The sequence below is a fragment of the Diabrotica virgifera genome, chromosome 2 (genome assembly GCF_917563875.1).
Source record: "Diabrotica virgifera virgifera chromosome 2, PGI_DIABVI_V3a".
NCBI lineage: Eukaryota > Metazoa > Arthropoda > Insecta > Coleoptera > Chrysomelidae > Diabrotica > Diabrotica virgifera.
The window spans coordinates 159,769,452-159,900,784 of NC_065444.1; the positions used below are offsets into that span (position 1 = coordinate 159,769,452).

General features: G+C 33.6%; 1 protein-coding gene and 1 long non-coding RNA gene across 2 annotated transcripts; one reads left to right on the plus strand and one right to left on the minus strand.

Moving 5' to 3' along the window:
• Positions 1-10,643: 10,643 nt before the first annotated feature.
• On the plus strand, positions 10,644-71,838 carry LOC114334641 (uncharacterized). Its single transcript, XM_028284730.2, has 6 exons — positions 10,644-10,793; positions 16,755-16,787; positions 35,488-35,612; positions 51,496-51,712; positions 58,667-58,799; positions 71,590-71,838. The coding sequence occupies exons 1-6, from the start codon at positions 10,754-10,756 to the stop codon at positions 71,720-71,722; spliced, it is 681 nt and encodes a 226-aa protein (XP_028140531.1). The 5' UTR covers positions 10,644-10,753; the 3' UTR covers positions 71,723-71,838.
• A 35,676-nt stretch (positions 71,839-107,514) lies between these two features.
• LOC126880687 (uncharacterized) lies at positions 107,515-108,124 on the minus strand. Its single transcript, XR_007696679.1, has 2 exons — positions 107,841-108,124; positions 107,515-107,637 (listed from the first exon to the last, which is right to left on the minus strand). It is a non-coding gene; the product is annotated as an uncharacterized LOC126880687 (long non-coding RNA).
• Between the last annotated feature and the right edge of the window lie 23,209 nt (positions 108,125-131,333).

The window sequence follows — 131,333 nt, forward strand, 5'->3', positions numbered from 1 at the left end:
AATTGTTCTATATGGTCCACAAAATGTCCAGAAAAAAGTCACACCATTTTGAGCGTCGGGTTTGGGGGGGAGAGGGGGGAGAAATCGGTAAATTCGTAGATTTTTAAGTTTTTCGCCAATATTTCTAAAACTATGCGGTTTAGCATGAACAACCTTCTATACAAAATTGTTCTACATTAAATTTTAAATAAAAAAGGCCCTATGCATAATCTTTCTAAAATGAATGGTTCCAAAGTTACGGAGGTAGTATATTATAACTGGTCCAAAAAAAGGCCTAACCCAAACATCAAAAGTAAAAGTTTTCCTCCAATACCAAAATGTTCTATATGGTCCACATATTGTTCAGTAAAAAGTTACACCATTTTCAGCGTCCGGTTTGGAAGGAGATGGGAGAGAAGCCGGTAAATTAGTAGTTTTTTTAAGTTTTTCGTCAATATTTCTAAAACTATGCTTTAGCGTAAACAATGTTATACAGAAAAATGTTCTAGATGAAATTTAAAACAAAAAATGTTCTATACATAATTGTTATAAAATCAACGGTTCCAGAGTTACGGAGGGTGAAATATCGAGGTTTTCGATACTTTTTATATTTTTTGGGCAATATTTATGATATAACTATACCAAAAACTCAGACATCCAAAGTGAAAGTGATCCTCCAACACCAAATTGTTCTATATGGTCCACATAATGTTCAAAAAAAAGTCACACCATTTAGAGCGTCGGGTTTGGGGGGGAGAGGGGGGAGAAATCGGTAAATATAAAAAGTAACTAAAACCTCCACTTTTCACCTTCCGTAACTCTGGAACCATTGATTTTATAACAATTATGTATAGAACCTTTTTTGTTTTAAATTTTATGTAGAACATTTTTCTATAGAACATTCCTTACGCTAAAGCATAATTTTAGAAATGTTGACGAAAAACTTAAAAAAACTACTAATTTACCGATTTCTCCCCCATCTCCCCCCAAACCGGACGCTCAAAATCGTGTAACTTTTTACTGAGCAATATGTGGACCATATAGAACAATTTGCAAAATATCGCAGTATATTTTGGTTGATAGTTGTGGTGAGTCTAGTTTTTATGTTAAGTTCGGCTAATATTGAATTATTTGTGCGATGTGCGGTCCATGGTATGCGCAACATTCTCCGGTAGACCCACATTTCAAATGCCATTATACGTTTTGAATCTGTTCTTTTGATGGTCCAAGTCTCTGAAGCGTAGGTGGCGATAGGAAATATCAGTGAATTAACTATCGATATATAAATATAATTAAACACATATACCAAAACGCAACAGCCAGTATTAGAGTGGGTGATCGTCACATTTAGAAATTCCCGATGCAACGTGGAGTACGTTAGGGAACACCATATCGCCAAAGCTGTTCACTACGCTTTTGGAAAATATGTATAAAAGGGCAATACTGACCGACAAGGGCATAAATATAAACGTAGAAAAGCTTAGCCATCTGAAATAGCTGATAGGACAGATAAGGCTAAAGAACTTTTAAATCAGCTCTACCTTTCCTCGCTAGAAGGGGAATTGAAAATAAATATATTTAAAACCCAGATGATGGCAAATCTTGTATTCAGCGAAGATATATGCGTAGAAACAAGAAATATGAAGAGATAACCAAACCGTTGAGCTTCTTCGTCGTATAAGTCACGTGGTTCAAATGACAGATAACATATGGAAAAAGCGGATACTGGAACGGAGACCAAGACATGATGCCCACCGAAGTAGAGGTCGTCCACAAACACGTTGGACTGATGATCTAAAATGTCGTCATAGGAATTGTATGCAAGTGGCACAAGATCGAAATAAATGAAAAATTATGAGAGGGATCTATGTTCAGCAGTGGACAAGCGAAGATTGAATGATGATGTTATGAGAACGCACTGTCACGGAATCAATAATCTTTTTTCATTGTGAAATTATGAAATTTGGTTTGTTTCCTGTGTTTAGTATATCTAATTCGTATTTCATGAAAAACAGTAGTAACGAAATTGCTTTTATTGGTAATGCCCCAGGTCAGATGGTATGCATTTGCATCACAGTCACTGATCAATTGCCGAGCTACCAACTCTCTCTAGCTCTTCCAACTCCTTTACTTTTCACCTACAAAAAGTATCCTTATCCAAAAATTATCTCTTTTTACTTTCTTTGTTTTCTATGGTTTTATATTCACCGTTGCCATATCCCTGAAACAAAAAGACGTCAAATTGATCAATGGAGTTGTTTTGATACGTTGCCTCACTATTATACAGGTGTCTAGGACTTCGGAAGATTGTCTATATATAATATCTCTATCAACGCTCCATGAACTACAATATTGTAACTGACTTGGCAACTTAATGTTGAAAAGTAACAATAGCTGTGAATTTAACAGTGAAAATTTGACTAGATTTAGTGGGTTTAATGCACGTTTGATTTTATAGACGCAGTTCACATAATCACACAGTCAATTGCGAAATGTTACGAACATGATATACATCCTACATTACATATATTTTTCATAGATTTCAAGTAAGCCTTTGACAGCTTAACAAGACCCAACCTAACATAAGACATGAAAAACCTAGATATACTACTAAAACTTTAAAGCTTACGAAAATGGCAATGGAAGGATCGACTGCAGCAATAATAACAGATAACGGAATCACCAAAAATATCGAAATATCAAGTGGAGTACGATAAGGTGACTCTCTATCAACGTCACTATTTTTTAACGTCGCCATAGAAGGAGAAATATGAGCTACAGAAATAAAAAATTATAACATCGACGTCGCAACTTGTGGCGTATGCTGACTGCATAGCATTTATCAGCAGAAACCTAAACAGTTTAAAGGAAGAATTTACGAAGTTATGCAAGGAAGCATCCAAATGGGTTTAATCTCAAGAAAACCTCTCAAGAAAAAATTCAGTTAATGTGACAAGGTTTAATTATTGATAAATATGAATTTGACAAGCTAGAACACTTTAAATATCTTGGGGTCTCAGTTAATGAAACTAATTGTAGAAGCATTGTAATTAATGAAAGAATCCAGGCAGGAAACAGAACCTACTGGAAATAAAATATTCAAAGATAAGAAGCTTACTCAGAATACTAAACTGACAATTATTTACAAAACAGCAATTAGACCAGTACTCACATATCGTGCTGAAGTTATATGTCTGACACAGAAAGAGGAAAAAAGATTGAGGATCCTAGAGAGGAAAATAAGTCGGAGAATGGCAGGCCCACTAAACTTAGGTAATAATGAATTTAGAAAACTCATTAACCACGCAGTAAGAGAACCTCTGAAAGGAGAAGACATCGGCAGATTTATCAAAGCACAGAGACTCAGATAGATGGGACATATAGAAAGGGGAAATCCAGAATCCGTTATCAAGAAAATTATCAAATGGAGACCTGTATCAGGCAGACCACGAGGAAGACCCAAAACTAGATGGGAGAACCAGAGAGTCGAGGACCTTAAAAAGATGGGAGTCAGAGAATGGGTAACTATAAGTAAAAATACGAAATGGAGAAAAATTGTAGAAGATATCAAGTCACACAACCAATTGTAAAACCAAAATGTTAATGCGGATTGATTCACCGCGACAAACGAATCGGAAGAGTCCAAAAAGGACGGCAAGGGTGTCCAACTCAATGGACCTTTCATGGTCCAATATCACAACATACTTTGTCAGACCATTCATACCCTGCAACGCCCTCCATATTTTACAATCACTTCATTTTCAGGCAATTTGATGTCAGGTCTCTGGGGAACTTAGTTTCATCTAGCTACTTTTAGTCTCATTTTCAATCATATACAACACCAGTATTTCTTTAATTATTATCATGTTATTATATATTCCATCTTTATTCAATTTATGTTGGGTCCACTTACATTTTACACATCAAAGCAAATTATCAGTCATCAAAACCATTATCCTTCAATTAATACTCTTAGAATTGTACAAAAATGTACAAAGTACATACATATATTTTTCCTATTTGATTACTTAATAAATGGATAATTTAAAATTTTTTACTTATGTTCGAATAACTTTAACTCCAATATGCAAATTTGATACTGTTTTTATCTCAAATAATAAAATAAACTTTAAACGATGTGGCTGAAATAACAACATAACATCTAGGTTACATTGACAGTTCTACTTTGACATCTTTCTGAGTTGCTCTTGAATTCAGTTATCAGTTGGTCATTGAAATCCAATATGTGAGGTTTTAATCCTCAAAAAAATTCCAACCACGAGGGAAGAGTCCTGTGTTGCCCTGGGTAATCTCCAGACATATCTGCAACATCGTTAAAATTTTGTATCAACATGTAACATAATATAATTGTTAACATTAAAGGGTTTTTACCCAAAATATTTTGGTGGCTCAGGCATGCTAGGTTTTGTAAGTATGACCTCCTGTTTTTTAAACCTTTCTCAAGTTTTTAACTTTTTTCTTAATTAATTAGGTTATACCTAATTTTAGGGCTTTTAGAAACACTGATGGTGGATTTCTTAATCAGAAAACGTTTTGTTTTAATGTGACCTTTAGCCTTTTTAAAAAACCTTATTTAGTGTAATTTTAATATACCTTTTACAACAAATCTAGTATTTTTTTACTCCGCTAGGAGTGTAGATGCCATGATGATGATGATCAATGCTCCATACACCTCCTATTTTGACTTTTTAAATCTAGGGCTTTTGTATCAAAGCTACATCTAACCTTTTCATAGCAATAGTAAGTTCTTCCGCAGGTTGCTATTCTATATTGGAGATTCATCTGCAGGACTCCGATTGCTTTATACCAGATCTCGTCAATCTCGAAAACTAAGATTCACTCACAAGGCTAGTCCTTCATTATATGGTCTTCATTTTAATCCCTTCATGTTCATCCAGCCTTCTGCGTCCAAAGTTGAACATAAACCCCCCCTTCTTCCAGTTCTGTCGGTCCTGAGCTTCCCGAAGAATCCCAATTCCTGGCGATTTTTTTGATGTCGTCTGTCCATCTTGTAGGTGATCTATCTATACTTGTTCTATCTTCTCGTTGTCTCCATACTGTAGTTTCTTGGATCTACTTACCGTCAATTATTCTGTCCACCTAGTTTGTCCAGGACTTTCATGGACTTTTTACCGACTTTCACTTCAGCCATGCTATGAGCTCTAAGACATTTTTCATCCCTTAAACGGGTCCTGATAAACACTTCATTCTCTTTTCCTCGGGGTCACAGGTGAGGAACATGTGGCGCTTGGACACATTATTGGGATCGACTAAATTTATGTGTGACCTACCTATAGAGTTTCTGCTCTATGCTAAACGACGTTTTATGGACTAAGTTAATTTTTACTTTCGATATGAGCAATTGTTTTTCCAGTTTGTTGATGATCAGCTTTGCTTAAATCTGATCTAGGGTATGCGGCAAAATAAACAGAAGTGAAATGCGTATGCCTAAAATGTGTATAAGTTATGCAACGAAATGTACTGAGTGGTTTCCGAACGTCATTATAACTTATGTGAATGTTGTGTTATTGTTAGGTGCTTAAGAATGTTTCTCAGTTTTGCAGAAAAAATTTGTATCGTGGAGTACTATTTTCGGTCATACGAAAAAAGTCACGGAAAATCGTCCAAGCTTACAATCAACAATGGTAGAGATGGCGGTTTTTGACAAAACACCGGTTTTCGGTTATACCGGTTTTTGTGCTTACGGTTTAACCTGGCGGTTATAACCGGCCAAAAAACCGGTTTTTCCAAAAACCGGTTTTCGGTTTTTTTAATCCAATAGGTTACAATGTTACATTTACAATGCACTTTAGTTTGCGATACTCCACTCGACTCGATACTCGATATCAATATAATCAAAATTAGTACTATCGAAAGAACATCAATATCAATATAAATAAAACACAATTTTTAATAAAAACATTTTATTCTATTAATTATTATATTTATTTATTATTTTATTATTAATATATATTTATTGATTAATACTAAATATAATATAGCGTAATTAATACGCAATAATACATATTGCAATAATATACAATTTAACCCAACCATTTCAACTTATAAAAAATTTCCCAGACTTTTTGAAATGGGATTTAAAAAAAATAATATCAACATAAATATTTTACTTAAAAATAAATTGGATAATGCAATTTATCTTTTATTTTTACTACCATAAAAAAAATGTATCATGTATTTCTTTTAACACGTTTGTATATTTGTATAATAGGTACATTTTAACTCATTTAATACTTCCTGTGTGGGTGTATCGTTTTGAAAACAGGTAAATCCTTGGAGATTCGTATTCGTAATCGGTAATTCGATATTCATAGTCAGAACATTATTTTGGTAATCATAAAAAGTCATTCACCCACTTTCAATGTCAAGAGTCAAGTGTGAAAAATAGATGATGTTTGCGTCTACTTCAACCAGATCACTTCTTATGTAAATATTATGATTACAAATACCTTTTCAACGAAATATTATAATAAAACTTAATTGTTTCTGGCTGATGTCAGTTTGCACTTGCAATTTGCTTCTGTATTTATAAAATCTCTACGCTACTTTACGGAGTAGAAGGGTGGACGTTAACAGCAGTAACTATAAAGAAGTTAGCGGCTCTAGAAATGTGGCTGTATCGACGCATACTGAGAATTCCTTGGACAGACAGAGTGACCAACACAGAGGTATTGAGACGAATGGGTAAAGAGTTGGAATTGTTAACAACTGTTAAAAGGAGGAAAGCGTCATACCTGGGCCATGTGTTCCGTAATGATAAGTACAGTCTGCTACAGCTTATCGTCGAAGGCAAGATTGAAGGTAGAAGAGGTTTGGGCAGGAAGAAGAAATCCTGGCTGAGAAACTTGAGAGAATGGTTTCAAATACCAGAAGCTGCGAACATAATACATGCGGCACAAAACAGAGAAACCTATCGTTTGATGGTCGCCAACCTTCGGTAGAAGACGGCACATAAAGAAAAAGATTTATAAAATAAAATTTGAATTATGGTTTTGTTTGGAATAATTACTTGAGAATAATAATTATGATTGGGATCCAAAATAATACCTAATCTAATCCTAATCAACGTAAAAACCTAATAACCGGTTTATACTTTAAAGAGAAAAAACGGGTTATAACCGGGACAAAAAAACAACCGGTAAAACCGGTTATTGCGAAGTAAAAAAACCGGTTTTAGGTTAAAACCGGTAGGTTTTTCCCATCTCTAAACAATGGTTTCATCAGGCAGGGGCAACCTGTCACACGGCCAAGGAGTCTCTTCGAATATTGCGTGATCATTTTAAGTATTACCTCATTTCGCGTGGCAGTGATTTTATATACCAATCGCACTCACCGGACCTAACGCCTCCTGATACGTTAATATGTAGAATGGTGAAGAAGGCAGACCTATCCACCGTCTGACATTCCGGAATTGCGAACTAGAATTAAAGATTTTTTCGTGCCAGAGGGTATCTTTACGTTTTGTCGGGAACGTCGTCGTGAATAATGTTTGCAAGACCATATCGTGTATACTAAATGTATGTATTGTATAAATATACAAAAACATTTCAATATTCATTCCAGTTTTTTTTTATTTTGTAGCATATTGTATTTAAGTATCAGGACGGTGTCTGAGTGCCACCCTCATCCTGAATACGTTTGTGACATAGTTATATAATATAAGTTGACCTAGTCTGCTCGTTAGAGTACCTTCCCGGGGTATAGAGTAGTGTCCTTCAGGGCCTCTTTTTACCGCTATTGTTTTATGTGGATTGGCTGAGGCGCATGATATCTAGCTTAGATTATATTCCTCTAGGAATACCTTCTGGCTGAGTATTTGAGATGGAGGCAGAAATCCGTGACGGATATCCCCTCTTAAAGGCAAGCGTCCACAAACCCGCATCGTACGCATCGCACGCATCGTACGCAACGGATTTTAGTTTGCCTTGTACTTATGTAACTTCGTCCACTGATCCGCATCGCACGGATCGCATCATCGGTAATGCCGAAGGGTTGCTTTAAGGCAAGCGTCCACAGACCCGCATCGTACGCATCGGACGCATCGTACGCAACGGATTTTAGTTTGCCTTGTACAGAAACTTATGTAACCGCGTCCACTGATCCGCATCGTACGGATCGCATTATCGATTGTCAAACTAAAATCCGTTGCGTACGATGCGTACGATGCGGGTCTGTGGACGCTTGACTTTAAGAGGCAACTTTTGCGATGCGTGCCGATGAATCATTCGAAATGCCGACCAGTAGACGCACCCCACGTACTCTTTTCGGAATTTCGCTTGACCCAGTGGGAGAGCTAATCTACGACTAATTTGCATTTGATGATGATCTTCTTCGTAATGAAACAAGTAAACTCAGTTTTAACTTTTATTTTATATATAGGTATATTCAGGTAAAAATATTACAGCACATGATAAGTTGATTATGGAGATTAAAATATCATAAATATTACTCATTTTAAAAGTATTACTCATTCAAAGTGTACAAGTACAATTTGGCCAAACTGTTTAATGACATATGAAAGTTTTATCAGTATAGTGTGATTTTTAAATAATTTAATATCTTTGACATACGTATATCAATATAAAATACAATGTGATCAGTATTTGCAAATACACTTTTTTCCATTGTTTTAACCCGCGAGTAGTCGCGCTGTGAGATAGAATCTCAATGTTTATCCTTTTTCGCGATAACTTGATGAAAAATTTTGCAATTTTGAAAAAATTTCGTAAGTACCTCGAGGAAGGGTGTAGTAATGCGTAGGAATTTTTTTTTCTTCTTCTTCTTTTTGTGGAATTTATGGCTTTGGGGAGAACCAATTCGCTCTAACGCGCGAGTAGTCGCGCCGTTAGATAGAATCTCACATTCCATCCTTTTTCGTAATACAGTAAAATTTGTCAGTAACGGCCACTAAAAATGAAAGAACTATTGGCCGATATAGAAAGGTGGCCGCTATTTCCAGTTTTTGTAGTCTACATATAATTGGTTTGGGAAATTTTTAAACGGCCGATGTTGGCAGGTGGCCGTTAACACAGGTTTTACTGTACAGTAAAATTTGTCAGTAACGGCCACTAAAAATGAAAGAACTATTGTCCGATATAGAAAGGTGGACGGTATTGCCAGTTTTTGTAGTCTACATATAATTGGTTTGGGAAATTTTTAAACTGGCCGTTAGGACAGGTGACTGATGTTGGCAGGTGGCCGTTAACACAGGTTTTTTTAATAAAATTGTTAGAAATATATATTTTCAATATAAAAAGTAGATAAAAATAGTACAAAATAAAAATTTGTTTTAAATTCGTATTTTGAGATAGAATCTCACACGCGACTATCGACGTTACAGAAGTGGGCGCGACTACTCCCGGGTTAAATGGTATATTGTATATTAGTATTGCATTTTGTAGTAAATGTTATAGGCTTTCTTTTAATATCAGGTTGTATGTACCTAGCATGTTTCGTTTTGTAGATATTTCGTTCAACATTTTACGTTTTAGTGGATTTTTTATTACTAAACAGATACATTAAAATATCACACTAATAAATGTAGTTAATATGCATAAATTAATTATTAAATTAAATAAACAACCAATAAATAAATAAACAACAAATTTTAAAGTCTACCTTAGTAATTTTTCTACCCTAGCAGGTAGTGGCATCGGCAATCCGATCGCTGCCGATATAGTGGACGCAGTATGAAAAATTAATCCGATGCGTACGATGCGTCCGATGCGTACGATGCGGACCTGTGGACGCTTGCCTTTACTCGTTCTTTTTCTATTTGCATTTATAAGCTCAGAAGAGTTTACTTTTTTTGAGTGATCTTTTTTGTATCATCTCGTTTTCATCTACAGTAATGGCATAGCTCGTCCGGTTCCATTTTATTAGTTGATCCACAGGTATTTATTTGGTTACACCTTGCTATGGTGGGGATACACGAAACTATGCCAGCGTCTATAGCGGCGAAATATGACAACTTTTACAACTTTAAGGCAAGCGTCCACAGACCCGCATCGTACGCATCGGACGCATCGTACGCAACGGATTTTAGTTTGCCTTGTACAGAAACTTATGTAACCGCGTCCACTGATCCGCATCGTACGGATCGCATTATCGATTGTCAAACTAAAATCCGTTGCGTACGATGCGTACGATGCGGGTCTGTGGACGCTTGACTTTAGAGACCTTTTGTCGTGCCCGTAATCTAAAAAACCGTAAGCAATGGTTTCGACAGAATTGCGCAACAAGCCATACAGCCGAACGCTCCATAAATTTGCTCCGCGAACATGTTGGTAACAGAATAATTTCTCGTCGTACAGATTTCGAATATCCACCTCATTCACCGTATGCCTACATTTGGTATATGATGAAGAATTTCCTATTTCACTCGGAAAATCCGCCAGATAGTGTGGAAAGCTACAGCAGAGAATAATTACTTATTTTAAAACATTTACAGCAACCGCTTTTCTTAAATATGTTTAATGATCTTCAGAAACATTATGGAGCTTGTTTTCAACGCCATGGTGCACATTTTAAACATATGCATTATAAAAATTAATTCATAAATAATTTTTTTTATATTCGGTACTGTTTATTTTGGCGGATACTGTATGTAAACTAGAAGTCCTCTGGCAACATTGTAATCGTCAGGCGCATCATGGTAACCAAATAATATAAGTACTCAAAACAGACAGATTTTTCTCACTATTTATACTCTGACAACCGTTTAGCATTTATAATGAAGTTTTTAATATGTATGTGTTTTCTTGTAATTATAGGTAAGTAAAAAACTATTAGTATATTATTTTATTTTAAGCAATTATAATTACAAGCACATTTTTTAAATAATAATAATTAGAGGTGCTCACCGGAGGGACCGCAGACGTTCGGATACAATTAGCGTCTCTTTGCAAAAACAATGACGTCGACTTTGCAAAGTAACAAGACACTTACTCAACACACATACCACACATGACACTGGGTACCTGACTGCAAAAATTCACCGTACCTACCATGCCAATGTCCATTAGTTGTCGATGCATTTTAGCTAAATAAAAATAGAATACGGGCATAAAATGTTTCTAAGCCATTCTAATATTCAATTTTATTTTAAATTAATTTATTAATACACTTTTTGAAATTTTTTCTAAAACACTGATATTTTTTTTATTTTTATTATTGCAGTTAGGTAAATTATTTTAAGATAAAGTAGGTATGTCTGCGTAACTTGGAACCACATGGGAAACTTTTTTATTATCATTTTACGAAAATAAGTTATTCTTCAGAAAGTGTTCTGCGTGGTGTCTAAAACCTAAGATTCAATCATCAGATATCAAATTTTATCAACAGCATACGAGGTACATTCTTCTAATTGAAAAAAAAATATTTAGAATTTTTTTTCAAATTACTGATACCCAACATCATTTTTATTACGATAACTCAGTTATTTTTAATTTTACGAAAAAAAGTTATTCTTTATAAAAAGGTCTGCACAGTCTATCGACTAAGGTGCAATTATAAGATATAAAATTTGATAAACTTTATACGAGGTACGTCAAAAAATATGAATTTCGCTCAAGAGTAAAGAATCTTTATTTTTCAATTAGAAGGATGTAATTGCATATTTAAAGATGGTTTTAAATTCCGAATAACTTTTTGTAATAACAATTTTCATTATTGTGAAAAATAAAGCTATTTTACTCTTCAGCTAAATTCATATACCTCGTATAAGATTGATAAAATTTGATATCTTATAATTGCATCTTAGTTGTCAGACTCAGTAGACCATTTTATAAAGAATAACTTTCTTCCGTAGAATTACTAATAACTAAGTTATCGTAATAAAAAAAGTTGGGTATCCGTAATTTGAAAAAAAAAATAAAAAAATTCTTTTTTAACTAGAAGAATGTGATTGCATATTAAAATATAATTTTTAATTTCAAATAACTTTTCTTAATAACAATTTCTCATATTGTGAAATATAAAGGTAGGTACCTACTTTGTCTTGAGCGAAATTCATATTTTTTAACATACCTCGTATACTCTTGGTAAAATTTGATATCTGATGATGAATCTTAGGTTTTAGACCATGCAGATCACTTTATGAAGAATAACTTTTTTTCGTAAACTTCATAATAAAAAAGTTTCTCATATGGTTCCAAGTTACGCAGATACACTGTATAGATAATTGGAAAAAAATTAATAATTAATTGGAAAAAAATGCGGGGATATTTAAATTGGGCATGAGCGAAAATTTTAGTTTGAAATTAAGTTTATTGACGTTTCGATTTCCTCTTCTGAATTCGTTATAAAAATATTGATCGTTCTAGTTCTTCTATCTCTTGAAAGTTTTTTATATGGTTCAAGGTAATTCTTGTTTTCTCCCGTTCTGCCCATAGAGTGTAACATTTAGTCTGTCATTATCTTCTCCTTCCATTAACCAATCCCTTTTTTCGCACATTTACTTATAGCGTGCCTTAAGTTGATCAAGTCTCTTTAGATACCATTTGTAGTGGCTGTTGTAACAACGTTATTATTAATTATTTTCGTAAGTATGACTTTTATCTCCATTTTCTTCTTTTTAGGCAGACATGACTCTGTCTGTTTTTTCAATGTGCCTCCAGTAAGTTGTCGTTCCATCATTTTCTTGGTCTTCCCACTGGTCATCTTTCTGTTGGGGAACCGTCACTCGCCGTCCTTACCGTCCTATTTGTTATTATTCAGCTTATGTTGTCGTTCCATTCTACTCTTCTGTTTCTTACCCAGTTATTCATGTTCATCACCTTTCATCTCCTTCGTATATCTGCATTTCTAGCTCTGTCCCATAGTGTCTTGTCTTACCATCGATTTTTCGATTCTGATGTTTTTAGATTGATTTTTTCTGTCTGCATCATGTCGTGTTTCTGCCGAATATATCATTATTGGTCTGATAAACGTTTTGTAAGTTTTGCCTTTCATTTCTTTTCCGATATTTTTGTTTCTCCATATTATTTCATTAAGGAAACCCCGGCTCTGTTTGCTCTATTCACTTATGTTTCGAGTTCTTTGTAGAAAGATAGTGTGATGGCTAAATATTTAAACTCCATCACTTGTTCTATTATCCGATCCTCCAGCTCTAATTTACATATTAGTAGATTTACTATTATAATCAAGCATTTTGTCGAGCAAGCAAGCATAGTGATTTAACCCAGCCTGAGAGACTTGCTCACCCCTAGAGAATGACATTCGGGTGACACAATTCATTGGGGCGAGGAGGATTAACTCCCGTAAGCAGGAATCACTCCACCCCGCTTCAATGCTCCAGACCATCCACTTACACCCCGATAGCACTCTTAACGTATGGTCCTAAAGTTTTGGGAAAAATTTCACCTGGTCTGATTGAGAAGCAAAATGCATTTAACAAAAAATCAGTTATTGACATTTAATAAACATAGCAGAATATTTTGGTTTGTGCTCTTCAAAATGTCTTATAAAATTGATATTCGTCGAGGTGTTTATAATATGGTTGGGCGAATGTCGAAACGAGATATTGTTAATATTTATCGAGATCAAAACATAAGCAAATCGACAATTTATCGCACAATCAGAGAATGTGAAGAAGGGATACCATGTGTTAACTTGCGTAAAAGTGGCCGACCGCGGATTTTGAACCATATAAGAGAGGCAAGACTGATTGAAGCAGCTAAGAACAAAATTGGGGTCTCACAGCGAAAACTGGCCAGAAGATTTCATGTTGGAAATACTACAGTATACAGGACCCTATCGAGTAACAATATTATCTACCGGAAAAGAAGGAAAGCTCCAAAATACACAGATGATCAATTAGAGAGAATTCCGAGATGTTGCCGTGCGTTAAGGCGAGTGCATTTCGTCAACAAGTTGATCGTGATGGACGATGAAAAATATTTTACTTTGTCCAACTCTGAGATGAAGGTTAACGATGGGTTTTACACGAACGATTACGAAAATGTACCTGATGAAATAAAATTCAAAAGTAAGAGAAAATTTGAGGAAAAAATTTTGGTATGGTGTGCAATTTCTGAGGCTGGCTTTATCTCACAGCCCTACATTGGTGTTGTTCGAGGCGAACCCTTAAACGCAAATATTTATATTCAAAGATGTCTCTCTAAATTGCTTCAATTTGTGAACACACATCATGCAAATGATCAAATAGTCTTTTGGCCAGATCTTGCTTCATGTCATTACGCGAGGATCACAAGGGACTAGTACGAAACTAACAACATTACCTTTGTACCGAAAGCAGACAATCCCCCCAACCTACCTCAGGCTCGTCCAATTGAAGAGTTCTGGGCAATATTAAGTCGGAAAGTCTATAATAACGGATGGGAAGCACAAAATCAGGAACAGTTACGACGCCGCATATATACAAAAATTAGAGAAATTGACGCCGAGGTCGTCCAAAGGATGATGCAACTTGTCAGGGGAATTATTAGGCAAATCGAAAATAATGGTCCCTTGTCTGCCATTTGAATTTTGATTTATAATAAGGATAGTTAAGTTAAATTGTTGAATAATTTAATAAAAATATAATTTTGAAATTTTTCCCAAAACTTTAGGACCATACGTTATGCGCTATAGGGGCTCTCAATCAGCAAAGTGCTTATCATATGGAAGACTCCCATATGAAATTCTACCCCGATGAATGCATGCCAGCGTGAGGCTCTCTATTCCCGCTATCTCTAGTGACTTATCTTCGATCTGTTTTGCTTGCTCGGGCGCCGAGTCCCCGCTCTAGGCTACGTTCAGTTCGGTGACTCAGCGCTCGAGGATGTGGGCCCCTCATGCCCGTTTCTTGGGTTTTGTTACTAATATTTTTTTGTGGCTTTCGCCTATTGTTAATATTTTATTGATTTGTTTAGTGGCTGAACCCGTTTTTAATTTTTTTGTATATTTTTTTGAGGGATGTCGGAAACGTATAAAAATCAACATTAATAAATATAATGAGATGCCAAAGGTTAGCAAGTTGTCTTCTTTTGATAGAGCTACGATTATCTAGCCTTTATTATATATTTACTAATATTTGCTGTTTGGGTCTCCTGTGTTTCTATCTAAGGTACACATCATACCTTAATGTTTCTTGCAGGATCCGGTTTGGGTAGTCTTCAAGTTCAGCAAATTTTGTTCTGGCTTTTTCTTCCATAATATCCAGTACTCTTATTTGTTTTAGGTCTCTAAATAAGAACCGTTCGGCGACGTATCTGGGCACGTTTGCAGCTTCTCTGAGGTAGTTGTTATGTGCCGCTTGTATCTTCTTTTTGTTACTTTGACTTATGTGACACCATGCAAGAAATGCGTATGTAATTATTGGCAGTATAATACTATTTATCTGTCTTAATTTTGTTTTCATATAGCTAATTTGCTTCTTCTTCCTGTGAGTCTTCTTATTGCCGCTCTGGCCGCTGCTGTTTTCTGGACTGTTGCGTTGACATGCGATGTGAATGTTAGACCTTGGTTCATTGTGACTCCTAAATATTTAGCTTCGTTTTGCCCATTCAATGGGTCTGTCTTGCAATGTTAGCTGTTCTTCTGGGTTATCTCTTCTCTTTGTAAAGATAACCGCTTGGGTCTTATCTGGATTTATTACTATTTTCCATTGGATACTCCATCCTTCTATTGTATCCAATGCCGTCTGTAGATTTATATCTACAGACGGCTGTTTGTAGACAGCTATATCTAGGTTCATGTGTTTTGCAACAATTGCAATGTCGTCTGCATAAAGGCTGATCAATATTCCAAGTGTTCTTGGAACATCTGCTGTATATATGCTATACAGAAGGGGTGATAAAACTGCCCCCTGTGGTACTCCAGCTTCCGGTATTCCGTGTTCTGATAGAACTTGTCCTATCCGGACCCTGAATTTCCGGTCGCTTAGGTACGAGGAGATGAGTTTCGTCATGGCCCCGCTGTATCCATAACCTCTCATTTTGTATATCAGTCCTTCATGCCACACTTTATCAAAGGCTTTGCTTACATCCAGAAAGGCTGCTCAAGCATTTTGTCTTATGTGGGAAAATGTGAAGATAGTTTACGATGTATGCTGCACCAATTTAATATAACCGCCAGAAAATTTGACATGTTAAATTTTCCCACATAACAAGCATTTTATCTTATGTGGGAAAATTTAACATGTCAAATTTTCTGGCGGTTATATTAAATTGGTGCAGCATACATCGTAAATTATCTTCACTTTGAGAGATTAGTATTGAATCGTCTGAATAGCACATTATTAAGTTGTTTTTCTCCCACTTGGTATCCTTTGTTAGTTCTTACTTTTTTATTACTTCGTCCATAATCAGGTTAACAAAAACTAGACTCAGGATCAGGAATTGCCTGTGTCTGATTCCTTTACCAGATTCAATTGGGTCTGTTATTTCTTCTACTTTTACTTTTATTGTGTTGTTATGTAGACATTTTCGATCGTTTTAATTATTCCTGGAGGTGCTTCTCCTGCGTACAGTAAATGGATAACCTCCTTTTTACCTCTGTCAAATACCTTCTTAAGATCTACGAAACACAAATATGCCAGTGTAAGAAAAGAAGAAGACTTTTATATCGGGATTTCTAAGTTGATCCATATTCAATCGTTTATTATTTTGCTTCTGGGCTACTTTCTGGATTAATAATATGACTATAATTTATTACACATTTTTATTAATATAAGTAGCTTTTTATTTTTACTGAAAAATGTCTACAGGATATACAATCTTTCTTTGTTTTAGGCTTAAGTTCAGCAGAAAACGAGAAACGACCGGGTAAGATATTTTGTAGTTATTATTATAGTAAAACCGATTTATCTGCAACCGCAAAGAGAAGGCCACTGACGTTCGTTGATGCGGTACAAGTGACCTTGAGGGTTTCAGTTAAAACTGTTATACTATAGATAGTTAAGTATGTAACTCTTAATATACCCATTTTTAAGAATAACAGAAAAGGGCATTACATAAAATTCGTCTAAACTTCCAGAAATAAATTTCAGATTTTAAGTATAAAACAGCAGCCAACGAATTACGATCAAGAAAATATAAATCCCTAATGTATATTTAAAGTGTGTTGTTAGACACTTTGGAGAAAATAATACTACATAGACGTAATATGGTTGCTAAAATTTGAAATACCTTTAATATTTTAACAACAAAGGGTACATCCCCCCTTCGGTTAATATACGCAAAATACCCTCAATCCCAGAATTCACTCTTTTACGTTCTATGTGATTAAAAAATAAGACTCAGCGCAATTTGAACCCTCCACCTGTACCTCATCTCCCATCACCAACAACGTAACTTTTTCGTTTTTATTTTTTTTGTAGGTGGAATACAATTAGGTAATTTAAAAATTTCAACAAATTCACACGCCGCTTATTCCCCACCATTCATTTATATGGTTGTTTTTGTCTGTGATTTTCATACATTTTATTTTCCTATTTAACTCCGCTATTTCTTGAGTATTAATTGTTTCCTGTTTTTTTTTTGTTTTGTTGTAGCAGAAGTTTCTTCCTTACATTGATTCTAAGGTTTTCTCGTGAGATTCTTCGTAGATCCAGATTTTTATTGCATTCCATGTTTTATTTGTAGTATGGTATAACTAGACCCAAACCCAGACATCTAAAGTGAAAGTTATCCTCCAACACCAAATTAGTCCTGTCGCCAGTGGGGGTACAACGGCCTCCTTAATTCAGATGGACTTACCGAAGTTTTTTTATGTATTTTGACCCGTAGAACACGAATTTTTTGGGTAACAGTCGATCCGGATGTCGATAAGATTGTTATAAACAAAGAACTTGAGGAATCACATAACAGCGAATTTTCGCAAAACAAAACATATATTTGTATTTTTTGGGCCATTCTAAGCAAAAAATGTTTTTAGAAGTTTTTTCGTAGGATACATAGTTTTCGACATAAACGCGGTTGAACTTTAAAAAAATCGAAAAATTGCAATTTTTGAACCCGAATAACTTTTGATTGAAAAATAAAATAGCAATTCTGCTTGTCGCATTTGAAAGTTCAAGTCAAATTCTATCGGTTTTGATTACTTTCATTGCAAAAATTAATTTTTTTTATTGTTAAACAAAGCTATAAGCACATAATGATTGAATGATGTTTTGAATGCATTTCTCATTTGAAATCGAACGAGTAGGCGCGCATACAGACAATTTCTACGTAGATTACGTACATTAAAACGCATGCATTGGGCACGGGAAACACCATGTGTTTATGGCTTTGTTTAACAAATAAAAACTTAATTTTTAGCCATGCAAATAATCAAGACTGATAGAATTTGACTTGAATTTTCAAATGCAGTAAGCAGAATTGCTATTTTATTTTTTAATCAAAAGTTATTCGGGTTCAAAAATTGCACTTTTTCGATTTTTTGAAAGTTCAACCGCGTTTATCTCAAAAACTATGCAGCCTACGAAAAAACTTGTAAGACCATTTTTTGTTTAGAATCACCCAAAGAATACAAAAAAATGTTATGTTTTGCTAAAAATTGCTGTTACGTAATTCCTCAAGTTCTTTGTTTATAACAATCTTATCGACATCCGGATCAACTGTTACCCAAAAATTCGTGTTCTACGGGTCAAAATGCATAAAGAAAACTTGGGTAAGTCCATCTGAATTAAAGAGGCCGTTGTACCCACCCTGGCGACAGGACTAAATTGTTCTATATGGTCCACATAATGTTCAGAAAAAAGTCACACCATTTTGAGCGTCGGATTTGGGGGGGGGGGGGGGAGGGGAAGGGATACATATAGAAATATTGGCGAAAAACGTAAAAAAACTACTAAATTTACCTACTTCTCCACCCTCCTCCCCCCCCCCCAAACCGGACGCTCAAAATGGTATAACTTTTTACTGAACCATATATGGACTATATAGTACAATTTGGTGTAGGAGGAAAACTTTTATTTTGGATGTCTGGGTTAGGCCTTTTTTTGGACCAATTATACTATACTACCTCCGTAACTTTGGAACCGTTCATTTTAGAAGGATTATGCATAGGACCTTTTTTATTTCAAATTTAATGTAGAACATTTTTGTATAGAAGTTTGTTCATGCTAAAGCGCGCAGTTTTAGAAATATTGACGAAAAACTTAAAAAGCTACGAATTTACGGATTTCTCTCCCCCTCTCCCCCCCTCACCCCAAAGAAACAAAAACCTCTACACAAACTAGACATCCAGTTATTGAAAAACGACACCATACAACAAACAATAAATAAAGAAGTTAATAAAAATTTAGGAAATATTGACCACCACAGAACTATCGATTCCGATGACATAAACGTTCTTTGGAAAACTATTAAAGAACAAATGAACACTGTAATATAGGTCTGGATCTCGCGTATGAAAAAAAAGTTGATTACAAGCTGAAAATTTGTTAATAGCTTAAGGGTGTCTAGTCGGATAAACTTTGATATATGGGAATACTGGAACAGGGGCAGTTTTAATTGTGGAACAGGTTAAAAATTTGGAACGGTCAGACCACGAAAACGGCACATTTATTTTGTCTGACAGAACAGACTTAAACTCTCCGAACAGAGATTAAACTCTCATGCAAAAATCAGACTGCTATTTATCACCTGTCATAATTCCTGTCGTTTGACATATTCTACATGTTCCACTCATTAAAAGGCCCATTTGGTGATAAATAGCAGTCTGATTTTTGCATGAGAGATTAATCTCTGTTCAGAGAGTATAAGTCTGTTCTGTCGGACAAAATACATGTGCCGTTTTCGTGGTCTGACCGTTCCAAATTTTTAACCTGTTCCACAATTAAAACTTCCCCTGTTCCAGTGTTCCCATATATCAAAGTTTGTCTGGCTAGACACCCTTAAGCTGCTAGCAAATCAAATTTTCAGCTTGCTATTAATCAAATTTTTATTCATACGCGGGATCCAGACCTAATAGAAAAACATCTAAAAGTATCACCCAAAAATAACAAACAGTAATGGATAAAAGATGAGATTCTACAATTTATTAATGGACAAACGAAGAGAATCTAAAGAAAAAGATGACCATGATGGAGAATGCAAAATACTAAATAGAATAATTCGAAAAAAAAAAATAACCGAAGCAAAAGAGAAATGGCTGGAAATAAAATGCGCCGAAATAGAAGAACTGCAACAAAGGCTTGATTTTTTTAATTTAGATAAAAAAGTAAAAGAGTTTACATCAACTACCAAGCGAACAACTTTTCACGCCATGCTGAATACGGATGGAAAATTGCTAGAATCAACGGAAGACAAACTGAAAGAATGGTAATATTAAAATTCTTTTTCACGACATACGAGAAGAACCAAGATTGGAAAATAACAACGAAGGCAATTCTCAAATCTGAAATTATAAATTCAATTAATCAACTCAAAACAAATAAAAGTTCAGGTCCAGATGATAAATACCCAGAAAGGTTCAAATTAATCAGCGAAGAAAATATCTGAATATTTGTCCTTTTATTAGGTTTGTTCCAACTAGCGGTCGAACCAGTCAGAAACTGTCAGTGAATAGTCGACCAAAGCGAGTAGAGGGCATAGCACTGATGACTGTATTATGTTCTCGCACTGGCCAACTGTTTGTTGACGATTTCTGACTAGTTTGACTGTTAATTGGAACAGACCTATTCAATCGCATTTATAATACAGGTAAAATACCCCATGACTAGCTAGAGTCAATAGTCATCCCACTACCGGAAAAGCCAAACCCACAACAATGCAATGAGCTCCGTCTGATAAGCCTTATCAGTCATGCAGTAAAAGTCCTATTAAAAGTCGTACATAATCGTATCTATAGAAAGTGCGAAACAATCATTGGAGACGATCAGTTTGGATTCAGAGCCGGTATGGGAATGAGAGAAGCCCTCTTCAAGTTACTAGTTCTCGCCCAAAAATGATACGACCGACAGAAAGATATATTTATGGGCTTAACACGTTGACGGGCAGAACGTTTATAGACGTCTAATTTCAATTGATGTAAAGTGACACAACGTCTATAGACGTTGCATTTTCCCATATTATATTTGGCAAAATACATATAGTATCACATATATAGTGTCACAACACTTTCTTATACATTTGTCGCAGTGTCCGTCAACGTGTTAGTAGACTTCGAAAAAGCATTTGATAGAGTAAGACATGACCTACTATTAGAACGTTTGCAAGAACTTGGTTTAGATGGAAAAGACATCATATTATTAAAAAGGACTTCTACCAGAACCAAAACGCCAGAGTTAGGATCGAAGGTTCCACATCCGCAGAAGCAGAAATTAGGAGGGGAGTTAGACAGGGATGAGTTCTTTTTCCTCTGCTGTTTAATCTTTACTCCGAGTTTCTATTTAAAGAGGCACTGGAGGATTCCAAAGATGGAGTAAAGGTGAATGGCGTAAATATCAACAGCATCCGATACACCGATAATACGGTGTTGATTGCGGATTCCGGCATTGGGTCTACAACGATCCATCGACAACACCAACTCGACCTGTGAGCAATTTGGTATGAAAATAAACTTAAAAAAAACCAAAGTTATGTTGATCCGAAAAAACCAAACGTACCTCAACCTTGCACAATAAATATTCTCACATTTTAGAACAGGTCAATAGATCCCAAGTACTTGGGATGTTGTATCGATTGCAATTTCAATCCTGATCTAGAAATAAGATAAAGAATAGATATGGCCAGAAAATCTTTCGGAAAAATCAAAAAACGGCTTTGTGATTCTCGAATAAAACTCGAAATTCGACTATGTTTATCAAAATGCTATATCTGGTCGACTCTTCTCTATTACGTTGAGACATTGACCCTTAAAACATCAACCGTAAATAAATTGGAGGCCTTTGATATGTGGATCTACCGGATAATCAAAATTTCATGGACATCGCATACCTCAAACGAAGAAGTGCTGCATAGAATAAGCAAGGAAAGAGAACTTTTAAACACAGTGAAAGTTAGAAAAATATCATACCTAGGCCACATACTGAGAAAAAGTAAGTACCAATATACTATACTTATAGTGAAAGGAAAGATCGAGGGAAAGAGAAGACTACGAAGGAAAAGACTATAGTGCCTCAGAAACATCCGACAATGGACAGGGCTAAATTTTGAACAGCTAATAAGAACAGCCGAAGACAGAGAAGAGTTTGCAATTGTAGTAGCCAACCTCCATTGAGGAGACGGCACTTTAAGAAGAAAAAGATGAATTTTTTTATTTTTTTTTCTAGAGTTATATATTATAGTTTGATCCTACAGTTCATCTGTAGCACCTTATGAGTACTTATTAGTACATAATTTGTTGTTCCTTTATAAATTTTTGTTAAAGTAGATTAAACTTGGTATTATAAACGAAAAAACCATCCAACAAATTTTTTGGTTGCTATCTAAAGCAACACTCATATAAATATAAAAAGGTAACATCGTTGACATAGTAGAAGGCATGCAATTATCACTGATAAAACGAAACATACCAGCCAGCAATTTTACGCGCAAATCAATCATTTTCTTGAATTTTCTCTATTTTGACTTGAATCGCTACCCGTATTATGTTAATTTTTTATGGGACTCATTGTATGTTTAATTTTGTTATTTTAGTTGGCATTTTAATTACATTCCTATCTCGAAAAAAAGACTATCTACTAAATAAATTATTTTTCAAACTCTTTTAAACTAGTTTGACAAACAGTTTGAATTTTCAAACTTGTAACCATTGACCAGTTTGATTTGACTTGAATTATTTGTCAGAAGGATTGACTTGAGTTTGTCTTGAAATTAAGTCAAACTCAAGTAAATTTCAAACATTCAATTCAAACTTGTGCAAATCTAGATATATTGTCTAAATATATTTCTTCGTTTTCCTCTGATTGCAATAATATTAATATTTCTCAATTGACACACCTTTTTTTCTAAACTGATGTTATTGACTTTATAACAAACCAGTGGCGCATCCAGAATTTTCCTCTAGGGGGAGTTGGCTTGGGCGGGGTTCGAGCAAATATGGAAAATAATCCCTGACAAAAAATCCCCACAAATTATCCCTGGACCAAAATCCACAGACAAAAAATCCCCGGACAAATAATCCCCAAAAAAATCCCGGACAAATAATTCCCACAAATTGTTTTCGACAAAATATCACCACAAAAAATCCCCATGAAATATTTGCCACTGAATAGTTCTCTAAAAATTTTCCCGTGGACGCAATCGACTCTGTTTTTCTGCATCACTGCATAAGAGGTATAGAAATGGCCATGAAACCGCTTTTCGGTACGTCAATAATGATTAGTAATTAAGATTAAGCATGAATTATTGTAATTTCGAATTCCAATTACATGCAGAAAACAAATTTTACATGACAAACGAGTGTGAGTTTTTTCAAAAATCGTAGATGATATGGGGAATGAGCTAAGGCTGTGGGAATCATCTTGTAATTATTCGCTTAAATCTTTTGCTCACTCTGCCTTGAATAACTAAGTTCAAAACATTGCCTATTACCTGTGTGAATCCATGAAAAATTTTTACGCTATTAAGAATGTTTAGCTTTGTTATGAAAACGCAGAACACAGGTTTTTGACATAGCTTTTGAAAGCTTTTGAAGCAGGTTTCTGAAATGTTGTTTGCAGTGAATTCAAACTGATGATTTTTCGTTATGTATTATTAAAAAAATTACTACCATACGCCGAAGAAAAAGTTGGTGACTACCAGTGTGATTTTAGGCCCGGAAGATCGAATGTTGATCAAATATTTACTATTAGACAAATGCTTGAAAGGATTGGGGGTATAATCAACACGTGCATCAGATCTTTATAGATTTCAAACAGGCTTATGATTAACTTAATCATTCTACATTATGGAATGGAGCTTTTCACTCACAGTCATTTGTTTCGAGCTTCTGTCTTGTGTCGTATAATCCGTGTATATTAATATTATACACAGACTATACAACATATGACAAAAGCTCGAAACAAATGACAATCGATGTAAAGCCTTATACAATGGTCGAGCTGGGCGTACCCAAAAAACTAACTGCGGTAACGCAAATGTGTGTAAGTAACTTCTTTGCACACGTATTAAAAGAGGTGGGGAAATATCAAATGATTTCTGCGGAAATTCTGGACTGAGACAGGGAGATCCGCTGTCCCCATTGTTGTTTAACCTGGCCTTAGAATATGCCATGCTAAAAATTTATCCAAAAATCAAACCAGATATAGCTGCTCGGGGAGATGCTAGATGGGAGAAAGTCTGTAGGACGGCCTAAAAAAAGGTGCAGTCAGAGATCTGGAGAAAATGGGAGTGAGACAATGGGAAATAGTGGCACAGGACCGACACATGGAAGCCAATAGTAAACCACTCGCAAGGACACTCGAAGAGTTATAACGCCATTGATGATGATAATAACTAAATAACTTTGACGTTAAATTTAAAAAAAGTAACAGGTCTTTTGCATTACAATCAAGATTATAGTTTTCAGGACCAGCAGTTCTCATCACGAATAGGCAATGTTTTGAACATAGTTATTCAAAGCAGAGTAAGTAAAAGATTTAAGCGAATAATTACAACATGGTTCCCACAGCCTTAACGCATTCCCATATCCTCCACGATTTTTGAAAAAACTCACACTCGTTTGTTATGTAAAATTTGAAGTTTTCGGCATGGAATTCAAATTCGAAATTTTATTAATCGAAATTACAATGCTTAATCTTAATTGCTAATCATTATTTTCGTGTCAAAAAGCGGTTTCATGGCGATTGCTATAGCTCTCACGCACTGAGGCTGAAAAACATTTGAGTCGATTGCATTCACGGGAAAATTTTTAGAGAACTATTTGGCAGCAAATATTCCTTGGGAATTTTTTGTCCGAGATTTTTTTGTGGCGATATTTTGTCCAAAAAAATTTGTGGGGATTATTTGTCCGGGATCTTTTGTCCGGGGATTGTTTGTCCGGGGATTCTTTGTCCAGGATTATTTGTCCTAGCTTCGCTTGGGCACCGAAATCTTTTCTATTGTTTCTGAAAAACAAGTTATATTTTCCTACTAGTCTTTATAATTTTTAATGCCCTGGGGAGGTTTTAACCCCCAAAACCCCTCCTGGGTGCGCCACTGTAACAAACTGCATATCTAGCTACTTAATATAATATAATTATCTGCATCAAACTCCATATTAAACACATCTAGCTATTTGCATTCATTATGTCGCTGTAAATAATGGTCTTATTTATACTATTTTGGCTTACTAATTATTACTAGGAAAAATTATATGTACATCTAACGAGTAATCACCAATAGAATAAAAATATTGAATACCATAAAAATTTAATCTATTAATGTTTACTATTTAAAGCAGTACAATGCAGTTAAGGAAACTCTCAGTTTTATTTGCCCAATCACCCATTAATAATGGTATGCAAATACAGGTTGCATACAATATTGATTTATACACAACACAATTATTATTATTATTATTATTATTATTGTTTAACTCAACAAAAGTGTTCTATTATAATACCATATTATTAAGCAATTTATAATATGTACATTTCACTGATAATGTATTTTTTCTACGACCGTTTAGTAATGTGCTCATTATTCGCTATTTTTGAATAGATAATAACACCTATTACTTTACCCGTGAGTAATAGTTCATTACTCACGGGCTGAAGTTACTCACGGGCTGAAGTTAGGTTCAAGTGGCGAATATCACTTTTAATGTTAGTCTTATATAAACTGCAAATAAATTTACTTACAATAAAATTACTTGTTTATGTAACAAAATAATTTTTAAACTGTAAAGGATTTTTAACTGTAACAATGCGTCCGTATATTTTTTACTTTTATACTTTGTTTACTATTATGAATTTTGACGTTTACCATTTTCAATGACAGTGACGTTAGCGTATTTGCTGTGTTTATTGGAACTTAAAACTTATATTGTGTTTATTTTATAAAGTTATCTTGTGATATATATTTTAAGTATAACATATTATAATATAGTAATATTCTTATATTATATATAATAGTTAAATATAAATGTGCATTATAACTTTTTAAATACGTCCATCGACACTAGCCATTTCCTGTTTATTACAGTGACAGGAGGTACAAATTTATACTTATAATTTTTCGGAAATGAATATAACTTGAATTGACTATTTATTTCTTGTTGTGTCTTTTACAATAGATACATATAAAGACAGCATTGCTAATTAGTAGTAAGCAACCAATTAGGTATTCAGCCGTGTACTATTGGTAAACAAAATTTATTTTTGTAAATTATAATTTTAATCTCGAGTAGTTGATAATTATATTTTTTTACTAATTAAAATAAATAAGGTCGTAGAAAAAGTATAGTATTCTACTTGCATGTAATGGCTATTACTCATTCTGATGAATTACGACACTCGCCTACGGCTCGTGTCGCAAACTTCATCATCGTGAGTAATAGCCATCATTACATGCTCGTTGAATAATATACTATAGTTTAATTAGAAATAATAAAGACCACAGACGATCCAAAGTAAGGCCATTCTCAAATATGCTAAATACTGAATTTAAAAAATATTGAGTTTTTGAAAAACAATTGTCCATTGACGAAATGATTGTGAACTACACTTGAGTCCAAGACTCTTTACCCGTGCGTCATCATTTAAAAGCATAGGAAATAAGTCTTAAATATATTCCACACAACAGCAAATGACAGAAAGTGACTACTGTTCCGATCACGGATGATACAGGGTCTAACAAAAATGCAGGTCATAAAATAAATCACACTTACCATATAATAATCACATGACTTACCTTAGTATAAATGTGCACATAAAAAAAGTTACAGCCCTTTGAAGTTACAAAATGAAAATCGATTGTTTCCAATATATCGAAAACTATTAGAGACTTTTTATTAAAAATGGGCATGTGGTATTCTTATAGTAGGGACATCTCAAAAACATAATAAGAGTGAAATTTGTACACCCCATAAAAATTTATCGGGGTTTGGTTCCCTTAAACCCCCCAAACTTTTGTGTACGTTCCAATTAAATTATTTCTGCGATACCATTAGTTAAAAACAATGTTTATAAAACTTTTTTGCCTCTTATTAGTTTTTCGATAAGGTAGTTTTTATCGAGATGCAGCGTCTTTTTTAATATGTGTACACAAAAATTTTCTGGGGGTTTTGTTCCTTAATCGCCCCTAATGTTTGTGTACGTTCCAATTAAATTATTATTGTGGTACTATTAGTTAAACACAATGTTTTTAAAAAGTTTTTTGCCTCTTAGTATTTTTTTGATAAATGATTTTTTATCGATATATTAATATGGTTCAAAATATACCTAAAACATGTAAATTCACAATAAATTTTCATATTATTACCAGGTCGCTATAATCTTACTTATCATGTAAAAATTTGTGATGGATTTTACAAATGTTCAAAATATCTCGATAAAAACTGAGTTATCGAAAAATTATAAAGAGACAAAAAAGTTTTAAAAACATTTTTTTTTACGTAATGGTACCATAATAATAATTTAATTGGAACGTACACAAATATTTGGGGGGTGGGGTAAGGGAACAAAACCCCCATAAAATTTTAATGGGGTGCGCAAATTTCAGTTTTATTTTCTTTTAAAGATGTTCCTGCCATAAGAATGCCACATGTCCATTTTTAATAAAAAATCTCTAATAGTATAGATATATTGGAAAACATCGATTTTAAATTTGTAATTTCAAGGGGCTATAACTTTTTTATGTGCACATATTTGTACTAAGGTAAGTTAGGTTCATCGAACTATTTTTGATTCCAGAATATGTAATTTAATTTATGACCTGTATTTTTGTTACACCCTGTATATTTGAGGTTATAAAATAAATAGAATTTAAAATTTTGGTGCAGAACTACAGCTACATTTGAATTAGCTTAATAAATTGTTTCAATATCATTAGTGATATTAAATATTTGATTCAATAAAATTGTGTTTTGACTAGGAAAGTTTTGGGAAAGTTCTCATTGCTTTCATTGTATATGGATTTTGGGCTGATGAATCCGAATATAAGGTTTTGCGGACAAAATTTCTTGCCGGAACATTGAAAAAATCGCGAAAAAACGAAAAATTTCAGCTTTTTCCGCTTTTTTGCTCAACTCTCGAAAACTACTAACTTTTAGTAAATGGTCTGTTAACAGAACTTAAAGTACTTAAAATTATCTACAAATATCACTATTTACTTTTTTTTTCAGATGAACCGTTCGTTCTAAAGTACAAGTTAAAAATTGACAATTTTTAACGGTCTCGGAAAAAACCTACTTTTTACATTCCAAAACTTTATTTTTTATTAGAATGCTGTCCTTTGATAAATTTTTCCTACTTTTCTGTACAAATAATAAATGTTAGTTCATAGGTATAGTATGTCTCTTGTGACAGCTTCCATGAGTCCATTCCGTCCTAAGATGCGGAATGTCCCTGATTTTCCCTTAGAGCCACAGACGATCAGGCACAGATGGAGTCAGTTTCAGTTGGTGTGAACATTTCGTTCAGATCTGTTATCTTGATTTCTGATAAACCTTGAGGTTTTGTCCTTTTAAAATGAATTAGTTAAACAGCTCCCTAACTTCCATAAACCTCAGGCGAGGGTTTCTTTTTTATCCAATGAATGGATGGCTTAGGATCTACTGCATGTTTTAGTGCAATACAAGAAATGCCACATATGACGTAAAAAGTGTGGTATTCGTCGATTGTATGTACGTCAAAATCAGCGTTATCGTACACCTGCTGTGTAAAGCACGGCAGGTCAATTTTCTGCGGATCGCCTGCGCCTGCGAATGCTGACACTTCCAGGCGAACAGCTTCTGTATAGGATGAACAAAACCCCAAAGAGGAAACTACATCAACCTATTTTCTTGAGCCGTACTTTTTGTAGAGAAAACGGCCAACCCTGCAAGGAATGGTGAGACCAACTATCTGGGCCTTACTGCCGCTACAAGACTTTGAGCAATCGCGTTGCTTACCTGGAAGTGTCAGCAATCGCAGGCGATCCGCAGAAATTTGACCAGCCGTGCTTTACACAACAGGTGTACGAGAACGCTGGTTTTAACCCTTTCTATGCCATGCCTTAATTTGCATGTTGGTCCCTCAATCTCAAAGGTTTCTTCATGCTTAGAGTCCCATTGCCTTATATATACGTCGCATTTAAATAAACAAATAAATGACCAAAACATGTTTTTTAATGAGTTTTTTTAACCAGTTTAAACGTTTTCTTCACAAAAGTAGGTACTCATCAGAGTACCTACATACAGAGAAATATATCTAACTTAAAAAAATAATGTAATGTAAATTAACATTAAAAGTTTTCTTTTGTGTGGTACTCCTCAAAACATGACACTGCGCAAAGGCCGACTCCTCATCTTGCACACATGTATCTCGATCCGCTTCTTTTTTTTCTGGTCTTTTCTGTGGCTACAAACGCTTCACCTTCTAGCAGCTACCTATAAGCGTTGCCACCAGTGCTATAATATAGCATATATCTAAAATATGTGAACAAATATATACGGCAATGGGTCCGCATGACCTGTCTTAGGTGCCAACATTTTGAGGCTTTGGGAACAATAATCTAACATTTTCGGACATATTTCTGTGGTATTGGGACACCAATTAGTCTAAAATTTTATAAGCAACGGATATTTTCGGTTTTGGTAAATTAAGACCATAACACCTTGAACGTATATATACGGCGGCTGGTAATATAGACCCACTTTTTCAAAAACATATATATGCAGCGTTGGGACAGAAAGGGTTAACGTACATAAAATCGACGGATACCACACTTTTTACGTCATGGTTGGTATTTCTTGTATTGCACCAAAACATGCAATAGCTTCTAACCAATCCATTCCTCGGCTAAAAACTAAACCCGCACCTGAGGTTTATGGAAGTCAGAGAGCTGTTCAACTAATACATTTTGAGAGGACAAAACCTCAAGGTTTATCAGAAATCAAGATCCGAAGGGAATGTTCACACCAACTGAAACTGTGACTCTATCTGTGCCTGATCTTTTGTGGCTCTAAGGGAAAAGCAGAAACATTCTCGGTATTTTAGGATGGAATGGATTTATGGAAGCTGTGAGAAGAGACATACCATATTAATATTATGAACTAACATTTATTATTTGTACGGAAAACTAGGAGAAATTTGTCAAATGAGAGCATTCTAATAAAAACTAAAGTTTTGGAATGTAAAAAGTGGGTTTTGCCGAGACCGTTAAAAATTGGCAATTTTCAACTTGCACTTTAGACCGAACGGTTAGTCTGACAAAAAAGTAAATAGTGATATTTACAAAATCCATATATAATGAAAGAAATCAGAACTACCCCAAAACTTTCCCACTAGGGAGCTCGTAGAGTACAAATTGACTGAATCAATTTGTTATAATATTTGAAAATAAAATATTTTCTTTTTTGTTATTAATTTCAATTTTACTGAAAATTCCACACCTGTAATTTTGAACCAAACAAAATACGTTATTTTGACAGATCACCGTGGCAACGGAGGTATTTTATCGGAAATTTTTTGCTCGTGGGGTACCCAACAGCGAATTACAGTGGAAATTTTTTGACGTTTACAATAACAGAACATTTTTGACAGACTGGTTTTTATTTGTTTACATAATTTAGTTTTGATTCATTTTCTATCACTTGTAGTTACTCAAAACTTATGTAAAATTGAAGAATATACTATTTTCTATCTTGAAATGGTATTCCCATGCAACTACAGTGAGTAGAAATTACGAATTTGAAAGCCTAAATAATTGCTGACAAAGCTATGGCGCGCTATTAATCTGTTCATGCAGCTTTGGATTTTCAAATGCAAATTTGGTGTGGAATTTTCTTACCGAATACCACGCGAAGTCAAATTAATATCCGGAAATTTTTTTTGATCATGAATATTTTTAGAAAATTCATGATCTCAAAAAAATTTCCGGAAATAAGTTGACCTCTAGTGGTATTACTAGTGAAAATTTTTTGCTCAATTAGAAATCCAATGAAATCAATTAACTTGTGGTCATCTGATTGAATACAACCAATAAAACCAACATTATACTGAAAACAGATCCCGTGGGCTGTTTTCACTCAATCATGTAGCTATGGATACCTACATTTCGTTTCATTTCGATTTTGACATTTCAAATATTCAATATTTCAAAATGTCACGATTTGGTTGTAATACTGATGAGAATATTAATGAAATTATCGAATCAAATATACCAAAGAATACAAATACAAAGAATACAAAGAATACAAATGTTTACAGTAAACAATTTGTATGGAAAGCGTTTATGGACTTTTGCAATGATAGAAAATATGAATTAGATGGAAATCGGACGGTGGAAGAATTGGCGTCGATTTTAAAGGATTGGGCTGTGAACATGAGAAGAAAAGATGGTACAGAGTTTAAAGAAGCTACTGTCAAAACCATGTGGAACCTAACAAGTAAGCTTTTACAAGAAAAGTATTATAAGGAAATGAAAGTTATTATTGACCCATTCAAAAGCGTTGTATTTCAACAAGCGCGAGCTGCCCGCGATTCTATACGACGAAAACTACAATCGGATCCCTGTAAAAGGAAACAAAGTTCAGAGGCATTGAGTGCAGTAGAAATAACAACAGTGATAAATTTGTGGAACGAAGACACCCCTGAAGGGCTACAACGGAAATTCTATCACATAACCGCCGTAGAATTAGCTTGGCGAGGTGGGGAAGCTGCTGCTTGTTTGATTGACTTTTTTCGTATTGAAACAAATAACGATGGTTCTGTAACAAATCGAGTACTACAATATAACCCTGTATTCAGCAAGACTTGCCAAGGTGGTTCAAGAAGGTGTACTGACAGCAAATTTTTAATAGAAAACAACGACAGTAACGTATGTCCTGTCAGATTATTTAAAAAATTGTTATCAAAAAGGGGCCCAAATATTAAAACGGATAGATTATTCCTAAGAACAAATCGTTACTGGAAAACCGAAAGTGATCATTGGTATGATAATATGCCCATTGGAAAAAATATGATTCAAAATTGGACAAAAACGTCTGCCGAAGCGATTGGCTTGAAAACCAAGGAAAAAAAATTACTAATCACTCCAATAGATCGACCGCGGTCAGTTGGTTGGCCAAAAGTGGTGTTCAAGAGCAAGAGCTTATAAAAATTACGGGGCATAACAATCCCAACTCAATAAAACCGTACTTGAACATTGACGAAGAACATCATAATAAAATTATTAACAGCATGCGTAGTGGAAATACATCTTCATCAGTTATAGAAACTAACATGTCTGGATCTTCATTACATTTTTCTAATTGTTCCTTTGTTAATTGCACATTTAAATAAATTGTTTCTGCTCTGTATTTTTTTTTCATAACCAGCAAAAAATTTTCTATCCGAATAACCCTCGAACATTGATAAATGCTCAAAAATTTTTTAACAACTTTCTCAAGCTTGTTGCTTACAGGCAACAGACCTCCGCCTACGGCGTCGGTCTGTTTCCAAGCAACAAGCTTTCGAAATCTGTTATAAAATTTTTTCGAACAATTATCAATGTCCTTGGGTTATTACTACTGAAAATTACTTAAAACCATTCCTTAACTACTGGTAATGAAGTTAACTTTGTATGTTGGGAAAATAAAATACACTTACCATAAAATTTCAAACTCCAGTCTAAAATTAGTTGTGAAAATAACTGTTAATTTAAAGGGAACGGAACAAAATGCAAAATTTTGACGCATGTCAAAATTTTCAATGTGTTTTAAATGTATTCATTTTTTCCGAATCCTGAGAAAACTAATAAATATTTTTAAAAGATTTAAACGCAGAATGAAAGACTACATTATTACCGAGGGCCGAAAGTCTGTGAAAACTTCTATAATGTTTAATGAATTTTCCGATTTCTCCCCCCTCTCCCCTCCTCTCCCCCCCCCCCCAAACTTGACGCTCAAAATGGTGTGACTTTTTTCTGGACATTGTGTGGACCATATAGAACAATTTGGTGTTGAAGGATAACTTTCACTTTGGATGTCTGGGTTATGCCATCTTTTGAATCAACTGTACTATACTATAATGCCATGCTCTGTATTAGAGTACACAGAGTCGATTCATACAGGTTCTCTGAACCGTAAATTGGAATATTTTCCTAACGGTGCCTTTTGGTATTGTCATACCTGGGTTAAACAGAGAACTTGAATCGAGTCGACATTCATTTCACTTTTTCCCCGTTAGAGGGCGTTCTAACCATACTGCGGTATAAATACTTTATTTTATACCGAGAAACTACGGACGTGTTGGTGTAAATTTGTCTTCTGCAGAGCCTCCTTGACAACGGGTAGACCTAGAAATAGTACTATCGGGGGATGGCAGGAGACAAATTTAAATCACAACAAAACCGTAGATTTTCTATTTCAGAGATTATTTGTTAATCTATTTAAAAAAAATTGTACACCGAGCAACAGAAAACCTTACAGGAAAAATGATTATCGAAGTGTCCTACACAAGATACAAAAACCCTTACTAAAGAAGGTCGTGGTTCATGCAGATGATCATAAACTCTTTTTTCAGTGCGTCATAGTTTGTCGAATTCGCTCTAACGCATTAATCTCGAAGTGCCAGGAAAAAACGTACGTCCGTGATTATTATACATAGAAATTCGAAAATTATGTACTCGTTGAAGGGTGTTTCCATATTAAAGCTACTTATACTTATTGGGACCGTGCAAGTTCGGAAAAGCGACACCTGGTTTCATAGCTCAGCAACATTTTTCGCACTTTTAATTATATTGGCCAATTATATTAGTCCTGATTACTGGATAATTGTCAAGACCATAGTCCAACAAAATAATAAGAAGAAAAATTAAGATTCAGGTTATGTGATTAAAACGTAAACAATTGTATGTAGTAAATAAAATTAGTTATTAAAATGCAGTACTGCAAGCAAAATAAAATTAATTAAATTAACCTTCATATAATAATTGCATATCATATCAATATTGTGGAGCAATATATAATTTTTTCTTCTTCAATGACAGTAGGTATGAAATTTACGTCAATTTGACAATTTTAATTGACAATATAAATTATTTTTAAGAAAATTACAATATTTCTCCGCTATTTGCGCTTGACCGTTTCTCGTATCCCCTCCAAGTACTTGTACACCGCGAATAGATGTACTCGGAAAAATGAAAGAATACCTATGAACGATCACATAAATCACATAATATTCAGATTATTAATCTATCTCACTCGTTTGTTATTTATGAAAAAAAAAACAGCAAATACAAAATATGTGATTGATGTGATCGGTCATGGGAATTCTTTCATTTTTTCGACTGTATAACTGATTGACAATTACAATACTCTAAATAGATATCCCATCCATGATGCGAATAAAGATAATTTGAAACAAAAGTAATCTATGGTGACTGTGGGTTTCACAATTTTAACGGATAAAATGACAACTGTAATTTTAGCTTAGAAATTTGTCAACGACGTAAATATAAATATTTTTTGTCATTAATATATTCGGGCATTCTATAGTGACATATTATTGTATTCTATATTTATTCATTTTTTTCTTAAAATATTTTAAATATTAATATTCTGGCAATTATTTATATAAATATAAATATTTATATAAACATAAATATAAATAAAAAAACCATAAAATCCTTTATAAAAGGTACATTTGTTAAAATCCCTATACAGGGCTACATCACAGAACAGAACTAGTTTTCAATCGGTTGATCGATCATCATCAGTGTTTGCTTGAATCTAACATGCTAACCACCAAAGTAAAAAATATTTGGGTAAAAATCCTTTAAAATGAATCCGTCATAGGAACATAGAAAAAATGATGTGAATTTTAACATGGATGTTTAAAATATCCACTGTTTCATGCTCGAGGTACCATTGAGCTCAATTTGACTTGTTCACCTCATGGCTCTATGGAAGCAAGTGACTTCGCTACAACGAGTCAATAAGTCAAATACATATTTATTACTTTATTTGATTTGAAGAATCATAGTAGAAAGTCCAAGTACATCATCATCAAAAGTTTTTGTAGACGTATGATTAGATGGGAAATGACACATAGTGGAAAAACGTGAAAAGCAGAGACAATTCCAATGAGAAAATTATAAATCCAAACCACTAACATACTGTAAAAAAGATACTGTAATATTGTGTAAAAATTGTTTTATACAATATAAAAATAATCTTATTTATCATGTAATATATATACCTACGTTTTTTATGTAAATAAATGTTTATTACTATTATTATCCAGTTATTTTAGAGTTATTTTTGTCTTAAAAACGTGTCTGTCATGGAAGTAAAAATTATAAAATACTTATATAAAATACGAATAAAATAATGTACGGAGGAAATTATTATGCTAAGAAAATGACTATAATTGCTTTTTAATTACAAATAACGTCAATATTATTGTTCTAGCTTTAAAAAGAATAGTAAGAAGTACTCTCGGGCAGATTACTACTGCAGCCACTGAACAATTAAAAACCCTGATCATAAAAAATTGTGTAGAAAATGGGTTCGCCGATAATGAAGACGATTTAAAGGTGAGGTAAAATAATTATTTAGTGTGTATTTTATTCAACAATTTTTGTTATTAATTAGGGACAACATTATCTGCCTTATGCAGCGTTTAGACACCGCGATAAATCGCAGAAATGTATCGATATCAATCGAGTTGTTTCAATTTATCGCTGTGTGTAAACGGTACATCGCAGTGATTTCTCGGAATTGTAATTGGATTGTAGTTGGTATCGGATTGCATCAATTTATTGTAACCATCGAGTTGTTTCAGTTTATAATCAATCGCAACAATATATAACAATATATAGCAATAAACAGCTTTAAAAAATCAATAAATTGTAGCAATTTATCGTCATAATAAATTGCTCGCATTTATCGCGACGTCTAAACGCCACTTAACATTCTCAATTAGTAAATAACTACATATAATTCATGGTTAATAAAGTATCTTGTACGTTATACTTCCATTTTAATTGTCCCACAGAATAATCGTGTTACTTCCAAACATACAATGTACAGAGACACTACTAAACTTGTAGCCGTGGATCCAGCGCACCAAAAAAAAAATATTAATAGCAAGCTGAAAATTTGTTAATAACTTGACGGTGTCTAGTCGGACAAACTTTGATGTACGGAACCACTGGAACAGGGGAAGGTTTAATTGTGGAACAGGTTACAGATTTCGAACGTCAGACTACGAAAACGTCCCATGTATTTTGTCGGACAGAAATTCCAATTGATTTGTTACCTTTTCAATAAACTCTTATGCAAAAATCAGACTGATATTTATCGCCGATATAATTCATTTCATTTCATATTAATGTTATAGCCCAGTCGGGATACCATTTGACCTTGCATTAGGAGCTGCCCCAAATTTTATTTTTCTAATCTTTATAGGAGGTCAATAGTAGTATAAATTTAAAATATCGACTAAATTTGACCGTTGCGTTAGCCGCCATCTTGATTTTAAACGAGAACCGTTTTTGCTCAATATCTCCGCCATTTTCAACTTTTTGACAAAAAATGTACAAACTGAAATTGTTGAAAATGCGATTTTCTATAATTTCGTTTATTATAATTTTTTTGTGCGGTCACTATTTTCCAAGTTATGAGAAAAAAACAGTGACAGTTAAAGCATAATTCTTGATTTATTGAATTATCTCGTTTATTATTACTTTTACAACAAATTTTAACCCATACAAAAATGAAGAGAATTAAATGATGTACAATTTTGATATCCTTCATATTTTTGATAAAATCAATATTTAAGGTAGTACGTATGCGGAAAAGCGCAAGCGTAAGACCCGATTGATTTTAAAGCAATTGTTTTTGTTCAATATCTTCCCCATTTTCAAGTTTTCGACAAAAAGTGTAAGAACTGAGATTGTTGCTATTACGATTTACTACAATTTTTCGAGAGAACCAGTGGCCGGTCTAAGAGGGGGGAATGGGAAAATTCCCCCCAACGGGGTCCAAAATTTAAAAAAAATTGTTGAAATATTAAAATATGTTAGCTGACATGAAACCTAATTATCGACAGACAAATTCAACCAATATATCCCGCTAGTTAATAAAATTAAGTGAACTTAATGCATATAAGTTATGATGTATGTCTTAGTTTGGTTGGTGTTTCATTGGAAGTTTCAAAAATTGTGTAAAATATAATTCTCTTTATTTTTGTTTATGTACAATTATGTCGTAAAATTAAGGTTGATATGAACCCTTAATTAATTTGTTTCTGATCCTAGAGATGGCTGTACTGTAGCATGTTACTGTGGTAACATTTTCAACTTAATTGTAGATTTCTACATGATGACTCTGTAATAATGTAGAAACCTGAACACTATTCTGTCCTTACACCCATTGGCTCAATTGGTCCTGTTGCCAAATTGTTTAGACAGTAATTTTATCAAGGCCTAATAACAATGTAATGTAGCAAGAAACATTTAGTCCATGATGTGATGCCGCTCCCGTCTAAAAAAAAATATGGTTCGGTTTCTCTGCGGATTCCTATTCAGAAATGTTCTCTTGAAGGAAATATGAAGTGCGCAGGGCGAAATTTTTGGCCAGCAATTGTTTAAAATTTTTTTTTAAGAAATTCAAAAGATCACCCTTTTTGCTCCGGAAAATATTTTTTTAGGTTTTTTGGGTGTCTAACAAGAAAGGTGTGTTGTCATTTTTCTCAAAAGTTGATAGATTTCGAGTTAAGGGCGATTTAAAATCTGAAAAATGCGATAATACGCATTTTCGAAGTTTAAAAACTTAGATTTATGTATATTAATATATCTGAAATAGCCAAGTGCTTGAATTAAAGTTTTTTTTTTCAAAATTATGAAGAGTAGTCGGTTCTATCTTAAATTTAGACCGTTCTTTTTAAAATGTATCAAAGAATATATAGTGAGTAGAAGTTTACGGCCCTGTAACGTTTTAGCATAGGATTTCACCGTCATCTCACCACCGCCCGCTTTGCGGCCGTAACATCCCTTGCCAACAAGCATCCTTATAAACGTGACCATCTGTTTCATATAAAAGCTTCCTCTATGAGCTATTATTATATTCGTTCAATTCGTTGATGTTATTATGCGTCCATTCAATTTTAATGCCGATGCGGCAGGTTCTATTTCAACAATCTTCTATTTTGCACGGGAAAATATTTTTTCAGGTTTTTCGGGTAATACTAAATAAAAAAGTTTGTTTTCATTTTTCTGACAAGTTTTTTCAAAACTGATAATTATTATTATTTTTGTAGTTGATAAGTGCCTAAAATCGAAGCTTAAACATTTAATTTTAAGATTTTGCTGGGTAACCGGGGCTTATTTCAAAAATAAATCGTTGTTTTTTTTACTTGTTAATTATGCGCGTTAAAAATAAAATTTAATAGTTATTTATGATATAAGTGTTGAAAGTTTAAAAGTACACGTCTAAGGCAGGCATGTGAAAGTTTGCAGAATCAGCGAAGCGAATTCTGCAATTCACACGAGTGCCTTAAAAATGTACTTTTTAACACGTACAATATTTTTTTTACAAACGTCTATTTATATTATAATTGTATCAACAATTATAATTTATTTATTCTCATTTACAGGACAATGACAATACCTACAAAAACTTTTACTTGAACTTGACTGACATTTCATTTTTATATTTTTCTTGACATTACATCAAAACCGTCTATACTGTCAATACGTAAATCATAATATAACAACTATAGAATAACATCTACTTTTATTGTTGTAAGTATATTCTAACAAATTTTAATAGTTTTTTCTACAAACGTGTTAAAAATGCAATAATACAGTTTAAATTAAATTTTAAAAAACCTTTTAAACTACCTTTTTCAAATTGAGCAAGTTGTACTATTAATATTAATATTAATAAATGAAATATGAAATATAAATATTTTGACGTTTCACAATTTGACAATTCACTTTTAACTGCAGTGCCTTAAAAATTTTAAAGCACTAGTGCCTTAAAGTAGCATTTTTAACGCTCGTATGGAGTGCTAAAAATTGCATTTTTAACAAGGTTGTAGAAAAAAGTTATTTAAACAATTTCTGCCCAAAAATGCCGTCCGGCACCCTCCTCATAATGTTTAAAGGAGACATTTTTGAGCAGAAATTCCAGAGAAACTGAATGGGAAGCATTTTTCATGCGGGAGCTACCACACAACCGGGACTACTTCTCTTTAAATTTTGTATATTATTATTACCATAGTTTTATAAACAATTTATTTATTTTTTTAATTATTTACAATGTATCAATTACATACGCCAATCATATCGCACGATAAAACTGTGGAAAACCAACAACCAACCTACAGTTTAGGACTTACAGGACTTAAGCAGTCACCATATGTAAATGGGGGAAACTCCTGGAGTTGGCCGAAGAAATCAATATTCACCTTATTCATAGTCTAAAAGATAAAACTACTTTCTTTTATAGGAGATGGCGCAAAGGCGCAACCTCGATCTATGCTGGGTTTCGAGTAACTCACAGTTGCAACTACTCCCAAGCTTCCGAACCGTATTCCATAGTTTCCCCCCGCAGCCAACATCGACCAGTCATAATCGAAATAGATTCAGAAAGATTCAGATTGAGTTACACTAAATACCAATTACCAATCTTGTGAATTTGTTTAGAAACATTGTTTAGACAATTTCTACCCAAAAATTTCGCCGGCACCCTTCTGATTTATTTAAAGGGGACATTTTTGAATAGGAATCCGCAAAGAAACCAAATCAGAATTTTTTTCAGACGAGAGAGGCCTCACATCATAGACTAATTGCATATTATGTTTCTCAGTAACTAAATATTCCAGTTGTTAGTCATCTCTTATCTCACACTGAAAAATGGTAATAAAATTTTATGACTGCTTGCAATCTTGTAAAAATGTATTAGCACAAATTTTGTTTATACATAAACTTTTTAACACGTTGACGGACAGGGCGTCAAATGTATAAGCAAGTGTTGTGACACTATATGAATTTTGCAAAGTAGAATATACACTGGCGCGCAAAAAATTTAGCTCACTAGATGAATTATTTGATGCCTCGGATTTCCTAAACCTGTTGTCCGATTTGAATAATTTTTTTAGTATGTTATAGCTTTATTATTTAAGAATCTTAATGAGTTAATATTGTTGCTAGACAGGTAAATGTCATTTTATACCGGGTGTAACAATCATACTGTGTTTTTCCTTAAAGTTCGGAACACTCTGTGGAATATTATAGCATAGATAAAATGAGGCGGTCAGAGCAACAGTGGCCTAACCCACATCCCACAATTTTACCAAAACGATATTATTACATTAAAGTTATTCTTTATTTAAGTGTTTTTAGGTGCAGACTAGTTCAAGCAATGGTTGCTTCAGCCACTCTGCATCTGAAAACACTGAAGTAATGCATAACTTTAATGTATTAAAAGCATTTTGGTAAAATTGTGGGATGTGGGTTAGGCCACTGTTGCTCTGGACGCCTCAAATATTGAAATTAGAACTCAATTGTAGCCTTCGGCTTTCTTAACACTTTCTTTTTTTATTCATTTGCTTATGTTGGATAATAAAAAAGTTAGGTGTAGGTATGTACTTTAACAACTAGCCATGCTCTTCATCAATACAGGGTGTTTCTAAATAAGGGCGACAAACTTTAAGGGGTAATTCTACATGAAAAAATAGTGACCGTTTGCTTTATAAACATTGTCCACAAATGCTTAATTTCCGTGATACGGGATGTTGAATTTTTTCTTACCAACTGACGGTTTATTTGTTGCTCTAAAATTGATTGAGATATGCAACTGAAAGTTGGTAGGTTTTAAGAGGTAGTTATTACGCATTGTTTGGCATACAATTAAGAATTTTATATTCGCCATTGGCGTGCATACCGGATGTATCTAAAATATTTATACCCGTATGAACGCCAATGGTGAATATAAAATTCTTAATGGTATGTCAAACAATGCGCAATAACTACCTCTTAAAACCTACCAAATTTCAGTTGCATATCTCAATCGGTTTTAGAGCAAGAAATAAACCGTCAGTTGGAAGAAAAAATTCAACATCCGTATCAAGGAAATTAAGCATTTGTGGACATATGTTTATAAAGCAAATTGTCATTATTTTTCATGTAGAATTACCCCTTAAAGTTTGTCGCCCTTATTTAGAAACACCCTGTATTGATGAATAGCATGGCTAGTTGTTAAAGTACCTAACTTTTTTATTATCCAACATAAGCAAATGAATCAAAAAAGAAAATATTAAGAAAGCCTAAGGCTACAATTGAGTTCTAATCTTAATATTTTATCTATACTATAATATTCCACAGAGTGTTCCGAACTTTAAGGAAAAACACAGTATGATTGTTACGTCCGGTATAAAATGACACTTACCTGTCTAGCAACAATATTAACACATTAAGATTCTTAAATAATAAAGCTATAACATACTTAAAAATTCATTCAAATCGGACAACATGTTTAGGAAATCCAAGGCATCAAATAATTCATCTAGTGACCTAAATTTTTTGTCCGCCAGTGTAATAGCGAAATTGCTAAATTTGTTTTATGGAAACAATATGTTTTTTGTAAACATGTGGACGACGACCATGGATGTCGTATTATATTTCATATGCATCTGTAGATGTAATGTGATAAAAAATCTACAAAAATCTACCGATTTTTTGTCATAACTCGTTATTTTAAAAATGTCGTCTATAGACGTTCTGTTCATCAACGTGTTAAGAACTAAAAATATCTGAAAGAATAAAGTCAATGTATGATAGAAAAAGAATAGAAGAAAAGAATAGGATTTTGATTTTAAATTCGGCAAAATATGTTTAAGCAAGGCGAAAACATCGTGTTTCTTGAGAAAAATATTCCCATGAGATCTTTTTGCGTAATCAGTTTCATGAGATACCGCAGAATAAGGTCCAAAAAGGTTATAATAAAGATATTAAAAATGATTGTTAACAGAAAAAAATACTCACAACTATTTCACTAACACCAAAACTAGTTCTTCTCTGACTTGCTCGTCGATTTATTGCATTTCGATTTAATGTCCATGATTCAGCTCCTTAGTAAAGCACACTGTGTACATAACATATAATTAGCCTTATTCGGAGGGCCAATATCAGATCTTTGCTGCATAAAATCTTTTTCATTTTCACGAAGTTGGCACGTGCTTTTTCAATTCTCTCTTATTTCTGGAGTATAATCGTTATTTTCTGTGATTATCGTTCCCAGTAAATATATTTTTTACTCTCTCAGACTGCTGGCCGCCTACCGTTAATATTTCATTTGTATTGTTGTTCTTGCTGTACAATGGGGCATTCGATTCCATAGAACTCTGGACCGTATTAAACGGAATGAATAACGCAAGGAAGTCATCTAAGATTTGCCGATGACATAGTGCTCATAAGAAACAATACAGAAGAACCAATCTACATATTAAAGATGCTTAAACATGAATCTGAGAAAGGCGGTTTAAAAATGAATTTAAATAAAACAAAAGTGATGACAAACCAAAATATCAGAATCGACTTAGTTGGAAGTGAGATCGAAAGTGTCGAAGAGTCACACGATCAAACTAGGCAAACAGAATCAAACGGACGAGATAGCTATAAGAATCTGAATTACTTGGGCAGCAGTTGCAAGACTCAGTGATGTGTTGAAAAACAAAAAGATACCAATAAATCTAGAAAAAAGGATACTCAACAGTTGTATTCTACCAGTTATGACTTATGGAGTGGAGACCGTGACACTTACAGGGTTATCAGCCAATATATTAAGAACAACACAGAGGGCCATCAAACGAGCTATCTTAGGAGTATCTCTGAGAGAACATATTCGAAATGGGACGTACGAAACAGGACGAAGGTGGAATCTGTTAATGGAAGAATTGCGCAAATGAAATGGAGCTGGATAGGACAGGACACGTGCCACGGCAAAACAATGAAAGGTGGACGAGAAACATTTTACATTGGAGACCACGCGAGCATAGTCGTAGCAGAGGAAGACCACAAAGACGATGGCTAGATGACTTCAAAGCAAAAGTGGGGAGAAACTGGTACCAAATAGCACAAAACAGAGAAGAGTGGAGAACTCATGGGAGGCCTTTGTCCAGGAGTGGATGCAACCAGGCTAAAGAAGAAGTTATTGTTTTCTTTAGGGACATTCACTTAACAAGCTACATGTTTTTATGGATTCGGCTGCCTCTAGAGATGTATATTCTCGGGATGAATACAGTCACTTAACTTCCACAATATTATTGTCACTTACTGACCCGTCCGGACAAGCTCGTAAAAACCCATAACCTTTTTCAAACACAGAAACAATCCACACTGCTTTACTATATTTTTTATTTTGATAGCAATTTCTGGTTGTTCTTCGTTTCTTATCAGATAAAACAATTGTTCCAGATATCGTTATCACGTTTCCTCTTTTTAGTTCTTTATCGATGATTATTCTGCCGAGCCGTTTTCATTTTCTAATATTCCATAATCTTTCTCTTCCTGCTCTTAAAGAAACTGTTTATTAGATTTTTTTTCTTTCTCATTTAATTTATACCGATCCAGATTAGCTCCATATAACAGTTTTAAGTTCTACTTCCATCAGACTAATCAATACGTTTATTTAACATACCTATTATTAAGTGACAACACATTTTTTCTTTTGTCTTATTTATTTCTGTTGTTTTTGTACAGAGAAGAAATCAATATAGATGTAAGATTTTTAAAATTGATGTTACCTATTATTCCTTGTATATTGATCCTTTTTTATTTTTAATATGAAGGTGAAAATATTTTTAACCTCTCCTCAATTAATTTTAGAAGTGGTTATTTACTGCTCTTACTCCATATCAATTTACATATCGTCCAATTGTTTTCCCTTAAATTTAGCTCACCACAAATGCAAAAAGTAATGGACAATGAAAATTTTAAAGATAAAGTAATAATTTCAGTTAAAATCTTTAACAAACATAAAACTGCGACAAAAGAGAAATACCATCGATGGTAGTTATTAGAAACACTATTTGACAAATGAAGACTGCTCCAATTCCAATTCAAAATATAGTCAAATACAAAGCTTCAGAGATACATGAAAAAATACAAATAAAAAAAGACAACTTTATGGTACTTAAAAACATTAAAATGCCAATTGCCAACTAGGGTTTAATCGAAACAGAAAGTACCGGCCCTAAATATATCAAAATCTAATACGGCCAAGGGGACTGAAAATATTTCAACAAAAGTAGTTAAATTAATTTCAGAAGGTCACGTTGATGCGTTATAAATAGACGTTATAGTAGTAGGCTTATATTACCTACTAACATTAAAACATTTTGTTGTACAAAGTAATTGATATGGCAACGCTGTTAGGATAAAATTCTGTGTGACGCGATTGAAGCAGAAGGCACTGCTATCTATCGAACATAAATATTACCGATGGTGTAGATGGCGCCATGTCATGGCTGCACAAATTCTTAGCGGCAATTCAAGATATAATTCTTGTTTATCGAGATTTTTCATATGTTTAGGAAAAAATATTCAACATTTTATTGGAAATATTTACCATTGTTACAGTTTTATATATGTTGTTATTGAAATTTTATCCAATTTCTTACCGGTAGCTTTATTATAAGCCGAAACATATTATTTTTTCCTACTGTGGCAAAACTCTACATTCAAAAATTTTTAAAAAATTCATAAGTATTTCCTAGGATTATATCTTTATGCTGTAAGAAAATTAACAAAATTGTATGCTTAGTTTTCCAGCTTTATACTTGAAAAAAAGGAGTTTTTTTGAGTTTTTTCGAAAACGAAAACATGAAGTTTGCTCAAAATTTGTCAAAATACTTCTAGTGATCACATATACCTTCTCAATTTTTTTCAAATTTTTTGAATGTGTAGTTTATTTTTGGGGGGGTTCAGATCAACCTTAATAATAAATGAGACAATTCAATAATTATGCTTCTCTCCGCTTCCACTATTTTCCTCCTTAACTCGAAGAATATTAATCGCATAAAAAAATTGTGGAAAAGAAGTTGTAGGAAATTGCGTTTCCAACAATTTTAAATCCTACCGTTTTTGTCGAAAAGTTGAAAATGGCGGAGATATTAAGAAACAACGGTTCATCTTTAAAATCAATATGGCGGCTAATGCAACCGCGGTATTCAGTCGAGATTTTAAATTTACACTACTGTTGATCTCCCCTAAAGGATAGAATTATAAAATTTGGGGCAGCTCGGAAAAAAGATTCAATTCAGTAATTATGCTCCCCCTCACCACTTTTTACTATTTTCCCACTTAACTCGGAAAATATCAACCGCATGAAAAAAATTGTTAAAAAGAAATTGTAGGAAATTGTATTTGGAACAATTTAAGTTGAAAATGGCGTAGATATTGAACAAAAACAATTGCTACAAAATCAATCAGGTCTTACGCTCGCGCCATTATCGCATACATACTACCTTAAATATTAACTTTATCAAAAAAATGAGAAAAACTAAAATTATATAGAATTCAATTCTCTCTATTTTTGTATAGGGACATTTTTGTCGTAAAACTAACAATAAAGGAGATAATTCAATAGTTATGCTCTATTTATATATAACTGTCACTATTTTCCGCTATAACTTGGAAAATATCGATGGCACGAAAAAATTGTAAAAATAGAAATGATAGAAAATTACATTTTTAACAATTTTGATTGTTATACTTTTTGTCGAAAAGTTGAAAATGGCGGAGATACTGAGTAAAAACAGTTTTCGTTTAAAAGCAAGATGGCGGTTAACGCAATGGAGGAATTCAGTCGAGATTTTAAATTTACACTACTGTTGACCCCCCTAAAGATTAAAAAAATAAAATTTGGGGCAGCTCCTAATGCAAGGTTAGGCCTGTTATTCGTCTAACCAGACTGGACTATTATACGTGTCGAACTTCAAGAGGGAAAAATACTGAATAGCCGCTATAATAAAAGTACAATAGATTATCTTCTGCCTGTACCGGAAACTTAACCACACCATTCGAATACAAATTAATATCTTTTCAATAAGCTTAAAATTAAGGTTTTACCTGAAAGATCTTGATAGAAACTATATTTCTTCTTCTTCTTCCTCTTTATAAGCAATGCTGCTTGTTCATTTGCGGATCGATGCCTCTATGGAAGGTTGTCACTCCATTTTTTCCGCGGTCGGCCGATACTTCTTCTACCGATTGGTGATTTATCTTTTGCTATTTTGACCACACGTGTCTCACCCATTCTGCCTATGTGGTTATTGCATTCTTTTTTTTTTTCATTTAGAGTCCACTCGTTAATACACTGTACCGGGTGTCCCAATAAGAATGGCGCTCGGCCATATCTCAGGAACCGTTTATAGTATAGCTTTGGGAAAAAAAAATGTATAAGAAAAGTTGCCTCGAGAAAAGCCTGGAAATTATTTTCATAATTGTAAGTCTACCGCTAGAGGGCGTAATTGAATATCAAAAATTAAAAAATCGAAATTTTACAAAATTTGCCTAATGAAAGGGCACTGGAAATCCGATTATCGTATTCTTTATAAAATTCTGCGTATTATCTGCTTGTTATGAAAAAATCGCTGTAAGTCCGGTGCTGCTTAATCGATTTTTGCAAGCTTGGTCTTGTTAAAAACAGCTCTTTTTCGCCAATGTAATAGTTATAATTTGAAAACAGCCTATTACGTAATATGCCGGCTAGGAGGCGCTATTTATTTTCTTTTTAGAAATCTAGTTTTCTTTAGAAAATATTAAATACAAGTATGTATTTTTTTAACTGTATTACAAAATTACACCAAATTAGCAACAGAATACCGAAAACCGCATGTCTATACCTTTTTCCTATCTCGAGATATCTTAAGAAACGTGTAAATTTTAAACATAATTGTTGCTGTCATATAAGTGGAAATATATAGGAGCAAGCAGTGTGCTATGGAAAAAATCAAAGAAACATTTTCCACATGTCACCGCATATAATAAATCAAAACAAAATATGAAAAACTCTACTACTGGGGTGACGTCTTTGGGGATATTTCATTGCATATATTCTAGCCGCATCAGTTGCATTTCTTATGCATTCAAAGAATGTGGCTATCATGTCATATGCTTCTTAGTTTGTAAGAATCATCTTGAATTTCACTCTGTATAAATTTTATATAAACATTAATAGAAACAAACCGCAACAAACCACCAATGCACAAATTTTTATGTTTTACTGATTTGACACATAATTTGACACAAAATGACTTCTTGAAGTTAATACTTCTAATAGTTCTATTTTGTTCCATAGCACACTAATTGTTTCACTTTGACTTCCTTAACTTAGTTTACCGGTGACAATAACAGTTATGTATTTATCTTAGTTGGAAATAGGATAATTGATATTAAAATATAATGAAATAAAAATTAAAAATTTGTGTAGAAAATCTTACGTTTTTACATTTTCTACGATTCATCGAGAGAAAAGCAAATGCGCAGAGGCAACAATTCATAAAAATTTACATATTAACGCTATTTTTTTGGTATCATTTTAAGTATTAAAATTAGTGTAATATTTAAATAAAAATAAAATTAAACTGTTTAAAATATATTTATTTCGATAAAATCATAATAATAGAAGTATAAATTCTTACTCGCGTACAAAGTACACACACTCTTTTTGTTATATTTTATAGTGTTATTTGTCTTATTGTTGTTTTGATTCACGATATACGGTGACATCTGGACAATATTCCTTTGTTTTTTTTTTTCATAGCACACTACGTGCTTTTATATATTTCCACTTATATGACAGCAACAGTTATGTTTAAAATTTACATGTTTCTTAAGATATCTCGAGATAGAAAAAGGGTATCGACATGCGGTTTTCTGTATTCTGTTGCTAATTTGGTCTTATTTTGTAATACAGAAAAAAAATACATACTTGTATTTAATATTTTCCAAAGAAAACTAGATTTCTAAAAAAAATAAATAGCGCCTTCTAGCCGGCATATTACGTAATAGGCTGTTTCCAAATTATAACCATTACATTGACAAAAAAGAGCTGTTTTCAACAAGACCAAGTTTGCAAAAATCGATTAAGCAGAACCGGACTTAGAGCGAATTTTTCATAACAGGGCTCCCACTCACCCCCACCTCTTATTTGCACAGGTAGACTTAAACTTGTGAAATAAAATATGCACAGAATTGTATGAAGAATACGATGATTGGATTTCCAATGCCCTTTAATTAGGCAAATTTTGTAAAATTTCGATTTTTTAATTTTTGATATTAAATTACGCCCTCTAGCGGTGGACTTACAATAATTATGAAAATAATTTCCAGGCTTTCCTCGGGGCAACTTTTGTTATAATTTTTTTTTTCCCAAAGCTGTAGTATAAACGGTTCCTGAGATATGGCCGAGAGCCATTCTTATTGGGACACCCGGTACGTTACATTTTCTTCTAACGTCTTCACTCCTCTTTTGATCTGTCAGCGTATTACCTGTAATTCTTCTCAGTACTCTGTGCCGTTTCTAGTAGTTTTTATGTTGTGGCTGTATTGAGTTTTGTTTCCTGATGCATATGTCATTATTGGTCTTACACTGGCTTTATAAATTCTTGACTTCATCTCAGTGTTAATATGTAGGTTTCGCCATATATATAGTGTTATTAAAACATCCTGCCAGTGTATTAGTTTTTTGTACGTGATTTGTCACTTCTTTGTTCAGGTCTCCGTAGCTGGACACTGTAATTCCAAGGTATTTTATTTCCATCACATGTTCGATACTGATACATACCATCAATTTCTATTTTACATTTGATTGGTTCTTTCTTCTTCTTCACGTGTCATCTCTGGCAATCATCATGGCTATTCTTATCTTAGATGCTGCTGCTCTAAATAGTTCGGTTGATGTGCATCCGTACCATCCCTCAAGTTACGCAACCACGAGATTCGTCTCCTTCCTACAGTTCTCTTGGATTTTCCCCTGTATAATCAACTGAAGTATGTTGTATCTCTCATTACGCATAACATGCCCCAGGTACTGCAGCTTTCGTGTCTTGATGGTTTCCAATATTTCCAGTCTTTTGTTGACTCTTCTCATGACTTCTTTTTTTGTTATATGCTCGGTCCATGATATCTTCAGGATTCTTCTATACACCCACAGTTCAAATGCTTCCAACTTTTTAATAGTCGATGCGTTTAGATGCGTTTAGATGTTTAGAGTCCATGCTTCTATCCCGTAAAGCAGAGTCCAGAAAAGGTAACACCTTGCCAGCCTAACTCTCAAGTCTATTGGTTTTTTACTGAGTATTATTGTTTTAGTTTTCTAAGATGAAATTGTCATATTGAATCCTCTTGCTTTTATATTAAATCTGTGGACTAATCTTTGCAGACCATATTTATCTTGGGCTATCAATATTGCGCGCTCAGCGTAACATAGTATTTTTACTCCTTTATTTCAATTGTGTATCCTCTTCCTTTGTTGACGTTTTTGATTATTTTATCCATGATGTAATTGAAGATCATAGGACTCGGCGAGTCTCTATCTTATTCCGCTGCCTATGTCCATATAGTCCAGAAAGCCACTGCGCATCCGCTAGGAAAAATATTCTAATTCGGATTCTTTGCACAATCTTACTCAAAAAGGACTCCTTTTAACAAATTTGCATGTTGCCAGGACCAAAAAGTGGTCAAACATTTTTTAAACGTTATTTTTTTGTTTTTTTCCTAAAATTCTTTTTTTGCACGGAAAAAAGTTTTGTTTGCACGGAAAAAAGTTTTTTTTAGGTTTTTTGGATCATTCCAAAGAGAAAAGGTCTTTAGTGACTTTTCTCTAAAAATGATAGTTTTTGACATATAAGCGATTAAAAATTGAAAAATTGCGAAATCGGCCATTTTTAACCCTCAAAAACTATGTGAAAAACTGAAAATTTGAATGTTGCCAAGGTAGGTAGATATTCTTTAAACATCGATTGATGAAATCCCGAAGAGTTTTTTGCAATACAATATTTAAAACTCCTTTGTTTTTTAATTGCTAATCAAGCGTGCACGACACTATTTTCCACCGACAGTATGGTGCAAATGAAAGGAATAAATTCGTTATTTCGTAAACCGGCGACTTTAAGGAAAAATCCCGAAACAGGTCGATTTTTATTTTTAAGTTATGATATTGTGGCATATATGGTATACTAGTGACGTCATCCATCTGGACGTGATGACGTAATCGATGATTTTTTTAAATGAGAATAGGGGTCGTGTGCTAGCTCATTTGAAAGGTTCTTCAATTCTCCATTCAGTAATATAAACATTTACATAATTATTTATACAGGGTGCCCAAAAAATTTTTATTAAATTAAATTATTTGACAAAAAAAGAAGTAGAAGGACACCCTGTATAAAAAAGTATGTAAATGTTTACATTACTTGATAGAGAATTGAAGAACCTTTCAAACGAGCTACCACACGACCCCTATTCTCATTTAAAAAAATCATCGATTACGTCATCACGCCCAGACGGATGACGTCACTAGTATACTATATATGCCACAATATCATAACTTAAAAATAAAAATCGACCTGTTTCGGGATTTTTCCTTAAAGTCGCCGATTTTCGAAATAACGAATTTATTCCTTTCATTTGCACCATACTGTCGGTGGAAAATAGTGTCGCGCACGCTTGATTCGCAATTAAAAAATAAAGGAGTTTTGAATAATGTATTGCAAAAAACTCTTCGGGATTTCATCAATCGATGTTTAAAGAATATCTACCTACCTTGGCAACATTCAAATTTTCCGTTTTTCACATAGTCTTTGAGGGGTAAAAATGGCCGATTTCGCAATTTTTTAATTTTTTATCCCTTATATGTCAAAAACTATCATTTTTAGAAAAAAGTCACTAAAGACCTTTTCTGTTTGGAATGATCCAAAAAACCTAAAAAAACTTTTTTTCATGTAATAAAAATAATTTTAGGAAAAAACAAAAAAAAACGATTAAAAAATTTTTGACCACCTTTTGGTCCTGGCAACATGGAAATTTGTTAAAAGGAGTCCTTTTTGAGTAAGATTGTGCAAAAAATCCGAATTAGAATATTTTTCCTAGCGGATGCGCAGTGGCTTTCTGGACTAATAGGTTCTGTAAGTTTTCCTTATATTCTGACTTCCATTATGTTGTTTTGGTAAATGTTTTCTACGGTTTTTATGATATTTTGGGGGACTTCTCTATTATACAGAAGAAGGATTACATCTTTGAGTCTTACTAGCAGCTTTACTTGGGAGAGAATAATTGTGGATGATTTATGTAATAAAATAAAGCTTGTTTAAATAAATCATTTAATAATTACCTGTGGGACTCTTTGATCAACCTTAGTATTTCATTGAAATGTTACAATCGTTTGTGTCCTAAATAAACAATTTTTTAGCAATCATTTAGTGATCTTGAAGCATGTGTTTCCAAAAGAAAAATTTACGTAGATGATAAAGAAGATTTTATAAATAATATTAAAGAATGCAGTCAAGAATCTATTAAAAAAGTCAAAGGCTGTTTAACTGAAAAACAGAGCTACTTTCCTGATTTTTTGTTAAATTTGGCAACTAAAAATGTTGAGTTGCTCTACGACGATAAAGAAATAATAACCAGTAAGTATTTTATGTCATTTTGATTATAAATTAAATTATTTTTTATTTTATTTAGCTAATGCCTCGACAACTAATGGTCATTGGCATGGTGATGGTGATGGTATAGTGGATTTTACCAATTAGGTATCTAGTGTAATGTGTAGTGTGTGTGTTGAGTAAGTGTCTTGTTACTTTGCAAAGTCGACGTCATTGTCTTTGCAAAGAGACGCTAATGGTATCCAAACGTCTACGGTCCCTTCGGTGAGTACCGATCCCACAAAGATATAAATTATTTTCATTTACTAGTTTATAGTAAACGAAAAATTCTATACCCTGGTGAGATTTGAACTCACGACCATTCGGACCTTTCGATCCAAAGGTAGGCGCTCTTACCACTGAGCTACAGAGGGGGTATAAATTAAATTGATATGATTAATATTATGAAACATAATGACAATTCAAATGAATACACACGTAAAATAACAATAGAGATTAGAGTAAAAATAAAGTATGCTAAAGCACTTTGTAGTCCAAACTTAAGTTTTAAGATAGAATAGTCAACTATATCTACTAATCTTCTTAAAAGTTGAAATCTCCATGATAAAAATTGTTATTTGTAGAGATTGCATATAAAGACTAATATTTATGCTGGTTAAATATTTTATATTATACAGGGTGCGCCAAATCTCTGGTTTTCTTTGATTACGGCTAAACTATAGGATATACAAAAAAATATTTATAACAAAACTAATGTGTATCAAATACGTCTATAATTTAAAATTATTTTCGATTATACAGGGTGAGTCAGAACGACGGTATGAACCAAAGTTTTATTTTTTTTAAATTGAACACCCTGTAGGTATATTAAATCATTTTTGAATATGATATATAAAAATATGAAAAATTTGTATAAGGTCTTATAGGCCTAAAGTTAATAATTTTCGAAATATTTTATGTGGATTATGTTTCCAAGGTAATAAAAATTTAAGTAATAGGTCAAAGTTTTTATAATATAGTGTTATTTTTAAATAATTTAATATCTTTTACTTTAAGCCATAAAATATACAGTGTGATCACTATTTGCAAATACAAAATTTTCTCATTTTTTTAATGGGATACCCTGTATATTAGTTGTGCAGTTTGTAGTAAATATTACAACCTTTCTTTTGGTATAAGGTTGTATGTACCTAGCATGTTTAGTTTTGTAGATATTTTTAAAAAACTATAGATTTTACGTTTTTGCGGATTTTTTATTTAAAAATTTTTTGCAAAAAAAATAATTATAATCTGGTTTTAGAAACATACACTAAAATATAAAATACGGAAATAAAAACGTAATTAAAGATTAAAATAAATCGTATGCTAGTACAATTCAATTGAATTTAATAACGTTAAATTATTTTAGAAAAAATATTTTGCCATACTAATGAATGCAAAAATTAGTTACTAACTTGAATAAACAACCAAATTTTAAATCTACCCTAGTAATTTTTCTACCGCAGCAACTTGCCTGTACCAAATTAATTGTTAGTTATAATGTATTTACGAGTAAGATCGGTTAAAAACTTTTTAATTTACCTACATCTTAAGAACGTATAAAGTATGCTTTGCAACAAATGAACGTTATGGAAGTATATTAAGAAGTAAATAGTCTATCTATGTACCTATTTGTGTCCCAAAACAAATGTCATATCCACCAATTGTTCGGTTGAAAAATTAAAATTTTAAAATATAAAAAATTGTTAGAAAAATTTCAACTACAAAAGTATTGCCAGTTTTTGTGACACCAGTAAATACTATTTATATTAATAAATAATTTGGCTGATACATTTAACATTCATTTGTTTCAAAGCATACTTTATAATTGTTATGTTCTCAAGATGTAAGTAAAAAAAGGCAAATTAAAAGTTTAACTAATCTTACTCGTAAATACAATATAACTAACAATTAATTTGGTACAGGAAAGTTGCTGTGGTAGAAAAATTACTAAGGTAGATTTAAAATTTGGTTATTTATTTAATTTAGTAACTAATTTGTGCATTCATTAGTATGGTAAATTATTTTTTGTAAAATAATTTAAAGTTATTAAATTCAATTGAATTGTACAAAAAATACTAGCATACGATTTATTTTAATCTTAAATTACGTTTTTATTTTCATATTTGTTATTTTAGTGTATGTTTCTAAAGCAGATTATAATTATTATTTTTAAAAACAATTATTTAATAAAAAAATCCGCAAAAACACAAAATCTATAGTTTTTTAAAAATATCTACAAAACGAAACATGCTAGGTATACCAAAAGAAAGGTTATAATATTTACTACAAAATGTAAAACTAATATAGAGGGTGTCCAATTTAAAACAAAATGAGAAAATTTTGTATTTGAAAATAGTGATCACACTGTATATTTTATGGCTAAAAGTAAAAGATATTATATTATTTAAAAATAACACTATATTATAAAAACTTTGTCATATCACTTAAATTTTTATTACCTTGGAAACATAGGTAATCCACAACCCAATAAATATTACCATTTTTCTCAATAAAAATGTAAATTTCAAAAATTATTAACTTTAGGCCTATAAGACCTTTTACAAATTGTTCATATTTTTAAATAATATATTCAAAATTGATTTAATATACAGGATGTTCCATTTAAAAAAATAAAACTTTGGTTCATACCGTCATTCTGACTCACCCTGTATAATCGAAAATAATTTTAAATTATAGACTCTTTGATACACATTAGTTTTGTTACAAACATTTTTTTGTATATCTCATAGTTTAGCCGTAATCAAAGAAAACCAGAGGTTTGGCGCACCCATACATTTATATGAAATTAAGCCATAACTTATTATAATAAGTGTAATAATAAAAATTACGTTTCATATCTATTGCTAATGTTTCGACTTCCGCTCTGAAAATCATTTTCAATAAAGAATCGTCTTCCCTTTCTTGTAAACGATTTCGGGATGAAAGTCGAAACGTCGAAAACAAAAATATAAAATGTAATTTTTATTACAATCGATTGTGGCTTAATCCCATACAAACACTTAATTGGACTTCGTAAGTCCTAGGTTTTCACCCAAAGAAATCGAAAGTAAAACTGGAAGTCGATTTTTGAACTCTTCGTGTAACTTTGCGTCGATTGATATACGATTTTACTAATTTTGAGTCATGTTTACTAAACTTTGGGTCATCATTGCTTAAACAGAATTCAAACTCAACTTTTCAATATTATAATGGCACTTCTGGTTAAAACTTTTTAACCGGAAATGATATAAAAACCAAAATTTTACATTTGTTCTCATCTTGCTAATGCACGTCGAATGATTTATCGCTGATACTATTTCGGTGACTTTAAAATTACTTACGGCTGCAACTCTAAAACCGGAATTCCGATGTCAAATTTCTCATCTTTAATACCATCCTTGGGTTATAAGCTTTAATTCGACATCTCATTTGTCATTCTATCTGTACCTATTAATAACGGATGAGATTCGCGGACGGACAGACAGTCACGAAACCGGCAGTATGTATTTGTTCTCGTCTTGTCGAATACTATATCACTTGTACTATTCCGCTGACTTTAAAAAAGTACTTCTGGTTGCATTTCTAAAACCGGAAGTCCTAGGACAAAATTCTCACTACAGGATGGTACATTTAGTACCATCCTTGGAATATAAGCTTTCATTTGACACCTCATTTTGTCATTCTACCTGGTATAGTGACGAAGGAGTTATATTCGCAGTCGAACGGACAGACGGACAGACAGCCTAGGTCAAATTTCTCACCTCTAGTACCATCCTAGGATTATTATAAGCTTTCATTTGACACCTAATTTGTCATTTCACTTGGTATAATGACGGAGGAGTTATATTTGCGGTCGCACGGACAGACATACAGACAGCCTAGGTCAAATTTCTCACCTTTAGTACCATCCTTGGATTATAACTAGGGAGCGGATTTATATGCGATCAATTTTGATGAAATATGCGCATATATATGCAGTAAAAAATTACGAAATATGCGCAAGATATTCACAAAAATTCAAAAAATGCGCATTTCGAGAAACCACAAGTTTTCTGTTCTATTCTATTCTAAGGGGTTCTTTTATAGGGCGGGCGGCAATCTTATTTATTATCTTTCAAATAAAATCATTATTTTTTATATATGCAATTTATTTACATTTTTTACAAAAACTGATGCCAATAGTTACCTATTTAAAATAAAATAACAATATCACTATATATATCTCCGATTATAATTTACTATAATGTGTTTTTCCAAATTTTTTACGAGGAAACATTTTCTTTGATCAGATAAAATATTTTTATAACTTGAAAAACTCCTTTAAACATCAACAGAAGTAATTGGGGCGTCTTTAAAATAACTTGTTAAAGCCGAAAATTCTGCACCAAAATCAATTTCAAAATTTCCATTGAAAATTTCGCATCCATACTTTTAAAGCCGTTTAAAGACGAGATCTGATATAAAGCATGAATATTTCAATTTCCGTTAGAAAATCGTAAAACTGTGGTTAAAGGTGTAAATTCTCTTAACAATAGGGGATTTAAAAGAATCACCAGAATTATAGGTACCTATTAAATTGGGATACAAATTGTACTAAATATAATAAGAGTAAATAAAATTTGGATTTCCCGGTAAACCATCCTTTATCATTTTAATATCCTACAATCATTTTATAACGGCTTACTATAAGCACTCAGTGGAGAAGAAGAACCAATAAAGAATTGGAAGAACTATATCAAGAGCCAACGATTACGACGACGATCAAAGCACAGAGAATACGATACTTGGGGCACATAGAGAGAATGGGAAGTAAACGAATGCCAAAAATGGTACTTTCACGAAGACCAATACAAAAGAGGAGGAAAGGCAGGCCAAGGAAAAGATGGAAGGACAGTGTATATGAAGACTTGAAGAAAAGTAACATTGAGAGATGGAAAGAACTAGCATTGGACAGAAGGAGATGGAGAGAGGTCGTGAAGGAGTGTATAAAAAGACTGAAGTGTATTTAAATAAAATTTATAAGTTATGTAAGTTATATTAAGTTATTTATTATATTATTTATGTAATCAGAAATGTAAACATTTTAGCCCTAGGCCTACAAGGCCTGTTGCGCTTAATAAATAAATTACTATAAGCACTATACGCTCTGAGCTTCGCTGGTGTCGCTACGCTCCTAGCGGTTACTAATTCAACTTTTACTGGTAATTTTTAAATTTATTATTCAATTGTTATCGCTTAATATTTACAACGCAAAAAAGTAATTAAATTGTAATCGATTTTATTAAGATTTTTCTAATCATTTTGACGTTCTATTGATAAAATATCAATTTCTTACTTCGGATACTTTGACAATAATCGTGTAGATGGCGCTAAGATTATAATAGATTATTTATAATTAGATATTACGGAACATTAACCTTCCGCCGGTAACGTGAATTCTTGTAACATAGTTGGTAACGTCGGTCTACGACACCGACTTTTTTAATAATGAATATCTTAGGTTGTGATTTTGTGTTAATATTTTGATGTGACTAGATGATTAATATAACTATATTTAAATAACAATATAGTAAGAAATGATCAATATTTATTTATATTCGGGAAAAAAAAGCACATTAAAAAAAGTGGCTTCTTTTAGATACTAACATAATTGACAAATAATTTATAAAAACATGTTAAGTTTTTGAATACAAAATATCAACAAACATATCGACAAGGGTTGAAATGTCACAAAAAAAATAAAATTATTCAACAAATGTCCAACACAAACTGAAATTATTGTCCGTTTGTTTCCTCACTTTTTTATACACTCCACTGCACCACACTGTACGGTTCTGGTTCGGAATTAGCAACAATTTCGTCAAAAAGTTGTTGCAACCTGATTTGTTCTCTTTCATAATCAATATTCATATACAACTCCTAAAATTAACATCTATTATTTAAACTGACCATGGACCAAAAACGACAAAAACCCACCGTTAAGTATAACATAAATGGTAACCTCGGTCTCTCACACCGTCAGGTCAAATAACATATGAACTATCCACACTTGGCCACAGATTTTTCAAGACTAAATAGTGTGATGAGAATTTGAAAGCTACCTGGCCGCGGGGACAAAAAGGAATGCGCATTTGAGTTTTACCGCGAAAAATCCGCTACGTCGGTCTCAGGGACCGTACGTTACAACTCAAAGGTTAAAAAAACTTAAATTCAGTATTTAAAACGTAAGTACCTATATTTAAGGTAAAAATATACACCACAGCTTTGACCAACTAATATTGTTTATAATTAATGTTTTTAATTTTAATTTTAAATTAATCACTTTGACATTTATGTCAAATTTCCGGTAAACGTTTACAAACTTGTCACTACTGGCGTTCGCGAATTTGTAAATATCCCCTCTACGTACGAGCTCACAGCGTATAAGAACAGCCTGTGCGGGGAAAGATTTTGTGTCGAATTAAAAAATTTAATTTATTTTTGGACTTAAATGTTTTTAAATAGGCACACAATATGCATGTTTCTTTAAAAATATGCAAAATTTAGTAAAGTTCTCAAATATGCGATATATGCATGCAATATGCATTTAGCATAAAATCTGCTCCCTAATTATAACCTTTCATTTGACACCTCATTTGTCATTCTATCTGGTATAATGATGGAGGAGTTGTGTTCACAGACAGACGGACGTGGATAATTCAAAGTTTTCACATTTTTTCAAAATTGGGTAAACACAATATAATATTCAACCTAGACACGCCACAAGAATACAGTTTCAGAACTGTTAGTTTTGGATATTGGTAATCTTAGAATGAAGTTTTCCTAAAATTACCAAGAGTATAAATCCTTATAATATATAGCCACAGTCTATACTTTATTTTTGATCTGTATTTAAACCATAAACATAATAATAATAATAATAATTGTATATTTTAGCCGACCTGGTACCATGCATGAAGGTTTTTCAACGATTTGACGTATCCTTTGGTTACCTTAAGTGTATAGTAACTACTTCTAAAAGGACGAATGATACCGCAACAATTCCAGATTCTCTTGAAAACTATTGTTCGTAAGTATTAAAATATTGTGTCAAGATATAAGATTGTGTCAAGGAACAACGACTGAATGTGGCGTAAATTAGAATGGATGAATGGATGAGTAGATGAGTGGAGTGACGAGAAAAGGCAATTATAAGTATAATATAGGAAGTCTAGGGGTAGCACCTTCTCTTCTTCAGGTTCCTTTCCCTATCGGAGGTTGGAAATCATCATCGCTATTTTAATTGTATTGGCCTCACTTCTGAATAATTCTAATGAGGTGCAACAGAAACCACTCTCTCAAATTTCTTAGCCAGGATATTTTGCGTCGTCCTGGGTTTCTCTTCACTTGTATCTTTCCTTGCATAATTAACCTATGTAATACGTACTTCTCACCCCTCATTATATAACCCAGATATTGAATCTTTCTAATTTTAACAGTTTTTATGATTTCACATTCTTTCTTCATTCAGGGGTTGCACCAATTTATGCCAAAATGCGAAAGTATATATCAATAGGGTTCGGACATTCACAACGTCGGGAAGTTAATCACCCAATACGAAGAATCGCTGGCTGATGGGCAAGTTCCTGAGAGAATTTATTAGGAAAAACCAAGGAAGTCATAGAAGAAAGACAGAATAGGTCAATAAAGGGGATTCCTAACTGGTATTACACAAAATATAAACTAACGAATATTATTTGATATGTACGTATGAATACAAAACCACCGGACGGTATTTTTTCAAACTCTCGCAGGGACTGAAGCAGGGAGATGGGCTGGCCCCAACATTGTTTAAATTGGCACTGGAGTATGCGGTTAGGCAAATGCAAACTGGACGAGGAAACCTATTGATCAACAGAACTGTTCAACTGGCCGCTTATACCAATGGTATTAATATTATGAGTAGAATATCAACAGGAACACAGGAAACATGCGCAGCGTTAAAAACGCAAACGAAAAGGCTAGGTCTAGAAATTAACACAAAATAACCAAAGTTATGATACAGATGGGAAGAAATATAGTCTCACAAAACATTATACGTGAAGACGGCATTGAAACGGTTGAAAAGTTTACATACCTCGGAGTAAAAATATATGCAGACGGATCAGAAGATGGAGAAATACGGAACAGAATAACGCAGGCAAACAGAGCTTATTTTGCCCTCTCCCATATATTTCGGTAGGTGGACAAGTGTCCACCGAAATACAATGATAATAATCTATAAAACCATAATTCGACCAAAAGCAGTCTATGCAGACCTATGGCAGTGAAGCATGGGTCCTGATAAAAACATCCAAAAACAAACTCGACACATTCGAAAGGAAAGTACTGAGGAGAATACTAGGACCTGTGAGGGAAAACGGAATCTTCAGAATTCGAAACAACAACGAGCTTCATCAACTTTATAAGGAAACTCCACTGTAAGACTTCACTAGAATACAAATATTGCAATGGACCGGACATGTGATAAGAATGGAAGAGGATAGGCTACCAAAAAGAGCACTGAACGCTATAAGCCAAAAATGCGATGAGAAGACACAGTAAGCAGCAACGCACAAGCGCTTTTAGGAGTCCGTGTATGAAGAAGAGCAGCCACAGACAAACAAGGGTGAAGACAAAAAATAAAGGAGGCCAAGGCTTAATATAGGCCGTAGTGCCGTAGAAGAAGTAGAAGATAAATATTTTTAAGTGGTAAATTTTACGTCTACAAAAAAAAAACAGAAATATCATCCGTAAACAAATTATTATCTCCATGATATCAACACGGATGATTCAAATCGTCGAATGCAGTTTTGCGAAATAATGCAAGATTCATGTAATCAAAATCCAAGCTCCATTCGCCAAATTATTTTTATCTGATGAAGTAACCTTCTATTTACATGCAACAGAAAATCGTCAAAACTGCAGATATTGGATCTTCTCCCAACATCTCTAGATTTTACACTACTTAATTCTTTTTCCAACGGGATTACTTAAAATTAAAGTTTACAACAATCGCCGACAGAATGCACAAAATTGAAAAAATATAATAAGACTGAAAATTAATGAAATCTAGTTGAACATTAATGTAAGTGAAAGAATGGGACACAATTGTACCTTTTAAGTGTGTAAAATTATTTTATATTCCTAGCTGAGCGCTTTCGGCCTACAATGTCATCATCAGAGCTATGGTCAAAATTTTTAAAGTACCACTAAAAAGAGAGAGAGTGGGATTCCATCTTGAATGGCCAGAAAAGGTTTTTGATTTTTAGAATAAAAAACTTGATTGTTGGTTGAAGATTTTTTAATTGTACTATGTAGTCAGTAGGTATTTAGTTGTGGAAAAACCAAAGAGCATACAAGAAATCACACAGGACTTTCACAAAACACGTTACAATAATTTTTGATCGTGGTAAGGTTTTTATAGACCTACCATCTGAACCGGCAGAGTGTAGGGTAAAAATTTTATTTTCGGATAAAACTTCCCAATAAATTTTGTGTCTATCTGAACCTAAACAGGGTGGGCCAAAATAAACAGTCCACCTCGATATTTGGCAGTAGTTATCAGATTTCAATTAAATGACGAAACAGGTCGATTTTTGTTCTAAGGGGACACATTTTTACAATACATACATCTGTCATTTGTCAACCCCCTCGCTTCCACTTCCCCAACCCCTTATTTTTTAATAGGGAATGTACCATGTGCGTCACATCATTAAACAGACATTTAGATGGAGTATTCAGACTAGTGTTGCCCAAATGCAAGACCAAGACGAGACTTAGAGAGTCTTGGTCTTGCAGCAATATACCTGGTCTTGGTATTGCACTCCCGGTCTTGGTCTTGGTCTTGCAGCAAGAGTCTTGCAAGTCTCGCAGTTACCCACTAGCATATTGATATTTATTAAACGTTACTTTAGATCTTAGAACAACGTAACAGTAAAGGTACATTTTCAGCATGACTTAACATACAGGGTGAGGCAGATAACCTTCCTCTTAGAAATATCTCGAGAACTAAAGACAACAGAATCATGAAAATTGGAATAAAGGGGTTTTGAAGAGTGATCTATTTAATTAAAATATTTTTATATATTTTCTACTTTAAGTTATACCGGAAGTTGCTTATAACTTCGTTTTTTAAAATGGGACACCCTGTATATTTTACATTTCTGAATTCTCTTCCATGTCTTTTTTCTAAAAGTATGAGGTTTTGTAATGTTATATAGGGTGCCTAGTTTAAAAGATAATTACGTTTTCTTATTAATTTCGTAGCAACTTTCACACCCTGTAGAATTGTAGTTATTTGACATCAAAAATTTTATTTATGTTCAAATGATTTTTAATATAGTTCTACTATTGTTAAAAAGTATTAGTAGGTATTATATATCTAAATGTTGCATTTGATATACAGGGTTGGTCGAAATTCGGAATGAGTATTTTCTGAGTTTTCTTTAATGGAACACCCTGTATTTTAGTATTGTAATGAAATGATATTTTATGGTACTATTTTATTTCTTAAGCATTCCCTATACCTAACTGCTTTAATTCATGCATCAATTATTCCGATATTAACATATGGAGCACAATTTGATGCATGCATTATTCCGATATTAACATATGGGGCACAAACATGGACAATCACAAAAAAGAATATGAACATACTCAGAGTCGCTCAACACGCGATGGAAAGAGCAAGGCTCGGCATATCACTTAAGGACAGGAAAACAAACACACGGATAAGACAGAAAACCAAAGTCACTGATGTGGTACAAAAATCATTAAAATTGAAATGGGAATACGTTGGACATGTAGGGGAGCGTTCAAGTATTACGTAACGCAATTTTTGAAGATTTTTGACCCCCCTCCCCCCAGGTAACGCACCGTAACGTTTTTATGTACCCCCCTCCCCCCACCTAAACGTTACGTAACACCCAAGTCACCATTTGAACCTAAATGGAAAACTAGGTTGCGAAAAGTACCGGAATTATTATTATTTTTTTTCGCATTTGAGGTAATAATAAAAACTTACAATCATCATCCAGCCTCAAAAGTCCACTGCTGAACATAGGCCTCCTCCCCTCATTTCCAACCACGTCTATCCTGCGCCGCTCCAACCGCAATCGTAATTTCATGTCCCATGACATGAAATATGTCCAAAACTTAGAATAATAATCTTTTATTACTAATTTTACATTTACATTTTTCCTGCTTGGCCCCATCCTTACATACATTTTTGGCTTCATCCTTTATTGTTCTTCTCATGCATTTTTCTATTTGATCTTCTTTAATAAAAACTTAAAATAAAATAACATATTTATTATTTCAATATTTTATTTTGCTTAGTAAAAATTTTTGTATAACAAATAATATACGATGTTGCCAGTAGTTTCTAAAAAATAGTGAAAAAATGTGTAAAACTTTTTGTTCTTCAACGCCCTATCTCGTGAAAACGCATGCCGTTACAAAAATTTTATACTAAGCAAACCCCAATTATTTTTCAGTTTTTCACCTATCTTAGAGATCGTGTTACCTTTTTCTGAAACACTCTGTATATGTAAGAAGGCACTTATGGAATAAAATTATTTCTGTCCAAGTTTTAATCAATTTTAAAAAACGCTGAGACCCGTAGATTTTAATATATAAAAATGTGTGCTCTTTAAACATAAATTTAAATGTACAGGGTAATTTATGCAAGACTACCGTAGTCCATAAGCTTTATTTTTTAACACCCTGTATATTTTTATATGTTTAAAAGCTGCTTAACAATCTGAATTTATGGTCTTTATGAATAATACAGGGTGATCATTTAAAATTATAATGTATGGAAACCACTTATGGAATAAAATTGTTTTTGTCATGTGTCATTATTTTAGAAAATTATAAAAACGCTAGGATACGTCAACTTTTAAATTCAACTATGGACTATTTAAACATAAATTTGAATATACAGGTTGATTCACTCAAGTCTAGCATAGTCCATTATCTTTAATTTTAATTAAACACCCTGTATATTTTTGTTTTTAGAAGCTGCTTAAAAACCTCATCTCAAAAATGTGTATTATGTAGGGTCTATTATGAATAATGCAAGGTGAAATTTTGAAATTCACTTGAAATTTTTGAAATTTTGAAATCAGACTTTAAATAAGGGTACTATTTTTTAAATATCTATCAATTTTCTAAACTAAGCATCAATATAGTGGGTTTTGTACTTAATGCTTTTTATTTAAAGACATTTTTAAATAATTTGAAAATTTGCGTATTTAAAACATTAATGAATACCTACTGCAGAAAACGATTTCAGAAAACATACAAGATTTATGAACCTGTAGTTCCCTTCTGCGACCTCTTAAATAACATCTGTATCTTTTAATCTTTTGTTGTGGAGACAGGTCCATCTAATTATTGGAAACAAATGTTACTGTGCTTCATCTGTGTTACAAATTTTAAGATTTTTTCACTTGAAAACGTACTATTATGTATTGTCCTCTTGTCGGAACATGAACGGAGCGTGAGAGTGCAACATAAAACAATTCAGGGGTCTATGTAAATAAAACATAAATGAAATTCCGTAGTTTTTTTCATTTAAGTTAAAAAAGAATCCACAAGGAAAAAGTTTTCCTGTAGTTGGCTGTATACCATGTAATACAAAAAATAGTAAATCCTTTATAAAAGGTATATATTTACCTTAAAATATATACCTTTTATAAAGGATTTACTAATTTTTTAAAAAATAATGTTACGTAACGCGCTGTTCGAACCCCCCTCCCCCCATGTAACGCGCCGTAACGTTTTACAAAACCCCCCCTCCCCCCAATTTGCGTTACGTAATACTTGAACGCTCCCTAGCTAGAAGCGATCTAAACAAATGGCACAGAAAAATTCTAACCTGGAGACCATACCAACACAAAAGACCCAGAGGCAGACCTCCTATGAGATGGACAGATGATCTGAAACGAACTGCTGGGAAAAAATGGCTACAAGTAGCATGCAACAAAAAACAATGGAAAGGAAGACTTGAAGGGGCTTATGTTCAGATGTGGACGTGAATGGCTAGACGAAGAAGAAGAAGGAAGAACTGCTTTAATTTGTGCTTAATTGTTAATCGCGCCAACAATGTTAACTACGTAAGAATTTTGATAGCTTAACCATTATTGGTAATTTTTAGGATCAGTCTAGATTAATATGTATCTATATCCGAAAAATTATTTGCGATTGAATATGTTCACGACCAACCTAATAAAATTTAACTTATTTTTTGTTTCAATTAATATTTGGCTTGAATCACCAATAACTCACAAACTAAAGCAGTTAGGTATAGGGAATGCTTAAGAAATAAAACATATAATTTCATTACAATAATAAAATACGGGGTGTTCAAGTTAAGAAAACTCAGAAAATACTCATTCCGAGTTTCGACCAAACCTTTATTCTAAAATTAACAATTTAGCTATACTAACAATTTTTAACAATAGTAGACTATTTTAAAAATGATTTGAACGTAAATAGAGTTTTGATGTCAAACTACTACAATTCTACAGGGTGTGAATATTGCTACGAAATTAAGAAAAAAAATGTAATCCTCTTTTAAACTACCCTATATAACATTACAAAACCTTATATTTTAACAACGAAGACATCGAGGAGAATTTAAAAATGTAAAAACATACAGGTTGCCCCATTCAAAAAAACGAAGTTATAAGCAACATCCAATATAATCGGAAGTAGGAAATAGATGAAATTACTTTCATTCAATAGATCACTCCTTAAAACCCCGTCGTCCCCTTTTTGATGATTCTGTTGCCTTTAGTTTTCTAGATATTTCTAATAGGACATTTATCTGCCTCACCCTGTAGACATAGTAAAAACCAGCCAAATTAATAAATGTTTAAACAACTCACATCGGGTGAGGTTTTAACCCACGATCTAAACCATAGGTTCTCAAACTTATTTTGTCTGCCGCCCACATCGAAAATTAATTATTTTCTAGCGCCCCCCATTTTTTTTACTTTACTACATCTTAAGAATCACAATCGCAGTCATTATTTTAATAATTAAATTATGCGTGTCATGTGAAAATAAGACTTTCTGATGAGAGTAATTTAAAACACCATTTTGTAATATTAGAAAAACTTTTATTCATGTTATTAAAACAAACATTTCAATTTGAATTTTAAAACTAATCTAATGTGAAGGATGAATCTGATGATTTTTACAAGTTTGTTAATATCAGGCTCGAATTTACTCAAAAACAGCCGTAAGTCACCAGTCACCGCGTTTGGTAATCTGCAACCGATTTCTCTTTTTAGTTAGCAACGTTGTCACAGCACTAAATCCACGTTCACACAAATACGATGATGGGAATGCTATCAAAAATAGTTGAACGATGGACCACAATCCAGGGTACAATTGCGGGATTAGCCTTTGTAGCCAAAATTCTTGGTATCCATTTTTGAATTTTATTTTTATTTCCTCGTTCGTTGTCAGTTCTATGAGTTCTTCTTCCAGCTGGAGTGATCCTGCTGTGTTGACATTTGAAAAAGGATCCAACACCCAGTCCGGTATTTCCAAGTTTAAAATGTCCTGGAATCGTTCTGTGAAATTCCTGTGGAGGTTCTCCAAATGTTGGCAGTAAACAAGCAAGTCGTCGTTGTTGAAGGATACTGCTGACAAATTAGGGAAATTGTGAAACTCACGTCTGCCGATATTATTCTTGTATAAGAGCAGTTTAGCTACAAAAGCAGCAATGACATTTTTTGTTTTAATCAAATTCGAGTCGTCACCTTGAAGTTGGAGATTGACATCATTAAATAATTTATATAGGTCTGTCAAGTATGCAATATCATTCTTTGAAGTGATGAGGTTTTCGTGCAATTCTTTGTATTTGTTTTCCAAGAACTCTATCACAGACTCAAACAGATTGTAAAATCGAGTCAGACAGTTACCTCTTGATAACCAACGTACTTCTGTGTGAAATAGCAATCGGTTGAAATCTTCATCATTAGCAACACAAAGCTGATTAAATAATCGGTCATTAAAAGAGCTGTTTCGGATTTTATTGACTGCTATGATGATATATTGCAGTGATTGAGAGAGACGCTCACTCAAATTTCTCGCAACCAAATGTTGTCTATGAACGACGCAATGTACAGCGAGCACATCTGGAATTTTATTTTTTAAGTACGCTATGAAGCCTTTGTGACGTCCTGTCATAGCCGGAGCGCCATCCGTAGCAGCTGATATAATATTCTTCAGTGGAATTTCTTTCTCATCACAAAATTTTTCCAGTGTATTAAATATGGTCTCTCCTTTTTTATCGGTCTCTAAATCTCTGGCAAATAATAGTTCTTGACATATTTTATCATTTTTAATAAACCTCACGTATGACAGCAACAATGCTTCACCAGTTGGTAAAGTGGACTCATCTAACTGAATTGAGAATTTAGAAGTCTTCAGATGATTGCACAACGACTCTTCAATGTTTTCAGCCATCTCATCAATTCGTCTTTGCAAGGAACTATTGCTCAAAGGAATTTTTCGGATAATATCTGCCGCTGGTTTATGGAGCACAGTAGTTATTACTTCTTTTATTGCCGGTAAAATTAAATCCTCTCCAAGAGTGTGAGGTTTACCTGTTCGAGCAATTGGCAAGGAGATATTGTAGGAAGCTCGGAGTCCGTCCTCGTCTTGCTTAGAAGCAGCTGAAAAAAGTTTTGACACAGTTGGCTGAGCTGCGTGCTTCTTTTCCAAGTCTTGAAAATAAGTCACATTTTTGTCTTTTTTATCTGAATGCATTTTATTCAAATGATCTTGCAACCTTGAGGGTTTCATCGCTTCCCCGTTTGACACCACTCACAGTATTCTTACTGAGCAAATTAGGCACTGTACGTACAGCACTTTATCTCGTCACTAAATTCACTTGTTTTCGTAATAACGCGATGCTCCTTGACGTCTGAGACGTTCGGTCCCTAGTAGAGCATATTGTCGAATGACATGACTGGATGGCGTGCGCTTTTATATGAGGCAGCGGGCGGGCCTCGCCTCGGCCTCGGCAGCGGGCGGGGAATCGATAAAAAGCGGTATTATAACCAGTAGGTAGGTTTTCCTCTCAGAGAGCTAGAGTATTATTACATTTTCTAGAAAAAGCAGTTTTGATATTTTTGAGTATTCTTTAAAGATAATTTTTGTAATAGAATTGTGTTGTTTTTTTTTATATTTTAATAAACTGATTAATTATTGTGGTAAAAAATTAAATTAACCATTGCCCCTGTAAACCGCTTCAACGCCCCCCAATCTTCTCTGTGCCCTTTACCGCCCCCCTAGAGGCCTCCAGCGCACACAAGGGGGCGTTATCGCCCACTTTGAGAACCACTGATCTAAACTATCCCTGCCTATACTCCCACTAACTGAGTTATCTACCATATCCCACGGGAGTCAATCTGTTTCTTTAAACATTTGCATTTAATAACCTTATATTACATAAATATGTGCTAAAACATGGTTAAAACACAAAAAATCAAATAAATGACATAAACTTGACTGTATTAAAGAACATTCTCTGTCTAAAAGGAATTTTGTTTGACCCATTGATACAAAATTGCACACTCTGCAGAAAGTTTACAAATACGATATTTTTAGAATCCTACTAACAACTGATAAGGAAAACACTTGAGTGTGTGTCGTATTATATTTTTTATCATCTTTAGGCGACGTATCTTTAAAAAGTTTGAATAGGATATTACTGTCGGCGTCACAATACAGATTATTTTATGAAAGGACAGCTATTTTCAAATCTAGACAATTAACATACAATTAATTTCAGAGCGAAGGCGTCCGTCGCTGTCGTCTGCTAGGAAAAACTGCATTAAAAAATATTTTATTTTTACATTTTAATAATTTATTATGACCTCTGAGTACGTGTCAAATAAATATGTCAAGTGTTCTTTTAATGAATATTTTGATTCGCTATGTATGTTGATAGTATTTTTCATAATCCGCACAAGTCCAATTTTCCAAATTTTTGTTACCTACGTATCTTATTGCGTCTCATAGTCTCTAAGCATATACCCGAACTACTATATTCCCTAAAATGACACTCAATCCTAACTGCAAGACGCAAGAGTCTCGCAGGCTTAGTCTTGTTCTTGCTCAGGTCTTGGTCTTGGTCTTGCTAAAATAAAGCGGTTTTGGTCTTGGTCTTGGTCTTGCGAAAACGCAAGAACAAGACGAAGACTGCAAGATCAAGACCGATTTTGGGCAACACTAATTCAGACATAACGACCATCCAAGATTTTTTTTTCTATATTTTCACCGACTTTGCAAAAAACTGTTAAGTCATTTGAAGTACAACACCTCTTAAAAATGATATCTAACGCCTATGGTTTGTTAAGATGTCAATTTTTCTGTTACATCAAAAGGAGCTATGACGTGACAGGAGAAATTACATGTTAGCAAACCATAGATGTTAGGTACGTAACTTTTTTAATAGGTTGTACTTCAAATAAATTGGCAGTTTTTTGCAAAGACGGTGCAAATATCGAAAAAAAAAAATCGTGAATTATCGTTATATCTGAGTACCCCATCTCAATGCCTCCAGAGGTTGGGGAAGTGAAAGGGAGAGGCTTGACAAATAACAGATGTATGTATCGTAAAAATGTGTCCCCCTTAGAAGATAAATCGACCTGTTTCGGCATTTTCTTAAAATCTATTAAATACTGCCAAATATCGAGGTGTACTGTTTTCTTTGGCTTACCTCGTATAATTAAAGCAATTGAAATAATTTTAGTTTTGAACGTTTTGCAACGTGAATAATACGGAGTCCGCAAAGAGGAAGTTTTTAAGTTAGAAAGAAAAAGGCGATGTGGTTCATTATGCAAAGACCCATAATATGTTAAGTGTTAGACAGCCAATAAAAAAAATTGGAATCGGAAAAGATCAAGCCAGTGAAATTTTGAAACATGATAAGCGGACATATAGAAGCGAAAAAATTTTTTTGATAACCGAGTGTACCTACTGCATTAGACCTGATTTATTTTCGATCGGGTTTGTAAAGTCTGGTCTAAAATATTCCTGTTTCTAGCAATATTATTCAAGAAAAGCATTAGAGGTTGCAAGGGAACTAGTAAGTGCTGATTAAAAAGCTTCTGGTGAATGGCTCGAGAAATTTTGTAAGCGACACCATATTTTCTTTCACCATATCTGTATGTGGCGAAGCAGCTTGCTGCTGTAGATTTATTTGGTTTCTGCTGGAAGGGAAAACCGCTCACTTTAATGAAAGTAGACTCTGCGCGAGATATTTTTAAAACAGATGAGATGGGATTATCTTTTAGAGTTATTTAGTTATGGGATTATATTTTAGAGTATTATTCAACAAAACTTATCCCTTTAAAGGAGAAAGGTGCAGTGGAGGTAACGCTTCCAAAGATAGAAATTACAATTATATTTTGCACCAATATGATACGTGATACGAGACAAAGAAAGGCCAGTAATAATCGGTAAAAGTAAAAAACCCTCGTTGGTTCAAGGGTTCACCCGTAGAACAATTACCTATCGAATGGTACAGCAACATGAATTCGGCATACTGGCTAAATAAATTTGGTACAAGAATACAGAGAGAAAATCGAATTTTTTTTTATTCCTAGACAATACGGCCTCTCATCCACAACTTGTGTTATGTAATGGTAAACTAATATTTCTTTTGATACACGTACAGTAGGAAAAATGAAAGAATACCCATGAACGAACATACAAAACACGTTGTATTTTCCTGTCACTGTGTCACACAAAAAATTGGCCAGCGCAAGTACATGTCATAATTATTGTTACATGTACTTGCACTGGACAATTTTCTTTGTGACACGGTGACAGGAAAATACAGCGTGTTTTATATGTTCGTTCATGGGTATTCTTTCATTTTTCTGACTGTATATACTTTCATACACTTAGTATTAAAAGACACTTTATGCGGAACGACTACTGACCGTTCAAGGGAGAGTTCACTACAACTATGTAGATTACCGAAGATAGACCTTTAACCAACTATATTAAACATAATGTAATATTGCCCGTTTAAGAAAATTACTTAATTTGTTTTACTGTTTTGTTGAAGTTCCTTATTTGTCCCGTATTTCTTCTTCTTCTTTTAATAGGACTATGTCCTGTTTCTTCTGGTAAAGTCTCTGTTGCGATCCGGAGCTTCAGCTCTCGTACCATCGTTTTTTGGGTCTTCCTATGGGTCGCTTTTTGTTGGTGTCTTCGCCGATCTCGCCATACGTTCAGGGTCCATCCGATCTACGTGGTCTCTCCACAAGCATCGTTTTCCATCTCACTACGTCTTGAACGCTCTTTCAGTGTGTCTTCGTTTCGTATTATACCTGAGTGTGATACTTCTTATGGATCTTAGGTTTTCATCTCTGTTGTTATTATTTGTTTGGTCTTTATTGTCTCGGCCCTTGTCTTAACTGCATATGTCAGTACGGATCTAACACATGTCACATGTCTTATAAATGCGGAATTTGCTTCCGTTGCTCATATATTTATTCCGCCAGATTATATCTCTCAGGAAACCAGATATTCTCGCTGCTTTCTTTACCTGCTGTTTTGTTTCCTGCCACTGGGGTGGTGATGCTGGGTGAATCGAGTAGCTCAGAAGTCACCATCACTGGTAAAGGAGGAGGGTTGAAGAGCAAGGCTAGCAACCTACCCTTCATAAAAAAACAACGCTCAAAGAACTGGAACAGTAGCCTCGGATACTGGATGGAATAACGATGTGCCGCATTTGTAGATAGTATATAATAGTTGTTTAAGTATATATTACTCATACTAATTAACTGATGTTTATATTTTAGACGATTTTTACCAGCTATACACTGTTTAACTGATATTCTTGATAAAGAATGTACCCAATATCCAAAAGTTAAAAAGTATAGTGAAGATCATCTTCGTGCGAATGAATATCCCTGTGAGCAGAAATATGAATAAAAAGTTTATTTTAAAATTCAATCTTTACCACTAAAGTTTTATTTATGAGGAGCAGACTAATAACAAGTTTTTATTGTATATTGCGTTATCAATAAATGTTAATGTTTACCAATTGATGTTAATAACTTTTTCTTAACTCTTGTATGGTTTAGAAGCCACCTACCTGCTTGTTTTGATCTGTCCCTCTACTTTTAGGGCGCTAGATGGCGCTTGGTATTTATTAAAAAATACCTAGAATGTCAAACAAGAAAAAATAATTGCAAATTTCTACTTTATACAAGGTATAAAAATAATGTGTAAATATAATGTTTCGGCATTTATGTTCCATCAGTCGAACTTTTCCGGACAGACGAATGCAGAGAATATTCCTTCCGTATATCGGTGGCCGGTGTACAACCATGCACTCATTCAAAGATTGGTACACTCTGGATTAACCAACCACTTAATAAAAATAAAACAATGATTTCTCCAAAATTTAGGGCCGAGAGAAAGAGACCCGTTAATTTTTCTTCAGAGTTCGAATTTACATCAGATAACAGACAAGGCTCTAGTATCATGTCTCAACAATGGGAAAATCTGTTATTTTAATATTATCAATGCTTCACGACAGTACCTCGAACCCGTTTATTAGAATACTGCTTATAGGAATATCTCGCTTTAAGGAATAGACATTTTAGATTCCACCAATGATCGACTATTATAATATCTCGGTTATGCTCCAAAGGCTATTCCAATAAGCGGGTACAACTGGTCGAATTGGTGGCCAGTAGAAACATATTGGGATCTCAAATTTATATCCCTTAAACCGGGATATTCCTATAATCGGTATTTCAATAAGCGAATTCGAATGTATTGATCAGAGTCGAAAGAATTATGTTTTATAACAACCCAAAGCAGGTGTAGGTGTAGATGCCTTGGACGAAAAATGTGCAACATATTACACGTCTCGAAGGACCCGTCGGTGGCCTATGGCAATGTTTTACCCATTTTACCGTATTTTAAATATGTCTGGTATAAACAGCCGTATAGTAGGTCAGTTTTTCCGAGAAAAATAAATATCCCGTTACAATTTTTTAAAAGAACTGGGCACTGCAGTGTACGCACCACATATATGATACGCCAGTCAATGGGAGCAAGAATATGATATTACCTCCGAATTCTATCCTACTGTATGGATTTTAATTAAATGTTGGGAATAGCCTCTACTTTTCTCCTAATTGAAAGTCTACCCTATAATTTTTTCTTAAAATACATTAGTGATCAATTTTTCTTGCAGCATATCTCTCTTAGTTTGAACGTAATCGACATTTAATATTGCTCATTTTAAAGATCTTTATAAGCACTACAAAAGGTATTGGTATCACTGTACACCTAAAATCGACCGTTTCTCTTTTATTTTAAGTTGGAATACACCGATTTGAGCATGCACCAAAAAAACAAACTCTTCTCACCTACCATATTATCCCTTTTTGTATTATAACTAGAAGATTTATGAAGGAACAGGTCTCTTTGTTCTTTTATAAGCTACAAAAATATTTTATATAATTTTTCGTTAAATGCATAGTTTTTAAGATATTCGCAAAAACCGTCCGAAAAGTGTCATTTTTCAAGGGAAATGGCCAATTTTCAACCATGTTTATATTTTTAGCGTAACTACAAATTCGGACCGACTGAAAGGAGCACGGAATTTTTCATTACTTATTTTGTGACTAATTCGGGGAATTCCTTTTTTCTTGAATGACATTCTGTAGCGACTGGCAACAACGTCTATACTGAATTATCCGTTTATGACTAACAATCAGCGAGAATGACTTCTATTACCTAAATCGGCAATTATTTTACTACCATATACGTCATTCAATGTGTGGAACAAAGAAAACACTTAATTGTTTGAATACGAATTGCAAGAAAAAATTGTTCAACTGTGCAGTCAGGTACAGCCAGATCAGCTGAATTCAATGATACTTGCATTGTATGATCGATTAGGTCTTTGTTCACAGGAAGAGGGTGGTTTGTTCGAACATTTAATTGGTTAGGTTAGTTTTTTTAATGCCTCCAATTTTAATTTAATGATTGAGAATAAATTTTTCAGTTGGTTGTGATCTTATATTTTTTTAAATCCTTTTACTTTTAATTTAATTATTTATATTTTTTTTATTTATTTAATGCCTCTACAGTTAACCCGGCACCTGCCACGTGGCTTTGCACAGCGTCAACTGCCACGTGGGGTGCTCACAGCACCCCTTAAAATTTTTCTCTGATCTACTTGTTTATAAACAAAATAATGTGTTGAGTTACACAAGTATATAAAAAACATGTTTTATTAACTTATTAGTTACTAATATATTATAAAAGTTAAAAAATATAATTAAAAAGGTGTTATTAGCAATCTAGCGAGTACCAACCCATAATAAACGAACTGAACTAAAATATCTAAAAAAAATAAGATTTATTGAGTATAGAGACTATATTAATAATTTAAATCAGTTATTACAATAAAAAAATGTAAATCTGACCTGTTTATCAAAAACACAAAAAAAATTTAAACCTTAAACTGGCAGATAATGACACTCCGATTCGGCTTAGGAGCTACAAGTTCAGAATGACACTAAATAACCACTTCAAACGCAAACAGATCTATGCTATATAATATTATAGAAAGATACTATGACGCACAGCACGGTTAACAAACTTGAAATACCAAGTATTTGATGAAAATATGTTATGGGGTGCTGGTAGCACCCCACGTGGCAGGTGCCGGGTTAATGGCCATTGGCATGGTAGGTACGGTGAACTTTTGCAGTAAGGTACTTAGTGTCATGTGTAGTGTGTGTGTTGAGTAAGTGTCTCGTTACTTTGCAAAGTCAACGTCATTGTCTTTGCAAAGAGAAGCTAATTGTATGCGAACGTCTGCGGTCCCTCCGGTGACTACCGATCCGACAAGGACAAAAACTATATTCATTTATTAAATTATAATAAACGAAAAATTTCCGACCCTGGTGAGATTCGAACTCACGACTATTCGGATCTTTCGAATGAGCCACAGAGGGGGTAATTATTTAGAGTTAATGTTATGTTAGTTGGTTATTTTCTTATAAAAAGAATAAATATTTATGTAAGCTAATCGTTTTTTTTTTATTGTTAAATCCAAACTGGCAGATACTCTGCCCAATATTTTAATAATTTTCCGAATATTTTTCACAGTTACTATAAGCAATACCAGCTGTGAGAGAAGTTTTTCAAAATTGATGTTGATTAAAAATTATTTAAGATCGACAATGAATACTCTAAGACTAACTAATTTGGCTATTTTGTCTATTGAGCAAGATGCAATAGACATTAACGGTGCAATAAAAGGCTTAAAACTTAAAAAAAGTAAACGTATAAATTCTAACAATAAAACACTGAAAACGTTTGTTTTCTATACTTCCACAAAATTTATTATAACTAAGTGACTACAGCTGTTTCGGCAGAGTGCCTTTCTCAAGTGATATAGTTTACCAAGTGTTTGCCTTTTTAAGTCTTCAACTGAAGAGGTTGAGGAGTGGGGAGCTGTTTGTCTCGAGTTGGTCATTCATAATTATATCTGTATTTTTCAGTTTATTAATTTCCATAGATTCTAAAAAAGATAGCTTAAGGCCTTTATTTTGAATATGCAGAATTTGAAACTCTTCATTGAAATAATGATTATGATCTAAAAGGTGAAGAGCGTTTGTAGAAGTGTCTGTGTTTCTATTGTTGAATGCCCTTTTGTGTTCTGCTATCCGTTTGTCAAAAGTTCTGCCAGTTTGACCGATGTACGTTTTCGGACAGTCACCACAAGTTAGTTTTTACACACCACTCTGTAGTTGCTTTCTCTTTCGGCTTTTATTGTTCTTAACATATTTGCTTAAGTTGTTGTTAGTTCTGAAAGCTGGTGTTATTCCTTTCTTTTTCATGTATCTGGCTATTTTTGTTGTTATCTTGCCAGTATATGTGAGAGAGCAGAAGGTACTGGGTTCTTTCTGTGGCGGTGGATACACTAATTTCGGGGCTTTCTTATGGAGATTTTGGTTTAAAATTTTGTTAACTGTTTGTTCTTTATAGCCGTCGTTTACTGCTATTTGTTTAATTCTCCGTATATCATAAACCTACCCATACTGACACAACTATACAAAATTCATCATCCCATCCTACACAACACAAATTAGCAGCCTACCATAGCATGATACATAGACTGATAGAAATTCCCATGACAAAAAATAACTTCGAGATAGAACTAAACATCATTAAACAAATATCAGTAAACAACGGCTATAACGAACAAACGGTTAACAAAATTTTAAACCAAAAACTCCATAACAAAGCCCTGAAATGAGTGTATCCACCGCCACAAAAAGAACCCAGTACCTTCTGCTCTCTCACATATACTGGCAAGATAACAACAAAAATAGCCAGATACATAAAAAAGAAAGGAATAACACCAGCTTTCAGAACTAACAACAACTTAAGCAAATATATTAAGAACAATAAAAGCCGAAAGAGAAAGCAACTACAGAGTGGTGTATACAAACTAATTTGTGGTGACTGTCCGAAAACGTACATCGGTCAAACTGGCAGAACTTTTGACAAACGGATAGCAGAATACAAAAGGGCATTCAACAATAGAAAAGCAGACACTTCTACATACGCTCTTCACCTTCTAGATCATAATCATTCTTTCAATGAATAGTTTCAAATTCTGCATATTCAAAATAAAGGCCTTAAGCTATCTTTTTTAGAATCTATGGAAATTAATAAACTGAAAAATACAGATATAATTCTGAATGACCAACTCGAGACAAACAGCTACCCACTCCTCAACCTCTTCAGTTGAAGACTTAAAAAGGCAAACACATTGTAAACTATATCACTTGAGAAAGGCACTCTGCCGAAACAGCTGTAGTCACTTAGGTATAATAAATTTTGTGGAAGTATAGAAAACAAACGTTTTCAGTGTTTTATTGTTAGATAAAATGAACTTCCATCAAGTAACGGTCGAATCCATCAAGTATAAATTTTTAATTTAAAACGGGGAGTTTTGTTTTTAATTCTACCAAATACTCATATTACTATTCAATAAAAATAAAAATATAACATTTTAGTATCGTTCTAGTTTTAATTAAAAATTGATTTTGTTTAATCTTGTCGATCGTCAAGGTGTAGGTACCTAATCTTAAGTGATAGGTACCTAAGTTATATCAATGTATCTAATTGGTTAAAGTAAAATAATTTTTGTATTAATAAACCTTATAACTGGATTGTAAAACTTAGATAAACTTATTTATTTAAAATCTAACCTGTATCAAAATAATGATGACTGTTCTCGCCGAAAAGTTCTCTAATTAATGTATGTAATGTATAGTATACATTAAATTAAAATCACTAAATAAGGTGGCAGCAAAATTGTCTTCCGCCCCGGGCAGCCGAGACTCACGCTACGCCACTGTCTACGGGTCAAAATACATAAAAAAACTTGGGTCCAAAAAGTCCATCTGAATAAAGGAAGACGTTGAACCCCCTGGTCACAGCACTAATACTAGACACACTACAGACCATTTAATCGCTTATATTTTGTTTATTCAAAACCATATTCATACATATTATATTGAAATCGTATTGTAGGCGTTTTGTGAACATTTCGTTTTTTTTTAATTTCTCTTGTATCTTTAAAAACAAACAAAATAGAAAGTTTTACTCGAAAACATTTGTGTTTTAACTGAAACTGAAAAAGTATTGAGTTTTCAAAAAAAATTATTAAAGAGTTTTTGCTTAGAATTGGGTTCTCTAGCAACTTCCGTATTATTTGAAATAAAAAAAATTCTACCCCAAGAAGGGATGGGAAGCACTCCCAAGATAAAAGCGCACATCGGCACAGGGTACACTTTGTTTCTTGAGCTCTTCTCTACTTATTGTGAGAATATCAAGTAAATCGATGTAGTAGGATGGAATTCGGAGCCAAATAACCTCATTGACTGCTCTATGAAGAAAAGATAGATAATATACGGCACACCTATACCACTGCCAATACAAAATAGAGTCGGAAAAATGAAAGAATACACATGAACGATCACATCAATCACTTATTTCGTATTTGCTGTCTTGTTCTATAAATAACAAACGTTTGTCATAGAAAAAGACAGCAAATACAAAATAAGTGATTTATGTGATCGTTCATGGGTATTCTTTCATTTTTCCGGCTGTATATTATTTAAAAGAAAGAGAGGAACAATTCTGTGCTCTGTGCGTAAAGTGAGTTAAGTCCAAATATTGTCGAAATTGGCAAATGCACTATCTGTATGTTAGAATTTGATATCTATAAGTGTGTATAATTTGTCAACTCTAATTCCATTCCTAAACTGAGATATTCATTTTACACAAATGAAAAACAATCAATACTAACTGTGTAAAGCGTGTTCAGTCCCGAACTTAGACATATCACTCTCTACACTAAACAGTATTTACGAAACAGAAAGACTCAGTGTGTTAAGTCCCACAATTTTTGCGACTTAACACACTGTACACTAATAAGATATTATTATTACGTTGACTCTCTGTACGCCGGCGCCGCGCCGCGCGCTTTTAAAGCTGATTTGTCTTTTTTACTAAAAGTATTTGGAGAAAGTCGGAGATACCTATAAACTATGATTCAAAAGAAAAGATAATCTTCTTCGGGCACAATCCAACCGGATGAAAGAGGAAATTTTAGAAAAAAATTTATAACTGAAGAAGAAAGGAAAACAGTAAATCAATTTTTAATCGGAATCCCAGCTTATGAAAGCAACTACTCAACACAAGATTAAGGGAAAAATTTATTTCTCCATATTTGACGATAGTGACACTATAATAAATATGAAGAATACAAGCGTACCCTATCTGAAAACAGTTTAAAACCTGTAAGCTATAGTAAGTTTTGTGAAGAGTTCCACAACTTAAATTTCAAAATTAAAAAGCCTAAATTAGATACCTGTTTAAAATGTGATAGGCTGGACGGACATGCAAATTAAAATATGTCTGAGAGTGAAAACCAGGAGTTTTTAAAACAGAAAAATGACCACCTTGATAACGCGGAGTATGCGTATGAATCTAAAAAGTTAGATTAAGAAAATTCAAAAGTTAACGATTCGACCAAAATTGTGACATTTGACATGCAACAATGCCTTCCCACTCCACTCGTGCATAGTTCTGTAGCCTTCTACAAACGCCAACTTTGGACTTTTAATCTAACAGTCTACGACTGCAGTGATGGCACAATTTACAGTTACCTTTGGCATGAAGGTGAAGCTGGGAGAGGTGCTAATGAAGTTGGCTCATATACAAATTTATTTCCAAAGCTTTAAAGCCTGTTGTAAAAAGTTTGATCATATAGGTACTCAGATACATCTGGTGGTCAAAACAAGAATACTCATGTACCAGCTATATGTATGGTAGCCCTGCAAAATTCTCCTAACTTGGAAGCGATTAATCATAAATTTTTTAGTACCTGGCCACACCCACATTAAGTGTGATACATGACACGTCCCTATTGAAAAAAAAATAAAACAGGTGTTGTTGGATGTTCCACCATCCTCATGATTGGGCCGAACTTATACAAAGCACCGGTAAGAAACGCCCTTTGAATTTTGTTAAAAACAGCATGAAATGTACAGTGGCTGAATTTTGTTCAAAACGAGCCTGAAATAATTTACTATAAGAATACCTTATGGTAAACACCAGGTAGGTGTTAAAAGTTGGTGTGAACACAAGTTGATTTGCGCTCTGGTGGAAAAAGTTGTTTTAGTACGGAAGTAAACATTGGTTTTTGGTGAAATTTTCACAAAGTGTGTGGTGAATTCAACATTTCAACTGTAAGTCATCTTTTGTTAATTTGATGCACGTAAGAGAGGAGATTTGCAATAATATTATACAGAACAATATTTTTTTAAGTTACAAATTCAACAAACATTGAATATAACAAAAACGTGTATAATTAAACATTAATGAATATTTAATTACTGAAAGCCATAAATAAATTAGCAAACAGAAGTACGGCCAAATATTATGCGACGTTGCCGGCGTGTGCAAAATATCTGAGACCTTACCAAAACTTAAATAATTACTATTAGACACAGGTTACATTTTCCTATTTTTTGTGTATATTATAAGCTTTAAGTGAACTAAAAATATATTTTTCTCTCATTATATTGATAAATATTTTCAGTCTAGAAAACAAACAACAAGACAAATAGATGAACAACGAAGAAAATAAAAAAGAAGGAAAAAGACACAAACCGGAGCACGACAGCTCGATTGAAGAAGACAAAGAAGAGCAACATAAAAGCAAAAAAGCTCCAGACACGCGCATAAAAAAAGTAAGTACAATATTAACGGACATGGAGGAGATTAAGATATTGCTGAGCCAGATGAGGCAAGAAATTAAAGAAGATATCCTGGAAAGCAAAACAGAGATTAAAGATGAAATCAAGGATATGAAAAACGAACTGGAAGATATTAAGCAGAAGCTTAAGCAAAACAAAGCAGAAACAGAAAATTTAAAAAGAGAAGTAGAAAAAAAAGAACAAAAATGGGAGAAAGAAAACGAAGAACTCAAAAAAGCGTTAACACTCATGGAGAATAGATTAGAGAAGATCGATAAAGAAAAAATACGCAATAAATTAATCATAACAGGAATTCAGGTAGATCTGGAAGATGAAGTTAGACTAAGAGAAAACATACAAAAAATGATGGAAACAGAGCTGCAACTGAAAATAGAAGTTAAAAGTGCGTTTAAGATAGGATACAAGAAATGTATAATAGAAACGAAGAGCTGGGAAGACAAACAGAAAATACTGCAAGAAAAAGGTAAACTCAAATACACAAGAGACTGTAGAGAAATATACATAGATGCAGCGCTGACGTTCAAGGAAGCAAAGATACAAAAAGAAATCAGAGACATAGCAAAACAACAGAGAAGCAAAGGAGCAAAAGTAAAAATCAGATACCAGAAATTAGAAATAAATGACAAAGTGCTAAAATGGAATGCAAAAGAAAATAAACTTATAGAAATTGAAAATGTCCCAAAAAACTAGACAAAAGAGAATGGATGGATGAAAAGGAAACAGACAATGCAAACGAAGAGGTAAATGAGTCACGGTATATTCAAAATAATAAGAAAAATACAAAAAAAAAGGAAGAGAATTAAAAAAATGACAAAAAAAATTGGAACATGGAACGTCAGGACACTGCTAGAAGAAGGAAAAATGGAAGAGCTAGCGACACAGTTGAAACAATACAATATAGATATTGCAGGAATTCAAGAAACCAGGTGGGGGGGACATGGAAAAATCGAAAAAGAAAATTATACAGTATGGTATGCTGGAGAAGAAAAACAAGGATATGGAGGAACTGCTTTTATTGTGTTAGGGGAAATGAGGCATAAAGTTATGGAATTTAAACCCATAAGTCAAAGATTATCATACATAAGAGTAAACAGCAAACCGAAAAAGTTGTCCATAATAAATGTCTATGCACCCACAGAAAACAGTGATGACTTAATAAAACAACAGTTCTATGAAACACTAGAAGAAAATGCCGAAAAAATCCCGGGAGAAGATATATTAATTATTATAGGCGATTTCAACGCACAAATAGGTAAAGAAAAATGCTTTAGGGAGGTTGCAGGGGAAAACTCATTACATAGCACAACAAACAATAATGGAGAAAGATTATGTAATTTAGCAGCGGCATTAAACATGGACATAAGTAGCACGAGATATAAACACAAAAACATACACAAGATAACATGGATGAGACCAGGCAGTCTGGAGGGGAATCAAATAGACCATGTACTTATTAAAAAGTCACACAAACAGTCGATAAATGACGTGAGATCTCACAGAGGGGCAAACATCGATTCGGACCATATGCTAGTGATTGCAAAATGTAAAATAAAAACAACAAAGAATGAAAGACGAAAAGCACAGGGAAGATGGGACGTAGATAAATTAAAAGATAAAGGAGTAAAAAGAAGATTTGTAAAAGAAGTAAATGTAGAGATGCAGTTCAAGGAGGAACAAGAAATGGAGGAGCAGTGGAAAAAAATCAAACAAGGAATAAACACTGCAGCAGAGAAAGTAGTTGGAAAAATGCAAAAAGAAAGAAGAAACAATTGGTTTGACGAAGAGTGCAAACTAGCAGTGGACGAAAAGAATAAAACAAGATTGAAATGGCTAAGCACAGGTAAAGAAGAGGAACGAGAAAAATACCAAGATCAAAGGAAAAAGACAAAGAAATTGTTTAAATCAAAGAAAAATAAAAAAGTAGACGAAATTATGAACGAGATCGAAACAGAAAATAAGAGACACAATTCAAAACCACTGTACCAATACTTAAAGCTAGGTAGTAGAAAACGGACAGCTAATGTAGCCATAGAAGCAGAAACATGGCAGAAGTATTTCGAAGAAATGTATCAAGAAACGGATGCAGAAGAAGAAAGAGAAACAATAATGAACCCGGAACAAGGTGAAGAAGAAGAATTGACCTATACAGAAGTAAAAGATACAATAGGCAAACTGAAAAACGGGAAAACAGCGGGAGACGACGGAATATGTGCAGAACTTATAAAATACGGGGGTGAAGCACTATACAGAAAGATTTATGAACTAATACAGAATATATGGAATAAGGAAACAATGCCCGAAGAATGGAAGAAAGGAATTATTGTGACAATCCCAAAACAAGGAGACCACAGGATATGTAAAAACTACCGAGCAATTAATTTACTGAATGTAACATATAAAGTACTGACTGGTATAATTAGAGACAGACTAACAATATACACAGAACAAAGCATAGGAGACTACCAGTACGGTTTCAGAAAAGGAAGATCCACGATAGATGCTATCCATACACTAAAACAAGCGATAGAGAAAACATACGAGTACGACGGAGAAGCACATATACTTTTTCTAGACTTTAAACAGGCTTTTGACAAACTTAGTAGAAGAAAAATGATCCAAGACTTACAAGAGAGCAAAATACCAAATAAAATTATAAGAATGATAGAAATGACAATGCGAGATTCCCAAGCAACAATAGACACCGGAAGAGAGAGAACAGAAATAATAAAAATTAAAAATGGAGTAAGACAAGGAGATGCGCTCTCAACTGTACTATTTATACTATCATTAGATAAGATAATAAAAAAGTTGTCAAACGCAGGAACTATAAATAAAAATACAGTACAAATAATTGGATATGCGGACGATATAACCATAGTAGCAACAGATAAAAAGGCATTAAAGAAAACCTTTCAAGAAATAGAAAACGAATCCAAACTAAGAGGACTGGAAATAAATGAAAATAAAACAAAATACATGAATGTAAGTAAAAAAAAGAAGACGCAACTGACAGAAATGACAATAGACGCACACAGCTTCGAAGAGGTTGAAACATTCAAATATTTGGGAGTATTAGTCAACAGAAGAAATGAAAGTGTAGATATGAAAAGAAGAATTCAAGCAGGAAACAAAGCATTCTACAGAAATAAAAAAATTTTCAAAGATAAGAAGATAAGCCGAAATACAAAAATGAAAATCTACAAAACGACCATAAGACCAATAGTGCTATATGCTTTGGAGACATTCACATTAACAGCAAGAGAAGAAGAGCAGCTGAAAGTTTTTGAGAGAAAAATTATGAGAAAAATTCTGGGACCAAAGAGGGAAAACGAAGAGGATGCAAGGCAATGGATGAACCACGAAATACAAGAATGGATGGGTCAAGAGAACATAGTAAGAGCAACAAAAGCACAGAGAATTAGATGGTATGGACACATAATGAGAAGAGAGAAGAACAATCCGTTAAGAGTTATAACCGAATGGATACCACCAGGTACAAGAACCAGAGGCAGGCCTAAACTCAGATGGAGACAACAAGTGGAAGAAGACTTAAGAAGTATGGAAATTAGAAATATAGGAAGCAAAATCAGAGAGAGAGAAGAATGGAGAAAGGTAGTGGAAACAGCGAAGTCACACCAGCAATTGTAAAACCAAAGTCAGAATGGGATGATCCCCCACAAAAAGGATCTTCAAGTGAAAACAGCTTCAGCTTCCTCGGGAGCGTACAGCTTGTATATATATATATATATATATATAAGAATACCTTAGGCCTTAATCAACCGTTTCAATGCATTAGTTTCCAAAGAAGAGGAAAAGAAACCATTAGCAAAATGAACCCTGGTTTACGTTACCCAGGACAAAATTCTATACCCAAGTAGAAAAAAACTGACCTCCTCAACCTGCTTCCATACATTTCACCAGTATTTCACCAATTCTATAAAGAATAACCTCAAACGAAGCAGAAAATACATACACTGATGACATTCCTGATGAAGCAAATGAAGAGATAGTGCAACTACATAGTTGACAAAAAAAGAAAGTAAATGTGAAAACCATGAAAAAAATGACAGTTAAAGTATAAATAAATATGAAAATATATATTTAAAATAAAGAAAACCAATCAACAAAACAAATTGTCAGGAAAAAGAGAAAAATGTAAATATTAAATAATAATGTTGTTCTGAAGCTATTTTCTTGTGGCATTTTTACAATTTTAACTATTAGTCCGTTCTTTAACGGTAAAATATTGCAAAACCTCTAATTTTTAAAGAACCACTTGGATTGACATGAAATTTGGCATACACATAGCTAACAAGTCAAAGAAAAAAAGTGATATTGTGCCGATATGTGCTTTTGCCCTGGGGGTGATTTTCACCCCCTCTTGGGGGTGAAAATATATTCGTCCAAAGAAAGTCAGGAAATGGATAATCTGGCTAATTTTAAGTAACTTTTGTTCTATAGAGTTTTTTCATCAAGTCATTACTTTTCGAGTTATTTGGCAGTGAATATGTTCATTTTTTCAACAAAATAACCACGCTTTTATACGGTTTTTCGCAAATAACTCAAATAGTAAGTATTTTGCCGAAAAAACATTCTTAGTAAAAATATCGCCTGTAAAAAATTTAAAAAAAATGGTGTGTACATCACGCCTCTACACCTAGTAGAAACAGAGTTATAGCTAATGAAAAATAGGTTCATATTCGTCAAATTCCAAATGGAATATTTTAACGTGAAATCACCAAAAATGAAGCACATTTCGGGGAAAACTCATTACAACTTATTTAAAGTGTTTAAAAAAGCTTCATTTTTGTTTTATAAAAAAAATTTCTAGCATCAAAATTAAACAAGTTACGCTCAAAATAAAGTTAGTCCCTTTTGGTTTTGGTAAAAAAATCGAGAAAATCAGCCCCTAATTAGTATCTTAAATGAACTTAATCGTTACGACTTCACCAGTTTCTTGACTCGTGTATATATTGTTTATATGATCTGTAAGTTTCATCGGTTCAAAGTCCTTATTATTGAAAGGGCTGTAGTTAAAGGGGTTGAACGAATCACTGATCACGAATGTATGCAAATTTAGAAACACCAAATCTTAATTAATTTTTGTCTAACAGAAAAACAAAAAAATACATGATATTAAGAAAAGCAAATCTGACTTTTTTTGTTTATCGAGATTTTTGGTATCTCTAACAATTTTTAAGTTATTTTGAAAAAAGCATATTTTTCAAAATTTAAATTTTTAAAAATTTTACTTTTAAACAAATTTTTTTCAAAAATAAGCACTTTGAGTCGATGAAACTTACAGATCATATAAACACAACATAAGTAAAATAATTTGTGGAGCGGTAACGATTAATTTCATTTAAGTTGCTAAAATTAGGGGTTCCTAAGGGGTCTTCCCTATTTTTTTTTTTGCAAAAACAAAAGGGACCAACTTTATTTTGAGCGCACCTTGCTTAAATTTAATGCTAGAAACTTTTTGCAAAAACAGAAATAAAGCTTTTTTTAAACACTTTAAAAAAGTTATAATGGGTTTTCCCCAAAAAGTGCTTAATTTTTTGGATATTTCACGTCGAGATATTCTATTTGAAATTTGGTGAATATGAATCTATTTTTCATTGGCTATAACTCTGGTTCTACGAGTTCCAAAGACCTAACGCGTACACCAATTTTTTACTTTTTATAGGCTATATTTTTGCTAGGAACGCTTTTTTTCGACAAAATACTTACCTTTTGAGTTATTTGCGAAAAGCCGTCTAAAAATGTGGTTATTTTGTTGAAAAATGAACATATTCACTCGCAAATAACTCGAAAAGTGTTGACTTGGCGAAAAAGCTCTATAGAACAAAAGTTACTTAAAATTAGTCAGTTTACCCATTTCCGGACTTATTTTGGACATATATTTTTTCACCCCCAAGAGGGGGTGAAAGTCACCCCCAGGGCAAAAGCACACATCGGCACAATATCACTTTTTTTTCTTTGACATGTAAGCTATACGCATGCCAAATTTCATGTCAATCCAAGCGGTTCTTTAAAGTTTAGAGCAAAAACCGTGAAAGAATGGACTATATTTATAATGGGAAAAAGCCACAATATTATTAAAAAATGAGTTTTATTAACGTTTCGACGCCCAAATCGGGTAGACCAGGGCGCATCTGTAAAAATATTAGTACATTTGGACGTTGAGAGGTGACGCAAATTTTTTTGCAGAAATTGCTTAAAAATAACTCAAATAATAATATTTGAGTTATCCTCCCGCTCAAAACGGTCCGGAACATTATTTAAATAATCAAAATGTTAAAAAATTAAGGAAAAATTCGATTTTTTTTTTGGTTTTTTGATTATATCTTTAAAAGTATTCATTTTCGAAAAAAGTGGTACTGACATAAAAGTTGCATAATTAAATTTCCTATAATATAGAGTTGGTTAAAAATTTAAAAAATAGTCACCCTTGTTGCAAAATAGCAATAATTGTGAAAAAAACATACAAAAACAAGTATTCGCATTATACGCTTTTCAACCATTTATGCTACACTTAGGACCTTCATATTTCACCCTGAAAAACTATATGATACAGTAAAACAATACTGCATATTTCATTAAGATCGGTTCAATAGATTTTGCAAAATAAATTTTGCAATCCAGCTTTCGTAAAAAAAATCATTTTTTCAAAATATTACAGGACTGAAAATAAAGCAGATAGCAAGGTGAAAATTTTTTTGCGTATAGAAGTGTACTGTACCTTTCATTTGCAATATTGCAAAATTAAAATCGATTAACACCACGGCGTCAGGAATTTTTTTAAATAAACAATAATTATTGGTGCTACGCGCAGGACAGCGGATAGTTTGTTTTGATTGGGCATTCCAATGACATTTGATAATGATTGATACATTTTAATTTTTATTACATTTCGATATAAATAAATAAATTGTTTATTGCAAAATAAAAACACATACTCTATCCTTTGAAATAACACTTTTATTTGCAAAAACTTTCTTTGTTAACATATTTTAACTTAAATAATAAAAGTTTATCATTTTTAAACATATGCAATTGTTTAAACAATATTTCACAAACAATAATAACATTAGTTTGATTTTTGTGGAATTAAAATATTAAAATACAACAAAATATAGAGTAAGAAAATAATATATTAGATAAAGATTGGAAGAAATTTTGGTGGAAATCAACTTGTGTGAATCGAACACCGCTGTCCTGCGCGTAGCACCAAAAATTATTGTTTATTTCAAAAATTTTCTGACGCCGTGGTAATTAATCGATTTTAATTTTGAAAATTTCAAATGAAAGATACAGTACACTTCTATAAGCAAAAAAAAATTTAACTTGCTATCTGCTTTATTTTCAGTCCTGTAACATTTTGAAGAAATGAATTTTTTTTGCGAAAGCTGGATTGCAAAATTTATTTTGCAAAATCTATTGAACCGATCTTAATGAAATTTACAATATTATTTTACTGTATCATAAAGTTTTTCTGGATGAAATATGAAGGTCCTAAGTGTAGCATAAATGGTTGAAAAACGTAAAATGCAAATACTTGTTTTTGTATGGTTTTTTCGCAATTATTGCTATTTTGCAACTAGGGTGACTATTTTTTAAATTTTTAACATATCCTATATTGTAGGAAATTTACTTACGCAACTTTTATGTCAGTACAACTTTTCTCGGAAATGAATACTTTTGAAGTTATAATCAAAAAACGAAGAAAAAAATCGAATTTTTTTCTTTCAATTTTTGACATTTTGATTATTTAAACAATGTTCCGGACCTTTTTGAGAGGGAGGATAACTCAAATATTATTGTTTGATTTATTTTCAAGCAATTTCTGCAAACAAATTTGAGTCACCTCTCAACGTCCATCTCAAAACAGATGCGCCCTGGACTAGGGTGCCGTTGTCAAAATACAAAATACTACTAACATAAACAAAAATGTTGTTGCTTAGTAAAAAAATTCTTCTAATAATTTATTTAATTTGTTTCATTTATATCGGAAATTCAGATACATATGATACATTTTAAAGTAGAAGACTTTATAATGATATTGACAATATTTATGAGTTGCGTTCCTGGGACGACTTTACTGAAAGATAGTTCATTCGATTACATGAAATCAACCCCAACTCAAGAATATCCGTCACAAAAAAATCAAAACGTGTGATCTGTCTTTAAAAGTGGTTCAAATTAGTGTTTGTCTTTTTAAAGACAGATAGTATGGTATAGTTAGACCCAAACCCAGACATCCAAAGTGAAAGTTATTCTCCAACACCAAATTGTTCTATATGGTCCACATAATGTTCAGAAAAAAGTCACACCATTTTGAGCGTCGGGTTTGGGGGGGGGGGGGGGAGAGGGGGGAGAAATCTGCAAATTCATATTTTTTTAGGTTTTTCGTCAATATTTCTAAAACTAAGCGGTTTAGCATGAACAACCCTCTACACAAAATTGTTCAACATTAAATTTGAAATAAAAAAGGCCCTTAGTATAACCCTTCTAAAATAAACGGTTCCAAAGTTACGGAGGTAGTATAGTATAATTGGTCCAAAAAAAGGCCTAACCCAGACATCCAAAGTAAAAGTTTTCCTTCAACACCAAATTGTTCTATATGGTCCACATATTGTTCAGTAAAAAGTTACACCATTTTGAGCGTCCGGTTTGGGGGGGAGATGGGGGAGAAGTCGGTAAATTAGTAGTTTGTTTACGTTTTTCGTCAATATTTCTAAAACTATGCTTTAGCGTAAGGAATGTTCTATAGAAAAATGTTCTACATAAAATTTAAAACAAAAAAGGTTCTATACATAATTGTTATAAAATCAACGATTCCAGAGTTACGGAGGGTGAAAAGTGGAGGTTTTCGATACCTTTTATATTTACCGATTTCTCCCCCCTCTCCCCCCAAACCCGACGTTCAAAATAGTGTGACTTTTTTCTGAACATTATGTGGACCATATAGAATAATTTGTGTTGGAGGATAACTTTCACTTTGGATGTCTGGGTTTTTGGTATAGTTATATCATAAATATTGCCCAAAAAATATAAAAAGTATCGAAAACCTCGACTTTTCACCCTCCGTAACTCTGGAACCGTTGATTGTATAACAATTATGTATCGAACCTTTTTTGTTTTAAATTTTATATAGAATATTTTTCTATAGAACATTCCTTACGCTGAAGCATAGTTTTAGAAATATTGACGAAAAACGTAAAAAAACTACTAATTTACCGACTTCTCCCCCATCTCCCCCCCCCCCCCCCAAACCGGACGCTCAAAATGGTGTAACTTTTTACTGAACAATATGTCGACCATATAGAACATTTTGGTGTTGGAGGAAAACTTTTACTTTGGATGTTTGGGTTAGGCCTTTTTTTGGACCAGGTATACTATACTTCCTCCGTAACTTTGGAATCATTCATTTTAGAAAGATTATGCATAGGGCCTTTTTTATTTCAAATTTAATGTAGAACAATTTTGTATAGAAGGTTGTTCATGCTAAACTGCATAGTTTTAGAAATATTGGCGAAAAACTTAAAAAACTACGAATTTACCGATTTCTTCCCCCTCTCCCCCCCAAACCCGACGCTCAAAACGGTGTGACTTTTTTCTGGACATTGTGTGGACCATATAGAACAATTTGGTGTTGGAGGATAACTTTCACTTTGGATGTCTGGTTTATGCCATCTTTTGGATCAACTATACTATACTAAGATCACATGCTATGATTTTTTTGTGACGGATATTCTTGAGTTGGGGTTGATTTCATGTAATCGAATGAACTATCTTTCAGTAAAGTCGTCCCAGGAACGCAACACATAAATATTGGCAATATCATTTTAAAGTCTTCTACTTTAAAATGTATCATATGTATCTGAATTGCCGATATAAATGAGTCAAATTAAATAAATTATTAGAAGAATTTTTTTACTAAGCAACAACATTTTTGTTTATGTTAGTAGTATTTTGTATTTTGACAACGGCACCCGATTTGGGCGTCGAAACGTTAATAAAAATCATTTTTTAATAATATTGTGGCTTATTTCCCATTATAAAAAGTTAAAATTAAATAATAAAACAAAAAATATTGATTTGTTTTCCATATCAGTTTTTGTTTATTTTTTGTATTATTTTACTTAATTTTTTATGATGAATAAACACAAGTTTTTGTCTTGTTAAATGTTCTTGTATTATTATTTATTAAAACCTGCTACTTTGGTCTCAAAAATCCTCATTATTATTATTAAATATTATTTTTTATGCTTTTTGTTATAGTTTGTGTTATGCGTTAAGCGTGACAAGTTCGTGATATTTGTGCAAATTGTGTTAAGTCCATGTAAGAAAAAGTTTATTATTTTTTTATAAAACTTATATGGTTTTTTTATATTATTTATTGATTATGTTATTGAGAGAAATAAATATTTAATTGATCCAAAGTATTTAAAAGAATTTTGAGGGATACATTCTTGTAAAAACTCCAAAAGTATAACTCGAACATATTATTTCAAACTTTAAACGCGTTTATCTCAAAACAGTGTTTTAGGACTTAACTCTCTTTACGCACTGAGCACAGAATTTGTCTCGAATAAAAGACCGAAAAACAAATACATACTATTTTGTGTACAAATTACGTATACAGTATGGTGCAGATGTATGGAATAAATTCATTATTTCGTAAACCGACGACTTTAGGGAAAAATCCTGAAACAGTTCGATTTGCATTTTTAAATTGATTTTTTTTTGGCATATATATTATATGCGTCATCCATCTGGGCCTGACGACGTAATCGATGATTTTTTAAAAGAGAGTAGGTGTCGTGGGCTAGCTCATTTAGTATTTTTTTATATTATAATAGTTATTTATTCGTTTTGGGGGACAATCCGTGTATTCGAGTTGGTTACTAATTCAATGAGGTAAATTATTCATTTTTATCTTTTTGGGAAAAAACCTTTTAACTTTTTTATTTTGTCACTACTTACCTACTCGTATTATTTTAAAAGGCAATTAACAGTCGCTTAAAACTCTGTCAGAAAAGTGTACAGTATAGCTCCTCGCCAGTGACTTCACCATCAATCCGAGATATTCTTGTTCTCATGATCATTTTTCAGTGCGTCACAGTTTTTCGATTTCTCTCTAATGCATTAAGTTAGATGAGACGGAAAAAGCGGTAGCTCCGTGATTAAACACAAAAATAATGCAGCATTACAATGGTTATATCGTCGCCTTAATACTATAACTTGATAACTCGAAATTAGTAGTTTTGAGATAAACGAGTTTAAAGATTTTAAAGATATTTGTGCTGTTACCATGATGTTGGTAAATACGGAATTCACTCTGCGGCTCTAAAATACTGTTCCTTAACTTATTGACAACTGATCTATTTAGGAATATGGTGTAAATTTGTTTTCCAATATGGAAAAAAACATGAAAAATTAAAGTTATCAACTTTTAGCACTACCATAATTTTAACATTTGGTAATGTCGCATGTTGTGCTAAGTCGCATATAAGTGAACTTTTTAACACAACTGATATTTTAAAGATTATTTTATTGAAAATTAGCCCTCTGTCATGAGGGTTGCCAGATCTGCTAACAATTCTCGAATTCTTGCATTAAAATGAACCGAATAAACAGATAGCAATTATGTGGTAAGTTCAATGTTTTCAGAGAAACACGTGCTAAAACTAGATAACTCGAGTTAAGCTCCGTGAAGTTAGCCCGAAAAAGTCGGGAAAAAAAATGCGATTGATGCCATTCGTTTGTCCATTGATTGTCCACGTTTGTCCACCATTTTATTTCGTTAGTCCACCCATCAATTCTTTTTTATAAACAAAAATTTTTTTTCGGGCTAACTTCACAAATCCACAAATTTTCGAAAATTTAAAAAAACTCCTGCTATATTGTTTGTCCATCGTTTGTCCATGTTTGTCCACCACATAATTTTTTTTGTCCACCCTCTGAAACAACCCCCTGTTAATTGTAATTATTTTTTTATTTCTTAATTCGGGCTAACTTCACGTTCTCTTAAATGGGCATTTAAACGTTAATTCGGGTGCAGAATCACAACTAAGCGATTGTCCACCCCTTTGCAGCGTTTGTCCAACCCCTTAAAGTGCGAAACAACCCCCCTGTTAATTGTAATTATTTTTTTATTTCTTAATTCGGGCTAACTTCACGTCCGTTTAAACGTGTATTTTAAAGTTAAATCGGGTGAAGAATCACAACTACCCGTTTGTCCACCCCTTCGCAGCGTTTGTCCAACCCCTTAAAGTGCGAAACAACCCTCTCGTCAATTGTAATTATTTTTTTATTTCTTCATTCGGGCTAAATTCACGTTCTCTTAAATGGGCATTTAAACGTTAATTCGGATGCAGAATCACAACTACCCGTTTGTCCACCCCTTCGCAGCGTTTGTCCAACCCCTTAAAGTGCGAAACAACCCCCCTGTTAATTGTAATTATTTTTTTATTTCTTAATTCGTGCTAGCTTTTAAATGTCCATTTAAGGGAACGTGAAGCTAGCCCGAATTAAGAAATAAAAAAATAATTACAATTAACAGGGGGGTTGTTTCGCACTTTAAGGGGTTGGACAAACGCTGCGAAGGGGTGAACAAACGGGTAGTTGTGATTCTGCACCCGAATTAACGTTTAAATGCCCATTTAAGAGAACGTGAAGTTAGCCCGAATAAAGAAATAAAAAAATAATTACAATTAACGAGGGGGTTATTTCGCACATTAAGGGGTTGGACAAACGCTGCGAAGGGGTGGACAAACGGGTAGTTGTGATTCTGCACCCGAATTAACGTTTAAATACCCATTTAAGGGAATCTGAAGCTAGCCCGAATTAAGAAATAAAAAAATAATTACAATTAACAGGGGGGTTGTTTCGCACTTTAAGGGGTTGGACAAACGCTGCGAAGGGGTGAACAAACGGGTAGTTGTGATTCTGCACCCGAATTAACGTTTAAATGCCCATTTAAGAGAACGTGAAGTTAGCCCGAATAAAGAAATAAAAAAATAATTACAATTAACGAGGGGGTTATTTCGCACATCAAGGGGTTGGACAAACGCTGCGAAGGGGTGGACAAACGGGTAGTTGTGATTCTGCACCCGAATTAACGTTTAAATACCTATTTAAGAGAATTTGAAGTTAGCCCGAATTAAGAATTAAAAAAATAATTAGGTTATACAATTAAAGAGGGGGTTGTCTCGCACTTTAAGGGGCTGGACAAACGCTGCGAAGGGGTGGACAAACGGGTAGTTGTGATTCTTCACCCGAATTAACTTTAAAATACACGTTTAAACGGACGTGAAGCCTGAATTAAGAAATAAAAAAATAATTACAATTAACAGGGGGGTTGTTTCGGACTTTAAGGGCTTGGAAAAACGCTGCAAAAGGGGTGGACAAACGCTTAGTTGTGATTCTGCACCCGAATTAACGTTTAGATGCCCATTTAAGAGAACGTGAAATTAGCCTGAATAAAGAAATAAAAAAATAATCACAATTGACGAGGGGGTTGTTTCGCACTTTAAGGGGTTGGACAAACGCTGCGAAGGAGTGGACAAACGGGTAGTTGTGATTCTGCACCCGAATTAACGTTTAAATACCTATTTAAGAGAACTTAAGTTAGCCCGAATTAAGAATTAAAAAAATAATTACAATTAACGAGGGGTTTGTTTCGCACTTTAAGGGGCAGGACAAACGCTGCGAAGGGGTGGACAAACGGGTAGTTGTGATTCTTCACCCGATTTAACTTTAAAATACACGTTTAAACGGACGTGAAATTAGCCCGAATTAAGAAATAAAAAAATAATTACAATTAACAGGGGGGTTGTTTCGCACTTTAAGGGGTTGGACAAATGCTGCAAAGGGGTGGACAAACGCTTAGTTGTGATTCTGCACCCGAATTAACGTTTATATGCTCATATAAGAGAACGTGAAGTTAGCCCGAATTAAGAAATAAAAAAATAATTACAATTAACAGGGGGTTGTTTCAGAGGGTGGACAAAAAAAATTATGTGGTGGACAAACATGGACAAACGATGGACAAACAATATAGCAAGAGTTTTTTTAAATTTTCAAAAATTTGTGGATTTGTGAAGTTAGCCCGAAAAAAAATTTTTGTTTATAAAAAAGAATTGATGGGTGGACTAACGAAATAAAATGGTGGACAAACGTGGACAATCAATGGACAAACGAATGGCACCAATCGCATTTTTTTTCCCGACTTTTTCGGGCTAAGTTCACGGACCTCTCGAGTTATCTAGTTATAGCATTCAGTGTATGTCATATTCACCATTATTTCGATTAAATAATAGCTTGATAACTTATCTTGTCAAGTTTTAGCACTGAATATTAGTGGAATTTTGGTTTTATCAACTTTCGTCAATCATAAATACATACTTAACCCGTTTGAAGTGAGCTATCAAGGTTTTTCACAATATGGAGGCAAATAAAATATATCTTGTTAACTAGTTATCTCAAAAACGTCAATTTTGGAGTTATCAAGTTATAGTACTAAGCCGACGATATACATAAGATGTCTATTCCTAACCTACGTTTGATTCGTTGATATTTAGAATGCGCGTTTTTTCTAGCCAATCAAATACTCGTATTACGAACATTTGACGAAAACTTCGTCCATTTTGGCCACTTTTTAGAAGTGTCAAAGAGTCAAGTGACGGTTATTATTCAGGTCAGTATTTTGTGTACCTGTCATTTTGAAATTCGAATTCGACTTCCCTTGTGTTTCACAACGTTTTTGTGCATTATTTTGTGTTTTGGTTTAGAATTTAGTTCGTTAAAAGTTAGTCATTGGCGTGAGGAGACTAGAGACATTCGAGATGTACCGAAGAGTGCTAAAAATCTCATGAGTAGATAGAATAGCCAACGTGGAGGTAATGAGACTTACGCATAGGGAACGAGAAGAACTAACAAATAAGAAGAAAACTGAGATATATGGGACATGTAATGAGAGATGTATATCTAATACTCCAGGTCATTATGCAAAAAAAAGATCCATAGTAAGGAGACGTAACTCATGGCTGAAGAACCTTAGGAACTGGTTTGGATGTAATAACAATGAATTATTTAGAGCCGCGGTTTCAGAAATAAAGATCTCTCTGATGATTGCCAACTTTTGAAGCGGAGACAGCACCTAGAGAAGAAGATAATAACACAGTTTATGGATAGTTTTGTGTCATTTTTTAATGTTTCCATATCTATAAATTTAATTAGCAATATTGTTTACTATTTAATTTTATTCCCCTTTATAAAAAATACCTACATGTTAACATATTGTTTAAAAATCAAATCTACTAAATTACTAATTAGTTTAATTCCACAAGCTTTTCACCTATGACGAAGTACGATTCTGGCATCTGTCAGATTCGTCAATAATTACATGAAATAAGTCTCGACACACCCAATACAGTATGTGACGTCATAATTAATGACGCACTGAAAAATGATCATGAGAACAAGAATAGCAGTCTGTACCAGGAGGGGGCCTTCAGCCGTGCTGAAGATTCTGAAGATGCTGAGAACTGAGAAGGTAGGAAATCTTTCAGACAAATTACTTTAAGGTTCGACTTTTTTACTGTTTTTTTTTTTATTTTCCTATAAAGTCCATTTTAAAGCTCACTGTGTTAGGAGTTTCGTATAATAAAGATTTACATTGTTCTTTTTGTGTCAATTAATTTAATTCAAAAAATATATTTTGGACACCCTGTATAAATAATTATGTTAATGTTTTAATGCATAGAGAATTAAATATCCTTTCAAATGAGCTAGCAAACGACCCCTATTCTTATTAAAAAATTATTAATTACTTCATCACACCCACATGGATAACGTCACTAGTATGATATACAGTGTGGTGCACATGTTTGGAATAAATTCATTATTTCGTAAGCCAGCGTCTGTAGTTAAAAAAGCCGGCTTGTATGATAGAAAACATATTGGATTTGATGGAGCAACGGCGACTAGCCACAAAACGAAACACTTTATGACAGCATACAAAAATAAATTCGACGTAAAAAATACGAGACGCAAAGAGTCAACATCTAGCCAAACAGTATCATGACATTGAATTGAACAACTTGAAAACAGATACGATATGTTTAACATGTATAAAAAAATGAAATAAACGGCTGGTATCTTCAATAAGAAACAAATTGCATTGCTACATGATCAACATGGTAAAGTAATAATTGAAGTAGAGGACAAACTTAAAGAATGGGAAAATTACGTTACGAACCTATTCGAAGATGATAGGAGTAGTTCACCTCCGAATATTACTAACTGCGACGGACCCCTAATAACACGGTCTGATGTAATAAAAGCCATAAAATCATTAGAAGATGGCAGAGTGACAGGTCCTGATGAAATTCTAACGGAAATATTGCTTACTTGCTTAAAAACGTACTTGCTCATAAATTTCGATATATATCTGTAGATATATACAGTTGTTTTATTGACTTAAAAAAGGCATTTGATCGTGTTAAGCACTCTATATATTCGAATAATTGCAAATTTTTAATGGAATCAAACATCATCAGTTTTAGTCGATGGTGTTGAATCACAGATCACAGACTCTTAATATTAAAAGAGGAGTACGGCAGGGATGCCTCTTGTCACCACTGCTTTTCAGCGTTTACTCTGAAAGAATTAATTTCAGAAATGCACTTTCTGAAAAACAAGAAGGAATAATTGTGAGCGGTGAAGTCATCAATTTTGCGATATGCGGATGATACAGTACTCCTAGATTATAGTCAAGAAGATCTGCAAACACTACTTGATAGTGTCGTTGAGAATTATGGGAGATAGGTCTGTATCTGAACATACGGAAAACCAAGATACTCGTAATAAGTAAACAACAGAATATAATACCGTCTATATATGTCAATAATACCAAACTTGAGCAAGTTAATAAAATGGCTTAGCTTGGACACCAATTAAATTGAAACGCATAAAGTCACGGTGAAATTATTAGATCTAGGATAGAACAGGCCAGAGCCGCTTTTAGAAGGTTGTCCAAGGTGTTATGTAACACAGACCTAAAATTGGCATTGAGGATTCGACTACTTCACTACTTCACTGTTACCTACGTGTTCTCGGTCCTACTTTATGGTGTCGAGTCCTGGAGTGTGAATAAAATCGATCTAAATAAATGTGGTGCAATAGAAGAATTTCAAAAGTTTCCTGGGTGGAAAAGATTCGAAACTCCACAATACAAGAACGCCTCAGCAAGACTATCGAGATTATTATAGTCCATGTGGTGAGACCGCTCCCGTCTGCAAAAATTTCTGATTCGGTTTATTTGTGGATTCCTATTCAAAAACGTCCCGTTTAAACAAATCTAAAGGGTGCCGGGAGGAATTTTTGGGCAGAAATTTTTTAAACAATTTTTTTAAACAAATACAAAAGATCACATTGTTTTGCTCTCGAACATATATTTTTAGGATTTTTCGATCATTATAAACAAGAAAGGTATCTTGTAATTTTTCCTAAAAATTGATATTTTTCGAGTTATAAGCGATTTAAAATCTGAAAAATGCGAAAATACGCATTTTCGAGGCTTAAAAACCTATATTTAAATTAGTATTTTTGAGGTTTCCAGATACATAATTTCAAGACTACACATTTAGCTTCAAGATTCTGAAGAGTAGTCGCGTCTAACTTTAATTTATACCGTTGTTTTTTAATTGTTAAATATGCGTGTTTATCCGATTTTTTTGCCGGTGCGGCGCGCTCTATTTTAAAAATCTCCTATTTTCCTCGGAAAAATATTTTTTGTAGATTCTTTGGGATATTCTAAATAAAATAAGTTTCCTGACATTTTTCCCAAAAGTTAATAGTTTTAAAGTTATAAGCGATTTAAAATCCAAAAATGCGTTTTTTGGCATTTTTAGGATTTTAAATCGCTTATAACTTTAAAACTATTAACTTTTGAGAAAAATGTCAAGAAACTTATTTTATTTAAAATATCCCAAAAAATGTAGAAAAAATATTTTTCCGAGGAAAATAGGAGATTTTTAAAATAGAGCGCGCAGCACCGGCAAAAAAATCGGATAAAGACGCATATTTAACAATTAAAAAACAACGGTATAAATTAAGGTTAGAAGCGATTACTCTTCAGAATCTTGAAGCTAAATGTTTAATCTTGAATTTAAGTAGGTATCTGGAAACCTCAAAAATACTAATTTAAATATAAGTTTTTAAGCCTCGAAAATGCGTATTTTCGCATTTTTCAGATTTTAAATAGCCTATAACTGGAAAACTATTAATTTTTAAGAAAAATTATAAGATACATTTCTTGTTTAGAATGACCGAAAAAACCTAAAAATTAATGTTCCAGAGCAAGAAAACGTGATCTTCTGTATTTGTTTAAAAAAATTGTTTCAACAATTTCTGCCCAAAAATTCCTCCCGGCACCCTTCAGATTTGTTTAAAGGGGACGTTTTTGAATAAGAATCCACAAATAAACCGAATCAGAAATTTTTCCAGACGGGAGCGGTTTCACCACATGTCATGGACTATTAAAAGCATCAAGCAGAGAAAGCTGGAGTATTTCGGACATATTGTAATAAGAGGTTCGAAATGTAGGCTGCAACAAAATATTATGCAAGGAAAAATAGCAGACAAACGCAGTCCAGGACGAAGAAGAACCTCATGGTTAAAGATTGGTATTGTGTTGATAAAAGCATGCTATTCAGATGGCAGTGAATAAAATTCAGATAGCTATGATGGTAACCAACGTTCTGAAAGCACATGCTACATGAAGAAGAAGCGTCTTTAAGAAGAAATCCTGAAAACTGTCGATTTTTATTTTTGAATTATGATTTTTTGCCATAAATATCATACTAGTGACGTCATCTATTTAAGCGTGATGACGTAATGAAAAATTTTTTTAAACGAGAACAGGGATCGTGTGCTAGCTCGTGTCAAAGGTTGTTTAATTTTCTATTCCGCAATATAAATAATAATATAATTATTTATACAGGGTGTCTAAGAAATAGTTATTTTCCTAACTAGTGCGGAAAGAGATACTTTCACGCACGAGAGTGCCGTTGACATGAACGACGCGACGCGATAGCGAAGTTCGGGCAAGCAGTCGAGTGCGGAAAAGACATTTTCCGCAGGAGTTGGGAACAATATTTTTTCTAGGGCCGTACGTTTGGAAAAAAGCCACAAAAAATAGAGGTATATAAATTTTTATTTAGAAGTGAAAATATACAAATTAATTCTTTGTCAAGGTTGTCAAAACCAAACTTTCAATATAATGGGCTACCACGACGACGATATTGGTTTCCATGACGACGATTCAAAACCATTGTAATTGTCTACTGATCTGACTTTTAAATATTATGTCAAAATAATTTTATTTCATCGAATTATCAGTAGTAATTGCACAAGAGCTCTAAAATTCCATAGTGATTTTAGAGATTGAGTGCAATTTGTTGCGATTATTTCATGAATAAAACTGTTCAAAACCAAAATTTTCTTGTAATTTATTTATGTAAGTACAAATTAGTACAATTAAATACACAGCTGTTATAAATATTTGACGGTTGAAAGTCATCACTTTTATAATTTTTAAAACATAAATTGTCATTAAACTGAATGTATTTTTTCATAGAAACGAAGGGCATCTGACGTAATATACTTGACGACGGGAAATTATCAAAAATTATCAGTTTAATTTTATTTCTGTAGCTTTCTATTGGTCAGAATTTCGTATGAATGTAATAATCAGTAGTAATTGCACAAGAGCTCCAAAATTATCGAATTTTCCCGAGTGACACTTTGACAGTTTTAATTTCACGACCCGAAAAGGAGTGAAAATATGTCATAGACCCTGCCTATTTAAGGCGAACCATCGCGATGAACCATAACGAGGACGCATGGGATGCAGAAATAGCTATCTGGAGATGGTGGTCCAACTCTGAATCAAATTAAAACAAAACTGCCGTTATCTCTTTATCACTTTTTGAGTTATTAAAGATCAAAAATTTTATTTTTTCGTAAAAAAAATGCATGTTTTAAAGCGGTTTTTCATGTATAACTCAAAAACTATTAGCTTTTACAAAAAAGTTATTATTACCAAAATTAAAGATAATAAAAAATTGAATACATTTTTTTTAAGAACTACAATAATGTTAATTCAAAGTGAGTTATGGGTAATTGAAGGTATATTTTTTTCGACGAGTACTCAAATCTAAGTAGTCAAGCTTAAATAACGGGAAAACGATGCAATGTATAAAATTAATATTCCTGCTAAACATTGGTCAAAGTACTTCGAAATACCTATCAATTCAGAACAAGGTAATAGCTTCAAAATTAAGCAAGTTATAATGAAAATAAAAGAACCGTTTCGATTTTTTTAGGAAAAAGTGAAAAATAAAACATACGCCATTTCCACAAAAATTAAAATTTATAGTAATCCTTAGAATAACTTCTTTATATTAGCATAAGTAATGTTTTCGATAATTTTGACCGGTTTAGAATGCATATTTTTGAAAAAAGGTATAATTTAAAAATATCATAATTTTTAAAATTATTGTAATTCTCATATTCTTTTGATAATAACTCCAAAAATACTCAATATATGTAAAAAATTATATATTATCAAATTTTATTTTTTCTTTGGCAAATATTTTACCTGTTTTACTATTTCCGTAGGGTAAAAAATATCCGAGATAGAAACGTTTCAATCTTAAATTTTGCTGTGGGAACCATGCAACCGGGGTCATTTAACCTTTTATTTTTAAAAAAGTAACGGGTTCAAAAGATTAAGTTCAACGTACTTAAATAGCACTTGGAATTAACTTTCAAACAGTTTTTAGATGAACCTGATATCGTAAAAACGAACGGAGTTATTAAAAAAAAAATGACATTTTTTGGAAAAATTTTTAAAAGATAAATTTTGAAAAAATTTGGGAGCATAAATTTTAACGCTATCAACATGTTCGGGAGCTCATTTAATAGATATTTTTAAGTACTTTGACAATTGTTTTATAAGTTTATGTTATAAAATGCATCAACTTCCCCTTATTTCAGCTTGAATACTTAGAGATTTTTACTCGCCAAAAAAAATATACATTCAATTACCTATAACTTACTTTAAGTTAACACTAAAAGGCTTTTGTAGTAAGAGGTTTATTTCATTTTTTATTAGCTTCAATTTTGATAATTATAACTTTTTTGTAAAAACTTACACTTTTTGAGTTATTGATGAAAAATTGGTTAAAAACATGCATTTTTCTCAAGAAAAATTAAAATTTTTGATCTTTAATAACTCAAAAAGTTTTGATTTATTTTAATAATTTTATATAACAAATTTTGCTTTAAATTTGTCCCTCTATCTGATTATGGGGTTATTTTTAATAAAATAATTTTCACCCCCGAGAAGGGGTGACATCCACCCCCAGGGTAAAAGCGCAAGTTGGCACCATGTCACCTTTGTTCCTTGAGAAATCCTCTAACCACTCACCAATTATCATGCAAATCGATGGAGGTTCAACGAAATCGGAGATAATAGCTCATATCCATCTTCAGTGACTCCACTATAGAACAATTCGCCAACATTGCAGCCAACCTTCAATAATGAAGAATCAACCGAAATGAAAAGAATAAACAAAGCATGACTTTTTACAAATAAATATTGATTAATCTTGCTGATTGAGTAAGCATTTGATGATTAAAATTTAATAATTTTTTTTTAGAGATTTTTAATCTCAGATATGAAGAAATAAATATTGGTAAAATATTTCTCAAATTATTCGTATTACTACCTAATGTATGTATTTTTTTAGACGATATTTACCGTCTATATACTGTTTGACAGACATTATTAATAAGGAATGTTCGCAGAATCCCAAACTTAAGCAGTACATTGAAGATCACATAAAAGCCAGAAAATATCCATGTGAACAAAAATACAATTAATAATTTGTATTTATATTTATTTGAAATATTACGTCTTAGCCGTTAGCCAATAAATAGATAAAGAACTATTGTTTTTTTGTTTAATATTTATTTTAATGGAATATTATTTGTAAGATATTACTTATTTAAATTAATAAAAAAAAGTTTGTTAGTTGCGGTTAGAAAGAGATAAAGAAAAGATATAAAGATAAATAAACAATATAAAGATAAAATCAATAGATAAAGAACTATCATTTTTTTGTTTAATATTTATTTTAATGGAATATTATTTGTAAGATATTACTTATTTAAATTAATAAAAAAAGTTTGTTAGTTGCGGTTAGAAAGAGGATCAGAAAACTATAAATACCCATTCGAAATCACCAGTCTTTGCGAACACTGACATTATTGTGATACTTTGAGTAAAAAATACCCCATACAAATTATTCATCAGATTTTTTGTGTTTTACACCGTTATATGCCTTTCTGTGATCGATCAAGCACACATAATATCTTTTCTGTAGATGCTTCTACATAGTAGAAATTTTGACATTTTTCATGGAATAATCTCACTTTAAAAAACTAGATCGATTCTAGAAGATGGGAAAAACATCCACAATAATTCTAATCGTAAAATAACAAAAAAAATAGTCAATAAAAAAAGAGCATTACAAGGTGATAGGGATAGAGCACTCGACAGTGGAAAAGGTCAAAAAGAAAGACTTAATGATCATAAATTATCTCAAATAGAAGTATCCGCAAAGTTTTGCACCACCAAAAACTAAGCTCATTTTAAAACGGTAATTACCGGGATCCGCTAATTTTTCATTTAATATTTTACATTTTTCGTTGGTATTTACTCTGTTGGGCAAATGTTCATCAAAACTTATTTTTTAAGCTTTTACCGAGTGGAATAAAATAAATATGTTTCTAAGCTTAAATTACCCCGCAAAAAACTTATCGCAATTAAGTCCTAGTGGATTTAGTTTATACTGTGGGAAAATACTCATTGAAGCATTCTGATGAAAAGTTTTCATGGGCAGATCTCGATCTGATGGAGGGTTTTTAAGATATAGAGGCACAAACTTGGAAAATTATAAGATTTATCAGGCATTCTAGTTCCCGGAGTTACTGGTTATCTGGCAACATCTAGAGCATAGGATCAAAGAAAAGTAGTAGTTGTCTTGGACTATTTCCTGCCTATCCAATGGCGACCTTTACTTTGATTTTGACCTCGACCTTCAAGGTCATGCCAAGGTTACGTGTACTTATTCGAGCGGGAACCTATGTTTCTAACTGCAACAATGAATATAATGGATATATCTACGTTTGAATATGACCTTGAAAATCATAGTCAAGGTTATTGGGTAAATGGGTTATAGACTCCAAAGTAATGTAATAGAAGTTTGAGATTTTTCCACGGGTTAACGATACCGACCTTGAATTTGACCTTGTTCATGATATTCTTGATCGTATCAAGGTCATACAAATTTTTATTCAAACGGGGCAATATGAGGACTTTCAAAAGGACTCTGAAAAAGATGATATAAATATTAAAAAGGGTTCAAGGCAGGTTTTGTTTATATTCGATTCAGAGTTGGACTACCATCTCCATATAGCAACTATTTCAGCATCCTTATGCATCATCAGTGAAGTTTATGCAGTCACAACTCTGAAGGGAATATAAACATTCTGCCTCTTTTAAGGCAAACCATCGCGATGCAATGAACCCACCTTTTGAGACGCAATCCAGCGACATCTCTCGTATTACGAGGAAAACAACGAAAAGCCCCAGATACAAAGTTTACTACGTTTTAAACAATTAGAATAATTGATATAAAAATACAATAAACAATATTTTAAATCTAAGACTTTTCGTTAATAAACTGCTTTCTGGCTGCATCCCACATCTCCGGATTTTACAATATATAATCACGTAGAGACGACGAAAATAGGAGAAAGCAAATAGAGGACACTTAGGCCACGCATTTACCTTCTCTTCGTCTAGGAAAAGGACCGAAAGACAGTTTCTAAATACTCAAAAACTGAGTAAAATGAAAAAGATTAAAAAGGGTTCAAGGCAGGTTTTGTTTATATTCGATTCAGAGTTGGACTACCATCTCCATATAGCAACTATTTCAGCATCCTTATGCATCATCAGTGAAGTTTAATATATATAAACTATAAAATTCTTCATTGGAATAGGACCTTAAAAATAAACGTGAATATTCCTTCAACTATCAGTTTCGTAAATCAACGTTTTGATTTGCGAAAACTCCACTCTTCCACTCTTCTGTTTTGTGCTATCCAGTTTCTCCCCAATTTGGTTTTGATATCGTCTAGCCTTAGTTTTTGTGATCTTACTCTACTACGACTGTGTTCGCGTGGTCTCCAATGTACAATCTTTCTCGTCCACTTGTCATTGTATTGCCGTGCCACGTGTTCTACCGATTTCATCTTCCGCCTTCGTCCTGCTTCGCACGTTCTCGTTTCGAATATATTATATTCTCTCGTAGATATTCCCAAAGTAGCTCGTTCGATGGCCCTCGAACGTTGATTTACCCAATATCAAACCTTAATGTTATTTATCTTTTAGACAACGTATTGTTTTCTATCTGTAGTTTATTTGAATTAAATTTTTAGATTTAACCCAGCAAACATGTTTGAACCCAGTTACGTGATGATTACGTTAAATTTACGGCAAATTTCAACGAATACGTAACTCGGTGATTTATGACGGGAATAAAACGTATTTCAGTGCCAAATCATTCACCTATATATTAGTGCTTCCTTTACACATGTTTGACATTAGAATAATATAAAATCATAATGACGAATATAGTACATGTTTTTATAATAGGTGTGAATGTCGGTTACATCGCAAAGGTACGTTTATTTCACGTAATAATTACGAAACATATTTAACTTCATTTGGCTAAATTTTGAGAAATATTTTGGAAAACAAAATTTAACAACGGTGTTGGTTAAATACGTATCGCTTGAATTTTACTCACTGTATTTTATGGACTTCGAAAAATTAGATGTATTTCACGTAAAAGTAATGTAAATAATACCAATATTTAAACAAAAATTTATGATTTCGCTTTTAAAATCAGTTAGCATAACTATTTCAATACAAACTTGATTTGAAGCTATTTTTGCTATTTTTTCTTTAAAGTATCACAGGAGCTAAAATAATGATGTTGAGTCTAATTTTCAAATCGCGCGCGGTGATGACGTACTGCCAAGCCTTTCTCCTCCTTTAAATACTATCACGTGACTAACATAGTTGGTTCGAAAACTAAATTAATCGATTTATCGAATAATAGATACGTTTCGATAGCATCATTTTTTATATTATTCTGGTATTGAAATAGATTTTTAGTAAGACCAATTAGTTAATAGTAGAAGAAATTTAAAAACAAAAAGAAAATACGTAATACTAATTTAAAGTAGAATTGTTTAACTGCAGTTTAAAAATAATCGATTTTTATAATCGATGATCCTAACCTCTAATATCAGCTTCTCACATTTCTCACAACAAAAAGTGAAACGTGAAGATCTTTATTTCCCTAGTTTTATTTTAGGCGGGTTTATTTATAATAATGTCTTTCGTATTAACGTTTACCTCACTGCTCGAGGGTTGAATGCCGATGATGCAATTAGAAAAAACAAGAAAGTTTCCTCCTCGAAATAAAAAATGACCTGTGTTGTGTTTTGTGTTGGCAAATTTTTTAATGTGTCTTTAGGTCGATAAAATTTTTGGTTCATTATCTTGTTTAATAATTATATAAGACAAATGTTTTAAAATTTTTAAATTCTACTAAATAAATACATTGTTATTACTTTGTATGCTTGTTTTATTTATATCATATTATCATATGAGGATAATAATTACGTGACTCATAAGTTAAGGTCTAAATATTTACGTAAACCGAGGACGTATCTTTCACGTGAATACTAATATATACATTCCCTAAAAGATACGTTAATCAACACGTATTTGCAACGTGAATTTCGCGAAACATTTTATTGCTATTTAAGGTAAATAACACGTCTATTGAAGACGAGTTATTCACGTAATTTAAAGACGTATTTTCAATGTGACATTCCAACCAAATTTTCACGTGAAATTCACGTAAGCAATTTACGTATATTGGTGACAAATGTACCCAAAATTCACGTAATTAACACGTCGGTCTGTTTGCTGGTAAATCCATCAGATGCTACCTATCAATATTTATTAAGCTTATGTTCTTACCAAAATTATTTCGCCGCGGGAGGGTCATGAGAATAAATTCTCATGACCTTGATACGATTAAGAATGTCATGATCAAGGTCGGTATAGTTAAGCGGTGAAAAAATCTTAAAATTCTATTAGATTAGTTTGGAATATATAAGACATTAACCCAATAACCCTGACCACGATTTTGAAAGTCATATTCCAACGTAGATATACAATGTATATCAATTCTATTCATTTGTACAGTTAAGCAAGAAACCCATTATGAACGGCCGGCACGGCATAGCCCGGCCCGGCACAGGACAGTCCAAATTCATTTGTATAGTTTTAAATGCAACGTAACCCATTATGAGCGGCCGGCTCGGCCCGGCACAGGCCAGCACGCAAACGGAACGGCCAAAATTCTCCGAGGAGAATAAAATCCGTTGAAGTCGAACGGCCTGAACGGCCAGTCGGCGCAGTGCGTCATAATTGTTGATAATAAGCAGATATATTGTTGATTTTTTAATTGAAAGCGCGTTGTTTCTTTTGAAATAAAATAATATGGAAGAACTTTTCATTGAGAGTGTCAGAGAATACCCATTTTTGTATGATGCATCGGACTCAAGTTATCATGATAGTAAGAAAAAGGACACATACATGGGTACAAATATCCGAATATTTTGATCAATGGACAGGTACGTACATTATCTTTTGACCATGAATTCGTTTTTTAACATGATGCATATTCATTAAAATTGTGTAGTTTATGTGTTTTAAAAACTTTTATTTTACGATAGTTTTTAAAATATATGATCATTTTTCCGGTGCCGTGCCGTGCCGGCCGTTACAAATGGGTTTTTGGACGTGCCGGCCTGTGCTGTGCCGTGCCGGGCTGTGCCGTGCCGGGCGTTCCCCAGATAGCAATATAAACTTGTTTCAAACTTGCAACAAGTTTGATACATCAAACATGAAAGCTTGCTGAAGGTTTGCCATGGCAATTTTGCAAGCTTGCAGCAAGTTTAAATCAAACTTGCTAGTTGGTGTGTGACAAACTTGCATGAAGTTTATTTTTTCAAACTTGATACAAACTTGATATAATAAAGTTGCTCAAGGTTTGTTTTTGTTTTGTTGCATGAAGTTTGTATTTTCAAACTTAATACAAACTTACTTAAGGTTTGTTTTGACATACTAGCCACAATTTGAATAAAACAATGTGAATAAAAAATACAATACCATTTTATATAACTATTTAGTCAGTAATCACTCAACTAAAATACAATCTATTGTCTAAAATTATTTATTGGAACTTACATTAAACCCGCTAGCTTCAGATTCCGATGCTCAGTTTTGTCTCAGCTCTGAAACAAATAAAAGAAATTGTTATAAAGTCTTGCTGTGTGAACAGAATTAATATTTGCTATTAAGAGATAAAAACATGTTAAAGTAACAATTTTACAATAAAACCTAAAAGTTATTTATAAATAATCATTATAATATGTTTATTTCGGATAGTATGTATGTAAATACAGTTAGAAGCTACGAAAGACATAAAAAAACTTACCTAATCACCACAAGCAGGTGGGTCTATGAAAAACTGAAGAAAACAAGCTTCAGCTTAGTAATTAAAGTAATAGTCTCGGAGAATTGTACGGTAAATGTAAAAAAATCAAAGAAAAAGATCAACATAGGATAGGATATACCTAACCACAAATTATCACCGCTTGGCAGGATGGCGATGGCAGGTTACTTTTCCCGTGTTGCCAGCTGCCGAGTAAGCTTTTTCCCTCAACGTACCTTAAAAATTCCCACTATTATGATAAAATTCCCTCCTATGCTCCTATTTAAAAAATCTGTGAAAATATGTTGAATTATTTTAAAATTTTTTTGATTTTTATAAATATTTTACAATTTGGACTGGAGCAAATATTCCCTTATAAGTTAACTTTTTCTCTTTTATGTTGAAAATTCTCGCAGAAAGGGAAATTTACCACAGGTGGCAACACTCTCGTTTTCGTGGGTGTGACATCAGTCAGGGTAACGAACGAAACCGAACCGAACCGACCGTAACGTGTAATAGATGGCACGCGTGACATGGCTTTGCAACTGTACGCTTGCGGCAAAGTTGCTACAAACTTAAATCATCATCTTTGTCATAACAATATTACAGCAAACTTGACACAAACTTGCCTCGTCATATTTGACGCAGCAATTTAAAATCAAAGAAGAATCAAACTTGCCACAAGTTTACATGCTATCTGGGTCATAATGGGTTTCTTGCTTTAGAAACATAGGTTCCCGCTCGAATAATAACAAGTGACCTTGACATGACCTTGAAGGTAAGTTCAAGGTCAAAGTAAACGTCGCCAGTGAATAGCCAAGAAAAAGTCCTAGATTACTAGTAGGTACTTTTTGCTTTGATCCTAACCTCTACATGTTGCCAGATAACCAGTCACTCAAGGAATTTAAACACCCGATAAAGCTTATAATTTTCCGAGTTTGTGCCTCTATATCTTAAAAACCCTCTATCAGATCGAGATTTGCCCATGAGAACTTTTCGCCAGGATGCTTCAAAGAGTATTTTCCCAAAGTATGAACTAAATCCACTGGGACCTAATTTCCATAAGGTTTATGCGGAGTATTTTGAGGCACCCTGTGCATAGGACAAGGTATAAGTGTGGGTTTATATCAAAATCGTATTGTAGTCTTGTTTTGTGATTTTTTTTAATTTTCCTGATATCTTTAAAAACAAAAGAAATAGATGTTCTTTTTTTATAACATGTGCGTAAACTGAAACAATACTAAATTAACAATAAAAAATAACAACAGCTAGCAAAACTTTAATAACAGAAAGTCGCATAACGTAAACAATTCTGATCGACCTTTATAAGTTTCTGTGATGTTTTGATATGGAATTTCCTTGACAGCAAGAACGGATTTGCTGTCATTACTCAATATTTAAATATGTAATGCAAATATTCAGACGAATTGGTCCCCTTACAGTACAGAAATGAATCCTATTGATCACTTATAAGATCTCGTCAGCTCTTTCCTGTTTTCCTGCAAGATATAGAAACTATGGTTACATAATGCTATCTGAAACTCCATAGGACAAAATCAAACAACCTGCTTTATATCCAGCGTGCCTAGACGATGTGAAACTATTCTTATAATTAATTAGAGTGAAAACACGTAATATTAGTTTCTTCTTCTTCTGCTTCTTCTTATATTATGCCTCTTGGCCTGTTATTAACCGATTTTGAGCTTGTATTCGTAGCTGTGATGTTGACTGCCAGCTATCTCGCCACCTTTTAAAGGACCTTCCTATTGGTCTCTTGTCTGTTGGCTTCGAATCCCTGGCTACACGGACTATTCTCTAGCTGTCCATTATCGTCACATGCTGATTCCACTCTCGTCGTCTCTGTCTTCCCCACCGTACTATAGGTATATTGTATGTTAAAGAGATCTCTTATTCTGTCGTTCGCTATTCTGTCTCTCAGTGTTTTCCCAGTTACTGACCTCAACGTTCTCATATCTGATGTTCTCTTGGTTTCTGCTGTGTCACGTCTTGTTTCTATCGCATACGTCATATTAGTTTACATTACATTTCTTTCTGTTTTTAAAGTTTTGCTAATTGTTATTTATTACTGTTAAGTTACTATTGTTTCATTTAAAACACACGTTAAAATATTCATTCATTCATTCATTAAGTATTACAGCTTGCTGAGTGTCTTTGCTGTTCTCGTGACTCTTTTCCATTTCTCCTAGTCCTTGCACTGAACTTTCCAGTCTTTCACATTTACTGCTCTTATGTCTTCTAAAATATAAAGTCGTGTATTTTCATTGTTTGTAATAAGGGGAATTCAAAAAACAGAATATTATGAGAATCACAAAACATAAGACTACAGTACAATATTCATATATATGTATATCCACCCTTGTAAGCATGATACTGTAAATAACAAGATAGTATCTTCCCGTAGCGCAAATACGTGCGATTTCGCGCATCGCATGAAATAACTGGAGACCGGAATTTGAATTTTTGTTGTTAGCTTATAGTCCAGGCTGTATCATATTCCAGTATCATATACAGGTAACATATTGCGATTCGATTTTGTTGCACAAACTCACTTAAAACGAGTTCCTTATAATAAATATACAGTGTACCGGGAGGTGCCGCGGTCGGAAAATTGTAAACAATTTTTTTAAACAAATTAAAAAAATCAATTTTTTCACTTCGTATAATTTTTTTTTTAATTCTTTGGGTCATTATGAGCCAAAAAGGTCTCTTGTAATTTTTCTCTAAAATTGACTGTTGTTGAGTTATACTAGATTTAAAATTTGACAAACGCGAAAATTGCTATGTTTAAGGCTTAATAACTCAGTTAAACATTATTATTGTGAAAGTCAAAAAGCGACTGAATCAAAGTTGAAATCCCCCCTACAGGATTCTGAAGAAATTTTGTCATTATTATATTACTGAGCTGTTATTTTCAATTGTTAATAAAGAGCGCTAACTGAGGCAGCCGTCAATGTGAGTGCAAGTGAGATGCACCATTAGACGGACGGAATGGTGCATCTCTTTCGTACTCACTATTGACGGCCGCCTATATGCAGTTAGCGCTCATTGTTAATAATTAAAAATAACAGCTTAGTAATAAAATAATGACAACAATTTCTTCAGGATTTTGTAGGGTGGACTTTAAACTTTGATTTGGTCACTTTCTAACTTTCATAGTAATAATTTTTAACTGAATCCTTGAAAATGGCGATTTTCGCGTTTTTCAAATATTAAGTCACCTATAATATATAAATATCGAAAAAACAAAATATATACCATTTACATCATATGTTAATAACCTCCCAAATCTTGGCTCATTAAAAATTGATGCAAAAAATGAAATTCCACATACATACGAGATTAAATATCTAGGTATAATAATTGATAAACATTTACGATGGAACACCCAAGCAAATATTATAGTAAATAAATTAAGAGGACTCTTATCAAGATTTAAATTTTTAAAACAATTTTTGGGAATAACTCATTTGCGAATTCTTTATTATGCACTTATACAATCTCAACTCACATATGGCCTTTTAGGATGGGGTGGAATACGCAATAATTACTTACATTCTATAAATATTATTCAGAAATGGCTAATTAGAATTATATTCGGGAAAAATTTAAGATATTCTAGTGAGCTGTTATATAACGAAAGTAAATTTTTAAATGTACGTAAATTATTCTGTTATAAAGCCCTTATACATATACATGAAAAAAAGATAATATTAAATTTTAACAGTCATGCCCACCACTAGATATATATATAAAATATAATACAATTCTACCAAAATGTAATAAATCCATCCTTCAAAGATATGTTGGTTACATAGGGCCCAAATTGTACAATTTGCTACCGGATAATTTAAAACATTTAAAAATTATAAAAAACATAGATATAAATATGGAATTAAACAATGGATTGGGAACAAATCAACAAAATTCTGCGAAGAACTTATCAATGGACAATAATTGTAATAAATAAATTATAATTGAACTAAGTAGTACAAATAGTAATAAGTAGTATTGTAGTAATAATTGTACCTAAATAGATTTTTATTATCAACTGCGACATTTCTTGAATTATTGATGGCCACATTTATATCACAAATTATATTAAAATTATTATATTTTTTATTTTTTCTTGATTAATGTTAGAGTTTTTAGTATTTTTATAAATTTTCATATAACTGTACACATTTATACATTTGTTAAATATTTTTTGTGTTTGTTTATATTTGTAAATTAGTATATTATATTTTTAAGTCTCACGCACAAGGGGTGCTACTTTTGTATGTATATTAGTAATATATATACAGGGTAGCTCAACTTCAGTGAGTTATTTATGTTTATTTAGGTAGTACTTATTATGCTTTTTATTTTTTTGTAAATCTTTATTGTTATTCCTAAATAAACATCATTATTATTATTATTATTATAATTCGACAAAAATAAATTTTAGAGAAAAATCACAAGAGCCTTTTTTTGCTTATAGACCTGGATCCCGCTTACCAAAAAAAAGTTGATTAATAGCAAGCTGAAAATTAGTTAATAGCTTAACGGTGTCTAGTCGGACAAACTTTGATGTATGGGAACACTGCAACAGGGGAAGTTTTAATTGTGGAACAGTTTAAAAATTTGAAACGTCAGATTACGAAAACGTTCCATGTGTTTTGTCGGACAGAACTTCCAATTGATTTCCATTTCATTAAAACCTCATGCAAAAACTAGACTGGTGTTTATCACCAACTGGGCAATTTAATGAGTGGAACACGAAGAATATTTAAAATGACAGAAATAATGTTGGTTAGTAATACCAGTCTGATTTTTGCATGAGAGTTTAATGAAAGGGTAACAAAGCAATTGGATGTTCTGTCCGACAAAATACATGGGTCGTTTTCGTAATCTGACGTTCCAAATTTTTAAACTGTTCCACAATTAAAACTTCCCCTGTTCCAGTGTTCCAGTACATCAAAGTTTGTCCGACTAGACACCGTTAAGCTATTAATAGATTTTCAGCTTGCTATTAATCAAATTTTTTTTGATACGCGGGATCCAGGTCTATTATAATGATCCAAAAAATCTAAGAAAATTGAACGAATCGAAAAAATTAATGTTTTGAATTTGTTTAAAAAAAAATGTTTAAACAATTTTCTGACCGTGGCACCTCAGGGCACCCTGCTGATTTGTTATGAGGAACTCTTTTTTAGTAAGTTTGTACAAAAAAATCAAATCGGAATAATTTACCTAACGGGGGCGACCATATATCCTGGACTATACAACCTAGAGCAATTCAAACTATTCGGAAATCATTCAGCCATTACGAACCATTACGAACTTGGGTCTCCAGTTACGTCACGACTCCCTTCTCTTCGAGATGCGCAATATATTATCTTGTTATTTATAGTATCATGTTTGTAAGCTATAGGGTGTCTCAAACTTAGCATAAGAAAATAATTTCTTTTCTTCTATCTGCTATAAGCTCAAAAAAGAAGTTTGGATAAACATTCGCCCAACATAGTATAAATATGTACCAAAGATAAATTTAAAATAATAAAAGAACTAGCGGAATCCGTTAATCCGTTCGCGAGAAAATCAACTATGATGAAAATAAGCATAACTTTTGGCGGTGTAAAATTTTTGCGGTTAAGTTTTTATGAAAAATGTAAAGACAAATTAAACACGGCCTAGTACATAGCCCACGACCGTAATATCACAATGATTTTTAACACTATGTATCTACAATAGAGCTATTTCAAGCAGATAATAATTAGTATATTGTACAACAAGAGAGAAAAAAGACATATTTCTCACGAGCGCAGAAGTTTGTTGCCGAGGCACGAGGCGAGTGCCGCAAATCAAGCGAGAGAGAAATTTGTCATTTTCTCTCGTGTTGGACACTGTACTTTTTCTATGGATGAGTTTTTGTCAATAGTTCAAACTTTAAAATTAAATAATTTAGGTGCTTTTAGGTATATTATATGCCTAAATTGAAATAAAATACATATAGACACAGGTGTTTAATATTCTTAATATTTATATAGTTTATTTATTTAAAATTTTAATTCACAGTTGAACAGTCTTAAAAGGTAATTTTTGATAAGTTTTGACAAGTTTGAACCCATTTTGTTTGACAAAAATAATTGTGTTTTTATTGTGCATGTTACCATGAAAATGGCGATCATATGTATGTAAACCGGCGGTGAACCCGTGAGAAAAAATATTTCTCACTGCAATAGCCGACTTTTCTCACTGCCTGAGAAATTGTTCATTTTGAATGTATGTAAGTAGTGAGAGAAGTTGCACATTGTATAGCATCCATAGAAAAAATATATTTTTTGTTACTTTTGTTATTTTCTTAAATGAAAGATGCGTGTAATAATTAAAATCAATAATTACATAACTACCTCATGGTAAGTGTCAATACTAAATCAGATTAGTTTATTGTCTTGATTTAATATAAGACTGGGGAATTTGTTTTGCCTTGTGAACTTATTATAATGAGTCATGACAAAAATGGGAAGCACGTAATTTTAAATCTAAAAACACGTTGTCGCGTATTTATATTTTCTTGCGTTTTTCCAAGGTTTTACCTAACAAGATACCTACCTAACTTGTTAATCAGTTCTTCAATATAAAGATTTAAGTGTTGATAATTAATATGCGCCATTGCCAGGTTTACAATTTTCACTGCTGATTTAATCAATGGTTTTATTAAAATTGAATTCATAGTACCTACTATATTTTTATCTAACCAATTTTAATCATACTCTAATGACTCTAATGAGATCGAAGTTTGGATTTGAAGACATTTGTGGACATTAGGACCGAATTTAATAATTCAATTGATATAAAACACAAGGAAGAAGCATTGTTAGATCACGGCATATAAACCCAAAAACATTGTACTTTCCAGGACACTTGCTGAGAAAATATACTGTCATCTCCGCAGTCAAATAAATTATTAACTGTGCACTTAATTTATTTACTTATAGCCGCAGGGCCGCGCCGTCCACGTGTGCAATGTGTGCGGCGCCCACAGGCGCCAGCAATTAAGGAGCGCCACTAGAGTTGTTAATAAAATTTTACGCAGGTCAAAACAACACTTACCCATTTAACCACATTGCCACCCTACATATGGGTGGTTCGCCAAAATAAGCGGCATATTGTGTAACTCGCTTTTTTATTAAGACCTTTACATACTGTGTTTCAAATTGTGTTGCCAAAGTTAAGTTATACAATAGATGAATGTACGCCACTTAACATTATTTAAAAAAAGAGTATTTTTACAAGCATTCTATGCAATTTTAATGTCAAAATATCAACTCCGAGGCTGTAACCCACCTTGGTTTTTGATCTGTTTTATAGTATTACACACTGAAAAGTTACAAAAGTGCAGATTATTTTATCAATAATTAATTAAAAACCCAATGTAATTTAAAACTGTCAAATTAATAATTTTCATTTTTAAACTTAAACCATAAAAATCTACTACTAAAAACTGTAACCAACTTTGTGCATCAACACCGAGGCCTCATGAAAATATATGAAAATTTAGGCCAAACTGCACTATACTGTATGGCAGGCAGCTTGACAAGAGAGGAACGCTTCAGTCTAACCCAAATTGTGGAAGAAAGTGGACAAACATAATATCGTTAAGCGATAGAAAATTTTTCAAGGTTTCTTAAGATAAGCGTATGTTTTTATACAGTCAACACCGAAGCCTTCGTAAAAGCTTAATTTTGCTAATTTTTTAACATGTTTTTCTTCTAAGTATGCGCTATAAATTTTTTTTGACACACGATGAATAAAGCAGAATTATTTTTAATATTTTGTAGAAAGTAGAATTAAAAATGTATGAAATCATCAACACCGAAGCAATCAACTCCGAAGCCCAGTCGCACAGTGCTCCATTCTGACGATCTATGGTTGCAAAAGTATTACACCACAATTAGTCGGAGAGATAGAAGCGGATTTTGTGCGTGATAAGTAATATGGAAAAACTATACGGGAATATGTTGAATTAGTTGTGTACATGACTTTCCCCAACGGCCGGAAACCAGAGTGGGGGACGAGGGTAGTTATAAGGGGTCAAAGACGCGGTTTTTATTGATTTTTTTTTGTGACGCTCATGATCGAGATAGTGCACCAAAATTTGGGAATAAGTAGGTCATGACGTAAATAAGTAAAATCTCCAGGGGTGGAATGCTGCTAGGCCGACAACGGGATGGGGGTAGGGGTAATTATAAAAAATATAAAGGGTTCTTTTGCGATGTTCGTGACTGAAATAGTGCACCAAAATTTGGAAATAAGTAGACCATAACATAACTAAGTAAAATTCCCAGAGCCGGAAACCAGAGTAGGGGACGAGGGTAGTTATAAGGGGTCAAAGTCGCGGTTTTTATTATTATTTTGTGACGCTCATGATCGAGAAAGTGCACCAAAATATGGTAATAAGTAGGTCATGACGTAAGTAAGTACAATCTCCCGAGGCGGAAAGTTGCGTGCCGACAAAGGGGTGGGGGCAGGGGTTAATATAAAAATTATAAGGGATTTTGTGACGTTCGTGATCGAGATAGAGAACCGAAATTTGGGAGTAAGTAGATCATGACGTAACTAAGCAAAATCTCCAGGGGCGGAAACCAGAGTTGTGGATGAGGGTAGTTTTAAGGGGTCAAAGTTACAGTTTGTATTTTTTTTTGTGACGCATCACAACATTTGCCCGCCACGTAGCGTTCCGCCCCTGGAGATTTTACTTATTTACGTCATGATCTACTTATTCCCAAATTTTGGTGCACTATCTCCATCATGAGCGTCACAAAAAAATAATAAATACCGCTACTTTGACCCCTTATAACTACCCTCGTCCCCAGGCCCGGACTGGCCCGCCGGCCCACCGGCCATCGGGCCGGTGCGCCTTTTGCCTTGGTTACTATATATCCATTAAAAAAATTCAACGCTGAAAAAAAATTTTTTTTGAACTGTTACAAAAATATGGTGCAGCTACCATTCCCCCAAAAAATGTTTCTACTTGCTTGTGATTTCGCCGTTTGGCACCAGAAACCTACATAATGAAGCCAGTGGGTACAACAAAATACCAGATATCAGATAATCAAATAACGTAGGCTATTCGGGCGCCTTTCGTGGATATCAATATCCGCTCCGAGAACGCGCAGCGCCCTCGAAGACCATTTTTACGATTCGGGCGCCTTTTGTAGGTATTAATGTCCGCTGTTTCTGTTATAATAAATTGCTTAGATGCGACAAACGGCGCCTTCGAAGACCATTTTTACGATTCGAACGCCTTTGTGTGTATCACTATCTGCTCCGAGGAAGCGCGCGCCCTCGAAGACAATTTTTACGATTCGGGCGCTTTTCGTAGGTATCAACATCCACTGTTTCTATTATAATAAATTGCTTGTATGCAACGCACGGCGCCCTCGAAGACTATTTCTACGATTTGAGCGTGGGATTTCGTGGGTATCAATTTCCGCTGTTTCTATTATAATAAAAAGCTTAGATGCAACGCGCGGCGCCCTCGAAGACCTTTTGTTGGTATCAATATCTGCTCCGAGGACGCGCGGCGCCCTCGAAGACCATTTTTAAGATTCGGGCGCCTTTCGTATCCACGGTTTCTGTTATAATAAATAGCTTAGATGAGTCGCGCGGCTATTTTACGATTCAGGAGCCTTTCGTAGGTATCAATTGGCCTAATGAGTGCAGTTTTCTGCGCGCCATAACTAAATCATACATACAGGATTTTTGCACCCTAGAATCATACATCATAATGAAGCCAGTGGGTACAACAAAATTCAACTCGTATCAGGTAATCAAAGGCCAACACACGTAGCTCGAAAATAGCACCCAGGTTTTCTGACCTCTTTTGGTTCAGTTGTGCGGCGAGCCTTAGCTTCTCCGGTATGACTCCGTCTATGCCAGGTACCTTTCGGATCTTTTTCCATCCAACGGCCTCGCCGAGTTCCAACTCAGTAAAGGGTACCGCCTCTATGAAACAAGTAACACTTAAACGTCTGTTCTCCACTTGAGGAAAGTGCTCCCGTATTAAACAGTCTCTTCTCCTCGGGCAGGGGATAGTGTGTCTTTTCCCCTTCTGTTAGATACACACCATCTTGAAACACTGTCCCCAGATACCTCTTTTGAGATCCTGAAGCAGGTTACTCCACTTTTCTCTCTTCAATCATGTAATCTCATTTCTGTACTGGTTCTGCATTCGCTTTAATTCATTGATTCTCTTTTTCCTGCTTGAAATTTTAATAACCTCTTCCACTCCATTCTTACTCTCATACAATTCGTTCTCTGATATTCAAGCCCCTCATTCTACCAGTACGGTTATTATCTTTCATACCACTCATTTGACCTAACACAAGCCAACTCCGGTGCCCCACTCAGATCCTCGATCAACTCACTCACATCCTCGCATCTCAGACCAATCAAGCTTAAAGCACCCACAAAGGCTTACTCATTTAAAAATCTCTTTAGATCGATATCTTCATCTTTCCGTTTCTTCCTTTTGCTCGCTAGTTCAAAACTCACATATTTATGTAAGCTGAGTGATTCTTATTTTAAAACAGTCCAGCTTACGGCCCTGTTTAGAAGTAACGTTGAAACCAGCGAGATGTCCGGAAAGTATTTACTATTACCTACGAACGTAGGTGCATGGATCCATTATCATAGGTATTTCCCTCTTCCATCTTGAACTCTTTGGTTCCATGGACGATCGTTCACATTCAGGTTACCGGCGCATCCCCTTGTCCATCCTTTATTTCAAAAGTTCTAGAATTATATTTCTCTATACTTACGCACTCTTTTAAGTCAGACATTGTCATTCTAGTTGGTCGGAGTTGGTCATTCTAGTTATTCTGGTGTAACAAACTCATGTATTGATTGGTATAGTACTGTTCTCTTAGCATTGTCGTACGCGGCTTTGAAGTCAACAAATAGACGATGGGTTTTACCATCGTACACTCTCCGTCCCAGCCTCTTGGATAATCGAGTCAATATACTCTTCATATACTCAAAGCGGGACATTTGGTGAAACATAGCAATTGCACACCATCAGGTATCAAACTTGTACTTCAACATACCGATTCTTAACAAAGTGTCTGGTGATGCCAACTCCTCGGTTCATCACGTATATGGTCACGTTAGATCTCTTATCTTTAATGATTCTTTGTTGAGAGACTAAATGTGATAACATTCCCTTCGTGTGAGTACCTCTGCAACGTCGTGAGCGGCCCTCGCCCTTCCCATATTTATTTAAAGGAACTTCGAATTAGATGGTTCTTATCCCTCTAACATACCTATAGGCTGTCTGAGTTCTGGTCCTAGGTGCTTTCATCCACCCTTTCCTCATCCCTTGTGGCCAGGTGTCTCTTAAGCCCCCGCTTTTCGAGGATGAGTTTTTTATATGCGGGCACTGTAAGCTGTCGGCTCTGTGACCGGATTCTTTACAAGTGAGGCAAAAAGTCGCCTTACTACTACATTATCATGCCTGGTGCCTCCTTTTCCACATCTGTAGTAGGAGTCCGTCATGTTTTCTCCCTTGCAGTCGGTTTTACTATGCCCGAACTGCAGGCATCTAAAGCAGCGCTGGGCATGCAGTCTCTCTCGAATCTTGCACGAGTTCCAGTCAATTGGTATATGTTTTCTTTCCAGGGGCTTCTTGGCTGTGATGCGTGTCAGTCCGACCATGACGTTTGTGCTCCCTTCTCTATTTTCCCTTCCTCCGTGCGGGCCACGATATTCTTCTTCAGGCGCTTGGCCTGTTCTTTCCCTGCCACTTTGAGGGTGAAGTCCTCGTCCGTAGTATTCTTAGCGCTTGTGATGCTAATCGCCTCCTTCTTTGTGTCTAGGCTACCCTTGATTTGCTTGAGCAATTCGGCATGGGATTTTCTACCTTCCTTCATGATCACCTTCTGCGTCTACATCCTACTTTCCCCGCATTTATACTCCACCTGCGCGAGGTGAAAGTCCATACCCATAAATGTAACTTCCAGGAGCTTCCTGAAGTTCCTACCTTTGTAGCCCCCACTACTCTTAGGGACGCCTGTCTGGTCCCCAGTATCTCCATGTCTTTCCTCAATTTAGAAATAATTGCCAGTAGTCTCTTGTCCCCGTCGATTTCCGTCCGGAATGGGCCGTTTCATCGCCGCCGGTTCATCGCCGCCGTTTCGATGCCGCCGGTTCATCGCCAGTCCATTTCATCGCCGGCCGTTTCATCGCCGGCCGTTTCATCGCCAGTTAGTCAGTTGATCTTGTATTATGGGAGATGACACGACACGACGTTAAATTCAGTTCAAAACTTATGACAAATAAATAGATAAAAATATTATTATATTAATTTACTGTTCTATTTCGACTTCCCCTAAATACTAAACCCCTTGATACTAAACAGTATTAAATTTGTAGTGTTAAATTATATTTTATATTATAAAAGTTTAAAAGTCTATTAAAAGATTAAGTATGGCAACGGGAATGGTCATATCTCGCATTTTCTTGAATTCCTAATTAATACTAAAAATAAATAATAAATGTAACTGTCGAAAATTGGTCGAAAATTCGGAAATATATCAGTTAGCGATTAACTGACTGGCGATGAACCGGCGGCATCGAAACGGCCGGCGATGAATCGGCCGGCGATGAACTGGCGGCATCGAAACGGCGGCGATGAACTGGCGGCGATGAAACGTCCTAGACCCATTTCCGTCACCCCTTTCTCTACAGGGACCATGAAAATATTCTGACGGTTTTCCCGGTTCTCTTCCTTCTGACCCGTCCTTTTCATCGTGCTCATAGTACTAAGTTGGAAGTACTCCACCTTTCCTGGTCTGTATGTACCTCCTGCACATACTCCCAGTTCCTGTTTTTCCTTGTCAGGTCGTGGAACCTTTCCCCCTCACTGAATCCATGACCACTACTAAGTCGCATGTAGGTTTATCCTATCTTCCCGGTTTGGCGACCTTATAGTGAGCTTCTTCCCATCTTTATGATGTCCTTTATTTTTTAAAGCCTCTTTCTCCTGAGTTCAGAACCGTTGCGATCAGTTCTATCTCTTCTTCACTAAGTTTTTCGGGAAAGAACTCTTCGAAGCCGACCTGTGTGGACACTCTTGCCGTTTCCTTAGTCGTTCCTTCCTCACCGGTTTGCTCTACTATTCTATTTCGTTTCTCAATGCTGCCGAGGGCGACTTGTCTGAGATTGCTCTTCATGTCTTTGGTGACTATCTTTAAGTTTTTTACCTCATTCTTGATCTCGACCTTCGTGTTTGTATGGTGGGACATTAGTTTCACTAAATTATTTGAAACTCTGGTAAGTTTATCCATTGTTCTTACCATGACTGTTATGTCGGAGCTCTCTTCCTTCTCTCTAGGTATTTTCTCCTTAAGTGAGGAGCTCCTTTGCAAGGTTGTCTCCCCTGGGAGATCCGTCTTGGTCAGGTCCCTACCACTGACCGGAGATCTTCGAACAGATCCCATTCTTCCGAAGATCATAGTCTCTTTCTTCCTCTTTCCCTCTTCGCTTAGAATTTTTCCTTTGTTCCCTTTACTAGAATGAACACCTTATCATCTCATTCATACCTTGTTAAAGCTGCACCACCACCGGTGACACGCTCCATTCTGACTTCGTTTTGTTTTATTTTTTCCTAAGTGATTAAATACTTATCCATATAGTTCCCGCGATTAGAAGAGAATTATACTGTCCGGCGAGGCAGTGAGCCCTTGCCCACGCTAAGGCTGGAATTACAAAGGACTTTCGCCAGTTCTCCGAGGGCTCCGTTTGCGAGCGACTGGCATTAGGCCATTCACTGCTCATTTACGGATCACCTGAAACAGTGTGATTGCGGCTTTTTATCGAGGTTTACTCTGCTATTTTAGAGCGCTCTAAGAATTCGAGATAATTTTAAAAGTACCTTCTGTTGAACACCAATGATCATGATTGTTGATCAATGTTTTTGAACCAGTAGATTCTTCTGTAGAAGCAGTTGAAAAATGGTAAATTACTTTATTGTTTTAAATTAATATTAAACTTAAAAAAATTCACAAGTAATATTAATTTACTTTACATGTAGGCCTGGATCTTGCGTACCAAAAAAAGTTGTATAATAGCAAGCTGAAAATTTGTTAATAAGTTAACAGTGTCTAATCGGACAAACTTTGATGTACTTGTGTTTGGAAACACGGGAACAGGGGAAGTTTTAATTGTACAACAGGTTAAAAATTTGGAACGTCAGACTACGAAAACGTCCCATGTATTTTGTCGGACAGAACTTCCAATTAATTTGTTTCCCTTTCATTCAACTCTTATGCAAAAATCAGACTGATATTTATCACCAACATAATTTCTGTCATTTAACATGTTCTACGTGTCTGACTTATTAAAATGCTCAGTTGGTAATAAATATATTCCGATGGGTGAGTTGCGGAATTTAATTAAAAATGGATATAATAAAACAAACGGTAATTTTATTTTTGCAACGAAAATGTGTTCGTTTAGGTCTCTCGGAGAGGGTCGCGTCGGTATGTGTGAATGGTTCGCATGCTGCGTAGTGACTAAAGAAAGCAACCACAAACGATGATCATGTTTGTATTCCTTTTCCCCTGACCAGATGATCACATAAATCACTATCAAGTCTGGCGTCTACTTTTACGGTTTTTAAGAAAAACAATTCCGAATGCATAGCTAGCTGTTGACACATTAACTGTCTGATAAAATACTTAATTAATGAGGGTGCAGTTTGTTGCCGCATAGACGAACAACAGATGTCACAGGATAAGGCCATAACCTTCGTATTTGAATATGCAGTTTGAATGACTAACGTTGTTTTGTTTTTGAGAAAAAATATTAAAATTACAATTAGCAAAAATAGTAATTAAAGCGTATCGCTATACACCCCCTTCTGAGAGACTAAAACGATAGATAATATATAATATATACAAATTACATATAATGAAAATTGAAAATAGGAAAAAAAATAATGCAAAGTTTATACAAGGAGAAAGAAAAAAAAATCACTTGATTCACTTTGAACTAACATTTTCTTGGTGAGTTCCAGTAAATCTTGCTTTTCTCCCCGGTCTGTTGTTGTTTGTTTTGCTGGTCATTTCTTTTCTATTTACCCGGACGACAAAAGTAAATGAATGTGAGCATTGTCGTCGGTGTTTGGTGCGTGGTGCGTGGTGCATGGTGCATGGTGCGAGTTGCTTAGTGCGTGATGCTTGGTGCGTGGTGCTTGTTGCGTGGTGCTTGACGCTTGTTGCGTGGTGCTTGGTGCGTGATGCTTGGTGCGTGGTGCTTGGCGCTTGTTGCGTGGTGCTTGGTGCTTGACGCTTGTTGCGTGGTGCTTGGTGCGTGATGCTTGGTGCGTGGTGCTTGGCGCTTGTTGCGTGGTGCTTGGTGCGTGGTGCTGGTGCGTGGTGCATGGTGCTGGTGCGTGGTGCGTGGTTGCTGTTAGTGTTTTGTGTGTGCTTGGGCAATTGACAAGCTACATAGCTGGATTTTCATGTCAGCTAATTCGGCTGTCAATTTCCCGATGGCCACTGCAATCCGATCTGAGACACTATTGTTGGCACTGGTCGTCATTGTTGCTGTTCACTGTATTTATTAACCGGCAAAAGTATATTAAAAAAAAAACTAACTTTTTTTAAATTTTCGCGGCGGTTTAAAATACTCGCGAGGGTCACCAATATTCCGATGGGTGAGTTGCGGAATTTAATTAAAAATGGATATAATAAAACAAACGGTAATTTTATTTTTGCAACGAAAATGTGTTCGTTTAGGTCTCTCGGAGAGGGTCGCGTCGGTATGTGTGAATGGTTCGCATGCTGCGTAGTGACTAAAGAAAGCAACCACAAACGATGATCATGTTTGTATTCCTTTTCCCCTGACCAGATCATCACATAAATCACTATCAAGTCTGGCGTCTACTTTTACGGTTTTTAAGAAAAACAATTCCGAATGCATAGCTAGCTGTTGACACATTAACTGTCTGATAAAATACTTAATTAATGAGGGTGCAGTTTGTTGCCGCATAGACGAACAACAGATGTCACAGGATAAGTCCATAACCTTCGTATTTGAATATGCAGTTTGAATGACTAACGTTGTTTTGTTTTTGAGAAAAAATATTAAAATTACAATTAGCAAAAATAGTAATTAAAGCGTATCGCTATAAATACCAGTCTGATTTTTGCATGAGAGTTTAATGAGTGAGTAACAAATCAATTGGAAGTTCTGTCCGACAAAATACATGTGACAGTTTTCGTAGTCTGACGTTTCAAATTTTTAACCTGTTACCACAATTAAAACTTCACATATTCCAGTGTTCCCATACATCCAAGTTTATCCGACTAGACATCGTTAACCTATTAACAAATTTTCAGCTTGCTATTATAGAACTTTTTTTGGTACGCGGGATCCAGGCCTAATGCACTAGGATTTCAAAAAGTTTGATGCAAAAGCTTAGAAGGGGGTCTGGCGCCTTTGTTTAGAGATTGGGTTGGTGCCTTTTTAGAATTTGGGTTGGCGCCTTTTTTAGAATTTGGGTTGGCGCCTTTTTTAGGAGCCAGTCCGGCCCTTTACACAGACACAATACTGGCTAGTGATTTTAGTCAATAATTTTGCCAATTCGACAAAAAAATAATTTCTAAATAGTTAATAATTATTACTAAATAATTAATAATTTTGCCACTTTAGGCAAAATTCTCAAAAAACAAAAAATTACCTTCTACAATCACTAGCCAGTTGTGTCGAGTTTATACTGGTATAAACCTTTTTAAAACTGTTAATAAATTATTGCTTTTAAAATATTTATACTCAAATTGTATTTTTAAACATCTTATTTATTTTATCTAATAATTAAATTCACTATCAAATGTCATTGATATTTTATTAATACTTAATTTAAAATTTAGTTTGACATTCACGAAGTGTCAAACTCAAATGTAAATAACCTATGCTTGGCAAATCGAGATTTAAAAAAAAGTAGCCTACTTCCTAATCAACCATTTGAGCTGACGTTTAGTGCGTCTGTAGGAGATAACCGGATTGTGACGTCATATTTTAGACTTTGAGGTCGATTATCTCGAAGACGGTTAGATATATCGAAATGCCGTTTTCAGATTTGGATTCAGAAGGCAAAACTACATAATAATCAATCGATACACCTGTTCTAAGTATTGCAGGAGCAGCAACGCAATAACACACAGATTTTGCAAATTTATAAACGAGAAGTTTTCGTTGAAAATAAGTTAGAATGTTACAGGGTGTTCGATAACTAGTGACAGACCAAACTTTTGTTTATTTAAATGAAACACCCTGTTTATTTTATATTCGAAATCTCCTTAACTGTCCCATCACAAAAATATAAAGGTTTAAAGATAAAAAAGGGTTCAAGGCAGGTTTTCAGCTATTTCAACTATTTTCAACTATTTCAGCATCCTTATGCATCATCAGTGAAGTTTATGCAGTCACAACTCTGAAGGGAATATAAACATTCTGCCTCTTTTAAGGCAAACCATCGCGATGCAATGAACCCACCTTTTGAGACGCAATCTAGCGACATCTCTCGTATTACGAGGAAAACAACGAAAAGCCCCAGATACAAAGTTTACTACTTTTTAAACAATTAGAATAATTGAAATAAAAATATAATAAACAATATTTTAAATCTAAGACTTTTCGTTAATAAACTGCTTTCTGGCTGCATCCCATATCTCCGGATTTTACAATATATAATCACGTAGAGACGACGAAAATAGGAGAAAGCAAATAGAGGACACTTAGGCCACGCATTTACCGTCTCTTCCTCTAGGAAAAGGACCGAAAGAAAGTTTCTAAATTCTCAAAAACGGAGTAAAATGAAAAAGATAAAAAAGGGTTCAAGGCACGTTTTGTTTATATTCGATTCAGAGTCGGACTACCATCTCCATATAGCAACTATTTCAGCATCCTTATGCATCATCAGTGAAGTTTATGCAGTCACAACTCTGAAGGGAATATAAACATTCTGCCTTTTTTAAGGCAAACCATCGCGATGCAATGAACCCACCTTTTGAGACGCAATCTAGCGACATCTCTCGTATTACGAGGAAAACAACGAAAAGCCCCAGATACAAAGTTTACTACTTTTTAAAAAATTAGAATAATTGAAATAAAAATATAATATACAATATTTTAAATCTAAGACTTTTCGTTAATAAACTGCTTTCTGGCTGCATCCCATATCTCCGGATTTTACAATATATAATCACGTAGAGACGACGAAAATAGGAGAAAGCAAATAGAGGACACTTAGGCCACGCATTTACCTTCTCTTCCTCTAGGAAAAGGACCGAAAGACAGTTTCTAAATACTCAAAAACGGAGTAAAATGAAAAAGATAAAAAAGGGTTCAAGGCAGGTTTTGTTTATATTCGATTCAGAGTCGGACTACCATCTCCATATAGCAACTATTTCAGCATCCTTATGCATCATCAGTGAAGTTTATGCAGTCACAACTCTGAAGGGAATATAAACATTCTGCCTCTTTTAAGGCAAACCATCGCGATGCAATGAACCCACCTTTTGAGACGCAATCTAGCGACATCTCTCGTATTACGAGGAAAACAACGAAAAGCCCCAGATACAAAGTTTACTACTTTTTAAACAATTAGAATAATTGAAATAAAAATATAATAAACAATATTTTAAATCTAAGACTTTTCGTTAATAAACTGCTTTCTGGCTGCATCCCATATCTCCGGATTTTACAATATATAATCACGTAGAGACAACGAAAATAGGAGAAAGCAAATAGAGGACACTTAGGCCACGCATTTACCTTCTCTTCCTCTAGGAAAAGGACCGAAAGACAGTTTCTAAATACTCAAAAACGGAGTAAAATGAAAAAGATAAAAAAGGGTTCAAGGCAGGTTTTGTTTATATTCGATTCAGAGTCGGACTACCATCTCCATATAGCAACCTCCTATATAAAGGTTTGTTATGTTATATAGGGTACGTACAAAGTTATAACCCATTTTATATGAAAATCGTAAAAAGTTCAACATCCTGTGTAAGTAAAAATAAGAACAACAGAAGTGGTTTATTGGTGCCATATTTTTTTGTTGATTGTTAAATTTTTGATATTGTTCATTTTCTTTATATCGAATACAGGGTGGGTCAAAACTAGCGTTACCAGGTGTCCCGATTTGCGCGGGACGTCCCGATTTTCAGGGGTCTGGGGACGCGTACCGATTTGTACCTGATCGGGACACTAAATGTCCCGATTTTCACTCACGAAAACCAATTTCAGGAGGACTTGCAGTGAATTTTATAACTATGTTATAAAAACAAGGCACTCCTAAAAGCGGCAAAATCGAATGAAAAATTTGGACGGCTTGTGCCGTTGCTTGGTTGCTTTTACTCGGGGGGCGACAGTCACCCCTACTTGGGGGTGAAAAACCGCGCGTTTAAAATAAGTCCGGATATGGGTAAATTGGCTAATTCTAAGTAATTTTAGTTCTATAGAATTTTAACTTAGTTAATACTTTTCGAGTTATTTACGATTGAAAATGTTTATTTTTCGACAAAAAATCACGTTTTCAGACGATTTTCACAAATAACTAAAAAAGTAAGTATTTGATCGAACAAAATATTCTAAGCAAAAATGTAGCATAATTTTGTGAAAAAAATCTAAAAAAATATTCTTAGCAAAAATGTAGCACAAATTAAAAAAATTGTGAACTCGTAAAGTCTATAGACCCAGCAAAAGCAAAGTTGTAGCTTATGAAAAATACTTTCTTGTTCGTAAAATTCCAAATCAAATATTTCAACGTGAAATAACCAAGAAATGAGGCATTTTTCGGTGGAAAAAACTAATTAAAACTTTTTTAATAAAGCTTTATTTTTATGTTTTAAAAAAGTTTCTAGCATCAAAACTAAGCGAGTCATGCTCAAAATCAAGTTGACTCCTTTTTTTACTCCCAAATGAATCTATAATATTTATAAAAGCAGAACCTACCTACTTTTTACTCCTTGAGATTTTTAGTATCCCTAATACCTTATTATGTTAAGTTAAGTTATTTTTGTTAAGTTATTTTGAAAAAAGGGCATTTTCCAATATTTTAGGAAATTTTTTTTCCAAACTAAGCACTCCTAACCGGTAAACCTTACAGATCGTATAAACAATACACATAAGTAAATGTTAAAGCGGTAACGATTAATTTTATTTAGGGTGCTAAATGAGTTTTTTTACCAAAAAAAGGGACCAACTTAATTTTGAGCGTAACTCGCTATGTTTTAATGCTAGAGACTTTTATATAAAACACAATTAAAGATTTTCTTAAACACTTTAAAAAATTTTAATTTGTTTTACCCGAAAATTGCTTAATTTTTTGGTTATTTCAAATTGAAAAATTCGATTTGGAATTTGATGAATAAGAACGTATTTTTGATGAGTTACAACTTTGCTTTTACTGGTTTTATAGACTTTCTGAACATACAATTTTGTTTGATTTTTTAAAAGCTACATTTTTGCTAAGAATATTTTTTTCGATAAAATTACTCGAAAAGTATTGACTTAGTTTAAAAATTATATAGAACAAAAGTTTTTTAGAGTTGCCAGTTGATCCATTTTGGGACTTACTTTAAACGCGCGTTTTTTTACCCCGAGAAGGGGTAACTCTAACTGTCACCCCCCAAGTAAAAGCAACCAACGGTACAAGTTCAACTTTGACGTAGACAGTAAGTAGAACCTAAAACCAGATCTTCATGCAATTCGGAGTTGACTCCAATTACACTCCAAAACGGTCATTTACTGGGCTATTGTTGTTTATTTGTCCCGATCTTCAACCCTAAATCCCGATTTGTTTTTGCTTATGTACCGATTAAAAACAAATCGGACCTGGCAACACTAGTCAAAACGCAAGTACATTATTTTCTTATAAATTTTAAATGGAACACACCATGTATTTTATATCACTATTGAAAAGTACCATTATTGTACTTTAATTTATATACTACATTCCCTATGTCTAAATTTATTAGTTTTCGAGATATTTTCATTTTTCAATGGACCAGTAACGTGGCCACAAAGATCACGAGAATTTAATAAACTGGACTGATTTTTTGGGGTTACGTTAAGAATGAAGGTTATAGAATGCTTCCAACAAGGTATGACATGAAAAATAAAACGCAAAGTATATAGAGGGTTAATTTACAAATTAATGCTTCGTAGTAAGTAACTCATTCAATGGCCATTTTTAGGCATGCATAAATGTGTTAAGAGGTCATTTTGAACAACGTATGTAATTAAATATTTTTCAATAGTGTTGTATTTTGTGTTCACATTTTTTTTGTAAAATTTTTTACTAATAAATTATTTTTTGTTCTTTGTTTCTTACATTTCAAACATTTCTTACATTTCAAACGGTTTGAAACAATCAGCGAATAGTGGACCAGCGCGAGTAGAGGGGATAGCACTGGTGACTGTATTATGTTCTCTCACTGACCAACTATTTTCTGACGGTTTCTGACCAGTTTGACTGTTTGCTAGAACAAACCTATTGTTACATATTTACATACAAAAGTAGTTTTTAATTGTTTTCCCAAAATCTTGCACTTGGTGTTTGTGATTTTTTTATAAAATTTATAACTAATAAATTATTTTTCTTTCTTTATTTGTTACATTTACATACAAAAGTAGTTTATAATTGTTTCAAAAATGTTGTATGTTGTGGCTGTGTTTTTTTGTAAAATTTAATATTAATAAATTATTTTCTTTCTTTATTTGCTACATTGTTACATTGATATCAGTTTGAATTTGTTGGATTGATCATCAGTAATCGTAAATTGTCAGCTTTAGACAATTCAGTCATGGCTGACTTAAAATTTAGAAAGATTTAGACCCATAATTAATAATTTGCTCTGAATACTGAAAATGTCTCCAAACTAATCAATTTTGACATAGGGAACGTTATATAAAAATTAAAGTACGGTAACGGTACTTTTCGATACTGATATAAAATATAGGGTGTTCCATTTAAAACTACTGAGAAAATAATGTACTGGCGTTTTGACTCACCCTGTACTGTATTCGATATAAAGAAAATTAGCAGTATTAATAATTTCTAAAAATTTTGACAATTAATAAAAAAATATGGCACCAATAAACCATTCCTGTTGTGATGATTTTTTATTTATACAGGATGTTTAACTTATAACTTTGTACATACCCTATATAACATAACAGACCTTTATATTTTTGTGACGGGACAATTACGGGGATTTCAAATATAAAACAAAATACAGGGTGCTCCATAAAAAAATGTAAGTTTGGTCTTCCACTAGGTTATTGAACACCCTGTAATAACATTCTAACTAATTTTGTAATATGAATCTCAAAGTTATCTACAATGTTTGTTATTAACTTTTATTGCTATCTATTACTATAGCGGATATATTAAGCTTTACCCCACTAATCAATCATCATGCATATTGAGTATGAGTTTTTCAATGCTGATTACGCAATTTATTTAAATTTTGAAATAGATTGTTTTTGTTATATTCCATTATTTTTTCTTTATATAATATATATATATATATATATATATATATATATATATATATATATGTTCGGAAAGGTTTCCGTGGTTAATACAATGAAACTTAAAGCTAAAATCAATATCAACAAAAGAATTAATATTAAAATTAAACTCACCAGGCTTCCGGGTTGAACCGCGTCGTTGGTTTCTAGGCCGAGCTTTCGACGTCCTCTCTGACGTCATCTTCAGGGCTTCCGGGGTCTCAGTCTCCTGAGGCTCCAGACACTACACTCACTACTCACTACTTCACTACTCACTGCAATACTGTTGTTGCTGACGCTGGGGCGGTCATTTATACCGTGGACTGATGTGACTGACGTGGCTGTCGATGACGTGGCGGAGTGGGAATTAGCGCGAAGACTATTTGGAGTGGCGCGAAGATTTTTGACGGCTGGAATTGTATTTGTAGATGGAGCGGACGATGTTTTCTTTAGGAGGGGTCTCCAAGTCGAAGGTAAACGGATGCCGTCATCCCTTTTATTGAGACAACTTGGCCGTTTTTCGATTTCTATGGCTTCTCGGATAATCCTTTGTTTATAGGAGCCCCCATCCGCTTCTATAAACAAAGGATTATCCGAGAAGCCATAGAAATCCAAAAACGGCCAAGTTGTCTCAATAAAAGAGATGACGGCATCCGTTTACCTTCGACTTGGAGACCCCTCCTAAAGAAAACATCGTCCGCTCCATCTACAAATACAATTCCAGCCGTCAAAAATCTTCGCGCCACTCCAAATAGTCTTCGCGCTAATTCCCACTCCGCCACGTCATCGACAGCCACGTCAGTCACATCAGTCCACGGTATAAATGACCGCCCCAGCGTCAGCAACAACAGTATTGCAGTGAGTAGTGAAGTAGTGAGTAGTGAGTGTAGTGTCTGGAGCCTCAGGAGACTGAGA

What these genes read in the sequence shown, in the direction of transcription:
- LOC114334641 (XM_028284730.2), top strand. Translation starts at nt 10,754, where the DNA reads ATGAAGTTTTTAATATGTATGTGTTTTCTTGTAATTATAG. An exon ending in GTGTTTTCTTGTAATTATAG is followed by an intron (nt 10,794 to 16,754) that starts GTAAGTAAAAAA and finishes TCTTTGTTTTAG; the next exon opens with GCTTAAGTTCAGCAGAAAAC. An exon ending in TCTCTTGAAAACTATTGTTC is followed by an intron (nt 58,800 to 71,589) that starts GTAAGTATTAAA and finishes TTTATATTTTAG; the next exon opens with ACGATTTTTACCAGCTATAC.